This window comes from Cuculus canorus, chromosome 11 (genome assembly GCF_017976375.1).
Source record: "Cuculus canorus isolate bCucCan1 chromosome 11, bCucCan1.pri, whole genome shotgun sequence".
Taxonomy (NCBI): domain Eukaryota; kingdom Metazoa; phylum Chordata; class Aves; order Cuculiformes; family Cuculidae; genus Cuculus; species Cuculus canorus.
Window position 1 is genome coordinate 21,186,514 of NC_071411.1, and position 139,892 is coordinate 21,326,405.

Sequence of the window (139,892 nt, forward strand, 5' to 3'; positions counted from 1 at the left end):
CGCTCTTACTGCTTCCTCAAAACTGCACAAAGCAAGGCTTGACCTTAAAGATTTACCTTTTTTACATTTTTTTTTTTCTAAAGATTCTTCTCCTGGTGTTCGTTCATGAACCTCATTTGTGCTCAGCTTGTTACAAACACAACAGGAGGCCCGAGCTTTCCAATAAGCAGGAATATCCACTAACAACACTGGCTAAGGAAATCGCCCAAGCTGATCCGTACGCGTGGGTCGGCCTGCAGCACAAAGGCTGATTCCAATGGATGCTGCCTGGCTATTTCCCTTGGGGAGCCATCCTGCCCGACACACAAGCTGGAACAACACCTGGACTGGAACTTAACGCCCTCCACTGCTTCTCCAACAGGAAACTGGAAGGACTCGTGCTTCTCAGGGAGCCCTGTACTAAGAAATCCTCAGAGGATGCTTTGGCATGTAGGTACCTCACACAAATGCATAAACCAGCAATCAAAGAGGGAAGAGAATCATGCCATTATCTTACAGTAAATGCAGTGATTAGCAAAGAGGCTGGATTAATGCCTGGGGAACTTTAAGTCTTCACATAAAGAACAGAAGTCAGCAAACATGCTGTGAGGAAAACCTTCTCCTTAAGCACCACACAGTAATCCCGGCTCTCCCCAGGCAGAACCCTTCACTACAAAGGCTGCTGCCATGCTTCATCCAGAACCTGCTTTGCGTTTAAGGGGGGAACAGGGAGATGATGATTATGCTGTGATGGGGATGTCAGATTAGAGTAGCCTGGCTGAGGTTTAATATTGATCTAGTCCGGCTAATCCAATCAAATTATTCCTTGCAACATGGCTAGATGGGCAGGATTTTCTGGATGTGGGAAGACCACCTGGAACAGAACGCAGGTTCCCCTTCCCTTGCCCAGCAGAGGCACCCCCTCTGCCCTGAGCCGGCGCAGCATTGGGCCACTGTGCCGACACACATCCCCCTTCCCGCTGCTACTGGGCTGCTCCAAAGTCCTGCCCACTGTCATGGAAACACCACTTCCCTCCCCAATCCCCATCAGTTGACAGAAACCACACGAGGGAACTATGCAAATTAAAAAGTACCTCTGAAAAAGGGGTTGTTTATGGCCACTGCCATCCTCCCATCGACGGAATAGGAACCAGGAGAGCAATCCGAGCCACTTCACTAAAAAGCATAAGACTGACACACATTTTCATTCAATAACTCTGCCTCAGAGAGGCACAGGAGACCCCAGGCTAACTTTAATTAGCAGAAAAAGGTATTTCAGAAACAATAATAGCACTCCAATTCTAATGAGTACCTTAATTTTTCTGTTCCACTTCAATATGATAACGTGACTACTGCAGATCTCCCCAGTGCTTCCCTCCTTCCAAGGACGTGAACATCTGCCAACCACAACTCGGCCATCGCTGCCCTCTTCGTTAGCATGACATCTCCTTCCCCTTCGGGGCTGAACTCCCTCTACACAAACACACAACTAGGATTTCATGATAATTTATTTTAAAGATGAAATTTCTTTTTCTTTCCCAATCCTTGCAGATGCAAATCACTGAACACAACTGGATGGCTTTTCTCACTCAAGTTTGCAACACTGCAGGTTTGCACGGATTAAAGAACACTGAAGTACACGGTAAGACTTTTTCCCGCTCCTCCCCAGAGCCCACTGAGCTCCTGCTCGCAGCAGGAGTGGCTGTGCCATGTCACCGCCTCAGTTCCAGTGTTTGATTCCATTTTCTGGGGAAAAAAAAAAAAAAAAAGTCTTAGAATTGGGTTTTCAACTAAAGTATTTGCAACTGCGAAGGCCAAACCTGTTCCCTGAGCAGATCCTGTGGTATCAGTCCAATACAGGCAGCTTCTGCCATGGAGCCCTCCTGATTGGATACTCGGAGATGGGAAACCCAAGGAGAGCCCAAGGCATTAGCTCAGTGATTTCACTGCTCACAGTCTGGGTTGCTTTTTCCATAGTTTATGAAGCTCCAGTCTGCCCATTAAAGAAAAACCTTTCTGTCCAAGCACCAACACAACGTGATGAACTTGCCACAGTCAGCACGCACAAAACCTTGCTTCTACTGAGAAGCAAAGACGATCCTCGTGCTGACTGTGATGGGACCGAGACTTGCGTATGAGCACAGCACTGACTGATTTGTTAACCAATAAACTGAAAAACGTAAGTCAACTCATGTAAGACATCGAACTTATCAGATACAAATTCCCAGCAGCCCTGCCTCCGCTCAGGAGAGCAAACAGTCAGGAACAAGCAGTAAGTGAACGGGGGGGGGAGAGGGGGGAAACTGGCAGTAAATGCAAAATTAGATGCAAAATTAAAAAAAAAAAGAAATTGATCTTTACATTAGCAGCAACACACTCAGAGAAACTTATATCCCCAGCTCCCGCCCACAGAGCAGCCACCCAACGGACCACTCCAACTCCAAAAGGCTTCCAGCAGTTGGTTCCCGAACCACTCCAGCTCGTTATTTCACACATTGTTTAGGTCCCCTCCAGCTCTAGCTCGTGGTAAATGACGGTTCACGAAGATGCACGCCAGGAGATGGAAACTCCTCATCTAAAGAGGGGAAATGAACAGCGGGCATTTGCCAGAGCACTCCCACCACCTGAGCAGGTCATTCAGGACATTCAGTGCCAGCGTGCTAGGCTGAACAAGAAGGAGGGGGAAAACAAAACCTTCCCTGTTACCATTCCCGAAACGCTCATCACAGCAGCATGAAGATATTAGTTTCTCTCTTAAAGCAAGTATGATTTCTTTCCATATGAAAACCCAAGTGAATCAAGTGGGAAGTTTGAACCTGGAAAACCAAGAGCTGCTTCTTCAGCCACCACCGACTTCAGCAGCAACCAAAGATACTTAGTGAAAATGGGGACACTCCCTCTGACAACAAATGCTAGATGAAAGATGGTCAAAATATTTAAAAGCATTACATTATCGACAAAAGTGAAAACTAAGAATGTGAATCACGACTGCAAATACTGAGGGGCTGTAAAAGTAAAGGACCAATAACACAGCCCAGTGCTTAGGTTCTGGATAGGCAAAACACAAGCAAGTTCATCAACAGCATACTAAAGGGTCTTACAAAGCTTTATTAAATATAACAAAGTATTTACATCCAAATTGTCAATTTTAAGTAGCACTAGCAACTTCTCCAAAACTAGCCAATAAATTACACAAGACTCAATATAATAACAAGTAACAACATTGCTTTGCTGTAATACTGCCTGAAACCAAAACAGCCCATTCCTCCGACTATTTGCCCGCATAGTTCTGCGCAAAATGTATTTTGCATGAAATGTTTTTTTCTTTGAACTAAAACAATTGCCATTGCTTTCACACGGTCCTTAGGAGAGTGCACACAGCGCATGGTTCAAACTTGTCACATGTAAACAAGGCCCTTACCCAACAGCTGAAAAATACTGCGTATGGATTAAAAGTTGCTCTAACTGTAATCCTCAAAATAAAGGATTCCAACAGACATACTTTTTTTTTTTCCAGTTCTCAGGGCTTTCTTTTCCTATTTTCGGTATTTCAGGACTAATAATTGGAACAAAGTTTTCCTTCTCATCTGTTTCAAATCAGTTTAGAGGAGTTCAGGTCAGCATACCTCACTGTCATCTGGTTTCGGAAGCAAAACACACCTGAGCAGGCAGTGACCACCTGCCTGGTTTAACACGGTACTGCCTGACGTACCCAGAATTGTGCGTTTTATATCTGTGTGTCTCAGCCAGGCAAGAAGAAAACCAAAAAGTCAACCAAAAAACCTTGAAGTTACTACTTAACGCAATTAAACATTACTCTGTGTATTACAGACTTAGGAACGAGCACTTATTAGCAGGATATGAAGGTACCGATGTCCCAGAGTCCGCTCATACCGTATCTTACTGCACAGTTTAACTTAAGACTCTGGGTGTGGTGGTATCAGGTTGTATGCGAATGGACCGAAGCCAGGCAGCCTGAATCCACGGAGAAGGCTCATTCACTGCAAGTGGGAAATAAGCCACTCGCTTTCCAGTGCACCAGGTGACCAGTGGTAATAAAAGGAGGCTCAGTTTCTATTGAGGTACTTCTGTGTGTGAAATGAGTATATAAATGCATTACATTTACAGCAGAACACAGGTAAGAGAACTGCCTTCGATTAAGAATATTTACTACCAGAAGAAAGGTCCTCTTAGAAGGCACATGCTTTCACATTCCCAGCCTATAAAAGTGCTTACAGTAACACGAAAGGAATACTGCAGTTGTACCCAAAAAGCTGTGCTAAGATAGCTTTGTTTTTCTTTCTTTGTTGCTGGAAAATAACCTCCACGTTATTCACAGTTGTTCCAGCATTCCTAATGTCAAAACAGCAAATTACGGTGATGAATCACATTGTAAGTCTAAACGCAAGAACATTTATCAGTGCAGTGCATTCCTGAGGCTTTGGAACTCAAAATAAAAAACTAGTTCTTTGAAATATACAATCCTTCATATTTTTGGCTCATATTTGACCTGTTTTTCTACTTCCCTTTTTATAAAAGTTCATGAGAAATAAAGATAACTTACAAAAAGTAAATACATTTTTTTTTTTTGTCCCTATCACACACACATAACTTGAAGAGTGCAAGACAGCTCGCTTAGCATAAACATCACTTGCTGCTCAGCCATCCTTCTCAACTGAGCGGGAAACAGCAGACAAAACACTTTTTAGAGAACTGAAGCACTGACATAAAAAACAACTTTCAAGAGCTCTAAATAGAAAAAAAAAAATCAATTATGAAGCTAGTGACATTCAAGAGATGACTTCAATTATAGCACAACTGTGAAAGTTCTTAAATTTGCTATTGTTTAAGGCACTGACTTGGTATTTTCCAGCCCTAGTGCATGAAAAAGAATCCTACTGTCTCTAACGCGAGCCATAATCAGTGCTCCAGAGCGTGGATGCTGGGCTCCTGCGCGAGGACTGAGAACTGTAGGAAGGCACAGGTGATGCAGAGAAACCTAAAACACAGGAAAAAAAGGGAAAAAAAAACCCCAAAACACAATCACATTCAGAAATGGTGGAAGAAATAAGAAACAACTAACTGCTGGTGATCGTCTGCTGGAACACCTGGTGAGGTGGTCTAATGAACCATTCAGAGAGAATAACCCCTTTAGCTGGCTGCCTGTTGGAAAGGCATCTATAAGTATCGAAATTTTGGAGGTCTTCCTATTGAGGACTTCAATTAAAGAACAGATCAAGCCTGTTCTTTAAGGACCTCAGCAAATAACTTTCAGTTTGAATTCGCCTTATTTTTGCTGAAGTGTCAGGCATGTTGTTTTTACAAACAGGACTGCAGCTCACCATAACTTAAATGCACGTATAATTGGATGAATTTTGGTTTAATATTGATTAGAGACCTTCTAAGCAAATGGGTATTTTTAACTTATTTGTGGAAGCTTGAGTCTGCAACACTGCAAATGGGTAAAACAGGAATTAAAACAAAAAAAAGAGATAAAACATGACTGCAAGATCAAAACCAGCGAAGAAACAAACTATTCCCTGAGCAACACGACTACACCTTCTACAGGCTTGTGTCCTTTGTCCCTGAACAGTCATCCTTGCCTGTCTCCTACAACAGCCCCAGCTCACAGCACCTGGGACGCAGCAGCTAGCCTGACGTCGCAGGAACTGAGGAGCCAAGCACATCCTGGCAGCAGCTCCACTCTGCTTTACTTGCCCTCAGCAGCAGCAAAACCATGGATCAATCTCCTCTGCCCATCTGGCGATTTGCATGAATTCTTACACTTTTTAACCCATTCCCTCGAGTTAAACCAAGAGCTTCTAAAGAATTTGCAGTGGGTAAAGGGGAGGTTGGGGAGCAGAGCAGGGGAACAAAGGTCCTTTAGTCATCCCTCCCTAAATCCAGCTCAAGGCAATAGCTAGACTAATCAATTAATTCCTTTATAACTGAGTAACAGCTGCTTACTGTTATGGCTGTGTTGAGGAGATGTCCTCGGCGTAAACACTGGATGAGCGTGCTGTTCTTTCGGTGAGAAAACTGCAAGATAGGCTGCAAAACGTTGTAAAAAACAAAACCCCAAACCACCACCAACAAGACAACAAAATCATTTCACATGGAAATTATTCCTTTATGTCTTATAGCTGATGTATCATAAGATGTAACAGAAAAAAAATACTTCTGCAATGCTTCATTCTCTTACCTATAATCATAACAGCTGTCCCTGCCAACAGTGCAAAAAGAGTGAAGAAAACAACTTGGTAGGAATCAAGAATGTGCTGGAACAGACTGGCTCCTTCTGTAGAATCGATTAAGAGGAGACAATATTGAGTTAAAAGAGCATCTTCTCCATTCTGCTTTAAGAGTTAATAGTTTTTAACTCAAGCTGAAGTAGCTAGAAGAAGGTTTTTACTTATAGCAAATAGATGTAATCAATTTAGATAACACAACTTCGCTTCTAGTGATTATTTCCAATGCAGTCTTCAAAATTTGCCAATAAGAGCTAAAGCCATCGATGTACAACGTCTTAACAAAATGATAAGAACGTCTTGAGCACGGTCTTTATCAGCCTTGAAACGCTAAGCTGTTTTCAAAACAAGGCATGCCTGAGAGCAAGCAGAGAAAAAAAAATACTTTCAGACACTTTAGCACTGGGATATTTATGCCAACTTCAACAGAGTATTTTGGGCTGACCCAAAAGGAAAATACGCTCAGCTTCTGCCATAATGAGCAACTCCATTGAACTCTTCTGGTCACAGTGAGCAGCCTACATGTCAATGATAACGTTAGCTGCCAGCTCAGATGTTAACACACTAAATCTTATAACCTCATGAATGTTAACGGAAGTTGGAGGTTTATTCTGGCATACGAAGTCTTGAGATAAACTTACGTCGCACTGGCGTGCTGGTTCTGTCAGCCAAGTAAATCACTGTCACTGGGATAGTGATAGACTGGTCAGTCATAGGACTGGAGACTGTCAGAGTGGTTGATAATGATGCTTGGCTTGAAACTCTTGGATCAGACAGACTAACGGTGTAGACTACATAACTAGGCAGCCCGTAGGATTTCTCTTTCTTCAACGCTTTCACTGCTGGTGACCCACATTTCACCTGCCAAGGGAAAAAAAACAGCCTGAAAGAGGCTGTTTGAGAAAGCACAGCACCTGCCAGGCCACATGGTGGAAACACGGCATTTCACAGAGCAGCTCAGATAAGGAGTTGGAGACTTGGTTATGACATTACAGTAACACCTGCAGCGCTTCACCCTTGTTTACTGTTCAGGTTGTCCTATTAGATGCCATTTCTGTGGGTTTGAGCTAACCCCGAACAAGCAAAAAATCAAAGCAACCCTTACTGGGCCATCAAACAAGTAAGATCCATGGGCAAGAACCTCCTCCTCCTCCAGTAGGGATCAGGTAGATCTTCTGCCTCCCAGCCTGCAAGCTGGTTAACACACCCCAGCCAGAGCACTGGAGAGCCCAACCCATTTCTAGTGGGGCAGTCTGATCCAGTAGGATGTCCCTGCCCATGGCAGGGGGGTTGGAACTAGATGATCTTTAAGGTCTCTTCCAACCCAAACTATTCTATGATTCTATGATTTCTACTTGTCCAAAAGAGAAAACTGTGGAGGAACACATTCCAAAATGAGTATTTCCAAATCATCTCAGGAACAATCTTGAAGGCACAGAATGCCTTCACTTAGAAGGTTACATCTAAGAGTTCAAAATGCTTTCAGCTGTGTTGTAATACTGTCCAGCAACACACTCACCTCCAGGGTATCAAGAATTTCAGTGGCACCAAAGATTTTCACATCAGAGCTTGTGTAATGGTTACTTAAAAGCATTTCCGTTTGGTCAGCATAAAACCCAGGATTGAATGGCACCTCCGCGCTGATCTGCTTCCCAGAGAAGTGGCTGCCTCGGATCGAAGCCGTCACTCTGAGGGCAGTTTTACTCATGCTAAGCTCCTTCCGCTGCTTGTCAGTGAGCCTGTGCATCGTGATGGAGCAGGTGTAATGTCCTACAGAAACAAAAGCAGTTTGAGTGTTAATTGCACACCTTAACACTTTTGTCCATGCCGAGGCAGATTCCTGTGACATCTTAAAAGAGCAACTAAAAGAGACGGTCAAATCCAACAAACAGGAGGATCAGAGGTGTGTAGGTGAATGGGACAGTGTGTCTGCTGGGCTGAGCATCACAACTAAACAGAAGGTATTTCTTGTTCCAAACTAAACGTCATGATCAAAACTCTAAAGTGGTACTTCCCTGTCATGTTGTATTTTAGTATGCCAGTGAGGTTCAATTCCACTTGGAATCTAATATTTATGCTACTGAAAGGCTTTACTGAAAACAAAATTTACCATAGAATCAGAGAATGCCCTGAGTTGGAAGGGATCCATGAGGACCATTGAGTCCAACTCCTGTCCCTGCACGGGACAACCCCAACATTCACATCTTGGGCTGAGGGCTTTGGCCAAAAGCTTCTGGACTACCGTCAGTCTTGGGGCCGTGACTAATTCCCTGGGAGCTGTTCCAGTGCTCCATGACTTTCTCCTAATGCCCAACCTAACCCTCTCCTGGCACATCTTCTTGCCATTCCCTCAGGTCCTGTCTTTGGTCACCAGAGAGAAGAGATAACAGAGTTAATTGCTTCCTGCATGCTCATACTCTTTTTATAATTAGAGGAAGTCATGAGCAAAATGCACAGACAGGAACAGAGCAAACTCAGCAGGACTCGGTTTTATTTTCTGTTCACCTAATGTCAAAATTACAGTCAGTTACCATCACCACCATCAGTTCTGTGGAGAGATGATTTACTGTTTACAAAATCTTCTTTAAAGGTCAGATAGTCACCATGTTTCTAGTCTCTTATAGAACCTCTTTGTCCACTATTGGCAAAAAAGACAGTAAAAAATTCTCCCACTATGGAAGATACAAAGCACAAGTAACAAGAAGGACTTAGTAGGTACAGGTTTTCCCTTTTCTAATTAACCTAACAAACTAACAGAGACAGGGATTACCCCTGATGCATGGGGCAATAGTGTTTTATGCAATGGGACTAATCTAATCAATAATTAATGTTATTTCCATGCAGTCCATGGTGCTCTGGCTCTTTTTAAATAATGTAATAGTCATGAAACACTAACACATGTTGTTGACTTTCACATTTTTATTTCCATGATATCTAGTAATTTCCCCTACTTTTAAGTCCCCGTTCATGTTGTTTTGGGAATACATAAGAATTCTACCTTCCTTAAGAAATGACAGTGTTCTGGTTGTGCAGGAAGGTTTGAAAACACAATAGATTCCAGACATGTTTAAATTGCAGAACACAATGAATTCAGCAGGTGTAACCAACACCAAGTTCTCACGTTTAGGCAATTTCCCTCATATTAGTCACCGACGCTGGTTACGCTGTGATACCTCCAGTGGCAAGGCTTGAAGAATGTCAGCATCAAACACAAAGACTATTTGTAGACCATAATTTCATAAAATCTAAAGATAGAATCATAGAATAGTTTGGGTTGGAAGGGACCCTAAAGATCATCCAGTTCCAACCCCTGTCATGGGCAGGGACACCTCCCACTGGCTCAGGCTGCCCAAGGCCCATCCAACCTGGCCTTGAACACCTCCAGGGATGGGGCAGCCACAGCTTCCCTGGGCCGGGGCCTCACCACGCTCATTGTGAAGAAATTCCTCTTTATGTCCAGCCTAAATCTGCCTCTCTCCAGTTTATACCTGTTCACCCTCGTCCTACCACTACAAGAACCTTGGTACAAAATTAAAGCTCATGATTGCTTTCCCTTCTCCCTAGTCTCAACTTCCACTGCATTCAAGTACACAGTAAAGGCACTGATGTATGGCAAGCAAACACCTAAAAGAGCCACCAGATGTTACAGCTGCAGATACAGATACTGGATACAGATACCCAGTTCAAGAATATTTGCCACCGGAATGCTCATTGGCACCAGCTGAAGGAGGAAGTGTTTTTCTTCCTTAGTTTAACAAATACAAGGCCTGATATTCTTTTCAAAGTTGTTATACACAAGGCGATCAATGTTTGGTACGATTCAGCTGGAGTAAAAGACAGCAGCTGCCACCTCTGCAAAGTGTGAGACCCCAGCGTGCGATGCGTATGTTCTGTAATACCATCACTTCTCTCTCAAGGAACCATTCCGCTGCCTATTTATCTACCAATACAGGAGTAGTAATAGGCAAAAGTCGACCTAAATTTGACATATCAAAGTTTGTTTCACCTCTCAAGTAAAAATAAACATAGAATCGTTTGGTTGGAAAAGACCTTTGAGATCATTGAGCCCAACAGTACCTGTCCACTGCTCAACTATATCCCTGAGCACCTTGTCTACCCATCTTTTGAACCCCTCCAGGGATAGGGACTCAACCACCACCCTGGGCAGCTGTTCCAGGGCTTGAGAACCCTTTCAGTGAAGAAATTTATCCTAGTACCTAATCGGAACCTCCCCTGGCACAACTTGAGGCCATTTCCTCTCTGAAAAACACACGAAACAGGCAGCTACTGACTTCTGGCTTTCTCTGGAAACAACTCGATGGTGGTTTACCACACATAGAAAACCCCAGAGTTAAATGAGGAGACTACTCATTAACAACTCACTGAAACTTGAGATTCCACATAGCAAAGCTCAGAGCATTCAGAGGAAATCTGCCGGGCCCAAGGGCATTTGGAGGAAGCCACAGGATGTCTGCCTGGCGTGTGGCATCTTGACTCATCTTACCTGAAACTGCATCGAATCCAGGTTCTGCTATGAAAATATCCTGTGCTGGGAAGATAAACGCATCACTGCTAAAATCTAGAAGGCAACTGATAAGGGACTGTGGCTGTAACTCAGCGACGGCTTCAATCTGAGCAGGCAAGCACTCCCCTAAGGGGAAGAAAAAAAATAATATCTAATTAATTAAATAGAAAAGAAAATTATAACTAATGAAATTTTAATTAATTTAGAGCAAAAACATGGCTTGAAATATCAGGTTATTCTGCCCCCTTCTGAAACAGTTTTACAAGGTTATGATGATGTTAAAATAGCTGGGAACCACAGCCAGCTGCTCTATCACAGGTCTGATCCCAGACACAACAGAGGAAACGGGAGTGATTTATTTACAAGAAAGAATGAACGAGAGAATTTTCAGCTGCTGAATAAGTTACCCTGGAAGTCTTGACTTATATTTTAGTATCTGGCAAGCTAGTTTTTGGTAGCCTAATGATTTACATAAAGAACTAAAATACTATTTGAACAATCGCTAAGTGTTAAGCTAACATCTATAAAGGAATCATAATAAAACAAAATACAGCTTTTAAAATAGAGGACACAGTACGATGCTCAATATTTATAGAATCATAGAATGGCTTGGGCTGGAAGGGACCTCAAAGCCCACCCAGTTCTAACCCCTGCCATGGGCAGGGACACCTCCCACTGGATCAGGGGCTCCAAGTCCCATCCAACCTGGCCTGGAACCCCTCCAGGGATGGGGCAGCCACCACTGCTCTGGGCAACCTGGGCCAGGGCCTCCCCACCCTCATCATGAAAAATTTCATCCTAACGTCTAATCTAAATCTTCCCCCTTCCATTTTAAAGCCATTCCCCCTCATCCTGCCACTACAGTCCCTTGTGAACAGCCCCTCCCCAACTTTCCTGGAGCCCCTTTCAGTACTGAAAGCTGCTCTAAGGTCTCTCCACAGCCTTCTCTCCTCTGGGCTGAACAACCCCAACTCTCTCAGCCTGTCTTTGTACGGGAGGTGCTCCAGCCCTCAGATCATCTTCATGGCCTCCTCTGGATGCGTTCCAACAGCTCAATCTCCTTCTTATGTTGAGGATTCCAGAATTGGACACAAGACTCCAGATAGGGTCTCACGAGAGTGGAGTAGAGGGGCAGAATCCCTTCCCTTGGCCTGCTGGCCACGCTGCTTTTAATGCAGCCCACGATACAGTTGGCCTTCAGGGCTGCAAGTGTATGCTACTGGCTCGATATTTGCATCAACTGATAGTTGTATCGACTCTAATTACTGATAATTTCTGTAAAAGAATTCAGGGTGGTAACTACCTTAAACACGCTTAGCAAAAAAAAGAGTTACTTCAAGAAGGCAGTTGGGAGAAAATACACATGTAAACAATCAGTTGATTGCCCTTTAACTGTTTTTTTTTAATATGATTAAAACCAATGCTTCTATTATCTAGTGATTTTACTAGTAGCAAAATCTTAATAGTGCCCCAGAACACCCTCCAAATTCTGTAATGTGACCCCAAGACTCTTCTTGAGCTTCTGGGGTTCCGGCAGACCACTATAGGTTCACAGAGATGTCACTACACCAACTCCACAGATCCCTAAAAACAATCAAAACACCCCAAACCGAAATCAAATGCACATATTGTGCATATACAAACATACAACAAACAGGTAGGAGAAAGACATTTTTTCATCATACCTTCCAAATTTTCATCTCTTTCCCCAACTGAAACTATCACTTTTGAGGCTGCAACTCCTTGTAAGCTTGTTTTCACTCCACTTACGTGCATCGCCGTGATCCTCTGAGGTGCATTAATCACTATCTGCAAAAAAGATTGTTTACCAAAAATTTAACACAGAAAGGTTAAGGCAAAAACCAGACTGGATTCATTGTGCAATGCACACATCCTTTTATATCTAACAGAACAGGATACTACAAGAGGTCATATTTCTCTTTACAAGAAATTATAGAATGGTTTGGGTTGGAAGAGACCTCAAAGCCCATCCAGTTCTACCCCCTGCCATGGGCAGGGACACCTCCCACTGGATCAGGGGCTCCAAGGTCCATCCAAACTGGCCTTGAACACCTCCAGGGATGGGGCAGCCACAGCTTCCCTGGGCAACCTGAGCCAGGGCCTCACCATTCTCATCGTGAAGATATTCCTCCTTACGTCCAGTCTAAATCTGCCCCTCTCCAGTTTATACCCATTGCCCCTCGTCCTATCACCACAAGTCTTTGTGAACAGTCCCTCCTGAGCTTTCTTGTAGCCCCTTCAGGTACTGGAAGGTTACTATAAGGTCTCCTTGGAGCCTTCTCTTCTCCAGGGTGAACAACCCCAACTCTCTCAGCCTGTCCTCAGAGCAGAGGTGCTCCAGCCCTCGGATCATCTTGTAGCCTCCTCTGGACCTGTTCCAACAGCTCCATCTCCTCCATATGTTGGGGATTCCAGAACTGGGCACAGGAATCCAGGTGGGGTCTCACAAAAAAATCCTACATTTCTCTAATTTTAGAAACTGCCTTTCAAGGCAATTTAGCCAGTAAAAACATTTTTTTCTTTCTACCCAACCCCCATAAGTTAATAGGCATAAAGCTCCATGTCTAAATTTAATTTAAAAAGAATATCTAGTGCTTACATTTGCTGATACAGTGAATTGTATCAACAGTACAACTGCACTATAAAGAAACAAAATAATGTAATTGAGTAGTTCTGATCAGCGATCCATGGTAATACGGTCCAGCCCTGCAGAATGTTCTTGTTGGCAACTCATCCTACAGTGAAGCTCCATACAGGCAGCCATCCTCTAAAACTGTTTAGCATCTAACTTAGCCAAGCAAGGGAATCAAAATGTACAAGATAAGAACAGTATAGGCTAAAATCAGAAGCCATTACGCAAAATTTTAACATAGATGACTAAAAAAAACATGACTTGTTTGGACACGTATCAAATACTTTCCAACCATTTGCTTTTCTAATACATTTTCCTTTAAAAAGAAGGTTTCTAAGTAATTATAACAAAAAATAGTCATCATAGAATACATTTTTGGTGAGGGCCCACCTGAAGTAAAGAAACACCAGCAGTTCTGGTAGGATTTATCAGTGCCTCACCTCTCTGTACGTTTTAAGTAATCCAGGAATCTCATAGTAGACAGTAACAACGCCAGAATCCCTTGCCACTGCCACACCAGTCTTGGAGTCGACTTGTAGAACACTACTTGACGAGGAGCTCCATGTGCCCAGCAGCCCTGAGAAGACACACCATTTGGACAGTGTTGAACACACCTCTGCTGGCTGCGGCATTTCCTGACCACACTGGTGTCCATGTGTGCGTACCCACCGCACGGACAGCACGGCCACACACGCTTCCCAATCCACCAGAACTAGACCCTAGGTTGTCCCGTGGTAGAAAGCTGGGAGCCCAACACCAAAGTCACCGCCACTTCCTCTGACAAAAGCCCCTTAATAATAATCGTTAAATACAGTGAGTGAAGTTAAGGAAATGGCTTCTAGCTGCACCAGGGGAGGGTCACATTGGATATCAGGGAAAAAAATCTTCACTGAAAGGGTTTTCAGGCACTGGCAGAGGCTGCCTGGGGAGGTGGATGAGTCCCCATCCCTGGAGGGGTTCAAAAGATGGGCAGATGAGCTGCTCAGGGATCTGGTTTAGCAATGGACAGAGATGGTTGGACTCGAATTCAGAAGTCTTTTCCAATCAAACAACTCCATGGTAAGTTAGACAGTCCTGGCTCTGCACAATTCCCACAAAACCAAGCCTTTTAAGCTAACAGAATAGAAATATCTAAAGTCTGATACTCATTAGTTCAATACAAACACATTGCTCGGTACAATTAAAATTAGAGGAGTTGCTCAAACCTATTTTTATCATTAACAAGAACAGTGACATTTGATTCTGAACAAACATCATAAATAATGCATTTAATTTTCCTAAGAATGAGAAAGAGTCACACTGATGTCAAATCATACAGCTGTACAACTCCAGCAACTGCAGTGCTGCTTACCTTCTTGGCTGATCAGAGAAGTACTCAAGCAGAGGACATCCCCGACCACCACATCCGTGAGCTCAGGAAATATGGCATGTTGCACAGGAAGGGGGATGTAGTCTGCAATTCCATTCTGTTCCACATCCCAGACTTTAAGCAAGGTCAAACCTACGTTTACAGTCCGGATTACAAAGGTGTTGTTTGTGGCTCCTTTCCCAATCTGCACAAAGTCATCTCTACAGATAAAAAGAAATGTTTTTATATTAAGGCAAGTTTGCTAATATCATTACCTCCACAATAAACAGTAGGTATTGAACCATTATAGTTGGTTGACTTCTTGTTTTCAAGGATGGTATCTTCTAATCAAGTCTAGCAAAATAAGGAAAACATGAAAATTATTTTGGTGCTACTGAGGGGAATTTCAGTTCTCACGTTGTTATGAAATACTGAGGTCATAGACACGTATGAGATTCCCGATTCTTAGGACTGTAGAACTTCAGAATAAGGCAATCAGTCTCTTCTCTCAGGGAGTTAATAGGCAAAGAAATACTGAAGCTCTGCGTTCACATCTGGATTCTTCACCATAAGAAGGACATGGAACTGCTGGAATGGGTCCAGAGGAGGCCACAAAGATGATCTCCCATCTGAGGATTGGCTGGGAGAGTTGAGGTTGTTCAATCTGGAGAAAAGAAGGCTCCTGGGAGACCTTAGAGCTGCTTCCAGTACTGAAAGGGGCTCCAGGAAAGCTGGGGGAGGGGGGAGGGCTCTTGATCAGGGAGGGCAGGGATAGGATGAGGGGGAACGGTTTTCAGCTGAAAGAGGGGAGATTGAGATGAGATATTGGAAAGAAATATTTTGCTGTGAGGGTGAAATATTTTGCTGCTGGCTGCCCCACCCCTGGAGGGGTTCAAGGCCAGGTTGGATGGGGCTTGGAGCAACCTGGGAGGTGTCGCTGCCCATGGCAGGGGGTGGAGCTGGGTGGGCTTTAAGGAACCTTCCAACTCAAATCATTCTATAATTTCTTGTAAAGAGAAATATGACCTCTTGTAGTATCCTGTTCTGTTAGATATAAAAGGATGTGTGCATTGCACAATGAATCCAGTCTGGTTTTTGCCTTAACCTTTCTGTGTTAAATTTTTGGTAAACAATCTTTTTTGCAGATAGTGATTAATGCACCTCAGAGGATCACGGCGATGCACGTAAGTGGAGTGAAAACAAGCTTACAAGGAGTTGCAGCCTCAAAAGTGATAGTTTCAGTTGGGGAAAGAGATGAAAATTTGGAAGGTATGATGAAAAAATGTCTTTCTCCTACCTGTTTGTTGTATGTTTGTATATGCACAATATGTGCATTTGATTTCGGTTTGGGGTGTTTTGATTGTTTTTAGGGATCTGTGGAGTTGGTGTAGTGACATCTCTGTGAACCTATAGTGGTCTGCCGGAACCCCAGAAGCTCAAGATCATTCTATGATTCTGTGATTCCATGAAATTTAAACACCACCCTGCAGCTTTCTACCCATAACTTTACGAAGCCAAATCACATTTGATTCTGAGTTCTGCTTTTTACCAAAATTCCACGTTCCCAAATAGACTGACACACTGAGCGCTTGTACGGAGACAGCGCAGGTCCTGGCAGCAGCAGGGCTGGGTGAGTACCGTGCTGCATCAGAGCTACAGCACTTCTCTCTCCAGGGCTTATCATTAGCCCTACGCTGAAGCAGCTCTGTTATGGCAGTTTTGGAAGCCAGGGCAGTGTTATCTCAGGGACCTCTGTATGCTACAGAAATTTCTGCTGACCATTTAGGTAGGAGAAAAGAGAAAATCTGGCATTCAACCCCTCCCCCCTTTTTTTTCCCTTTAATTACCGTCACTGTGTTGTAACTACAAGGCGCTCTGCAGAAAACAAGCTATAATAACGGAGGTAGTGATCGTTTAATGACCAAAGAAAGCTGTTTTATAATACTTATTATTCTTCGAGGCAGAGACCGAAAGGCCTTTTGAGGCCTGGCTCTGCCGTGCAACGGCTGTACAAGCATATCTGAAGAGACAGCCCCGATACAGAACATTCACCCTCTTACATAAGCCTGAAGTGAGTCAGTGTAACCGAGCACTGGGGAGGCAGGAGGCAGGATGAGGCAGATCCGGTAAGATCGAGTGTTTATACAGGCCACTGAGGTATCCAATCTGATGTTTAAGAGTCACTTAGAGCAGAAATGTACCCCAGCAGGTCCTGCTACTGATCACGTTTATCTGGGGAACTTTCCATCTGCTAGAGAATATCGATTGCTAACTGGAACTCTTCTCTTTCTGCTACGGCAACTCTGGAGACTTCAGAGATGAAATCTCTTCTTTGCTAATTCCAGTCCAAGCTATATCTTCCGCTTCACAGAATCACAGAATGGTCTGGGTGGGAAGGGACCTTAAAGCCCATCTAGTTCCAGCCCTGCCACGGGCAAGGACACCTCCCACTGGATCAGGTTGCTCAGAGCCCCATCCAACCTGGCCTTGAACCCCTCCAGGGATGAGGCAGCCACCACTGCTCTGGGCAACCTGGGCCAGGGCCTCCCCACCCTCACAGCAAAACATTTCTTCCTAAGATCTCATCTCAATCTCCCCTCTTTCAGCTGAAAACTGTTCCCCCTAATCCTGTTCCTGCACTCCCTGATCCAGAGCCCCTCCCCAGCTTTCCCGGAGCCCCTTTCCTACTGGAAGCTGCTCTAAGGTCTCCCCGCAGCCTTCTCTTCTCCAGGCCAAACAACTCTAACTCTCTCAGCCTGTCTGGAAGAACCTTTGTTCCTTCCTGTTGCTAGGCTATGTGTGTTTGGCTTCTTTTGTTCTCTGCAATTAACACTCATGATAGACACATACCTGTTTGTTGCAAAGTTGAGCACAGAATTATGCGAATGAAAAGTGTCTCCAGAGTTATCATGAAAATGGACTGTAAATGTCAGCGTCATTCCCAGGGGAAGAGTCAATAATGCCTCCTTCTTTTGCACGTGTAGAAGTGGATTCATGGAGATTCTTAGGTATGAGATGGGGTAGACCTGTAAAAACATCAGCAGCAAAAAACAAAATCAATTTGGGTTTTTTGGTGCCTCTATAATATGAGAAATCTAAAAGGGTTCTTATCATGCAAATATACAAAGAATCACAGAATCACCAGGTTGGAAAGGACCCACTGGATCATCGAGTCCAACCATTCCTAACACTCCCTAAACCATGTCCCTCAGCACTTCATCCACCTGTTCCTTAAACGCCTCCAGGGAAGGCGACTCGACCACCTCCCTGGGCAGCTGTTCCAGTGCCCAATGACTCTTTCTGTGAAAAATTTTTTTCTGATATCCAACCTTAACCTCTCCTGGCGGAGCTTCAGGCCATTCCCCCTTGTCCTGTCCTCTGTCACTTGGGAGAAGAGCCCAGCTCCCTCCTCTCCACAACCTCCTTTCAGGCAGTTGTAGAGAGCAATAAGGTCTCCCCTCAGCCTCCTCTTCTCCAGGCTAAACAACCCCAGCTCTCTCAGCCGCTCCTCATAAGACTTGTTCTCCAGCCCCTTCACCAGCTTCTCTGCTCTTCTCTGGACACACTCCAGAGCCTCAACATCCTTCTTGTGGTGAGGGGTCCAGAACTGAACACAGTATTTGAGGTGTGGTCTCACCAGTGCCGAGTACAGAGGGAGAATAACCTCCCTGGACCTGCTGGTGACCCCATTTCTGATACAAGCCAAGATGCCGTTGGCCTTCTTGGCCACCTGGGCACACTGCTGGCTCATGTTCAGTCGGCTGTCAACCAGCACCCCCAGGTCCTTCTCTTCCGTGCAGCTCTCCAGCCACTCTTCCCCCAGTCTGTAGCGCTGCATAGGGTTGTTGTGCCCCAAGTGCAGGACCCGGCATTTGGCCTTGTTAAACCTCATCCCATTGGTCTCAGCCCAGCAGTCCAGCCTGTTCAGATCCCTTTGCAGAGCCTCCCTACCCTCCAGCAGATCGACACTTCCTCCCAGCTTAGTGTCATCTGCAAACTTGCTGAGGGTGCACTCAATGCCTTCATCCAGGTCATTGATAAAGACATTGAACAGAGCTGGACCCAGTACTGAGCCCTGAGGAACTCCACTTGTGACTGGCCTCCAGCTGGAGTTAACTCCATTGACCACCAAAGCTTCCCTTAAAAACCACTTGCTTCAGCCATGTGACCGTACTGACACACAGTGCTTTCGTTACCAGTTCTTGAAGCTCATAGAATCAGAGCAGCTGAGCTTGAAAGGGGCCTCTGGAGACTGCCCAGTGCAGATCCCTCGGCTCAGGCTCAGCTAGCACCACTTTCCCAGGGTCACATGCAGTCAGGTCTTCATCATCTCCTCAGACACAGATGCCACCATCTCTCTCTGCAGTCTGTGCCAGTGTTTAACAGCCACCACAGTAAAACAGTGCTTTCCTACGTTCAGACAATTTCACGTTCCAATTTGGGTGCGCTCCCTCTTGCTCTGTCACTGAGCACTGCTGAGAAGAATCTGGCTCTGTCATCTTCACACCCTCACATCAGATATTTCTCAGCATTCTTCTCTACTAGCACCAGGATAAGGGGTAATGGTTTTAAACTAAAAGAAGGCAGATCCAGATTAGACAGAGGGAAGATGGGTTTTTATGCTGTGAGTGGGGAGGCCCTGGCACAGGCTGCCCAGACAGGTGGTAGATGCCCCATCCCTGGAGGGGTTCAAGGCCAGGATGGGGCTCTGAGCAATCTCATCTCATTAAAGATATCCCTGGTCCTGCAGTGGGGTTGGACTTGGTGGGCTTTAATGATCCCTTCCAACAAACCATTCTATGATTCTATGAAATGGAAGCAAACAGTAATGACGTAGAAATGCACATCATAGACTTCAGAAACTACATTACTATCCTATAAATTAAAATTGCTAAAGGCTCCCGGGATATGGAAGGGAACAAGTTTCCCCTAGGCTTCTCCCCCAGCATTTCTTGAAGTAGAAAGTATAATTCTACTTAGTTACTAGAACAGGAGTCGCTTGCAATGTATGTAGGAGTAAGGGATGAAACTGTCACTGTTTCCTCGGTTCCCCTGCACCAGGTTCCTGACAGCCTTGGCTCCGTCTCAGCAAAGGTTTGTCCAGAGGAAGATACACGAGCAAAACCTGCAAAGGTGTTCCCTAGTAATCCACGTCAAATAAATTAACAGCCACTACAACCCGCTGCCCCTCAAACAGGCCTGCAGAGGGTTAACAGGGCACTCAGACGTGGAAGGAACACCACGCTCTTGAGCTGTGTGCTGCGGTGGCTTTCCTGACCAGCACTGGCCACACTCCGTACTACATCTGTTCTTTTTATTGTAGCTGTTGGAAAATAAATAATGGAAGGATAGATAAAGCAAAATTCTTCAAATATATAGAGAAAACTATTTTAAAAGCAGCCCCCAAGCTTATCTTGTAGGAAAGCCCCTTTTTTTTTGTTTATGACATAAGAGGCTCAGCTAACATGTAAAACTCTGCAATCTGAAAATGTACATGTCAAAACGTAAAAAGGAAAGGACAAATTTGGCCTCAGGCAAATTGCATGGTGAGCCTGAAAAAAAAAATAATGTCCCTAGAATATCACTATATGTAACTGTCTGCTCCCCGGGCTGATATAATCACTTAAAATTTCAGTGCAGAGAGACATCTGCCCGGCTAGCTGAGGTTATAAGCTAAGATAAACACAGTTTCCCTGACAGATTTTCAAGCTTGTTTTACTTTAAAGTCTCAGAAACTGTCCCACAAGGGACAACAGCTAAATATAACATTGATGAAAACAGCTACTTATTGTTAAAGTGTCGCAGGTTTTAATGTTTTTTTTTTACTTTACAAAAGCATTCCGTTGAGTGCAGCTGGTACAGGCAAGTGCTTGGCTTGCTTCTGTGCTAAGCACACTGTCACCTCGTACTTCCAGCATCCTGCTCGGCTTACATAAGATAGTCTTTTTTTGAGCAAAGTTGAAGGTCTAAGTGTTACGCGATGCTGCTGCAGCAGTTTGGTTCTTAATTGTGTACAGTTGTAAATAGATAAAGCAAGAACTTATGAAAGGAAGGACGGCATGAAGGAGAGAGCTCTGCCTTGGAATGACACAACACATTTGAGCTCATCTCTTGCTCTGTCACAAGTTTTTCTACGTGACCTTCAGCAAAAGCACTCGGACTCTCAGTTCTTCATCCACAACATGAAGGCAGTGGCACGTATCACCTCACGGGATTACCGCGAGCTCACAAATATCAGTTCCATAAAAGTAGTATAGTCCTAATAAGGACAGGAAAACAAATCAGTTGTACAAGATGCTGAACTGAGATGGTTCCTACTACAAAGAGTTCACAAGCTTAATATAGTGCACTGGCTGCACAGCTTTGCGATGGCCTAACTGCGCATGGGAAGAATGCACAAAGAGGGAATTTGACTTCAGTACCACCATGTACTGAGTAAATGTCATCTGAGCCAACCCCAAACTCATTTCATGTCTTTTCACTTGCTGGATCCAGCAGTGAAGGGAAGAAACAAGGTCATCTCTAACAGCGCTGTAGAAATCCACTGCCACTGCCTCGCAGCAGGAGCAGCGTTAGTGAAACTAAGTCACCGTTTCTTTTTCCATCCTCCATCCAGGCAGACAGACGTGCTGTCCTGCAGACAAAGCTGAATATTATGGTAAAAAACAAAATTCAAACTGAAAAAACTCCATCAAGCCACTTCACAGCAATCATAATAATTTAACTTACAAATAACTTAATACCAGCACTCGACAATGTGTCCTTCTCCTTTAGCCGGGACACAGGAAAGATGCTGGCGGAGCAAAAAGGGATAAGAGGAAGTGGAGCAGTGGGTATCTCAAGGCTCATATTGCCTGATGTAGAAAGTTTTTGGCACAAGGATGTCTGAACAGGAATGAAGGACAGATGTTCCCTCATGCCCAAGCAGCGAGATACATTAGACTTCATAAAACAGCATTCAACCAAGAGATGAAGTTTTGAGACAGAAAGATGTTTCATTAGCCTGGAAATAAACTGCTGAGTTTTGACCCTCACTGAAACATCCACATTTCGGTGCACACAGGGCAGGCCTGGACATCCTCCTTGCCAGCTCACCAAACACAGGCAACACAAGCTGAATTATTGCATCTGATAAGACAGGCTCTCACGTGCAGATTCTTATTATGTGTAACAGCTGAACTGCTGGGAAACAGCAGAGAAAAGGAATTTTTTTGGCCCTGTACAGTTACATGGCTAATGTCTTGAAAATCTAGGTATTGCCTCACACCAGGTGCAACACTAACCTTCAGTACTCCAGATGACACTTTCTTTTTTCACACACTGCAAAGTGTGTGTCTATGACATCAACATATTTTTTTATTTAAACTTCTGTAATTGTCTTCTAACAGAGTTTTAGGATAAACTTAATTTTTTTAAAGTTTAAGGCATGTGCACACAAAGGCCTTTTCGTAAAATCTACCAAACTGAAGAATTTGCTGGGATTTAATGTTTATCCATCCAGTTTGGCAAACTAGACTTTTTTCCAAAGCTCAGAACTGACTGTTCATTCCTATGCTTCACATTTTTCAGGAGTGTGGCTCAAAACATGCAGTTAACGACGCCCATTGCAGCAGTAAATAAGTACGGCTAACAGCAAACTACAAAGAAAGAGATGAGCCTACCTTAACAGCAACTACGATGGTCTGGTTGATCCCGAACAATTCTTTTGAAATCACTTCAATTGTTGAGGATCCGATCAAAGACCCGGAGCTGAGGAAACCTCTCTCATCAATTGTTACAACAGGAACTTTGTCTGGTCCGTCCAGGACACGGTAACTCAGGGAAGCCACCGGGTCTCTTCAGATAACAAAACCAGAAAAACAAATCAAGAGGTGACACCTTTAGTGGAATCAAACCAATTTTACACCAATACATTATGCAAATCTAAAAGACTACTTGGTAGGTGGTTTTTTCCATGCAACTACAACAAAAGTGGAAAAGCCTATGCTCTAACCTAGGAAAGAGAAGTTTAAGTTCTGATTCAAGCTCACTTGGAAGAAGTCTTATCTGGGTTTAGGCACATATTATCTAGTTTCCATCTGCTGTCCTGCAAGGTCACCATTCACTGATGCAAACCCGATTCCAAATCATAACGGCTAAGGCTACAACATGCAGCTTCTGCCATCGTTTTCCGTAAATAATATTTAGAGGGAGGTTCGTCTGCCATTGGTCTGTTATTACAGATCAAGTCCAGGATTTGATTAAGGAGATCTCATCAGTTTCCTGGAAAGGGCTTTGTAGACAAGGTTAATTTCTGTAATAACCTCATCATGATATCTGCATACTTATAAAGTAAGCAAGTTCATAAACTGTAATTAGTGGGCATTCTGAGACATTAGCTACTTTTAAGGATCACTTATGACACCTTCTACAAGTTGTGTAAATGAATTTTTCTTTCTCCTAAGCTCCTCCACTGAGACAGAAATACCCTACAGTATCCTAGGAAAATAACATTACAGACAGATTCTAGTTAGCCTTTTCTTGGCAGCAGTGTAATTGGGTTTGGTTGCAGAGTTCAGTCATAGGGGATCCCACAATGAATAGCGAAGAGTGAGACAAAGGAATGTACACACTGATAGCCAGCAACTTAATGACTAATTAATCAGAAAAACTGCTCAGAAGAGAGAGCAAACCAACATCAGTAAGTGACTACAAATGACAGTGCTCCTATAGAACTCTTTCAAAAGCAGATGCAGAATGAACATGGTCACTAGAACTCCAGCGAAAACAATGGTTCCCACTCCTTAAACAGGAAATGCATGTACAGCTCCACGCCCAGGAGATGTCCTACTGTCCGTATCTGCACAGTATTATGCCAGGAAAACCACATTTCAGGTCTGAAATGTCAATCTTTGAAAACAGATTCTGTAAAAAGCACTTCTCGTTTGGCAAGGACATTTTAATCTCAAAATCTAGACATGGTCTCTGTGTAAGAAATCGAGAAGTACATTCCATAAAGCCCTGACTGCCCATAAAAACTCTCAGGAAAGCTGTCTGCTGCTTTAACTGGCTCAGCATCTTTTAAAACGAGCTAAAAGTTCCAATTACTGAATAAATTTTCTAGCTACAATCTAACTAACGCAAGATTAATACACTATTAACCACCAGAGAAGCTATGTAATAAATGGATGTATTGTGATATTCTTTTTAAAGGATTGAAACAGTTTGCTTCAAACCAAATTGCTTTACTGCTTTGATAAACCCTTCACACAAATCACGGTATGAAAACTGACCACTGACCTGTTCGTCTGAAGCTTAATAAAGGAATTCGGTGTCATTAAGATCTGCTCTGCTTCTACTTCAGGAGTGACCAGATGAAGTTTTTCAAACACCTGGAAAATAAAAGTCTTGGCTTACTTGTGCTTGCTGTGTGCAGCAAGCAATTTATTTCCACTTGTTTCACCTTCAAAACAAAAAAAAATCCAAATAAAATTGTGACCTTTTTTTTACCATCTATAATATAGATAAAAAAAATGAAAATTAAACATGAATATTTGAGAACAGGACAGGCAGTGCCTTATACAAGTAATTCTGATGAGCATTTCTTCCTATGGCGATAGTTACACTATGAAACAGTATGAGAATTGAAGTAGATCTGTCCAGTGAAGCAGTTGGAGACCCCACTTTCACCCAAGTTCCTTTAGCCAACCTCAAATCTGAGCCCACGACCTGAATGCCCACATGACGAACACTCTTCAAACACATTTTCTAGCTCTGTTCCATCTAAAGGAATCCAGTTCACACACTTTAAAGCTGCTCCCACAGTAAGTGGGACCAACGAGGGGATTCATTTCAGAAGCCAATTCCTGATCTAAACTAACACATTTGCACAGACACGTCTGAGAAGCACTATAAACACAAAGTACTGTTGTGCAGACGGGAACTACAGCAGCAGAGTTCTCTCACTGCTCTAACACTGCTTATCCATAAACCAAAAGTCACCTCCATTTCAGGTGGTCTACAACAACCACCAACGCCTGAATTTCATTCCGGTATCACAGCAGCGCGTGACTGTTCAGCACAAACCTTGCCAACACTTGGAGAACTGGGAGCCTTCCAAACAGCGGAACATTATACTAAGGGCTCAAAGATTAATCAAAGCTGGAACTACTTCTTTGCATTTCAAATTCCTAACTTCAAATACAGACTCTAATTCAGCACTGAAATAGATATTAAAGTGTCAGCTGTGAGGAACATGATCGTACCTGAATTTGGATTTCATCAGACAGTTCTTTTGCCATGTTATGAAACTGGTTGGCTGCAGGATGAAGGACCTTCACAACAACTTTCAGGCCTGTTCTTCCCTTTACTCTGCCGTAAACATCCATTGCAAAGTTATATTTTGCAGGCAGCTGAAAAGAAGCCTTGGACGGGAGAAAGCGATTGAAATTTTAGTCATGGAAAGAGTTGACATTGATAAAGAGGAAAAATCAGACCCCATGCTGACAATGGACTAAGTGGAAGGAACAATGTTTTCTCAATTCTCATTATAGGGCTGTTTCCTTTTCCCAGGATATACTGACATGCAAGTACACGTACACACACACACACTTTACCTCACTGTGTCTTGTCTTGATATCCAGAACATCCCTCTTTGTGACAGACCAGTGGAATGTTAACCCTGGGATCGCATTGCCGAATGAAAAAGGCGTCTGACTGCTGGTGATGCCCATCACATAAACTGGCATCTACAAACAGAGAAACCAACTTTCTTAGATAATTCTAGAACGCCAACCAAACCTGCACAGAGCACACATAATTAAACCTAAAATTCATTGATCAAGAGAGGCATTTCTTACAAAAGGAACACTTTGGCCACTGGCTACGTTGCAAGGATATATCAAGCAGAATAACCAGCAATTTATAAAAGTACATTTTAATATATCCTCCTTTGCTATGTGCTCTACTCAAAACAAGCCCCAGTTTTCCAATGAGTTCATTTGTCCCATTAATATTATCAAATCTTTTCATCTTAGTGAAGTTATACACTTGTACCTTTTCTATATCTTTGTTTAGATGATCTCCCTGACCAGCTCTGCTCTGGACATCAGCCTTCCCTCTCCAAGTCTCCAAATTAAGACAACTTAACATACGAACACAAACCAGGGATCTTTGACTTCTTATTTTTGATCTTTAAAGCAATTAATTCACCTAGGAACCATGAGCTAGAACCACTACCATTCTGGAATTTGTAACTCACGGAGGAAATACAGAGTCTTAAAAAATACTTATTAAAAGATAATTTAAATAGTATCTGTCATTCTGGACATAGCAGATAAACCATAGATTTTTAACGTACAAAGGAAGAGAGTCTCCAGTGCAACCACCCCTCTTCCCGCAGAGGGTGGTGGACCCCTGGAACAGCTCCCAGGGAAGCAGTCATGGCACGGAGCCTGACAATAGTCCAGAAACCTTTGGCCGATGCCCTCAGCCCCACAGTGTGAATGTTGGGGTTGTCCTGTGCAGGGACAGGGGTTGAATTTGGTGATCCTTGTTGGTCCCTTTCAACTCAGGACACACCGTGATTTTATGGTTCTAATAGAATGAAGATGTGAGAACCGTTCTCCGCGTTAAATGACGCTTCTTCAACATGGCCTGAATTTCTGACAATCAAGCTGGTGTACAAGGCAAACTTGTTCCAATACATTTGGCTCTGGAGCTTCTTCACTCATTCCTGCAGCAGCAGTGGGACCCCTCAGAGCAGGTGACCACCCCAGGAGCTCGAGTGGTATTATTAGATGACCTAATCAGAATGGTCACAGCTCGCAGGTCAAAATGTTAAAGCAATAAAAGCTAATGACAAATTAACTAACCTGTGTGCCAGTTTTCATCCGTGTAATCGGCGTGCGAATTCTAACAGCTGTCAGCTGTACTACTTCAACTTCCACTTTGTCCTAAAAATGAGGAAGGAAAGACATTGTAAGCACTTGTCAAATGTGAACTAGATTTCACTTTCAGGAATTACCAGCTATTTTGCTGTTATCTAATCATTATTGCCATGTGATCTGCATGGGACTTAGCACAGAAAATATAGAGGGATATAACTCAGTAGGATGAAAAAACAACAAAAGCATGAATGCTGGACATTGATAAGCATTTATAATAAAAATGCCACCTAAATTAAAAAAACCCAAAAGCTCTGATCAAAATTATTGGTGACATGAGCGATGGAGTCGAGAGGGAACCAACAGCAAGGACCTGGATCATAGTGCTCCACCAGGGATGAACAATTCCAGTGGGTAAAGGGCATCGAGAGAATTAAAAGGAAATGTGAATGGTAAGGAGCAAACAGGACAATGAAGAATAAAAGGCTACTCTAGTGTCTCCTCTTCCCATATGCTGACATTCCTGATAGTTTTCATTCCTACTGTGTACTGGGGAGGAAAGGTCAGACCTGGATCTCACTGGACAGCGATTTAGCTTTCAGAGTTCACTCTGCCTCCTGCCAGAGCACCAGGGCAGACCGCTGCCCCACAGTACAAAGCATGGACACATAGAGAGATGTATTTTTTTAGATGACTTTGCCTCCCCTTGGCCCGTGGTGATGCGTTTCAAGCTGTGCAGCAGCTGTCCTGCCTTGACCTCAAATGAAGAGCCATAAGATTTGGCTCAAGTTTTCCTGTTCTTAGACTCATGCAAGTGCCAAGGACTTGAGCTCCCTTATAGGTCTACTCAACGGCTCCCTTACGCTCAGCTAGCAGGAAATTATCCAAACAGAGATTCTGACAGAATACAGGGATTTATTGGTTGAAATTTGTAGATGGATTCAAACTGCAGCACAGAATGACAGCTCTCTATACAGCCTGTCTATTGCTTAAAAAACAACACTTTCCTTCGGCAACCATTATCTTCTGACTCCTATTGACATAAGAAGCTGCTAAACTCTATAGTGATGAAAGCAAGGATAACCTCCTCCTGTTTTAGAAAGGCTTTTTTAGAAGAAGGGCTTTTCTAGATTTGCTAATCAATTTTAAAGATACTCAATGGACTGTTCATAAAGTCTTCCTGGGATATCAGTAGAACTTTAAGGTACAGCAAGGTTTAGTGTTGAGTTGGAAGCGTCACCAGTGCCAGGACATGCATACATACAAAGGCCAGAGAGTAAGAAACACTAATTTTCCATCTCATTAAGGAAACCAAGAAAGTGCACAAGGTAACATTACTAATGCAAAAAAGAATATTTGTCCCTTTTGAGACAAACCCATGAGTTAAGAGCCTCTTTTAGCTCCAAACAGCATCCTAAAATATTACCTGAGACACCACCACAAGCTTCCCTGTCTCTGCATCAACAGCTTGCACCACTCCCGTTACCATTCCATTCCCAACCATCATTCCTCTGACAAGTCCCGTGTTGTTCACTGAAGCAATCTTCTCATTGCTGATGGAGAAAATGATGTTCGATTGAGGCTGAGGGCCTCCTTCTGAAGTGATCTGTAATTAATAGCACAGAGAACAACTAAAATTAATCAGAACAAAAATCTGATCGGTTAATGTTACAGGGTATAGTCCTTTCCTGCTCAGCACCACAACATCTTCAGTAAGAAAAGGCTGACTGAACCATCCCTGAGGCATCTGAAAGCTTATTTCTCCTGCACACTAGTCCTTGCATGATGTCGGACTAGGAAATACATGAGCTAAACACAAAACATGATAGACTGCTGCTACCTACAGCCCAAGGAGTTTCAGAACAAAGCACCTCACATTCTTCTCACCACACATGGTACAGCTCTGCTTTGTGTTGTGGTTTGTAGAGGTAGCCCACTATGCTTAATTTCACAGAGGGGACAGATTTATTAACATTGGTATTTTAACATTGGAAAAGCTGACACTCCCTTGACACCAATAAATCCAAACCCTTTGATCTGGCAACACGGTAAAACGGGAGGTGGCTCAAGAATGCAACTATTCTTGTTAGGAGGAGCAGTCAGTGTGAACGCAGTTCAGCCAAGCTGAATATCGACTCTTGAAAATTAGGTTACCTACATTTATTGTAAAACAGATATTACAGAAGAAAGAAAATATGTAAGGAGATACCTTACCTGCAGCATGGCCCCAATAATTAGGGTCACTTTCCTTGGCAGTAGTCTAAATGGGGGAAAGACCTAAAAATAGAGATACAAATAGTTGTCCTCATGCTATTTCAATTACATTAATTATGTCACAAAACAATACATACAAGTGTAAGACTGGGTCTTCACTTGCTTAATTACAGTAAATCAAGCATACAGAAACTTAACAGTTAAGAACCACCATGAAATCTGAAACAAACTACCATTTGGATCACTTCTGGACAGAACAATTTTTCTGGCAAATTAAAGACTACGCTATAAATTAACTACAAACCCTGTTGCGTTCTGTCATAACACAGATAGTGTTTACATGTATGTTTTATCTGAAACTATTTACTTCAATCTGTTGTGGAGCAGAGTTGATCCTTTGTCCTCTTTTGTCAGTAACAGTTGCCATGAGACTGCTCTGTCCGATGGCCATTCCATGCACGAGAAAAGCAGCAGTGTGGTCATCGAGAGCTTCACTGAGTGGGCTGGAGCGAAGAAACACATTGCAGGAGAGAAGTTCACCAGATAAATTACATGAATAACAACCACAAAGGATTTATCAAAGAATTTATTTAACACATAGTCATTCTTGTGAAAGACCGCTAAGTGACCATGTCTTAAGTGAAATGAAGGCAACCGTCACATTTCTATGCGTAACATCATGGAACGGCTTTGTAGGCTGTGTTTTATCTTAAAATGAAATACCTGAAATGCAAATGAAACCAGAGTGTTGGCTGGAACAGAACAAATCTCTGTGAGGGAGCCCAGTAACAATTTGACCACTACGGACAATTGTGGCACAAGCCTTGATTCCATACCTTGACACTCTATTGGATTAGGATAGATAAAGCCAAGCAGAACTGCGTGGTGTACGCAAACACACCTACACACCACCGCATGCACAGCAGAACACTCTTTACTGATTGTCTCAACACTAGAAATCAACAGTCTAAAACTTTTTTCTGTGATTGTAATCACTGCACTTAGAGTCTTGAAAATAAGGAGCTTCGAGGCAATAAGATGATTCAGCCTATCAGTTTCTAGAAGGTTAAGTAACAGACAACGAGTTTGATATGACCAGATATGTCTTCACAAACAGAACTCTTCATCTGACATTACTTGCCAAGTCACTGCTTCCAAAATGCATAAGGCTCCATGAAATATTATAGCAACAGAATCATCAAATTGTTTGGATGGAAAAGGCCTTTGAGACCTTCGAGTCCAACCTTACATAAGAAAACAGGCTCATTCATCAGGCAATAAGATTTAGACTGTTAGCTTAGGCGATCTGCCCAACACATAATCTTTTTTTTTTACCATTTATCAGGTAATTAAAACTTTACAAAAAGAAAATAAATAAAACCTTGGTCACTGTACAAAACCATGCCTCCAAGCCAATACTTACACTCAGTTTTTGCTTATTCTGTCTATAAACAATTAGCAGATTAAAAAAACCCACAAACTTACACAAGCGAAACAATCTCAGATGCTGCCCTTAGTTTTAGATCCATGATAGCAAAGTATTTTGCCAGAAAAGGTTTCTTGGAGTCATCCAGAACTCTGACATAAGCTTTAACAGTTTTTCCAATCTCCACCTGAAACACAGTGACATCCAGTCATTCTTCATTTAAACTGTTCTCACTTATTAGTATAAAAGTTTTGATTTTATTTTATATTATACTTTCAGTAGGGTATTAGCGATAAAGCTCCAAGGTTAGATTAGCACTGATTTTACAGACTAATCCCTGCCAGCTATGGTTAGCGTCAAATTAAATAAATGAATTCAGGTCTTTCAGCTGGCAAGGGCATAATTAAAATATCCAGAAATATCCACACTTATTTTGTATAAGATGCACACAAGCAGGCAAGTAAAGTGAGTTGGAATTTTTTCTTTTGTTTGTTTTAAAAAGACGACATATGGAAAACGACCTTGTGGCAAAAACCTACTCCTAAAAGAATTGCTCTCCTGCACTTTAAACAACAGGAAATGTAAATGACCACGTTTGTATAAATTACGAATTAACACTGCTGTGTAAATGCAAAAGTTGAGGTTGCTGCCACACAGAACATGAAGTAAGACACAATGGATACTCTGAAAGACTTAAAAGGTGAATTTGAGAGCAAGAAACAGAAACACAGGGAGATCAAACCATTTCTTTGAGGTCACACGACTGCGGCAGAGGGCCCAAACCACTATATCGTGTCATCTTGTACAGGTCTTGCCTTTATGTTCATGACTAGCACAAGGAATCAGCTAACAACGCTGGTTTCAAAGCTACTAACCTTGTCAACAACTCGGACGTACAGTTCCTGTACATCAGATACATAAATTTCAGCTTTCGCTGGTGCAGGGAAAACCAAGCACAAGTCATGAATCATTACAGTCACTGATCCTGGAAGCAGAGGATGCACCTGCAATGCCAAAAGAAAATTCTATTACAGCACTTCTTATTTTCATTCGTCATTCATAGGATAACATTTCTATCACTTTCAGGGCAGACGTGGTTGGATGCAGAAGTCTCCAAACCTTAAACACAGATAATTCTTCCACCAAATTAAAAGTAAAACTGCAAAGTATATGTAAAAAGTATCACAGTATTGGGCCTCTGGGCAGCAGCTAAATCAACCTATCTTAATCGAGAAGCAGTCTGGTGTCCTGTTATTCTCCTTCTGCCACTGGAAGGACAAAACCTTCACCACAACTCATTCAGAGCAATCAAAATTTTCTTTGTGAAGTGAAACCCAAAACTATAGTGGGCCAAAAACCTCCGCAACAGAGACTATGCTTATAAAGCATTAGTATTGCTTCATACAAGATTCATACTTTACAGTTATTGCTTTGAAACAGAATGAATAGCTAAAACCTCGCAGCAGATCTTCCCAAGCAAGAGGGCAATGGACAAATGTGCAATTTCTTTCCTATAAGCATTATGAATATTTAGTAATTTTTATACGAAGAACATATGCATTACACTTCTCAGAATACAGCGAGAATCAAAGAGCGAAGGAACAAACCTCTGCATACAAGTACAAGCCCTCAGAACTAGACACAGGTCCCCAAGGCCTCTCCATACACTTTCCGAAGGCTGCGCATCCACACTTTGCTAACATTGTCTTTGCAATTCCCGTGCAGCTTGCCTGCCCTGGCCACACACCTTGGGACAATCCCAGCTATGCTCCCCACTTTCACAGATCCCTTCACTCCAGGTGTCGGTGCCCTATTCTGTGTAGTCATCTGCCTTACTAAGATGAACTCCAGCACAATCACAGAATCACTAGGCTGGAAAAGACCTCTGAGATCATCGATTCCTATTTGCCACTAAACCATGTCCCTGAGCACCTTTATCTACCTGCCTTTTGAACACCTCCTGGGATGGTGACTCCACTCCCTCCCTGGACAGCTGTTCCAGTGTCTGATGACGCCTTCTGTGAAAACCTTTTTCCCAATGTCCAGTCTGACCCTCCCCCGGCGCAGCTTGAGGCCATTTCCCCTTGTCCTGTCCCCTGTCACTTGGGAGAAGAGGCCAGCACCCACCTCTCTACAACCTCCTTTCAGGTAGTTGTAGAGAGGGATAAGGTCTCCCCTCAGCCTTCTCTTAAGGGGTGGTAGAAAGCCAGGCCCCCAGTTCAAAGGGATCTACTAAAATCCACAGCATTCCTTGGCAGCCCTACAGGCATCAGCAGGAAAAGCAGTGGGAAGAGTCGATATTTTCCTCTTTGAGGATATCACTCTGTCTTTTGGCCCAAAACAGAAGAGAATATAAAGTTTGAACAGTTATCAGCTTTCAGAACTGCAGCAGTTCCCAACCTGTGCAGCTGATACGGGTGTTGGGAGCATGTATTGACATCCAGCCAAGGAGAGCAAAGATGGGCTGTGGCCAAGAGGAGGCAGCCAGCACGACCAAGGAGGGGAAAGATGTAACAGAGCTCAGTTTGGGCTAGAAGACCAGAGAAAAGAAGGTATCAAAGCAGAGAGACAAAAGGGAAAAGCAAGGCTACCACAACTTTTAAGGATCTAAAACTACTGGTGTAGTTGGTCACAAAGTTGGTGAAGGGTTTAGAGGGGAAGCCGTGTGAAGAGTGGCTGAAGTGACTTGGTCTGTTCAGTCTGGAGAAGAGGAGACTGAGGGGAGACCTCATCGTGCTCTGCAGCTTCCTCACAAGGGGAGGAGGAGGAGCAGGTGGTGAGCTCTTCTCTCTCATGACCAAGGACAGGACCTGAGGGTGGTGCAGGAAGATGTGCCACGGGAGGGTTAGGTTGGACATTAGGAAAAAGTTCTTCCCCCAGAAGGTGGTGGAGCACTGGAACAGCTCCCAAGGAAGCAGTCACACCACCGAGCCTGGCAATAGTCCAGAAGCCTTTGGCCAACGCCCTCAGCCCCATGGTGTGAATGTTGGAGTTGTCCTGTGCAGGGACAGGAGCTGAACTTGATGATCCTCGTGGGTCCCTTCCAACTCGGGACATTCTATGAGTCTATGAACTTAGGAAAACTGTTTGTGACCCAGCCACCTCTCTGTTCTCATCTCCTATCAGGCATCCCATGGCTCCCTAGGACACACTGTATGTCATCATCTGCCACTGTTCATTCTTCCCTCATGCTACAGCCCACATCCAGGAAAAGCTGCTGTGTCCAAAAGAGGGTAAGAGGCATAGGATTTATCCTGGGTAGCCTCAGTAAAAAGTCTGAGAATCGCTGCCCTAGAGAACTTGAATTTAGTTTCTCAGAGCAGTTTAACGGCAAACCATCCCCTATCAGCTTGGCCCCGCTGCTCCCTGCCATGCCATCATCCTGCCACTGACTGGAATCTGCTTATTTTCTACTCAGAGCATTCTGCTGGCTGCCATGGAAAGAAAAACCCAGGGGCAATGCTGGGATTTAGCTCAAGCACAGGGCGCAGGAATAAAGCTTTCAAAATGTGGGTGATTACACGTTGCAGGTCCTCCCCACCAATCGGTTTCCAATGTGTAAAAAGTGGAGTTTTCTCTCCTTTAATCCACTGTAGTTAAAATAAATCTCCTTTTGTACATTGCAAAGCTTATCTTGCTGGCATTGTTCCACTGAAGCTCACTACTCTGTTCTGAAATTAGCATGTGTATATCAGTTAAAGCCTCACTAACCCCACGATGGAGAGCTGACTGATGAACTATGAAGAGCTGAAACACAGTACAATCAACAAAAAGAAGCTCATTTCTCCTAATTTTTCTCCACCTCTGAGCCTAGCTGGCTTTGCTGGAAAAAATATTCCCACTTTACCTTACACTTTCAACAGATAGAGGCAAAATATTTCACCAATACTTCATGTTCTCAACAACAAAAAAAATGCAAATTTATCATCATTATTTCACAACTTCATCAATGTCATTTATTATAAATCTGAAAATTATAAATTTGTAAAGACTGCTCTTTAAAATAAATTGTGTCGTTTCCAGTCCTTGTTCAATGAAAGCTACAATGCAAATAGATAGTTTGATTATTGTTCACTGTAGAATACATCTCGCATCCCAGGTCTGGATGTAGTCAAGCATAACTGTAGTGCAGTTGCAACTTTTAGGGGAAAAGTGCATGAAAAACTTAATAGGGCAATTAAAAATAAACTTTTAATACATATTTAATCACTAAATCATGATGAAACACTGTGATAGCAAAATATCCTAAATTAGCAATGGAAGAAGAACTTGAAGGTCTCAGTACTGACCTACAACAAATATTCCATTATCATTCAGTTACAGAAATCACTTCGTATTTCTGTAACGCTTCTGAATAATTATGTCACATTATTTTTCATCTTGTGTTTATGGAATCAGGAATACTTTACAGCCACAGTGTTACAGGTAAAGAACAACTTGGTGCTGGCTTTTATCTTGTACAGACTATATACACACATCACAACGCTAATGAAACAGTTCACTACACCTGAAATTGTCAGCACAAAGATCCCCTGCCTGAAGCTTGACTGTGAGCAGCAGACACATCCCAGATTCAGTTATTGCCTCTCTACTGATGCCTACTGGAAAACAACCAATGGCGATGGAACTGCAGAATGATTCAGATTGCCAAAAAGACATAAAAACCCAAAACACTTCACTCACCAAAGCAATACCTTCAGTTTCCTCATAAGCCACCCTTACAACATTTGCAACGCTGGTATTGATGAAAAAATAGCCAGAACCTTCTTTGATGAAAAGTTCTACCTGCAAAACCAGAAAAGAATCCAAAATTAGATTGTATCTTCCTAGGACCTTGCTAAAACTGGTACCCCTATCCCCACATGATATAATAGTTCATGTTTTCCTCCTGCATTTAGAAAGTATCATAGAATCACAGAATGGTTTGGGTTGGAAGGCACCTCAAACCCCATCCAGTTCGACCCCCTACCATGGGCAGGGACACCTCCCACTGGATCAGGGGCTCCAAGCCCCATCCAACCTGGCCTGGAACCCCTCCAGGGATGGGGCAGCCACCACTGCTTTGGGCAACCTGGCAGGGCCTCCCCACCCTCACAGCAAAACATCTCATCTCAATCTCCCCTCTTTCAGCTGAAAACCCTTCTCTCTCATCCTGTCCCTGTCCTCCCTCATCAAGAGCCCCTCCCCAGCTTTCCTGTAGGCCCTATTTAAGTACTGGAAGAAAGTAACAGAATCATTCCTTACCTGTATGTCTGGGTGATTGTAAACAGAAACATTAGTAGGGCTCACTTTGACATCTTCCACAAGAATCAGTTCAACAGTGGCAGACACTGGTAGAAGAGGTTCACGCTGCAAGAAACAATTCTTGCTGTTAGAGCAAACAGTCAGAAAAGAGTGCAGGTCTCTTGTACATGCTTAAGGAAGCTTAAAGCAGATGAGCAAAGAGCCAGAACTGGACTAGGTTAAAGTTGTCCACAAGACCCAGTAATGGCTCAGCTAACAGCTCCCTCGTACAGGTAAGGTCAAACACAGGACACTGCCATATTCTGCATCTCCAATCAAGACAAAGAACAAAGGTGCAGCAAGATCACCTAATGGAGTCTGGGATACACAGACAGGATATGCACTCAGAGACACGTCATAAGCTCATGTAAAATGAAAAAGCACAGAGAAAGAATGTGTTCTTCTACTTCAAGCTCTTCTCTATAGGATTCTTCCTATCAGGCCACCAAAAGAAATTCTTCCTTAAATGTAACTACAGAAACACTGGAGCAGATGACAATGTTTGTAGAGCAAGTTAATGTTATGCACCCATTCCACCTAATCCGAAGAATTATTCCCTTTATGTAGAAAGGATATCCTCCTTCCCTAATGACATATAGCATGCTCCACCTAAAAATGGAACAACTATCAAACCATCTTAACACACCATATTAAACCATTGAGTTCTTGTCTGTCATAAAGAAGCACAGACAGGTTTGAAAGCAGAACAGAGCAGTCCATTTCCAAGGGATTTGAAAAGGCAGAAAAATCACCTAAGTTAGAGAAACAACACAACACCCTACGTAAGTGCAGCAGAAGTGACATCTACAACTGCTCTTCAGCCACCAAAAATTCTCAAACTTAAATCAAGAGATTAGAATTTCAAAGGAAACTGGTGCCATTTTACACATATGTAACCCAACCTGAAATAAAATAAACTTCTCTGAACTCGAGGCAGATCTCAGAGAATTCATTTCTCTGGTTATCTCTAAATTTAAGAAATGCTGAATATTGGTTTAACAAAGCAGAGCACACCTAATTACAAAATTATTGCAGAACACCAAGTGCCCTTATTACATCTCAATTTTTGAAAGAGAAAAAATGATACAGAACCAAATATTTAGACGAGACATTAGGAAGAATTTCTTCACTATGAGAGTGGTGAGGCCCTGGCCCAGGTTGCCCAGGGAAGTGGTGGCTGCCCCATCCCTGGAGGGGTTCAAGGTCAGGTTGGATGGGCCTTGGGCAGCCTGAGCCAGTGGGAGGTGTCCCTCCCCATGGCAGTGGGTGGAACTGGATGGGCTTTAAGGTCCCTTCCAACACAAACTATTCTATGATTCTATGACATCTTGGGTGGCAAAGTAACTCTGTCTATCAACTAGTAATTTTGACTAAGTTATAGTCAAATTCTTCAGTAAAAATGCACCCATGCCATGCCTTCCAACAAGAAAGCACAAGTGGTGCTTTCCATGACAAGTGTTGTCCCTCAGGGGTCCATACTGGGACCGGTGCTGTTTAATATCTTTATCAATGGTACTGACAGCGAGATTGAGGGCACCCTCAGCAAGTTTGCGGATGACACCAAGCTGAGTGGTGTACTTGCCACACCAGAAGGATGGGATGTCATCCAGAGAGACCTGGACAGACAGCAGAGGTGCGCCTGCGCAAACCTCATGAGGTTCAACAAGACCAAGCGCAAGGTCCTACACCTGGGTCGGGGCAATCTCTGTTTTCTGTACACAATGGGGGATGATGTGACTGAGAGTAGTCCTGAGGAGAAGGACTTGGGGTGCTGGTTGATGAGAAGCTCAACAGGAGCCGGCAGTGCACGCTCACAGCCCAGAAACCAACCGTGTCCTGGGCTGCATCCAAAGCAGCACGGCCAGCAGGGCGGGAGGGGAACCTGCCTCTCTGTTCCTCTCTTGGGAGACCTCATCTGGAGCATTGTGTCCAGTTCTGGAATCCTCAACATAAGAAGGAGATGGAGCTGTTGGAACGGGTCCAGAGGAGACCACAAAGATGATCAGAGGGCTGAAGCACCTCCCATCCCAGGACAGGCTGAGACAGTTGGGGTTGTTCAGCCTGGAGAAGAGAAGGCTCAGAGGAGAGCTTCTAGCGACCTTCCGGTACCTGAGGGGCTACAGGAAATCTGGGGACGGACTGTTCACAAAGGCTTGTGGTGACAGGACGAGGGGGAACGGGTACAAGCTGGAGAGAGGCAGATTTAGACTGGACATTAGGAAGAATTTCTTCACCATGAGATTGGTGAGGCCCTGGCCCAGGCTGCCCAGGAAAGCTGTGGCTGCCCCATCCCTGGAGGTGTTCAAGGCCAGGTTGGATGGGCCTTGGGCAGCCTGAGCCAGTGAGAGGTGTCCCTGCCCACAGCACGGGGGTTGGAACTAGATGATCTTTAAGGTCCCTTCCAACCCAAACTATTCTATGATTCTAAGAGCACACTGGAAATCTCACTGAAAAGGCAAGAACCAACTGACAATACAGATCTTCCCAAAATAATTCACCATCCAGACGCCAAACCTTAGACATACTGACAGAAATCTAGGCTATAGGATGTTTACATCTATGCTGCCTACGTTTTAACATTGTTCTTCCCTACACCGAATATCTACAAACTGAAGCATTTCAGGCAGTGGCTAATGATTTACAAAATCAGAGCCCATGCATAAGGCTGACGCTGTATGAGTAGTCTCTGCCTTCTGTAGAACTAGTGTCTTAGAGCTGGTCTTACATATGGTTCACGTGAGGATATGCATCAGCTTTTGCTTTGCTGATGTAGAACCTTTCTCCTCAGTTTTGCCATGGAAATAACACATTTACAGTCCCCAGGGCCAGCTGCACAAGGCACACAGTTACTTTGGTGAAGGACAAGCAGCAGAGATGCACTAATTCATTAAAAAAACAAAATCGGAACAAAACCAAGTCAAACAATTCATTGTGATCCCCTTGCCCGGATGGGTTAACAAAACCACCCCAAACCTCACAACCAAAAGGAACTGGATGTACTTGGTATGGAGAGAAGAACACAGTGCAACAGAAAGCAGGGACTGCCATGAATGTTATAAAAACTATGTAGAACAAATCTGTCTTCAGAATCAGCTATGGAGCTGCCTTGTTTTAACATTCTTATACACACAGGAAATAAATACACAGGAACACTATTCATTAAACACCATCAGGAAATAAGCACCAACAAACCAGAGTTCCGAGTACCGGTATTTTCACTTTCGCTGCTTTGAGATGGGATTGCTGGTATCCTGTCGCGGTCACAGAGACAGCAGCTGTTCCAGACTGATGATGAACTACAACGGTTTGTAAGCCTACAACCAAATAAAAATTCAAATAAAGGTCATTACGGAGAATAAAAAGATGAAATTACACTGCTCACCTCTTCTGTTACTGTTCTAAACAAATGTCAAGTAAGGTTCTAGGCACTGGGTTTGCTTCTTTTTGGTTTTGTTTTTAAGTAATGCACACTTCAAAAGCACATTGAGGAAAAGCCAAAATATGACCGCAATTGCAAGAGCTTCTTTAATCAAGCTCAGACATTACCAAATCGATTTAATCCTGACCTACTTCAAATAACGAAATGCTCATTTAAACTAATTCATACCGTGCATTTTCTTTTGACCACTTCCATCTTCTTTCAGAGTCAGCTCCATTGGCATATCAGGCGCAATAGTAGCTAAGGACACTTTTGTTGATTCCCAGAGAACACTAAGAGAACTGAAGTTATCAAATTTACTGCCCTGTTGGTCATATGCAGCCAAATCCAATACTGGATTGTGGTAATTTGAAACAGGAACCTGAAAGAGAACAAATACTTTGAACTGAACAGATGCAAGAATATTTTTTAATCTCTAAAAGAAACAAAAATGTATGCCGACTTCCATTTTATTTATTCTAACACTCATTACATGAGTAATGTTCGTGAAATGAGCCATCAATACCAAGTCATTAAGCTGTACTTCAACTGCAAGTTTGCAGGTGGGAGCGTGGGGGTTCTTTTTAGCCAGTGAATTGAACCTCACAGCTCAACTATGTTGTCTTTGGGATTCAAACAAATAATGAAAAATACTGCTGGTGAGCAAAAGACATTGCTCAAACTTGTAGGGTTCATCTCATGCAATGCATTAGTGATAGCAGCGTACTGATGGAGTCCATCGAACACACAATGGAACTGGAAGAATAAGTGAACTCTGAAACGACCTGTAATACACAAAAAACTCCTCCTCGTCCTGTTACTACATAGAAGTTACTTAAAATGATTCAGCAATCCCCACTGCAAGTTTACAAAAGCAGGATGACATTAATATTCGCCCAGTAATATTAAGATGACAAAACACAGAGTTTACTGAGCAGACAACACAGAATGATAGAATCAGAATAGTTTGGGTTGGAAGGGACCTTAAAGATTATCTAGTTCACTCATTAGGCTGGAGAAAAGGTTCTTTCTGCTTGGTAATCTACGCATATGCAGTGTCAAATTACTATAACTTAGGTTGGCAAAGCTGAATACATCTGATGTCACTGCACAGCACGCCCTGTCTCTGCGTGCTGTGCAATCTCATATCAGCAGTCTTTGTGCCTTTACTAACCAGACATGCACAAACATCAATGTATGCACACGTAATAGTAAGTGTACAGTAAAATATGTTTTTCTACACTCAATGGAGTAGCTAGATTCAGATGAAGTGGTGTTGGGAAAAAGTACTTTGGAACTGTTGGAACAGGTCCAGAGGAGGACTATGAAGATGACCAGAGGGCTGGAGCACCTCTGCTATGACGACAGGCTGAGAGAGTTGGGGTGTTCAGCCTGGAGAAGAGAAGGCTGTGGAGAGACCTTACAGCAGCTTCCAGTACTTAAAGGGGCTCCAGGAAAGTTGGAGAGGGGCTTTTTACAAGGGCCTGTAGTGACAGGATGAGAGGGAATGGCTTTAAATTAGCGGGGGGAAGATTTAGATTAGACGTCTGGAAGAAATTTTTCACAATGAAGGTGGTGAGGCAGGCAGGTTGCCCAGAGAAGCTGTGGCTGCCCCATCCCTGGAGGTGTTCAAGGCCAGGTTGGGGCCTTGAGGAACCTGATCCAGTGGGAGGTGTCTCCGCTCATGACAGGGGGCTGGAACTGGGTGGGCTTTAAGGTCCCTTGCAATACAAGCCATTCTATGATTCTACTTCCATTAGAAACAGCCTCTCTCTACAGAAACAGACCACCACACAAGCATGGCCCACAACACCAAAGTCACTGCTGCTCTTGCAGCAGTCAGGTTCTTTATGTGGAATTCCAAGCACCGACTTTTCAGTTAGAAGGACATATTTTCTTCCTATCACTTTACAGACTTACCACCTGCTTGTTCTGTTGCAGCAAAGGGCAGGCGAGATCCAGCTGAGGACTTCCATAAACAGGAGTCAAAGTGAATCGTGAAGGGACGGCACAGATGAACTTGACAACAACGGGCTCAACCGCTGGAAAAGTGTTGGTGATTGTGGGGTTGTTTCCAACTGTTAAGGTAATGACCTGTACAATCACAAGAACAGGCAAGTGAGGAAAGACAAAAGGACTAGCAAGCCCAAACATATTCGATTTCACAGATGTGTGACACACTGATGTCAGAATGAACAAGCAAAAATACGATTCTTGGGGATTTACAGCTCCATTAAGAAATCTAAAAAGAGGTAGAGATCTAAAAAGAGGTAGAGAACTGTCCTTGAAACATGCACCACTATCAAAGCACTATTCCTGGGAACTTCTCCTAGGCAGTCATGTTTACTACTGTCAAACTTGATTCAACAACAAATCTTTTGTAACTAAAAAAGCAGACAGGAAGATATTTCTCTTGTAGAGTGAGAACAGAACACTCAAAACCAATCTTCACAGTCACTTCACCCCATTTAAGAACATCTTATGTTTTGTTTTACGTTCTGGTTTTCACCCTTAACAAAACCAAGGAGGAGTTGACACAGAAAGGCTATCCCAGCAGGCTGAAGTCATTCTGGTTACCTGCCTGCCCATGTGCTAGCCAGAACCACGCAGATGCAATCTGTCCCGGACCACACCGAGGACAGAGAGCCAACGCACACACAGCCAGAGACAACACCACAACGCTGTTCCTTTCTGAATTTGCACTTAACAGATATAGGTACACTTCGCAGGATCCCCTGAGAAATCAGTCAAACAGTTTGGCAGCCACACCAAATTGCTTAGACTTTGCAGAATTATAGGAGAAAAACATTAAATCAAAGCTAAATGCTTTATAAACTGGCCAGAGTGAATAAAGCAGGATAAATCACTTTTGCACGTCGCAGAAAACAAGACCAGGTGGAAAATTACTGCAGCCGCTATCACAAAGACTGCACAAATATCAGAGCAGAAAATTCATATGGCTGTCATTTGTTTGAATAAACAGAATAACACTGGAAGGTAACTTGGTTAAGAGGAGCAGGTCAGACAGAGGAGTTAGTAACTTTCTGCTGTGATCCTATTCATGGAAACCGAAGCTGCGCTTATTAAGATTTGTTTAAAGCATTTTACAACATAGGGTTTCTGTGCCAGGCTTCATACTGCAGTAAATCCATCATAAACCACTTCATAATGATGTTATAAATGCTCGCTCTACAACCTGTACCAGCATCACAATGCATAAACAACGCATTTACCCAAGCTCTTTACTGGCGCATTATAAAAATTACTTGATATATAAAAGGTCTATGGTACCATAAACCTGTCTGAAACCTGTTCTCCACTGCCTTAGCACTTACTTGCTCTCCCAGTTGCTTGCAAGACACTCGAAGCCAATGCTGGACGTTATTTCGAGATGTGGAAGGTCCAAATAAAGACACATCAACACTTTCTGCATCCTCAGTAGTGATGTTCCTGAAGAACTTGGAAGGTTCCTGTACCCATGGCCTAGGTCCTCCTTCAAATAACATATCTTTGGAGGAACCCAGTGTCACTAAGGCAACAGATGGAGGATCAATAGTCTGTAACAAAAGACAGTAACAAATTAATGACGCTATTTATACATGGTTTGGTTGTACTTTGCAAAAGAAAATTCTTCCAAATAGAAGAGCTATCTTTGTGACTCTGATTAGTCTGTGAATTTCCCCACACTGCAAGTACAACAGAGCTGTACCAAAATCATTAGCATCACCTACAAGACTTCTGCCCAGTGGATTGTATTCAATGGTACCCACAAATCCAAAGAACAGTTTTAACTACATTCCAATCACATCTCTTGAATGAAGAGTTAAAGCAAGAGAAAGACCCTGAATATACTCTTCTGAGCACATCAGAGAAATAGTATGCTACATTTTTAAAATAGATGGTACTTTAAATTAATGAAATGATGACAGATTTTACTCTTTAAAATCATTTCACAGGATTGTGCTCTCTCCAGCACAGTTCTGTGCATAATTGTTCTCCTGCACAGGTTTTACTTCATTGCTCTATAAGAAGATGTATATCCTACACTGATGTATATCACCACGAGAGCCTGTGCCCTTTATCACCACAGAAACTAACCTCACATTTAATTACACCATAACCATTTGTAGCTTGCACTCCGCAACATCCTATTCCTCAGAGTGGAGAAAGAAAGAAGCAGCAGTATACATGATAATTCAGTTATTTCCATAAGCACATTTTGGTACGAAGAGAAAATAGGCATGGGAAGGGTCGGCATACATTTTCCTCTTTCCTCCCATTTACTCCATTGTTACATTTGTAATAGGAAAGTAAAAAAAAACAATGGAAAACAATGAGATTTAGTCTGCCTGCCCTTTGACTCCTGCCTATTTTTCTCCCAATTTTTATGGGTTTGTTTTTGTGGTTTTGGGTTTGGTTTTTTATATAGATACCTGACAGAAAAATGCTGCCTTCCATTTCTGGGCATCATAAATATTTCATTCTAGAGATAGGAGGGAAAAGAGTGTGGAAATCACTATTCTACACTTCAAAGAAAAAGAAGTTCTTCACTGTGATGTCTAAGCACAGATTTATTTATTCTTAAGTGCAGTTTATCTGCCCTTCTTGCACACAGGTATCGGCTCTGTCAGGTACTCTAGAATCAGGGGGTCAAGGGAGGCGATTCTGCCCCTCTATTCCTCTCTCATGAAACCCCACCTGGAGTCCTGTGCCCAGTTCTGGAATCCTCAATGTAAGAAGGATATGGAACCGCTGGAACAGATCCAAAGGAGGGCACAAAGATGATCCGAGGGCTGGAGCACCTCCTGTATGAGGACAGGCTGAGAGAGTTGGGGTTGTTCAGCCTGGAGAAGAGAAGGCTGTGGAGAGAACTTACAGCAGCTTCCAGTGCTGAAAGGGGCTACAAGAGAGCTGGGAGAAGCTCTTGACAAGGGCCTGTACTGATAGGATAAAGGGGGATGGCTTTAAATTCAGAGGGGGAAGATTCAGATTAGACATCAGGAAGAAATTTTTCACAATGAAGGTGGTGAGGCAGGCAGGTTGCCCAGAGCAGTGGTGGCTGCCCCATCCCTGGAGGGGTTCCAGGCCAGGTTGGATGGGGCTTGGAGCCCCTGATCCAGTGGGACGTGTCCCTGCCCATGGCAGGGGGGTTGGAACTGGGTGATCTTTAAAGCCCCTTCCAACCCAAACCATTCTATGACTCCATGATCATTTCACATTGTACATAAAAACGTGTTACAATACATTGAGGGGCTTTGTTAATAAATGTGAATACCATACATATGAAAAATTCCAAGTGAAAGGGACTACGCCTCTCTCACCTTGCTGCTGCTAATAGAAAGTTTATACACACTGCGCTCAGGATGTCTAAGCAGCATCAAATAATTGTACTTGGCTATTCCAGGTCTTTGACAGAAAAGCAAATTTAAAAGTAAAATCATCATTACATTCACTCAGGCTTGTTTTCTCTGTTTTCTTTAGTGAAATTTCCAACCATGAAATACGTTTTTCTCATTCCTAGTGAAAAACCATATATTTTCACCACCATACAGGCAAACCAGTTTTGCTGTCTTGCAAAAAAGTTTATATACTATGAAAGTGGAAATCATAAGATAAGCTGGACCTTTTTCACTTGCCATCGTGGACACAGACTTCTGACTGCCTCTTTACCACCTTATTAAGCCGCCCATCATTCATTTAAAATGGACAGTCGGGAAACAAACCGTTTGAGTCTCACATGATTTTCAACTCAATTAGAGTCTGCTGAAATGTAATTTCCTAATTCAGGTGTGCTGTGCAAAACCAGATACACATCCTTATTTGAGGAGAGCTGACTCCTGTTCCTGCCCTGCATATTTCTTCAGGTGACCGCAATTGTGACTTATGCCACAAGTCTGAAAACTGGCAAGGATATCCAGCTCGCTTCCCACCTCAGAAACTGCAACAATTTGTTAGTTTGCCATCGCAGGACTGCCTCCTTGATAGTTGGCTTGTGACAAACGCTACTAGACAAACTCCACAGAGGAAGGATTAAAACACAATTCCCTAAAACTTCCCCTAATTTTTCCCATCAATCAATCACCCACCTCACTTTTTTTTTAAACATACTTATTTTGTAACGCCAACTTGCTATTTGTCATTTCAAGTTATTTTAAGCAACGGATTGCTTTAGGAACAGCAAGAATAGACTTACCTTTAATGGCAGATGAGCAGCAATGGTGATGCTAGCGCTGAGGTGGACGTGACCATGAGTGTAACTAACAACAAGCGCTGTGTATCCTTGAGTTTCAGCTTTCACTCTGACTCCACTACAAAAAACTGTAGTTGGCTTCAGCCTTCCTGTTAGATAAATTAAAAATACATTAATACATATTTGGAGAGAAATGCTCAGGCATTTTAATGCAGGTTCAACACAGCTTTTCTCAAGAAAAGCACTTCCACCAGAAGTAGAGATGTGTTCTCCAAAAAGTTGGTAAAAATGTTCATTCTTGTCTTTCATCTCAAACTCACCGCTTACCAGAGTATCCATGTCTGACAAACCTCTTTACTCTCACACTGTCCTAAACGGGACATGGATTTACTCTAGTACAAACCTCTGTAACTTCTATCTCTTACTGAGTATTTTCATTTTCTGTTCTAAATGAAACTGGCTTGTAATTAAGCACCAGAAAGTTACTGCTCAGATGAGCTCTCCTGCACACAACAACTTGAGCTGTAGGCAATGCATCACTTCTCTACCTGAAGGTAGGGTGTTTTCAGGAGATTTCCCTGCCTGCTTAGAGGACATTTTGGGGTTTGGGAAGAATGTATTTTTTTGTTTTTTGGAACCAAACAGTATACTACGGTGACATTTGAAATGCCTGCCTCTCAGGCAAACCAGTGCGACAACACAGAATTGGTTTTACTGGCTCAACGGCAAGAGTTGCTTGGAAAAAATCAATGGTACATCTGAGTAATGTACTGAATTCAATGAACACAGGAACAAGTGCATCATTCCATGTCCACCTGGCCCAGCAACATTAATGTCAACCTTTGAGAATGACGAGAAACCTCCATGCTCTTAATAAACCTGACAAGAGGCATTTCTTAAACCAGTGAGCTTAACAATCACAGAGCTTGGGCAAAATTTAAGCTGCAGATTGTCTTGGTCCCTTGTGAGCAAAGAATGAATGGTGTCTGGAGAACTGAAAGTACTGCTGGGTGGTTTGGGCAGATATTAATCTCAGTGTTCTTGCTAATCTTCCAATGCTACATCAAAACACCATCTATGGGGGACCCTTATGAGAAAGCCCATCACCTTCACTGCAGAAGCGGGACACTATACACCATCCAATAAAATAATTGCCAAAATGCTTTCATTGTCCCTCAAAACGTCAAAAACACCAAAGGAAAGTTCTGCATAAAAAAGTAAATATATCCTCAAAATAAAACTGCTGTGATCCCTACCTCTGAAGTTAAGTGTTTCTGGGAATACTGCACACAGCAACTAAAACAATGATTTAAAGAAGACTTCGTAACAGCTTATTTGAACCTTCAGAACAGAGAGGGGGTCAAATCACCTTGAAGTGGCCTGAACACACCACGGTTTTCTACTTCCACCACTAGATCAAAGTGCGAGCAGTCGCTCAGTGGCACCGTCTCGCCCGTTTCAACGTTTGTGAGGCCATTAATCCTCAGGGGCAGCTCCAATATTTGGCCAACACGTGCTTCAACTCGACACGGTGAGAACTCCATCCCACTAGGTTCAGTTACATACACCTGAAGGAGAAAAGAAACACAGGACAGAGAGGTATGAACAGAACTCCACAAACCTATACCAGGAAAAAAAAAGCAAACCAGGCTTCCATACACTCACTTAATTTTCCTCAGCCCTCCTGTGTACTTCTCCCAGCTGCTAATTTCCTCTGATGGCTGGAAACAATTCCTCCCAAATCCAACATTGCTTTTGTGTTTACCTGCTGCAGAAAGGGCCAGGAAAAGCTTGCTACTATTTTAGTGTGCTTTTCCCATAACAGTCTTAAGTTCACATCAGTTTGGTGATTGTTCTACTGCTCCTCCTGTAATTCTCTCTTCTGCTTTGTTGATTTTAAAGTGTGGAGTCAGTTGTGTGGTATCTTCAGGAGGTACCATCACCCACTGAGACAGATTTAGTATCCAACTTCGACTTCCAGAGTGTGAGTAATTGAGCCAGACTTGATGTAGTTCACAAGGCTTCCCCGCCTCCATCACTCACAGAGGCCAGTAAAGAGAAGTTAATGGAACTAACAGCTCAAATGTTTCCCCAATGGCTTTTTTCCCCCCTTTCCTGTACTCTATTGGCAAAATATTTTTAAAGGTGCCCAGGGCTCAACATTTCCCCATAATAACATGTAAGAAATCTAAAATAAATGAACAAATAATTTACTGCCTAATATAACAACTTTCTGCTTCGAAAAGTAATCTTCATGTGAGAGAGACTTTAGAAATGAAAAGATTACTTTCAGAAATAAGACCAGCAGAAATAGATCTTCCAAGCTACCACAGATGATTTCTTGATGAACAAGCCTTAATTGCATCATTCATTATTTGATTTGCAACTTTTTCCATTAACATTAAAGAAACTGCCACAGACCACATATTTCTTGGCAATTAAGGTGATCAAAGCTTTTCATTTGCAATATCTTAACTTCTTAAACATCTGCAGATGCTTCAGGATAGAATATTGAACCATAGGGTACAGAGTTAAAACTGTAATCCTTGTGGAACATAGTTAACCATGCCTAAAACTTGCTCACTGAGGTCAGTAAATAGAGCTCTTAGTTATTCTACAAAGAATGCAATTGCTATCACAAGAATAAAGGCACTCAAAAAAACCTATTCAGATTGTGCAATACACTGCTCTAAAAGCTTATACGGAGAGAAGTAGTTATTCTGTCTTCAGGCTTTGACTTATGTTTGAGAATAAGAAGTTGGAAGTGAAAGTCTTCATTCCTGTGTCTCCTGCTGGTAACCATCACACTGCTAAAAAGCAGCATCCTGGGTCATCCGGACAACAACTTCAGAGCAAGTCCGTAAACTAAATTCTACATAAATTTTTTATTTGTGTCATTATTTTAAGATTTAAGTCATTACTTTAAGCATGAATTTTAGTCCTTCTCCAATCCATTCTGCAGAACTGACATAAATAACCCAAGCGCAAAACCCAAGCCAATTTGCCCCTCAGAACTCCAGTGTTAGCGGATGCAGCTGCTTGGAGTAAAACTTGGTTAGACACAGCTTTTCCAAAACACATATACGAAAGGAAAAGAGAGAGGAAAGACACCTGCTTGCTTAGCACACTCTCCACTATGGGACAGAGTTGGCAGTCTTGACCACACAGATTTTTTAACACTTTTGTCCAAAGGGACTCTGGTGCGACAGCAGCACAGAACAATTACAGCAGTGCTGCACATGGGAACACTTAAAGTTATGAGGTATTTTGTATAGTAAATGGATGTCTATCCGATGCGACCGGCTTCCTCCCCACCAGCTGCCACATTAAAGGCACGTATGCTGGAAGGAAGGTGCCCTGTTCTAAGGCCTGCAAGAAACGCTTCCTAAATCAGCTTCTATGCTCCCTCAGAAATGGGACCATCACCTTTACGAAGCCTCAGCCAGATGGAGGTTGTTTGTCAGCCACAGCAGCATCAGCATGGCATAAACAAACCTATTTCATTTACGACCGTGCAGTTAGACAAACACAGCCGCTGGACTCCAGATGGGTCACACATCTCCTTCTTACGTTGAGGATTCCAGAACTGGACACAGTATTCCAGATGAGGTCTCACAAGAGAGGAATAGAGAGGCAGAATCTCTTCCCTCACCCTGCTGGCCATGATTCTTCTGATGCAGCCCAGGATATGGTTGGTTTCTGGGCTGCGAGAGCACGCTGCTGGCTCATGTCAAGCTTCTCACCCACCAGCACTCCCAAGTCCTTCTCTGCAGGTCTTTTCTCAGGTCAGGAGGAAATTTCCTCTTCTCCGTTAGGTTTGCGTTCCAGTGCTGAGCTCATTGCACATGGCACAGCACTAAAGCATAGATTAAAATGCCTGAAACCGTGAAGGCAGCGGAGTAGTACCGCTTCCCAGCAGTGAACAAACACCACAGGAGTACTTTTAGTGTCTAGGAAGTATTGGAGTCCCCATCCCTGGAGGGATTTAAGAGATGTGTGGACGGGGTGCTTCAAGACATGGTTTAGAGGTGGACTTGGCGGTGCTGGGTTAACGGTCAGACTTGGTGATCTTAAAAGCCTTTTCCAACCTAAGAGATTCTATATTACAAGTCTGCCAGTTCTTAACAGCTTGACAGAGAGAGTAAGCTCTGACACATTTTCATTAAGGAAAATTATTTGCATCCAAAGGACACGAGGTGATATTACCAAATCAATAACATTCTAAAGAAAACTAGTTAAGAATGTAGATTTATTGTGTTAATCAGTGCTAACCAGAGCAGCCTTTTCATTTACCTTTGCACACTCTTTCCTGTGGGGCCATTACACAGGTTCCTGTATTTTCTTCACGCCATATCACACACTGATAGTCCTGACCAAAAGCTAAGACTAGGGCATGATTTGCACAACAACTGCAAAATCCCTCTTGGGAGGTGTCGTTTTTGTTTCCATTTTCTCCTAATTTTCATAAAAGACGATGTTTTCTTGGTCAGCTTTGGAATCTAGATTCACTGTGTGGTATTTCAGCCACTTCTTCAGGGAGGGACTCCCTTAAACAACTTGATAACTGTCACCATTTTATATTGAGGGCAAACACCCACCTCTTCCCCTGCAGAACGTGTTTTCAGTTTGGCTTGTCTGCTTAGCTGACCAGGCCAAGAGTAAATTACTATTTCCTTCTTGAACTCAGAACTTTTGACAAGGAAAAACACTCGTCAAGGAAATCAGGAAGGGAGAAAAATGTGAGTAAAGTTAACGCAGCAGAGAGAGCTTGAATTCCCAGAAGCCCAAACTCTGATCACTTAACCTGCCACACAGGGTAGGCAGGGAAATCTCTTGGGATCATTTTGGAATGGGGCATGCCTATGCCATTCTCAGCTTCTTCACTGTTTCCAGAAGTCATATTCAAGAGTGGCCTGGAAAAATTAGAATTTTACCTTCATTTCTCCATAATGCAATGGATTCTGAACATCGATTGCCTGAATCACACTAACACCGATATCACTTCCAGTTGTCATTACTCCTTTGACTGTCACTGTAGCAACTGCCTGGTTCGAATAGGACCAGCTGAAATTCCCACTTCCACCTTGAGCCTAGAATATAGAGAGAAAACCTTTAAAGTATATGGTTCCCACATGCCTTAGATGTCAAGCTTTTGAATACCTCACATGAAGACCAGGGGGACAGAGCAACAACGCTATTATTGAGGAAAAACAAATAAAACCTCAGAATTTTTAAATATACAGGGTCAAGTAAGAGATGAGAAGATGACCACTTTCATTCATCTTAATTTCAGCTCTCTTCATGCACGTACCCTACGTGCTCGCCAGCACTGCTAACCCCAACCCCCCTCTCCCAGCTGCAGCAGTCCGATGGTGCAGTGACGGATGGTGTTTAGAGACAGTACATCACTTCACAAATTGGCATTCCAAAGGCGTGGCACGTGGGAATATCCCACCTCTGGAAATTCCTACTGTTTCTCTGTTAACAGCCAAAGTGCTGATTTGGGCTCTGAGCTGGTAACTTGACACACTGTACCTGATAGCTTCTTTCAATGGGAAGTGTTAAGGGATCTAAAGGGAAGAGAAACCAAAATCGGAGGCAGGAGGGGAGAAAGAAAAGAACTCACTCTCTTCTTGGCATTACTTCTTATTTGTATGCTGAAAATCGGGATATCTACCTGCAGCCATTCAACAATCGCGCTGCTCCAGTGACTCACCAGTCACGGAAGGAGCAATAGGCACGTACAGAAAGTGCCTGTTCTTGCCACAAGCACCACAGGGGTCTGCGAAACATCCAGGCCACACTCCCACAATGGTGTTTCACGGAGGAGTCACTAACTGCCAGGCCTACACGCTCAGGTTTATCATGCAGAAACAAAACCCAAACCAACCAGAAAGAAACACCCACCCTTTTCCTGGAGATGCCAGCAACGAAAGGGTTGTTTCACAAGAGAAGAGCTTGACTGAGTGGAATTATTCTACAGAAGGGTAAGAACGAGCTACTAGTCATAAGGAGGAATTTCTTCATGATGAGAGTGGTGAGGCCCTGGCCCAGGTTGCCCAGAGCAGTGGTTGTGCCCCATCCCTGGAGGTGTTCAAGGCCAGGTTGGATGGGGCTTGGGCAGCCTGATACAGTGGGAGGTGTCCCTGCCCATGGCAGGGGGTCGGAAATGGATGATTTTTAAGGTCCCTTCCAACCCAAACTATTCTATGATTCTACTTATATTATGGTCCACATCGATAGAGACAAAGGATTGTACCCACTGTGCGAGCACTTGGCAGCCAGGACAGGGCAACACCTGCTGCAGGGCTGTATAAAGAGAAAGGCCAAAAAACATTCTACCAATACAAGCAGAAGATTGTCCTCCTGGATGTGCTACTGAAGACACAAATCATTACAACGCTATAAAACATATGGGTTTAAATACAGTTATTGTGAGCTGTACACAGTGTCTGTTGAGACAATACTGCGCAGAAAGGAATACTGCGAATAATGCCTTTTTCGCATCTCAAAATAAATAATAAGGTTCCATCAAAAGAAAACAAGGGTGAACATAGGAGTAAATTTTGCTGTTTACGTCTATTGTTTCCATTTTTAACTTCCACAGCACTTGCTCCAACCCATGTCATAATTTAAGTAAAGGTGAAAAAGATGAGAAATGTTGCCTAAAATGACAGTGTGGAAAATACACAAATCAAAACTATGAAACAGCTTAGCTGATAACTTTTACTGCCGGAAGGGAATCAAAAGGACAATTCTTTCTCTTTTTACTACACTTTTCTCTCAGTCAGTTTGCACCGAGGACAGAAAGAGTAAAGCAGCTTCTTTCAGTCTAATCGTTATCCACAGCCTGTTAGCTGAAGTCCACAAACTGTTACCAGTGACAGTGATGCCCTCGCTAGAAAATCACTTTACTTCCCCAACGCCTGCAAGGAAGGAAGGAAACATCCTTTTTTCCCCTTCCTTTTTTTACTTGCAACAGAAGCCATCTTATTAGCACAAACACGAACAAAGCAACAAACACAAACCCAGACAGCCAACAAAGTAAAACCTAAAAGTCATTCTGACACCATCTGGAAGGAGTTACTCCAGCTATAAACAGAATTTGGCTCCAGCCAAAAAACCTACTCAATTCATTGTCAGAAAAAGCCTATTCACCAATTTAAAAGAGCTTGACTCAAAAACTATTGAGTGGGAGGCAAACACGAATCCACAGGCAGGAACAACAGTCAAGCTGTGTGCTACTGTAAACAGCTATTGGTGGTGTTGAATGCCAGGCGGGGAAAATATTCTCAGTTTCAGTAAATGCAAAATGATTGAAATGTTGGCAGAGAAAAAAAAGTGTTTATGTTTTTAATTTAAAAAAGAATCACTGTAAAGTGAGAACACTGATGCAGATTCCCGGAGTAACACAAGGGAATGTCCTCTAGTGAGATATTTGATGATATATGTAAGATAAGGCAAGATAAGAACAGAACTGTAAAAAAGGTGGGAAATAGAAAAACCACATTTATTTTCCTTTGCTGGACACCAGCAAAAGATACAATGAAGCACTAAAAATGCATATTTATACTAAAATTTTTTACCACACGCTTCTGGTGTGGTTGGGTACAGCGTGAACTAAACCAGCTAATCACACAGAAATTAGAAGCAGAGATGGCAGAGCTAAACTCTATGTCACAAACTTCAGATTTACACAAAGTATGCAATGTTATCTCTGTGAGATTGATTTGGTTACTTCACACACCACATGTTGTAGAATCACAGAATCAGGGGCTGGTTTTGGGTTGGAGGACCTCAAAGCCCATCCAGTTCCACCCCCTGCCATGGGCAGGGACACCTCCCACTGGATCAAGTAGCTCCAAGCCCCATCCAACCTGGCTTTGGACACTTCCGGCGATGGGGCAGCCACCACTGCTCTGGGCAACCTGGGCCAGGGTCTCATATCTCTCTGCCTAAAGTATCCAAAGTCAATTCTGGTAAGCAGTTACAAGGCCTCACTGCACTTGCTTGGGCAGCACTTCATGTGATTAGCTACTTCTTCGCATACCTGTATGGTGTACTGGTAGACTCCTGCTTTTGGCTGCCAAGGAAACGTCAAAATGCTGGGTGAGAGAACTATGGGAACATATATTTCAACATCTTGCTGGTTTCGCACCGGAACTGGCAATGCATGAACACCTCCATCCTACAAAAAACAATGGCACAGTTATTGTGAGTGACACCGCAATGCTTCCTAAGAATAATGTTTAGTTCTTACGCACAGAGAAGTTGTTGAAAACATCTCAGAAAAAGGAAAGCAACTACTTAGGATAACTTAGGAACAGTGTTACTTGTGAGCAAAATAGCTCATTGCAGCAAAGTGTGCCACTGTAGTAAGTGAGTAGTATTACCATGGGGGATACAGGTGCCCACACGACAAATGACAAATAGCAGTGAGAAATGTGCTCTTTCACTCCCAGTTTTTGAGACCTCCTCTGGAGACCTAATTCAGTCACTCCACACCTGCATTTACTCTTTGCTCATTCCACCCTGCAACAGGTGAAAATGAAATTCAGCCTAAAAGACCTGTTCTCCAACCCATCCCAAAACACTGTCCTGGACAGCTTTGCTGGAATTGTAATGCACAACACCCTGCTTCCTATTGGAGTTCTGAAGGAAAACTTTAACAGCTGTCAGCAGCCCTCATTTCATTCCAGAGTACCTCTCTGACACAGAGCACAACCATGGCTTATCACACACAAAGATCTACTAAACCCCACTCAGGGAACATCTAAAACGATTTCACAGCAAATGGGCTGAAGTGTTGAACTTTCCCAAGTTCTAAGCAGAAGCAAATCACTTGCACACCACGTGCCCTCGTTAGCCATACATTCAGCAGCCTGCCCGACCACCACAAAGTTAATGAATATTAATGTGAAGAAATGTGCAGGCTGATACATTTGGCAGATTTTCATTCCAGCATTCCGCGTCACTTACCAAACGACAGAAAACTCTCCAAATGTAACTGAATGCAGAGCAAGGCCAGCGTATGAGACTGGTGATCCTACTACAATAAACTGTACAATCCACTCAGAGAATGTGAGAGGACCTTTGCATCAGCACAAGGAAACGATAAGTGCCCACATAAGTATCTGCCATGGAAAAAGAAATCAGTGCTGTGCACCACAAGTTTAACAGGCGTTTGCCACACACTCGGCAGCGAAATCCCACGGTCTTTATTTAAGCAAATCCTCTGTTGACTTAATTGACAGTTTTCCTGAAGTGAGGCTTTTGGAATTTGGTTCTCAATCTGTTTAAACAAAGATGGCTTAGACCCTTGTAATGCTTAGGCTGCCTGTTACTGGGTCACTATTAAGTCACTGCTGCACAAGTAAATTAGTTTTAGGGCTACCAGTAAAGCCGAATAGTTGTTATAAAAACATACCTGATCTACTACTGATGTCAGCGCAGCATCAATAATGGTCTGACCCTTCTTTATTGCTCTCACGTAATGATATGATCCATTCAGAGATGACTTCAGCACCTCAAAATATTCCTTGGACAGCTTTGCATTTATTCTGATATTCTAAAAACAGAACATTCAATATATATTGTCACAGGTAAACAACAGTTATACTGTACAGACAGTCATAAACATCTCAGCCAAAAATTAATGAGAACACAATAACACAGTTCAGAGAAACTTATCTGAAAGGGAATAAGGATTTTTCTCTATGAAAGTTTCAGTCTTTCAACAAGAGGCTGCCCCATCCCTGGAGATGTTCCAGGCCAGGTCAGATGGGGCTTTGAGCAACCTGATCTCGTGGGTGGAACTGGATGGGCTTTGAGGTCCCTGCCAACCCAAACCATTCCATGATTCTATGACATCTTTTAGACACAGCATTAACTCCACAGAACATATTTACCTTTTTTACATTATCAGCAACATCTAATTTTGCATTATAGGTATCAATATTTATACCACTAAATAATTAATATATTTCTTAATACTGTCATTCTTAAACGCAAAAGGGGAAGAACGTACAAATATACTGTCTCAATCGTACATTTCTGAGATCATTTGTTCGGAAAAGACCTTTGAGATCATCAAGTCCAACCACACCTTTCCACTACTAAACCATATCCATGAGTACCTTATCCACCCATCTTTTAAATCCCTCCAGGGATGGGGACTCCACCACTGCCCTGGGCAGCTGTTCCAGTGCCTGAGAACCCCTTCAGTAGAGAAATTTTTCATAATATCCAATCCAATCTCCCCTGGCACAACTTGAGGCCATTTCCTCTCATCCTGTGTAGTTGAAACTCTGATCTATATCCCAGGAAGCAAATAAGTGCAAATAAAATAACATTCACATGAATTCAATACTCTGAAAAGCAATAATTTAATATTTTTCTCTGCTTTCAAATAAACTATTTAAATTTTATTTCTTTAAACCACGTATCTAGATGGTACGTAGAACTTAGAATTCATCTAATTTAACAACCATACAGTGAAGTGCTTTAATACTAGTGAATCATCTAAGCTTTCCCTATAATCAACCAAAAAGAAACAGGCAGCTCCTCAAGAGCGTTACGAGCCTGCCTTACACTTCATTCTTTAATAGGAGAGGCTGCCTTGAGGGGTGACAACATGCTTGGAGGGATCAATGAGGTGAAGCATGGTATCAATACTGCTTGCCAGCAGCTACACCGGTTTAAAATTTCCAGTGCAAGGCCTATGCTACGTGTTTGAGTGCATCATCTTGCTTCAACCAGTTTTTCCTACAACATTTAGACTCAAACAGGGACTCACACATGAACCACCCACCACTTTATTATGAAAACAGAAAAAAAACAACAATAAAACAAAAGGAAAAGGCAAGAAACAACATACTCTGAAATGTCCTAACTCACTGTAAATAAGAAACTGCTCAACTAATTTCAAAGAAAGACAGGATTGACAGGACACACACTCAGAAGTAGATCACTTTCAACTTACATCAGATAAATACACCTTATTGCTTGATTTATCATACACTTCAATAGTAATTTCATAAAGTCTGCCTGTTTCTAGGACCCATCTGTCACCCGGATGAACTGTAAATCCTGCAAAAGAGGAAATATTGAACAGCACAAATCAACGGCCTCTTTACATAGTGGATACAAGCATTTTGCTTCTGGTGCCCACGCTCTGAAGATGCACCTTTGCTGTTTTAAGCTGCTGAACACAGAGATGAACGAACATAAATAAATGACTAAATCTAGTCCACATTGAGCTACTTTTATAAATGAAATTACTTTTCTATGAGAGGTAACAAGAAATAGAAGTATGTAAATACACATAGAAAAGCACCAACACAAAAACAAGGCAAAAAATGATATTAAGCAATCAGGAAGACTGCAGTCAATACCTACCTAAATACCCAGGGTTTACAACATAGATGGTGCTGTTTGGCAGCCTGGAAACTCCCTGCATGTGAATACCTGATGCCTCAGTAAAGGAACAGAAATGTTTTGATGAAAATCAAGCAAAGATCAGCTGGTTCCTGGGGTTCCTTGTGCATTTTTGGATATTTAAAGCTAATTGTAAACTGAAAATAAATGTTACCCCTCTATCCTCAAAGACAGTGAGCATTTCAGAGAGATTCCACTCGAGGATGTAATGCTCTAAATATAAACATTACTTACAGCCCCATCACATTTCCACAGTGACTGAGGGGAACAGACGTGTTTCAAGTGATCTTTTACAAACTTAATTTCTTAGAACACTTCAAGGCATGGGGCAGCTCTGTTGAGACTGAATTCACAGCAGCGCCGCTTTCTATGGCTTTACCAGGTGCTCCCAACTTTCAAGACTAGTGTTACAAATGCGGATAATTTCATCTTTTTGTGCTGCAAAGGGTAGAAATCCCACCATAAAGATCTGGATGGAAAAGCTTCACTTAGGAAGGATACTCTTGTGCCCAAGTACGAGGTTGGTTTGTCCCTGCTGCAATGCGGTTACAACTGATGTTGCCTGGTCCAACTTGGCAACTGGCCGAGGCACATCTCCCTCAGGATCAAGTGTGTTGTTCTGCAGCTGCAGTTCATACTGATCAGACGGCATCGTTAATTCTGTACATAAAATGAGACAACACACGAAACAATAAAAGTAACTGTGTCAGTGTTTGGAGGCTGCTAATTATTGCTGATTATTTTTTTATTGATGCCTAGTGCACACATTAAATCACTTTTTAATGTCTTGTAGAAATAGCATTTCTATGACTATACCAACACACAGACACACAATGAGCTTCTCTCCTAATTTTCATTTCTTTCAAGCTGCAATTTCCAACTAATATCATCCCCCTGATTAGACCTAACATCCAATTCATTCCCAGCTCCAGAAGTGGTCAAATCACGTTCCTAATCTAGATTTGGTTTAACTAAGGAAGTCAGACACAGCTTCTTAATAACAAAGCAGCTTAAACACAATTAAAATTTCTCAGCAGTTAAAGATTGACATGAGTCATTAAAACAAAACCGAACCCAGGACAAACCTGTAATCTTCCCTTGCCTTATTTTCTGAACTCTGTACCGAACTGATGTTCCTACCAGAAGATAAACGTCATACGCTGGATTTAACAGGATGTTTTCCAAAATAAGCAATCTGACTTCTGCAGGTTGTACGTGCTATCAATTGAAGGGGGAAAAAAAGAAAAGGGAATCACTTAAAGTAGTTCATTTGTTTGAAACAGACCATGCAACAATAACTTCAAATTGATAAGTGAAAATTATTCCTTGCTGTAACTGCCTCTTAATTATCATCTCAAATTTGTCAGAACAGGGAAATGCAGGGGACAATGAATGGTGTGGAGACCTGCTCTGTGTATACCGTGCGAGGCCGAAGAAAAACAAATCAAGTCTATATGGATATAATTTTAGTTCAGTTTTCCGGAGAATAAAGAAAATCTTGAGAGAGATGCACAGTGATGACTCAAGACACCTAGAAATTGTTTTTCCCTACTGTAAACCACTGGCATCTCCAAAGGACATATCATTTCTCTGAGGAACGTCCATCAGATTCATTGGCCTATTACATCAGGAATACAACACATAATTTTATAAATTCTATTACAGGTGTTTGAGGGATGCTCACTGAAAACGTGCCGTCTGGCAGCAGCGAGAGATTTAATGAAACTATTAACGAGGAAGCCATAAGAATTGCAAAGAGAATAATATTATTTCAATTTCACCCACAGTATCAGCTCAAAACTAATTCAGGAAAACAAATATTCAAACAGAAAACCAACCAAGCTACAAGCATTGAAGATAAAACAAGAGACATAATGTAGTGTAATTTCGTTCAGCACAATTAAAGGCAGAGCTGTAACGAACCCACAATCCTCAATGTGCCCTGTTATCTGTGCCACGTTACTGGCATTGTGTACAGTTAGATAATACTCTCACAGAACAGTTTTTACAGGTATGGGTTAGGTAATTCAAGGCAATTCCTCTGAAAGGAAAAACATGAAGTACAATGTGTAGTAACATAAGCGTATCAAGTAAGTCTACAGATAGGAAATCAACTTCAGAACTCCCACCATTTCCTGCAAGGATATTTTAAGGTGCAGTACTATGTCGATGCTAGCACTATGCCGAGCGTTTCTGTAAGCAAGAAACCACAAAAACTCTCTCGGGCACTTGTAAATTCTACAAAAAACACAACTCTGTTACCAAAGTTAAATGAAAACCTCGGTCGTCACAAGTTACAAAGAAAGAAATAGCATGGATCTACATAGAAGCTGGGAAGACCGCCAACACTGCAGTGTAACACCCTGGTAGCATTCTGAGCCTTTCCTTGGAGACCAGAATCTAATGAGGTAGAATTAGATACTAACAGCAGATTCATATGACACTCCTTTGAAGAAAAAGAGGAGATAAAGGTATATACAACACAGCAATTCTTCTTCTATTTATTTCTTTATTCAAAAAAAGACCTAAAATGTTCTAGTTGTTTTTTTAAAGAGCCAGTTCCCTACCAGGCAGAATTCTAGTCAGATCTAGATAGATAGACAGATAGCAAGATAGATAGGTAGGTAGTATGAATGACTACCAGGAATAATAAAATCGCACTGGAGAACCTGAAGCGTATTGCTCTGCTGCAGGGCCTTTTGTCAGAGAGATGGGTTTGAAAATGATCTCTGGCACATGCACAGTCCTGGCTTAGGGAACTGCACCAAAACCCATCCCTTGTGGGGCGACCAAAGACAGCGCTGCCACCTTTTGTCACATGGGCTACAAAGTCAATCCAGCCAGAGATGTATCACTGATATCCACAAGGGGAACAATACAGCTGGGCAAACTTAGAGCACTCCTGTAACAGCAGACTATAAAACTAAATAATTCAAACAAAACAAAAAAAAAAGAAAGTAAGTTCTTACCTTATAGACACTTTCCTGTATTCTCGCTTTTAATTTAGAGCTTCCTGTTTTCATTCCAGACACCAAAATGGTATCTCCTTGCTTGGCAACTTTTTCCATCTCCGATATATAGGAAGGCGGAATATAGGCGGATTCGGAGAACTTGAGTATACTGAAAGGCAAACAGAAAATTGTTAAGTGATCTTCGTAAGGCCATACAGAAAAAAAGCCACCACCTATTCCCAGCCATTTCCATTTTGAAGCAAATTGAAGATGTCTGCCTGGGACCAGATATCCAAATTTTACTCATTCTTCAAGATATCTGCGGCTGCTTTCTGGGACTGATAAAGGTTTGTTTGAAGCCTGTTTGTGGGCTTTAAAGGGATATCAGAAGACAGCACATGTTGTCTATAAGGATCCCTCCAGTTTTCACAGTAGGTATAGACTGCAAAAACTCTGTAGATTGTTGTGAAATAGATGTGAGAGACCCAAAGCTTATGTTTATAAAAGCACCAGCTTAACAAGCCAGAATATAACTTTGAACCATATGAAGAAGCTAGGATGCATTTAATAAATGACCGGGCAAAATCTACAAGCAGAACACTTGTAATAATGGTTAGAAATCTCAATGAAATGTGAGAACAGAGGAAAGGAATTTGCCATGAATGGGTAAATGACAGGACAAAATTGAGATAGGACCATGTTTTAAAGCTTTTTGTTTTAAAGTATTAGTTTGGCTAAAATCTCAACTCCAGGTAATACTTATACTGAAACAAACATCTCTGCATCGACTAGGACTTGGATCCTAAGACCCACTGAACACTTAGCACCTTGTCTGGCTCCCACTGTAGGGAGAAGCCACACACTCACACATCACACCTGAAGCTTCAAGTACACAACAGGCTCAATGGGCTCTCTTCAGCTAATAGTATCATAGAATCATAGTATATTTTGGGTTGAAACGGACCTTAAAGATCACCTAGTTCCAACCACTGCCATGGGCAGGGACACCTCCCACGGGATCCGGTCACTCCAAGCCCCATCCAACCTGGCCTTGAACACCTCCAGGGATGGGGCAGCCACAGCCTCACTGGGCAACCTGTTCCAGGGCCTCACCAGTCTCATAGTGAAGAAATTCCTCCTAATGTCCAGTCTAAATCTGCCCTTTTCCAGTTTATACCCATTTCCCCTGCTCCTGTCCCCACAGGCCATTATGAACAGTCCCTTCCCAGCTTTGCTGTAGCCCCTCCAGGTACTGGAAGTTCGCCATAAGGTCTCCTCAGAGCCTTCTCTTCTCCAGGCTGAACAGGCCCAACTAATGCTCTGTGTTTGCTTCTCTAAGGCTGAAATCCAGAAGCCTGTGCTTCCTCAGTAGCAGAGAGGTTTGTTTGCTACTCCTATCTCATTTCCAAAGCATCTGGAGTACAGGTTTGAGGATGGATAGTATTATTAACCATTCCACTCCCTAAGAGAACACCATTCCACACATTCCAATCATCGAATCATATGACTAAAGCCAGGTTCTCTAAAGGAAGATATAATTTCCCACGTTATTTTATGTCCTGCAATCTACCTGCATCTTGCTGGAAACTTCTCCCAAGTAACAGAAGCCTCTGGTGCACAAGTCTGAATTTATTTCAACTCTCAAGCCCCACTACACATCAGGGAAGCTTTGACTAAACCTGTAATTCAGAAGTGAGTGAGGCCCTGGCCCAGGTTGCCCAGTGAAGTTGTGGCTGCCCCATCCCTGGAGGTGTTCAAGGCCAGACTGGATGGGCCTTGGAGTGACTGGATCCCATGGGAGGTGTCCCAGCCCATGGCAGGGGGTGGAACCGGATGATCTTTAAGGCCCCTTCCAACCCAAACCATTCTGTGATTCTATGAAGTGTCTGTACGCTGTTTTGTGAGAAAATGCCATGTATCTGCAGTCTGGTCAAAACCCAGCATAGGAGGGAGGCATTTTTTGTACCTACATTCATGCTGAGTGAAGTCAAGATTCACTGTGGCATTTAATGTAATGAGTAACTACACGACACTGCTAGCTAACAGGATCTCAGTTGACAACAATTGGAGTCACTGCAAAGATAAAACTCTTGGATTCCAACTTGAAAAATACCCTACACAAGAGACTCCTAAGTCTCTTTCAGTTCTGGTGAGTTTAATAAAGGTGGAAACTCAAAACTGCTGTTCAAAGCCAGTGAAGAACAGAACAATGAAGTCATCACTGTAGAACTACAGCACAAATGCTTAATAAAATAAAAAATAAACACTACCAAAACAGAGGCCAAAGATGGTCTGATGACAAATAGAAGTGGAAATAAACAAACAAACATGTAGTTTGGATTCTACTCCTATCCCTGCCACAGACAAGCCTTCTGCCTTTTGAGCAAGAATTCCACCATCGTTAAATGGAGGCAACTCCTGTAACACAGGAATGCTGAAAAACACCTCTCTGCCTAGTGAGTTGCAATCACTTCCAAGTCCTTCAGATATAAGTTTCTATAAAATATACATTCCAGACAACTTATTTTTTGAGTCAGTACAGATGAAGAATCAAGCCTCTTCATCAAGCAAGCACCTTCCACTCATTGTTTTGTCTGACAGACAACATATTGGATACCTTCATGGAATACCTTCAACTGCATTATTTCAGCTGGTCTTTAGAGCAGTAATTGGTGTACAAGCAGCCACTCAGTCCATTCTAGCTTAAACGTTAGCTGGTTTGAAAGCTATTTCAATACCAGAACTAAGTGTTCAGTGAAACTAAAAACTCATCAAGTCCAGCATGCTCCTTGCTGAAAGGGAAGAGATCTTTTTTTTCCTTAAAAATAAAATTTAAAAGATCTCCGCTGAAATCCCAAGGTAACAGCCTCGTGGGTCAAACTTTCCTTTGAACAGGATGTTGCAGGAAGATCAACAATCACATCTGTTTATTTTTAGTTGTTGGGTTAGAGCTACTTTGGCTGCTCATTAACAGCTAAGTCATTAATTTGAGCAGGGATGAGACCGCCCAGGCTGCTGAGTACAAGCTTAAAAACAACCCCTGAACAACTGACCCATAAGCATTATTTTATGCATCAGCTTGGTAAACTGCCCAGACGAGGGGAAGTACTTAAACACATCAAACTTAATGGACACAAGACTCTTGAGAAGAAAGTAAATTAACCTACCGCAATGCATTATGGGAATCCGAGAAGCCATCAGCCTCTGTGTCTTTTACTATTGTCCAGTCAAAGACCAAACCTGCCAATGTGCTGAAAGTGTTTCCTAGAAATCAAACAGTCAGATCAAAATGAAAATAAACAACAAGCATAGAGTCAACCTGGAACACAAACTATAACTTTTTTCCCTAGAGATTTTATCCCTAAAAACGGGATTTCAAACTGAATTCCTACTGGTACTTAGTTAAAAATCACCATTTCAAGGTGTTCAAGACCAGGTTGGATGGGGCTTGGGCTGCCTGATCTAGGGGGATGTGACCCTGCCTACAAGAGAGGGGTTGGAACTGGATGATCTTTAAGGTCCCTTCCAACCTAAACTATTCTATGATTTTATCTACTTTGCTTTATTGAGTTTGGCAGCTTCAAGATCTTTAGCTGTCTCTTCTACTGACAGTTGGCAGCACCACAGGCCGCTTTATTTTACCAAGTCCACTGGAGGATGCAGACAGCAGCACCCATCCTCCACTTCTCTGCCCCTAAAAGATCCTTGGCACCCACCACTTCCTTCCGCCTTTTCCCACAAATCCCTTCCTATTTATTGGATATTAGCAGGAACACCAAACCAACTTGCTCAAGCAATCTTTCATTTTGAAACCTGTGGATCTGAGATGCCGTTTAGGTAACACAGCACTTACAAACTGCACTTTCCACATCTATTGCTTTGTGTCTGAATACAATCACAATTCACCCATACCAGGAACAAATTTTCACTCAGAGAAGTCAAACCAAGCAGCAATTTTCTACAAAAACGTAAACCGCTAAACCAGGAGAAACTGTAAATGTTAAAAAGGAACAAAACAGGACAAACAGATTGAAAGCAAAGGTTTGTCATGACTCTTTTTAAGTGTAATGGGCTGCTGTTCTGAAACATCTTTTGGACTTCAAGACAAGTCTTGCTCTGCATCACAGTGCTCACAGGGACAAATATGGAACTGAAATCCCACTATTGACTATAGTTTAAAATACATTTTCAATCGTTTTCTTCCCTTTGACAGTCACACCTATATTAATCAAGTAAATTTATTCTCAAATTATTATACTTAAAGGTTTAAGCCTCAAAATATTTTAAGGTAAGTCAAAGCAATTAAGAGCTTATGTCTCTCCCATTCCTACACAACTACAGACAGTTCCAAATCGCAAATAAATAGGATTTCAAAAAAAAGTCCTCTCAACACACAAGGCAATATAATTAAAATTGATTGAAGCTGGGTTTTTTAACACACATTCAAGCCTAACTTTCTTTAATGATGGATGCTTTAGTTCTTCTGTTCTGCTACAACTGAAAATTCCAGGGCCAGTGGAGAAGCACACATAATGGCACTTGACTGGACTCAGATAAAATGTCCTTTTGCAAAATTCTTTAGACTATCTCAGCTCAAAAGAAAACAGAAAAAAAAAAAAAAGAAAGAATAGACTTCTTCACATTCCCGTGCAACCTTGCTCAGTCCAGTTAAATCATGATGGGACATTTCAACAGGACAAGCGTTGAGACTTCTTTCATTACACTGTTACTCCCTGCCTGGTGGCAGAACTGCTAAGAGCTGCAACCTTTATTTTAAATTCTAATTTTTCAAAGCATAGTTAAGGCTAGAGTTAAGTTTCCTGGCAAAATAAGGAAAAAAGGCCAGCAGAAGCTGTTGAAAGCCAAGCAATGTTTGATTTTCCTGCTCAGGTGGTCTGTAGATTTTACTATTAACAAAACCAATAACTTGCTGAATGTATCACCCAGAGAGCTCCCTTTAAACTTCTCAGCTTGGCTTTTAACATTAAATTGTGTCGCAAGTAAAACCAGTGCATACATCAGACAATGAAGGGGTTCAATGCAGATTTTATCTCCTACCAGTAAATTTTTTACCTTCAGAATCCAAAGCCTGAATTTTTAGCTCCAGGGGTGAATCTTCAAGATAGAGTTCTCTTGTTGTGGACACAATCTGGATGCCATGAATTATATCGACTATAGCATCACAACGAAGCACTTGACCAGTCACTTGAAAAGACACCAGAAAGAGCACATGAAATCGGCAACCCTGGATGTGGTCATCAGGAGCTCCAACATGACAAAACACGCCTCAAATTTAAGCCAGCAATAAAGACACTGAAGGAACTGAAACAGGGTCATGACCCAAAATAAGGAACTGTTGGTGAAGTGATGATGGTAGCTAAACAAGCAAGAAAAGCAGTTCCTTTCCTCACTGCACTTAGAATAAATCTTAATAAAATGTGAATTCCAACAGTTAAAGGTGCTTCCTTTGAGTACAGACTAAGAGTTTCTACAGTGCAACTGTCAGACATGGCTCACGCCCTAGAGAATGGAATGGCTTTGACCCAGAGAGCACAGACTCCTATATTCTGCTCAATTTAGTGACTGCAAGACATGCATTTTACCATCTGCTTTTCGTACCTGCCATTATTAAACTAATCAGACATATTGTGCAACAGACACAAAGGCCATTTCCAGCTTTCTAAACACCAAACACCTGCATTTGCCTTACACAAAAAAGTGGCGTGCAGAGAAAAAGTAAAACTTACTTATATCTTCAGCAAAGATGATACTTGTCAGACGGGTGGGCTGTGAGGAACGCGCCTGCACAAACGCCTTCTGTGAACACTCACGCTCATCCTGATCCGTTGGCTCTATGCTCGCAACCTCTGGCCTGGTGGAGGACCTACAACATCATTTGGTTGTGTTAGCAGGGTTTAAGTTACTGTTAGAGAGAAAGCAAAGCTCTGGTTTAAAAGCCACCCAAATAATCTACACGACACATGCTCCATGGTCAGGACCTGACTTGCACGAGAGCTGGATTGTAACAGCTCCTGGAGGATGTCGGCAAAAGCGAGTGTGGGCTGAGGAAGGAGGAAAGTGCAGACCAGGAGCCCACCAGAGCCCGGGCTGACAAACACAGTGTTCTCTCTACCATGGCAAACTCACTGTTGAATGCAACTCAGTCAGCTCAGAGCAAAACCCAACTACTTAATGGAGTTACAAAGCCTTTGGCCCAGCTGTTCCTTAGCTTAGAGAGGAACAAGCAAAGCTGCGTACAGAATGCTTAAGTAGGAAGTATAGTAATTTTAGCTAAAGCTCCATTCGCCACTTCCAATTGCTTTGTCAAAACGTGTCTGAAACAAAGGTCTGAGGAAACTGGAACATCTCCAAACTTTCCCTGTTGACAGAAGATCACAATTCTGTACGTCTGCTATGGCAGAGGCTCTGAACAAGTGTAAAACAACATTTTTTAAGCAAGAAACAATAATAAAAAGAAGTATTTAGTCTGTTTAGCTGAAGTAACACAGTGTAAAACACACAGAGCTGTATAATCATTTCTGGTGAAACGTAAGCCTACAGGGAGCTTTAACCTAAAAAATGATGCACCTGCTGCTTCTTGCTTGGACTTGTGTGGCTTTTGTAAACACAACTGCTTCAGGAATGAGCCTGTGGGAAGCTCCCCATGGACATGGAGTCCAGTTCTCACCTCCCATGACCCAGAAATGTCAAGATGGGTGGAAAAAAAAAAGTTTAAAAGTCATTCAAACCCAAAACTCTTGAGATTAAATCTGAGACTGCAGCAATAATACATCAGGGGCCTGAAAGCGGAGTGCTCAAAGCAACTGCAATATCGAAGCAGAGCACTCCTCTTGTGAACAGCTGAAAAACACCCCTGCTCCAAACAGGGACGAGCTGCTGAGTAAGTGCTCTGGAGAATTGGGTCAGGGCTGCCCTGCTCAGCTCCTCACTTGAGCTAACCCCGAGAACGATTGTGCAAGAAGCAGAGCGGCAGTGGCCGGCAACTCGCTTAAGCTGCTAATGAATTAAGAGCCTGAAATAGTCCCTGTTGTTTGCCCAGGAATCCTGAGCCAAAGCTCCTTCACAAGGGTGCTTTGAAGGACTGAAACAATGACAGAAGGCACTGATGACAGAGCCGTTCATGAGCTGCTTCTCCGCGATGACGACAGCAGTTCCGACAAAAACGTTGCACTGTCTGGCAAATGCAATCTAACCCAAGCACTCCATTCCCATCTGGTACAGCTGGAGAAGTTCAACTGGCATAGACTTTTTCTCCGGAGGGAGTTCAAACCTGCCTACCTGTTAAGTGGTGGGAAAAATCTGCTCACTCAGCAGGGAGCTGGATGGGAATTCCAAACCAGCAGCACCATGCGGACCCTCTCTCCACACACAGGCTCTGCCTACTTTTATTACTGACAGAACCAACCAATCCAAGACAGTGAGAAAAGCATTTCTCGCTAATAAAATGCATCCATTTACCAAAATACCGTATTTAGGTATTTTCAGTTATCTTAGAATAAACAGCTGCAGACCAGCTGAGCATTGACCAATCTGGTTCTCACCACGGAATAAAACTGCAAGTCCTAATTTGAACCCTAAGCCAAGAAAAGTGCAATTCTGCAAGAAAAAAAAACAACGCTGCAAGTCCCCGGGCCCTTCCGCTGCAAAGCAGTCAGGAAGGCAGCCAGCCCTGCAGCTCTCACAGAACTTCAATTGGAATGGAAACATGCATCAGCCTTCTGGTTTCCTACATGCAGGGAGTGCAGGGATGGGATGAGGGGAAACGGTTTCCAGCTGAAAGAGGGGCGATTGAGATGAGATCCTAGCGAGAAATGTTTTTCTGTGAGGGTGGGGAGGCCCTGGCCCATGCTGCCCAGCGAAGACACGGACGCCCCATCCCTGGAGGTGTTCAAGCTCAGGCTAGATGGGGCTTGGAGCAACCTGATCATGGAAGGTGTCACAGAATCATAGAATGCCCTGAGCTGGAAGGGACCCATAAGAACCACCAACTCCCTCCCTGCACAGGACAACCCCAACATTCACACCATGGGGTTGAGGGCATTGGCCAAAGGCTTCTGGAATATTGTCAGGCTTGGTGCTGCCACTGCTTCCCTGGGAGCTGTTCCAGGGCTCCACCACCCTCTGGGGGAAGAACTTTGTCCTAATGTCCAACCTAATCTTCCCCTGGCATCTTCCTGCCATTCTCTCAGGTCCTGTCATTGGTCACCAGAGAGAAGAGCTCATCGCTGCTCCTCCCCTTCTGAGGAAGCTGTGGACCACAATGAGGTCTCCCCTCAATCTCCTCTTCTCCAGGCTGAACATAGCCAGTGACTTCAGCCGCTCCTCACACTCCTCCCCTTTAAACCCTTCACCAACTCCATGCCCTCCTCTGGATGTTCTCCAGTAGCTTCAGATCCTTTTTATCCTGTGGTGCCCAGAACTGCCTCCAGTGCTCAAGGTGAGGCCGGATCAGTGTGGAGTGGGACAATCCCCTTCCTTGCCAGCTGGCGATCCCGTGCTGGATGCACCCCAGGACACAGTTCACCCTCTTCGCTGCCAGGGCACTGCTGCCCATGGCAGGGGTTGGAATTGGCTGAGCTTTGAGGTCCCTTTCAAGCCAAACCATCTCATCATTCTATGATATGGATCTGGATGGTATCGCACTCTACCACCCAAGCCACAAGGCGCTAAAAGCCTCAAAACCAAGGGCATAGAAGCCCAGTCAGAATGTTGTTAATCGTGCATGCTGATGGTGGTGCACAGGCTCATTAGACATTGCACAGCACTGTCTCGGGCAAAATTCATTAATTCAGTGAATTATTAATTCATAATACTGGTCAGTTCCCAACAATATTCTGCTTCCAGAAAGCCTAGATTTAAAGGATTTGAAACAACAGCAGAAACTGCTAACACAGAAATGTCAAAATTCCTGATCTGGTCAGGGAAAAAACAACCCAGACCAGAGTAAGCAATAGTCAGTTCAAACACTAATTAGAAGCTTTGACCTGAGAATCACTATATTTGATACCTGAGCAATGTACATAAACATGAGAATACTTTTCATACTAGGTTTTATACTGTTTCTAACATAATTGGATTTATTTTCTATACCAGCAGCACCTTTACCTTCGCTATACAGCAATTAAAATTTCAGAAGGAACAATCGATTATCTTCCTGTTATTCTGTAGCTTCTCAGGCAACCACAAAACAATTTTCCAGCATTCAGCAAGTTTCTTTACACGACATTAGTATTCACAGCCAACAAGGCTTTTTTGGACTTGGCTGGCAGGTTTTTTACACCGAGCACATGTATCTGACTTAATATGCACGTAGGCATTTTTAAATAAGCACTGATTTCTACTTGTATTATTTAGTCCTTCACATCGCTTAACATTGTCTGCTGCTAAATTTTTTTATTACTATTAATTTGAGCGGTTTATGTTCTTACAGTCTGAAATTATTGTGTTTACAACACAACAGGGGTTTCACCTTGTTTTGTATTTGTTCTTTTAATATATCATTAGGTATTGCAATACATAACCACTACAGTTTGCACTAATAGCAGCGTTGTAAATCCGAACCTAATTACAGGGTATTTTTCAGACTAGAAAAAGTAAGGAACAAAGATAAACTGAAAGTTTGCACTAATTTTTAGCAGCAAACTTACTCCACAATTATAAAGGAAAGTCTGTTTAAGTCTTATCACTGGAGTAGGGAACCTGAGAGTAGACGCTTTTGGATTCTTAACATTAACAGCAGTTTAAAATTGGAGGCAGAATATCAGCTGTATTTCTTACATTTTAAATATAAATACGTTTAGTTTTATTTCCAACAGAGTGTCTGCTTAGTTTAGGCAATTCCCTGAACGGGGCTGGTGAAGCAGGGCCTTTCTGAGGCCAACCTGAGTGACTACTGTTTGTTCCACCATCACATATGAAATATTTATGACCCCTCGGTATCTGTTGACAGCTACACACAACTCTGGGTCAAGTGTGGAAAGGATAAGGCACTGATCAAACAGGCTGTTTGAGGCACTGCTCTGCTCCAACACACACAGCGATCACTACTGCGTTCCTACCCGGACAACAAAAAAGAAACTTTTGCTTTAAAATTACATCAAAGACCACAATTTATATCACCTTCCAATGACGGCAGCTCCTGGGCAGCGTGTCAGAGGGTGATATTGAGAGCTGGGCTTGTCAGAGGTCAAAATTAGCTCCTGAGGAGACAGCAATGTGAGATGTTTTTGGCAATCGCTCTCAATTCCATGCCAGCGTCCCTAAGAAAGAGCAAGGCAGGGAGGAAACACTAGAAGAGTGAAGAGGTTTGGAAATCAGCTAACAACAGCCTCAATACGTATCCTTTGCAGAATAAGATCCTGCTTGCAGGCACTGATGACACTCGCAACGCAGCCGACCAGTCCTCTTGCCGATTTTTGCCTGCCCAGGACACAGAACCGTGTGCCAAGAATCTACGTCCCCAAACCCACGCCTGCACTGCTCTAATCAACTGCTCGATAATACTGCATGTGAACACTTCAAGGATTACGCTCAATTTATTTATCAGCTGATTTAAAGGTCAGGCAAATAATCCTCTCTCTCCCTCGCTCTAGCAATAGCCTGTTGATTCTTACTGCTTCGGCATTTTATATGGTTCTGTCAGCTCTTCAGACTAAACCCGACTCACTAAATTAGCAAAATTCTGACTCTGTGGAGACCTGCCATGACTGTCAGTTATCTAAGCTTTTAGAATTTTTACCCGGCACGTGGGCAGAGATGTAGCCAGGAGGAAACTGGGTAGTAAAGTTTTCCAAAAGTCTGGTAAGACTGGATCAACCAACGCAGTGGGTGCTTTATTTCTCATCACTCTGGGGACTAATGCTGCTGACACACAAAAATAGAGAGAGAGAGAGAGACAAGAGCCAGACCAGCGTCCCAGCAACTGTAGTTGTGTGATAAAAAAATAGATTCCCAGAGAACCAAGTACATGGGAACTGAACCCATTCCAAAGAAAACACAGGGGGAGCCTGGCAGAGTTCCCTCAGCTCTTAAGGATTTTTCACAACAGTGGCAGATTATCTCTCTGTTGTTCACTCAGTCCTCTCCTGGGATGCTTCTTACTGTAGTGGGAAAACAAAAAGCAGCAAATAAAAAATCCTCCATCCAGTTCTGCTTTAGAAACAAACAGAAACATTGCACACCATGGAATGAGCCAGGGATGAAGCTTTACTCACAGGATTTTATAATGGTGATCAAACCGTTGCCCAGTAACTCCAAAGGAGGCAAAGTGAAGCCAGTGATGATTGTTCTCAAAATCCAACCCCGATGCCCAACTGCAACTTGGATATTTTGTCAAATTAACTGGTAGACAAAAGTATTTTATCATAAGCACTTATCTTCATATATTTTCTAGCTGCAGGAAGGAAAACAGCACGCTGCACTATCCCTCTGAGAGTCATCTTCCAACTAAGAGAATGCACTAATTACAGGCTGGCCAACACACCTAAGATCAGCTTTGACTGAGTTCAAATTAGAAAATAAACCTAAAAAAATGGCAATGTACTTCCAAAATGCAACTGTTACATTTTGCATTACTTCAAAGTAGTCACTCTGTTAGATCTTCTCACATGCAGACACCCTAAAAGCTTCAAGTACTAAGGTGAGGCACACCCACAAAGAGAGCAAAAGACATTTCATGGGTGTTCAGCAATAAAAGCTGCCCAAAATCAATAACCTTCCCTATTCTTCCTGTCCTCCCTCCCAGGCAGGTTAAGCTTAGATTCAGAAAATGTACTTTTCAACAGTAAACTTGCACCGCAGGTCAACATGTCAGCTAAGACCAAAAAAAAAAATAGGTTTTTTTAGTATTATTTTTTATTATTATATGGATCAGTTGGAGCGTGTCCAGAGGAGACTACGGAGATCCAAGAGCTGTAGCACCTCCCGTACGAGGACAGGCTGAAAGAGTCAGGGTTGTTCAGCCTGGAGAAGGCTGCAGGGAGACCTTAGAGCAGCTTCCAGTTTGGAAAGAGGTTCCAAGAAAGCTGGGGAGGGGCTCTGGATCAGGGAGGGCAGGGAGGGGAACGGTTTTGAGCTGAAAGAGGGGAGACTGAGGTGAGATTTTGGGAAGAAATGTTTTGCTGTGAGGGTGGGGAGGCCCTGGCCCAGGTTGCCCAGAGCAGTGTTGGCTGCCCCATCCCTGGAGGGGTTCAAGGCCAGGTTGGATGGGGCTTGGAGCCCCTGATCCTGTGGGAGGTGTCCCTGTCTATGGATGGAGCTTGGAGCAACCTGATCCAGTGAGAGGTGTCCCTGCGCACGGCAGGGGCATGGAACTGGATGATCTTCAGGTCCCTTCCAACCCAATGCATTCTATGGTTCTATGATTCCTCCTGCTTCTTCCAGTCTGGCAGACCATCCCTGCCACAGGCTCCTGCTCCCACCTCTGGTTCTGAGCCATTGCACTCAGGGAACTCTGACCAGCCCGTCTCACTGCACCAACCAAGAGATCGCAACCCAACTCTGAGCTCGTTCTGGTGTCTGTCACAGCGTGGAATCTTGCGAGGAAAGCACAGTGCACAGAGCATCCCACAGCCCAGACATCTCCCAGAGAGACAGAGAGCGTCCTGCTGCCCTGGAGGTAGGAAATGCAGAGCAGCTGAGAACCAAAGAAGGAGTAAGGGCAGCAGACACCAATCATTATTCAAGATGTCATTTCACAACACAGAAATTAACAGTCAATATCTCACATGAGGTGTTTTTCAGTGAGTCAGACAGGGGTTTTTAGACGGGTGGTAAAACAGGTAATCTGGGAAACGGCAACAACAAACCCCACAGACTATGAGAGACGGGACAGTCAGCCTTACAGCAAAGCAACAGACCTCAACAGCAACCCTCTATTTGATATAAATTTCTAAAACACACAAGCCACCACGTATGTCCCACGCAGCGATAAGACACCAATTTACAACACGGTATCAGAAATAGACCAAGATAAGGAGCTAGGAAATGTGCTTTACCGGCCAACTCCTGCGGCTGCAGTGCTGTGCACAGGGGCTGGATTCTCTGGAGGTCCCTCAAACACAGCTCGGCCACCACCCAGCCACAAGATCTCTCACTCCAGCACCCTGCCACAGCCTCTGCACTGCCAATTAGCTTTGTGTAACCTCCTCAGCAACAGCTTCAGTAGCACACACAAACCCTACTCTTTAAGGAGGCAATAGACTCTCCTTCATTATATTTGCAACAAACACCATTGTCACCTTTGAAAAGTTTCCTAAAGCTGCAATCTTTCACACCAAATGCACTGACTTCAGTGGCCCCTGGCTCAAATTCAATCCCTTGTATTCCTAAAAGCTAATTCTTGAAGCTTAAAATTTCTACTAGCCCTCATCCTGTCTCTCTATTCTATACGAGACATGAAATAATAATGTTATAGATACATAAGCATTTTTATACGCTACAGTTTCCTCTGCCGTGGTGTCCCTTGGCAAAAAACGTTCTTTTGCTTTGGGTGTTCTCCTTCCCCCCCAAAAAACGTCATGTTAAACCAGATTTCAAGGAGAGAATTCTGCTTCAGAATGCTTTCATTTTTCCAGGTTTAAATTCTGGATTAAGGTAACCAAAAATATAAATAGAGATGTAATTTAAATGCTAAATATATCCACACAGACTGTGTTTTACCCCAGATGACAGCACAATATTTACAGATAGGAACACTGTATACTTTGAAAACAAAGCTTTTACCAGAAAAATAATTATACATAAACACAACCCAAACTCCAGAAGGCACAAGCATCTTGAAAATCAGACAATACTTTAAAGCCATGCTTGTAACTATCACTGTTCCTAATCTGCTGGGATGATGATAAAATTTGACCTTTTCCTGTTGAATCACCGGCATTTGCAGACACCACTGCAATCACTTTGAATATCTCCTGCTTTCAGAGGTAAACTTGAAGCCTCAAGGGGAAACTGGAAGGGAATAGGTCACAACATGCCATGGACCAATTTTTCAAGAAATTGGATACTTGGGTACGAATTCTGGATGTTTGAGATGAGTAACGCCGTCCTTCAAATACTCAAAGGATGTCTTTTGAAGACTGACGCTGCTGTAAGGTGAGAGCAGCTTTCATACACTACTCCCACCCTCACAATCACCCATGGTGCCAAACCACAGCATCCTCACCGACACAAAGGGCCTGAATCTCATCATTTCCATTCCAAACCCCTTCTTTCTTGCATCCAACCCACCTCCCGTTTTACAAATCCTGGGTGAGGAACAGCCACTACTTCTGAAGTCACTACATTTGGTACTTCCTAACTTCTTCAGTTTAACAGCCTCCCTCCAGTAACAGCGATTCCTGAGGGCTTTGACAGGAAACTTGGCAGCATGCAGCTGTGGAGCTCTTTACCCCTGCAAAGTACACTTCTTTCTGACACCCTACAGCTCCAGACCTGCAGGAGTGAGGATGTAGAGGGAAGGAGCCACAGATGCAATCCAGTAAACGCGCTCCAAGGACCATGACCAGAATTACTGCTTCTGCTCAGTCACACAGAGACACAGCTACTGCTTCCTTCTGATTGTTCTGCAAGCACACGTGGAGTTCCACCACCCACATCCTGCCAGTCCCTGCAAAGCAGAAGTGAATAACTACACATCTACAACCCCGGTACAGAAAATGAGGACACACCCCATATGAAGTTGGTATAGTTTCCTTAATTCTCAACGAAATTAAGCTCTGACTCTGAAGGACAGACGGAGGAGAGGACGGGGCAGCATTTTGGTGCTTGTATGCATGAGGGAAATGACCCATTTCTGGTGACTGGCACCAATATAACATCAATCTGATGTGCCTACAAATCACCCTCAGAAACACATAGAATCATAGAATCATAGAATCTTTAAGGTTGGAAAAGACCTCTACGCTCATCCAGTCCAACCACCAACCCAATCCCACCATATCTGCTAAACCATGTCCTAAAGCGCAACATGTACACACTTTCTGAACACCTCCAGGGAAGGAGACTTCACTACTGCCCTGGACAGCATCTGCCAGTGCTTCAGCCCTCTATCAGTAAAGAGATTTTTCCTAATATTCAATCTAAACCTCCCCTGCTACAACTTGAGGCCATTTCTTCACTTTGTTACTTGGGAGAAGAGACCAGCACCCACCATGCTACAACCTCCCTTCAGGGAGCTGCAAAGAGCAATGAGGTCTCCCTTCAGCCTCCTCTCTAGGCTAAAACAGCCCCAGGTCCCTCAGCTGCTCCTCGTAAGCCTTGTTCTAGAAGAGAACAAGAACACATGCCGACCAAATCTGGTATTTCCCTAGACTAAAATCTTACAATCTTCGGTGAGACTTGCAAAGGTCTACATACTTCTGAGGGATGGAGACTGTCCGGCACACACAGGAGTATCTGTAGCCAGCCCGGCATCACACAGCAGTTCACAGGCAAAACAGGAAAGACAGTCTATACCTCCTAGATCTTATTTGACGAGTTTGTTTTTCAGCTCCGTACAATGTACTTCAACACATAAACCAAATCCTTTTAAAGACTCAGTTACCTTTAAAGATTAGACTAAGGAAGAAGAGAAAAACCATACTTGTGGAATTATCACTAAAACAGTCCATATAAAAATTAATCACAGAACAGTTTAGATTGGAAGGGAGCTTAAGGATCATCCAGTTCCAACCCCCCTGCCATGGGCAGGGACACCTTCGTAGAATCACAGTCATTAAATTACACAACAAGCAGCCCACCCACTAACCTCCTTTTGGTCAACTTTTGAAGAAACTCTGATTACTGCTCTTGTGCACAAACACCTTCAAACATGTGAGCTGAAACAGATCAAAGGCTTGAAACCAGCCCAGGGATGACAAGTGAAAGACCACCAGGTAAATAAACCAATACAGAGTGAAAACATCACCCTACATGATGTATTTCAGTAACTGTCAGCCACGATATAACAGCTGAAAACTGCTACACGCATCCATCTGGCACGTAAGGAAGTTATCATCCCAAACATATCTCGACTGCCACATTTCTGTCAGGTGGGTACCGTCTGCTCATTACTGATCCAAATTACAATTCTGGTGTGCCAAAAGGAAGGATAAGTTGGTAACACAACTGTGTCACAGTCTCAGAGTCTGCACAGACAGTGGCATTTGCCTTTAGCCCCCAGAGCTCGCCACAACCCAGACCTGCCTCCCGTCAGCCTGGCCTGCCCTGCACAAGGGGTTGGGAGCTCCCAGAGAGAAACCCTCAGTATCTCCCAAGTTCTCAGCACCAAGACCTCCAAAGGAAAACCAGGAAAGCTTTATTCTTTTAAAACTTGACTTCATTGTCCCCAGGTGACGCGCTGAGGGTGTTGCCTACGCTCACAGCAGCACCAAGAGGCTCTCAACTTAGCGACATGCTACAACACCTGTGTATCCATATCCCAAACGTCAAACGCAGAGCCATAACTCCTCCACCACAGACCACAGCGAGGGAAGGGCTGGTTCTACACCAGCAGCATAAGGATGAGGCCTTGGTGCTGTCCCCCCACACACAGGGCTGTGGGACAAGCATGCACGAGGTGGCCCTAGGGGTATGTGGGACAGCAGCGCAGCACCTAGGGTGCATGTGGAGGCAGGATGGGCACCCTTGGGGAAGCAGAGTGGATCCATGGAGAAGCGGGGTGGGTACACATGGGGTATTTGAGGAAGCAGGTTGGGCATGTGGGGTCCACAGTGAAGCAGGGTGGGCAGCTGGGGTACCTGGGGAAGCAGGGCTGTACACGTAGGGAAGAGAGTGGATTCATGAGGAAGCAGGGCGGATACATGGGGAAACATGGAGACATGGGAAGCAAGGTGGGCACAAAGTGGAGCAGGGCGATAGCGAAGCAGGACGGGGGCAGATGGGGCACATGGGCAAGAGGTACATGGGGAAGCAGGGTAGGTACTGTGAAGTGATGGGGAAGCAGGATGGGCACATGGGGCACATTAAGAAGCAGGGTGGGCACACATGGGGTACATTAAGAAGCAGGGCGGGCACACATAGGGTACATGGGGAAGCAGGATGGATACAAGAGGAAGCAGTGCAGGAAGACATGGGGTACATGCGAAGCCGCGTGGGCACACGGTGAAGGTGGGGAAGCAGGGTGGAAACACATAGGGAAGCCAGGTGGGCACATATGGGGCACACTTGAGAAGCAGGGTGGGCACGTGGTGAAGCAAGTGATGGGGAAGCAGGGTGGGCACACATGGAGTACGTGGGGAAGCGGGTGGATACATGAGGAAACAGGGTGGGCACACATGGGACGCAGTGCAAGTACATGAAAAAGCAGGGCAGGAACACACGGGGCACACTGAAGCAGAGTGGGCACATGGGGAAGCAGAGTGAGCACGCACGGGGTGCATGGGAAGCTGGGTGGGCACTCATGGGGCACACTGAGAAGCAGGATGGATACATAAAGAAGCAGTGCAGGAACACATGGGGCGTGTGGGAAGCCGGGAAGGCACACATGGAGCACACTGAGAAGCAGTGAAAGTATATGGGAAGCTGTGTGGGCAGACATAGGGCACATGGGGTGCATGGGAAGCCGGGTGGGCACACATGGAGTGCATGGGGTACACGGGGATGGGGTACATGGGAAGCCAGGTGGGCACACATGGGGCGCATATGAAACCAGGTGGGCACTGATGGGGCACACATGGGGTGCATGGGAAGCTGGGTGGGCACAGATGGGGCACGCATGGGAAGCCAGGTGGGCATACAGAGTGTATGGGGAAGCTGTGTGGGCACACATGGGGTGCATGGGAAGCCGGGCAGGCACACATGGGGCACACATGGGGTGCATGGGAAGCCACACGCGCACAGATGGGGCGCATGGAAAGTCAGGTGGGCACACACAGGGCACATGGGGTGTATGGGGAAGCTGTGTGGGCACACATGGGGTGCATGGGAAGCCAGGCAGGCACAGATGGGGCACACTGAGAAGCAGTGCAAGTACACGGGGAGCCGGGCGGGCACACATGGACTGCATGGGAAGCCGGGTGGGCACAGATAAGGCGCATGGGGTGCATCGAGAAGCAGTGCAAGTACATAAGGACCCACTTAGGCACAGACGAGCCACTTAGGCACAGATGAGATGGGAAGGCGGGCAGAGATGGGGCACACATGGGGTTCATGGGAAGCCAGGCGGGCACACATGGGGCACAGTGAGAAGCAGTGCAAGTACATGGGGAGCCGGGCGGGCACACATGGGGTGCACGGGAAGCAGGGCGGGCACAGATAAGGCGCACGGGGTACACGGAGAAGCTGGGTGGGCACACACGGAGCACGCTAAGAAGCAGCGCAGGTACACGGGAAGCAGGGCGGGCACTCGGGGGGCCGCTGGGGGCCGGGCTCCCCCGCACTCACCAGCGGTAGCAGCCCTCGCTGGCCGCCAGCGTGAAGTTGACGCGGGTGCCGCGGGTGAAGGGCAGCAGCACCTTGGGGGTGTTGAGGCGGGAGGCGGCGGGGCGCGGGCACAGCAGCAACAGCAGCAGCAGCGGCGCGGGGGGAGCCATGCTCCGAGGGAGGCGGCGGGGCGGGAACGGCGGGGCGGGGCGAGGGGGGGGGGGGCAGCACCACCGGAGGGAGGGGGGCAACCGGGGGGTGTCAGAGCAACCGGGGGTGGGGCAAGCGGGGCAGGGGCAGGGCAACGGCTGGGGGCGAGGGGAGGGGCGGCCGGTGGGGGGCGCGGGGAACAGCCTGTGGGCAAGCGGGGCAGGGCTAACCCGGAATGGGTGTCATAGAGTCACCAGGTTGGAAAAGACCTCTTGGATCACGGAGTCCAACTATTCATGTCTGCCTCTAAACCATGTCCCTGAGCACCTCGTCTGCCCGTCTTTTAAACACCTCCAGGGATGGGGGCTCCCCCCCCGCGTGCAGCCTCTGCCAGGGCCCAATGACCCTTGCTGTGAATAATTTTTTCCTGATACCCAGTCTGACCCTCCCCTGGCAAAGCTTGAGGCCATTCCCCCTTGTCCTGTCCCCTGTCCGATGGGAGAAGAGCCCAGCTCCCTCCTCTCCACAACCTCCTTTCAGGTAGTTGTAGAGATCAATGAGGTCTCCCCTCAGCCTCCTCTTCTCCAGGCTAAACACCCCCAGCTCTCTCAGCCGCTCCTCGTAACCCTTGTTCTCCAGCCCCTCACCAGCTCCGTTGCTCTTCTCTGGACACGCTCCAGAGCCCCAACATCCTTCTTGTCGCAAGGGGCCCAGAACTGAACACAGGATTCGAGGTTTGGTCTCACCAGTGCCGAGTACAGAGGGAGAATCACCTCCCTGGACCTGCTGGTCACACTGTTTCTGGTACAAGCCAAGATGCCATTGGCCTTCATGTTCAGTCGCTGTCAACCAACACCCCCAGGTCCTTCTCCTCTGTGCAGCTCTCCGGCCACTCTTCCCCTGGTCTATAGCTGCATAGGGTTGTTGTGCCCCAAGCGCAGGACCCGGCATTTGGCCTTGTTAAACCTCCTGCCATTGGTCTCAGCCCATCAGTCCAGCCTGTTCAGATCCCTTTGGAGCCTCCCTACCCTCCAGCAGATCAATTTGATCCATCTTGGCCACAAGCAATGTCCCCAGGGCTTGATGCTGGGCCCTGTTCTGTCCAATATCTTTATCCATGATCCAGATGACGATCTTACGCGGAGCGGCTGAGGGCCCTGAGGCTGTTTAGCCTTGAGAAGAGGAGGCTGAAACTCTCTACAACTGCCTGAAAGGAGGTTGTGGAGAGGAGGGAGCTGGGCTCTTCTCCCAAGTGGCAGGGGACAGGACAAGGGAGAATGGCCTCAAGCTGCGCCAGGGAAGAGTCACATTGGATATTAGGAAAAAAAATTTCACAGAAGGGTTCATCAGGCTCTTGAAGGGCTGCCGAGGGAGGGGGTTGAGTCACCATCTCTAGAAGTATTTAAAAAACAGGTAGATGAGGTACTTAAAGATATGGTTTAGTGGCAGATGTTTGGACTCAATCTCAGAGGTCTTTTCCAACCTCGTGATTCTGTGATAGAGTGCTTCCATAGTCAATCTGCAGATGACACCAAACTGGGCGGGAGTTTCGATGTGCTTGAGGGGAGGAAGGCTCTGCAGAGGAACTTGGACAGGGCGGATTGATGGCTGAGGCCAGGTGTGTGAGGTTCAAGAAGGCCAAGTGCTGGGTCCTGCACCTGAGTCACAACAACACAGGCTTGGGGAAGAGTGGCTGGAAAGCTGCCTGGCAGAGAAGGACCTGTGGTGCTATTCAATAGTGGCTGAACATGAGCCAGCAGTGGCCCAGGTGGGCAAGAATGCCAACAGCTCCTGGCTTGGATCAGCCACGGTGTAGCCAGCAGGAGCAGGGAACAGATTGTGCCCCTGCACTCAGTGCTAGTGAGGCCACACCTTGAATCCCGGGTTCAGTTTTTGGGCCCTCAGGACAGGAAAGACATTGAGTGCATCCGGAGAAGGGAACGGAGCCGGGGAGGGGTTTGGAGAACAAGCCTTATGAGGAGTGGCTGAGGGACCTGAGGCTCTTTAATCTAGAGAAGAGGAGGCTGAGGGGAGACCTCATTGCTCTCTGCAGCTCCTGGAAATGAGGTTGTGGTGAGGTGGGTGCTGGGTTCTTCTCACAAGTACAAGGGATAGGACCAGAGGAAATGGCGTCAAGTTGTGCTGGGGGCAGTTTAGATTGAATGTGAGGAAACATTTCTCTCCTGACAGAGTGATGAAGTCCTGGCTGAGGCTGCCTAGGGCTGTGGGGGCTGTCCCTTGGAGGGGTTCAAAATGCATGTAGAGATTGCACTTTGGTTTAGTAGGCAGGGTGGAATTGTTTTGATGGTTGGACTGGACGAACTTAGAGGTCTTTTGCAATCGTAATAATTCTATGATTGTGTTCTATGATTGATGTGGAAGTGCAGAAGAAGGTGAAGAAGCTGAGAGGAGGAACTGGTGGTAGGTGAACTCTGCAGACCAGGTGAATACCACAAGGCACCAGAGACTAAGCTGACTGGAGCTTCTCCAGGGAGCACAGTGAGCAGACAGAGGTCAGCAGCAGTCGAACATGAGCTCAGCCTTTTCCTATGTATTGCTCAAAGATGTGGTAGAACAGCCTTGGAGTAGGTCGATGTGGGAAGAGGGAGGAAAAGAGGGGAAGTTTTAAAAAGCACTGACAGATTTGTAATCATTAAAGTGCGTTCAGAGCCTGGGATGGAATTCAGGAATCGCAAGTCCCAACTTGATTTTTTTTACCCTATATATTCTAAACATGTTGCAAAATGTATGTTTTACCTGCTGGTAGTGATTGGACTTTGTAGTGGCTCCCCAGGGAAGCATCACAGCACCAAGCCTAACAATATTGCAGAAGCCTTTGGCCAAGGCCCTCAGCCCCAAGGTGTGAATGTTGGGATTGTCCTGTGCAGGGACAGGAGTTGGACTCAATGATCCTTGTGGGTCCCTTCCAACTCAAGACATTTCATGATTGTATGATTCTACTACTCAGTTCACTTTGTTACAGATGTTTTTTTTGCTGCAGAGTTAAATGAACTGGTGATTTATGTAGGTATAAACTTGACTCTGTAGGATGGAATTTATTTGTATTTAATAATTTAGGGGGTGGTTCTGCCCCTCTCTTCCTCTCTTGTGAGACCCCACCTGAAGTATTGTGTCCAGTTCTGGAATCCTCAACATAAGAAGGAAATGGAGCTGTTGAAACAGGTCCAGAGGAGGCTACAAGGATGGTTCGAAGGCTGGAGCACCTCCCATCCGAGGACAGGTTGAGAGAGTTGGGGTTGTTCAGCCTGGAGAAGAGAAGGCTCCAAGGAGATCTTATAGCGACCTTCCAATACCTGAAAGGGGCTACAAGAAAGCCGGGGAGGGGCTGTTTACAAAAGGCTTGTAGTGATAGGATGAGGGGCAATGGCTGTAAATAGGAGAGGGGGAGATTTAGGCTAAACAAAACAAAGAATTTCTTCACCATGAGAGTGGTGAGGCACTGGCACAGGTTGCCCAGGGAAGTGGTGGCTGCCCCATCCCTGGAGGTGTTCAAGGCCAGGCTGAATGGGGCTTGGAGCAACCTGATCTAGTAGGATGTCCCTGCCCACGGCAGGGGGTTTGGAACTGGATCATTTTAATGTCCCTTACAACCCAAACTATTCTGTGATTCTATGATTTGCTTGTTTAGAAACTTTGAACACTGCTGTGAGTGCCCTTGAAAGACCATTATATTTTCTAAGTCAGAAGTCAGGCTGGTTTTGCAATCTTAATTTGTTCTTGTTGACAGCATGCGTTTATATATGTCATCATAGCAGCATATGTGTAATGGTAAGATCTCTTCACCATTCATGGTGCATGGGAGAGGTCATGCTCCTGGAATTAATCAAAGCTATTTAGTGGATGAAGTTATTGTGAGAAGTGTCTGCCTGTCATGACCTACGGCAGAGGGGTGGTATATATTCATCAAGAGAAGAGATTTTAAGAAGGGGAGAATCATGTTTGACTAAAACTATTTGAATTGTGCCCAAGAAGATCAGGTGCTGCCCAGGGACACCACCTGAGAGTTTACCCAGTTCTAATTTAGGTAGCATAGAAGCTAGCCAGATCTTATCTATTCTAAGCAAGTAAACTTACAGACTTTCTATTTACCTAGGAGTATTTTTTACCAATATTTATTCACCTAGTGTTTTATTTATCATTACCTCAGCAAGTCTATTCCATTTTGTATCCCAGAGGGCTCTGTGCTGCTGGGCAGTTCACTTCTCACTGCAGCTCCTGTTTGTATATTACTCATTTCCTGAATGCACATCTTGAAACTGGGTGGTCTGATTTAGAGAAGAACTCAACTTTACAGCTGCAATTTAAGTTGCTGGGAGCTGGGCCCAGAAAGATATATGGTATTAAAAGCTGTGGCAAATCAAGCCACTACACCTTACATTGCTCTCCGAAATAAAGAGTTAGTTTTTTTTTTCCCTTTACTCTTTCTCCCAGTCAATATGTAACCTTCCTTATGGTTAAGAAGATAAGTTCAGTAAAGACTCAGATATTAGGGAGGGATATGATAAAATAACCCACGATTACATCAGTACAGTGTGTTTACAGTTAGTATAACTACAACTGAGTAGGCAAGAAGTAGATAGTGAGTACCTTGCATCCTGTGCTGTGAGGTGAGAAAACCTCTGTATCCCTATACTTCCCTGTCTTTTAAAAGCAGGTTTCACAGTCTCAGTGTGTCTTTACTTTCTTTCACCTGCAGTGTCTGATGATGAGTATTCAACGTGTTACTGGAAAATTATTGTTGTTCTCAAGTAGACTTGAGTGATTTTCATAAAGAACAGCAAAGTGCACTTAGGACCTCAGAGCTTTTTCATGAAATGTGACAGTTAAGTACAGCAATTAAATGCCTGGCATTGCTTTCAGTGCATACTCAAAAGCCTACGAAGAAATTGTCAGAGTAGAATAAGGCAGGAGACATTGATGTGCAACTCTGCAGTTTCCATTGCACAGTAGCATTATGAAGTGGCTTTTCTACTTACTAAAATTGAAAGTCATGTGTTGCAGCACTGTGTTAGCAGTAGAGACTGGTTTTGACTACCGAAGACTCATGTGGGAGACAGACCGGGTGGCTGCACGCTGTGTGAGAACTTGCTAATATCATGGGTTGACTTAGTGTGGTTGCTGTAGTGCTTTGCTTTCTTTTTCCATAGTGCAGTGATGAGGCCAGTACGGAGTCAGTGCATTCCTCGCGGACTAAAATGACAGCGCAAGGAACAGAAAAATACCTCCAGGCAGCGGGGTGGTTAGCTGGGATGGCAGAGAATTGGAGCAGAATACATGCATTAGGAACACGAGATAATTTTACATGCATATCAATGTACACCAGAATCTGATAAAGAACAAATATGGAAATTTCTTAGTCACAAAGAATGCAATTATAGAACGATAGAGGGAGTACTTTAATGAGCTGCTTAATTGTGAGAGGGATAAAGGCAAACAATACATGGTTGTTCTTCAAGCAGCTGAGCCATTTGTGGAAGAATTACATTTTAAAGAGATTTAAGAGGTAATCAAAATACATGCAGTAAATAACAAAACACCAGGTGCTGATAAAGTTTCTGCTGAAATGTGAAAATAAAAGAGGGAGAATTACTGAAAGGTTTTACAAACTCAGTTGGTCTGAAGATCTGAAAACATTCCCAAGGAAACAAGGAGACATACTTGGATTAAATCATAAGAATCATAGATTCTTAGGTTTGGGTTGGAAAGGTCCTTAAAGCCCATCCAGTCCCACCCCCTGCCATGGGCAGGGACACCTCCCATGGGATCAGGTTTCTCCAAGACCCCTCCAACCTGGCCTTGAACCCCTCCAGGGATGGGGCAGCCACCACCACTGCTCTGGGCAGCCTGGGCCAGGGCCCACTCTCACAGGAAAACATTTCTTCCTAAGATCTCATCTCAGTCTCTCCTCTTTCAGCTGAAAGCCATTTCCCCTCATCCTATCCCTGCACTCTGTGATCAAGAGCCCCTCCCCAGCTTTCCTGAGGCCCCTGCCAGGCATTTCATATTTAAAAATTTCTAAATGATTTACAATCTTTACAAATGCTTCTCAAAAAAACCCAAACCAAACCAAAACCACCCAATTAAAAAACATCAAACACCCCTCTGAAGATCCCAGTTCTAGATAATGCTGCTTAGAAGGTGAGATGCCCGCAAGATCACAAAGCAATGAGCTGTGGAAGATTATTTTAAAGTGCACTGGGTGAAGCTGACTCAAGAGAGTTCCAAGCACAAGCGTGGCAGGTAATTCTGTCCTTGTGTGTTAACAGTGTAGGGCCGGCTCTGTGTCCTATCAGCAGCTAAATGCATTGGGTGCAATCTAATTACAAGAACAGTTTCATTAAACTGGAAGAATCAGGGTTCACACAGCAGAACAATAAAAAATATTATGTGCTATCACGCTCATGAACCTCAAATAAAATGATATTCGATTTAAAGGCTAAGGAGTGACTGGCAAATAATGGTAATGCATTTAATGAAAAGACTGTGCCTCTAGGTATTAAGCTCTGGTTGAGAAGAGATGGGGAGTTGCCTACACCAGGTGGAGCAGGAGATGAAAAGGGCAGGTTAATACCTTGGAGAAAGAAAGTGGTCTGGGAATAGTAACTTCAGGTGACAAAAACAGTGATGGGCTTTTTCTTTTCCGATGGTCATGTTTAAGCTGAAGAGGAGGGCTACAAAGATGATCTGAGGCTTGGAGCACCTCCCTTCCAGGAGGTGGAGAGAGTTGGGGTTGTTCAGCCTGGAGAAGGGAAGGCTCTGAGGAGTCTTTATAGTGACCTTCCTGTACCTGAAGGGGCTACAAGAAAGCTGGGGAGGGACTGTTCACAAAGGCTTGTGGTGATAGGACGAGGGGCAATGGGTATAAACTGGAGAGGGGCAGATTTAGACTGGACATAAGGAGGAATTTCTTCATGATGAGAGTGGTGAGGCCCTGGCACAGGTTGCCCAGAGCAGTGGTGGCTGCCCCATCCCTGGAGGTGTTCAAGGCCAGGTTGGATGGGGCTTGGAGCATTCTGATCCAGTGGGAGGTGTCCCTGCCCATGGCAGGGGCATTGGAACTAGATGATCTTTAAGGTCCCTTCCAACCCAAACCTTTCTGTAATTCTAAGAGTAAAACAGTATCCTGCAATAATTGCTGGGAACAATGATCAGTTTTCTTCCTCCTTATCAGGCTGCACCTTAGAACACTGCCACTGCCCACTTTGTGTCTGTTTTACCCATCACTGATCCCAAAGTACATGTGTTTCCTGGCTTAGCAGCTCTATGGCTTTCATTGCTCTGCTGTTTTCCTGTTTAGTTTCCTGTCTGGTTCCATCCTCGCAGCTGCAGAGCCTTGCAAAATATCTCCACCACAGAAACATACATCAAATAAGTATTTAGAGTAGTCCAATATATGAAAAGATATTTAAAAACAGTCAACACAGGAGCAAGATTACAACTGGTGTCCCTTGGTACTAGCAAAGGCTCCAGTTCATAGATCGTTGTATTTGAGCATGTGGTTGTAACTATCCAGTATTTAAAAATCAAATGGAATGTCTTACACATGTATAAATGGACGCAGCTATTAAACTTGACTGGCAAAACTCATTAATTAGGCATTATTCCTGCCATGAGCTGTGCACGGGAGAGGTTCCTTCCTTGCCATTGTCTTTCCATTCAGCTGCTCCTGCCTGCCCACAGTGACCAAATTGTAAGGGGGGGGGCATTACACTTTGTTACTTTAAAGTAGGTGTCACAGACTTACTTACAGAGTACATAAAACAATATGCCTTTTTTCAATTATTTATCACTTTCTCTACAAGCGGAACTACCACGTTCCATTTACTGTGTTAGACTTTCTGTATTTCTGTATGCCTATTGAAGATTTTATGAGAGCATCGTCTCAGCCTCATAGCCCTCCTCTACAGAAGTAATGATGGATCGATAGCATCTAGAAGACGGAACGCTTTGGTTATGCCTGCCAGTATTTTCCTTCCAAAAGGAGACGTTTAGCCAAAGGAAGACATAAATTCGCTAAAATTCTAAAATTAAGGCAAGCAGTTAATGGTAATAAAAAAAGAAAAATTTCAAATCCCATCGAGGTTGATTTCCTTCAAATTATTTAGGAAGACGCATTCACACTTAGGAAAATCACTAAAATAAAGGCACAACTGCCATACTTTGCATAGTCTCATCTGCCAAGGATTTCACTGGGAGTTTTTGAATGCGTACCAGGTAAATAAGATTGAGTCCCAAAGGAGAAATGTTGCTCTTTTTAAGTCTCTACTTCTATCATCCAAATTCATTTGCCATGCAAGACTTTCCCAGGTGGTATAAAACCCCAAGACCTTACTCAGTTATTCAGGTGGAATCTGATAACACCGCGATTATGAAAGAGGAACATCAGATAAAAATATACATTTTTCACTTCAGTGTTTATCTACCTTTCTAATGTAAATTTATGGTTATTAGAGGAGGTTATTTATAGCCATCTTTTCAAAGTGTTGCATAATCGTGCTTTTGCCGGGTGCCTTTTTATGTGGGTAGAAATCATATTAATGAGTTATTCACTGAACAACTGAGCGAATGTGTGAGTGATGAGGATTCACAAGAAAGAGACAAGGAACAAATGAACAAAAATCCCCACCTTTGTTTTCACTTTAAGTATGTCAGAATACATTGAGGAAAACACAGTAGTCTTAAATTAATACCATTTATAAATAGGCATATGAGTATGTTTAATGGCTTCATCAATACTACCAAGGAAAGGGAGTTATGATCTTTTCAACGTTACTTGGTTTCAAATTATGGTATTACGTATGCTTCAAATTTTAAGTAGGGGATCAAGTACAATAATTTTGAGTCTTTTTAAATGTTAACACTGTTCTCAATGAGTTTGTTATTTCTAGTTTTGACAGGCTGACAGACTTGGGGTGGTTCAGCCTGGAAAAGAGAAGGCTCCGAGGAGACCTTAGAGTGACCCTCCAGTACCTAAGGGGGCTACAAGAAAGCTGGGGAGGAGCTTCTTACAAGGGTTTGTAGCGATGGGGCGAGGGGGAGTGGCTTTAAATTGGAAGGTGAAAGATTTAGACTAGATATTAGGAAGAAATTCTTCATAATGAGGGTGGGGAGGCCCTGGCCCACGTTGCCCAGAGAAGTTGTGGCTGCTGATCCCTGGAGGTGTTCAAGGCCTAGTTGGATAGGGCTTGGATCACCCTGATCTAGTGGGAAGTGTCTCTGCCTATGGCAGGAGCTTGGAATTGAATGATCTTTAAGGGCCCTCCCAAACCATTTCACGATTCTAGTCTAGTCTAGTCTAATCTATGCTTTAAACAATGGGACAATTCATAAATTTCCATCATCCTTTCTATTTTTTCCCCATTCTCTTCTGACCTCACTTATCCCAGCACTTGCAATGATCTAGAGGGCTTTATGCCTACACAGCAAAGCTGCCAGCTTTCCTCTGTGTTTCTCCCTCTCTATTGGCCGTATGTAGTGTGCATTTCAACTGTAAAATTACAATTTCTTCAAAATAAATTCTATTTTTTCCATTCTAATACATATGTAAGTACAACAAATCCAGCACTTCCTGCTGATCTTGAAGAAACCAGACACAAATTCTATTAATAATGAGTCCTTCCAAGGGAGATTTCACTTACTGCAGTGGAACGATAGCAGAAAAGGTGCTGCAATATATAACAGAATATAATATATCATATACACATTGCACTGAAGTGAACTGATTTCTGTTTTGTCTCCTTAATTCCTTTCAGGGTCACCTTTCCAGGTTTCCCCACTGGGGAATGGAATATTCACTGCTGGAAAAAGGTATCGTTCATGAAGTATAAAAGTTGTCTTCAATATGAGTTTGCATCTGCAGTTTTGTAACAAAAAGAGCAAAATACAATTTCACTGAGACAAATTCACTGCAGAAACTGAGACGCTGGGCAGAGGTTTTAAATGTCTCAGTTTTTTAGAATACTTTCGGAATCTTGGGAAATCAAGGTCTACTCCCAGCAACTCCGACACAGTTTGCATGAGTAAAATTGTGCCCAGGCTTGCAAAGTGTGGAGCAGCAAGCTGGACTCCATGACCTTTGGTACAGGTCTGAACTGTCGTGCCTGTGGCCATCCGCGTACGTGGACATCTTTTACCTGTTTTAGGGTTTGTTTCTGTGTTGACTCAGACTCGTCCTAGTTACATGCACGCCTTGGTTTCACTTTTGTGGTTTCTGCCCTGCATCTTATCCTGCCACTTTACCACCAGTATCATGTGCTTCTTGGGGGTTTATAAAATGGGTTTTCACAGCTCCCCATTTTGCAGACCTGCAACTAAAACCCATGAAGGACTTCTTAGATTATGCCAGAAATTCCATTCCTAAAGTTCAATATCCCAGTCTGCAGTATGTTTGGAATTCCCAGGTGGCCCCTATCCTCTCTGGAAATGTGGCTCAGGTGACGTTTGAAGGTTGACTAGGACTCTCTTCAGACAGGACAGTGGCCTTGGCTCTTGCTGGGCACCTGAAGACCTTGCACACAGCCACTGCGCTTGCTAAAATCTCCTGTACTGATCCGAGTACACTGAATCTCATGCTTCCGTCTGGCCCAACGTTCCACTGAACAACAAACTTTTACATCACCATAGTGGCCTTCCAGTACCTGAAGGGGCTCTAAGAAAGCTGGAGAGGGACATTTTACAAAGGCAAGTAGTGATGGGACAATGGGGAATGGCTATAAACTGGAAGGGGGAAGATTTAGATTAGACGTTAGGAAGAAATCCTTCGCTATGAGAGTGGGGAGGCCCTGGCCCAGGTTGCCCAGAGCAGTAGTGGCTGCCCCATCCCTGGAGGTCTTCAAGGCCAGGTTGGATGGGGCTTGGAGCCCCTGATGCATAGAACCATAAAACCATAGAATCACCAGGTCGGAAAGGACCCACTGGATCATCAAGTCCAAGCATTCCTAACACCCCCTTAAACCATGTTCCTAAGGACTTCATCCACTCGTTCCTTAAACACCACCAGGGAAGGCGACTGGACCACCTCCCTGGGCAGCTGTTCCAGTGCCCGATGAATCTTTCTGTGAAGAATTTTTTTCTGATATCCAGCCTGAACCTCCCCTGGCAGAGCTTCACGCCATTCCCCCTTGTCCTGTCCTCTGTAACATGGCAAGGGGTTGGAACTGGATGGGCTTTGAGGTCCCTTCCAATCCAAACCATTCTATGCTTCTGTGATCACGCATTAGTAGCCTGTATCTGCCTTCAGGCATTCAGTAAAATCTTCGTCTAACCTAAGTGAAGGAATCTGCTTTGACCAGAACCTATATTCATAACTTTAGTAAGAGATGGCACATTTCCCCAAGAACTCCATGGCTTCCTATGAAAAGGGCTATTAGCTCGCAAATCCAGGTAATTAAAATGTTGATAATTAAAATGTATTCTTACACCTGTATACTTTTTGTGAACTTCTGTGCTAATAAAATCCAATCTTTCAAAATGTTCTTGAATTAAGGAGGTTCGTTTCAAGAGCATGTGAATATTCATTAGCATTTTTGCATTGTTCTTCTAGCTTTCTTTTGGTACGAAGTTCAAACAACAGGATTTGTATTTGGAAGACACTAATTAGTGAGAATTTTAAAGCTGCTGTATAAATTACAGACTTTTTTATATGCTGAAGTATAATAGTTTCAGAAATAGCTCTATATTTATAACACACACCTAAGTTTTAATACGTTAGTTTTTATAACAGTGGCAGGACACTAAGAAACTGCCCTGTTTTGGCGTGGCTTCGTGGTATTTGTTCCAAATACATTTTTTTGCTCACAGAAATGCCCGCTACAGATACTGTATCAAAGTGTCAGAGACATGCCAGGCATCTCCTGATATCTAGAAAAACTAACTGGCTCTGACAAGGAAGCACGTCCTGCCAACATGATTAGAGCTACAGCAGTCATCAGTTTAGTTCATTTTGTTCATCTTTTCCTTCAGGCTTGATTAGCTTGAAGCTTTATACCTTGTCCTCTAAGGATCCAATACCTAAACAAGTTCTGATGTTCCGAGGATATTCTCACCAAGGCACTTTTAACAATTTCAGAGGTAAAAAAATGCTTAAGGGACTGTTTGATAGCTCAGTGGTTCTGTAAGCAGCAAGTGACGCAGGTGTACAGAGGGGCTATTTCCTCTTGGAAAATGCCAACATTGTCTCCATTTTTAAAAAGGGTAGAAAGGATCCTGGGAACTACCGACCCATCAGCTTCACCTCTGTGCCTGGGAAGATCATGGAACAGATCCTCCTAGAAGCTATGCTAAAGCACGTGGAGGACAAAGAGGTGATTTGAAACAGCTTCACTAAGGGCAAGTCCTGCCTGACCAACCTGGTGACTTTCTATGGTGGGGTGACCACAGCAGTGGACATGGGCAAAGCAATGGATGTGAGCTATCTGGACTTCTGTAAAGACTTTGACATGGTTCCCCATGACATCCTTCCCTCTAAATTGGAGAGAGATGGATTTGATGGATGGACGGTATGGTGGATAAGGAATTGGTTGGATGATTGTACTCAGAGAGTAGTGGTCAACATCTCGATGTCCAGATGGACATCCGTGACAACTGGTGTCCCTCAGAGGTCCGTACTGGTAACAGTGCTGTTCAATATTTTCATTGATGATATAGAGATTGAGGGCACCCTCAGCAAGTTTGCAGATGGCACCAAGCTGAGTGGTGCAGCTGTCACACCGAAAGGACGGGATGTAATAAAGAGGGACCGGGGGAGGCTGAGAACTGGGGCTGTGAGAACCTCATGAAGTTCAACAAGGCCAAGGGCAAGGTTGGGGTAATCTCTGATTTCAGTACAGGCTGGGGGATGATGTGATTGAGAGCAATCCTGAGGAGAAGGACTTGGGGTGCTGGTTGATGGGAAGCTTGACACAAGCCGGCAATGTGTGCTCACAGCCCAGAAGGCCAACTGTGTCCTGGGCTGCATCCAAAGCAGTGTGGACAGCAGTAAGGGAGGGGATTCTGCCTCTCTTGTGAGACCTCATCTGGAGGATTGTGTCTTGTTCTGGAATCCTCGACATAAGAAGGAGATGGAGCTGTTGGAACGGGCCCAGAGGAGGCTACAAGGATGATCTGAGGGCTGGAGCACCTCCCATCCGAGGACAGGCTGAGAGAGTTGGGGTTGTTCATCCTGGAGAAGAGAAGGCTCCAAGGAGACCTTAGAACAACTTCCAGTACTGAAAGGGGCTCCAGGAAAGCTGGGGAGGGGATTTTTACAGGGGCCTGTAGTCATAGAACGAGGGGGAATGGCTTTAAATTGGAAGGGGGAAGATTTAGATTAGACACAAGAAGAAATTTTTCATGATGAGAGTGGTGAGGCCCTGGCCCAGGTTGCCCAGAGCAGTGGTGGCTGCCCCATCCCTGGAGGTGTTCAAGGCCGGGCTGAATGGTGCTATGAGCAACCTGATCCAGTGGGAGGTCTGCCTGTCCATGGCAGGGGGTGGAACTGGATGTCCCTTCCAACCCAAACCATTCTATGATTCTATGACTCTTTTTTTTTTTATTTTAAATCTGGTTTTGGTTTTTCCTTCAGGAGTCTGGGTTTTTTCACCAGTCTCATAAAGGTCAGTGGGAATTGCAAATACTTGCAGAATTTTGGGTGCTTGGGTCTTTTTTATTCCCTTCACATGAGAGATAAAGCACAAGTCATCTTGATTTTCACTGTCCACACTGTTGTTCTTATGCAGAGAATTAAATTCATTAGGCTGTCAGCATTCAATTCAGTAGGAGGTTAATATGAGTATGTCCCAAGGATCCGTACTATAGTGAGTATTTAATACATTCATTAATTATCCAGAAAGGCAGAAATGAGGGGTAGAACAAAAAAATTAGGTCAGCAGGATTTGCAGATGACAAAATTATTTAGTGTAAGTCTTTGTGAGAGAAGGCTGTGATGAACTTCGTGGAAACAGAACTAGACAAATTGGCAGCCGAATGGTTGATGGAATTCAGACATTGACAAATGCAGGGTAGAGCATGTTAGAATGAAAAGTCTGAACTGCCTGCGTGCGTGGCCCTGTCCTAACTTATCACTGACTGCTGAGGGAAATAGAGCACCCAGTGCAATTAAAAGCTCTTCTCAATGCCCGGCAGCAAGTCACCATCTAAAGAAGGTGTTGTAATGCAAACAAACAGCACAGGAAAGGCTCACAATACAGTGAAAAAATTTTAGTTCCTGTTTTACTTTAACCTTCACAATATGGTAAGGTCATTCCATCTCATATGAGATATGACAGGAGAGGGCTGTGTCTCTAGTAATTCCTAAATCCATCATCAAGGCTGTTTTGGTTCTGATGCAAGAAGCTGGAAACCCGTTGTTAGAACCCATGCTGGGTTGTGCAGGCATCTCTGAAGCTGCTTTGCCTCCCTTTGCTTTTCATTATCGAGCTCGGTGCCACTTGGAGACACTCTCTTGATGGTACTTCTGTCGATTTATCAAGAGAAGAGCCGCTCTCTACAAGATGCCATCGGTCTACTTTTATTCATTTATGATCACCCCGAGTGCATCAACATCAATCTTCCACTTTATTTCTCCTAACTAGCTGGCATCTTGATGACACCGTTTTTTATGTCCTTTATAAACGTTTCCTCTTGGGATCCTGGAGCCACATTTGTATTCTTCCTTTTCCCCATTTGCTTTCCTTATTGGTTTTGGTTCCCTTTGAGTAAGTTCTCTCTGTCTCAGATCAGTGCTCTGCACCACAAGCATACTAATCAGGGGATAAAGAAATGGGAAGATCAACTTATAAGTTCATTAGCATTACATCTGCTGAGGTTAGAGCCAAGGTTAGTTACACTGTAAGCAACAGTAATCCTACAAGGCTAAATATTTTTGTAAGATGAACTCTGCTCCAGCTGAAATCACAGGTTTTATTTTTCTCCAGTGGAATTGGAAAAGTCTTTCTTGCACCTTTAAAATTCTGGCTTATTTTAGTAGCAGTGGACCAACATTTGCTCTTGCTTCTCTCGTGTAAGAGGTTTGCAACAAGTTGTGTGAAACACATGAATGAAATTAGAACAATCTAATATGGGCTTATGTTACAATCACAAATTTCTAAAATTCATTAAGCATTTCAGATATGAGCCCCCATTCTGCTTTATATAACTCGGTATCTGAAATACCCCACCTTGAGCACTGGGGGCAGTTTGGGCACCACAGGATAAAAAGGATCTGAAGCTACTGGAGAACATCCAGAGGAGGGCACGGAGTTCGTGAAGCGTTTAGAGGGGAAGCCGTGTGAGGAGCGTCTGAAGTCACTGGGTCTGTTCAGCCTGGAGAAGAGGAGACTGACCTCATCACACTCTGCAGCTTCCTCACCAGGGGAGGAGGAGGAGGTGTTGAGCTCTTCTCTCTGGTGACCAATGACAGGAGCTGAGGGAATGGCAGGAAGATGCACCAGGAGAGGGTTAGGTTGGACATTAGGAAAAGGTTCTTCTCCCAGAGGGTGATGGAGCACTGGAACAGCTCCCAGGGAAGCAGTCACGGCACCAAGCCTGACAATATTCCAGAAGCCATTGGCCAACGCCCTCAGCCCCATATTGTGAGTGTTGGAGTTGTCCTGTGCAGGGACAGGAGTTGGACTCAATGATCCTCGTGGGTCCCTTCCAGCTCAGGACACTCCATGATTCTATAAAGATTTAAAGCAACTCTGCAGCACAGAGTTTCACTTTCTTCATTATTCTCCCTGTATTTTTATGCAATAGTGTAAATTAATTACAAGGATGCCAATTTTAGCTCTGTGTTTATCAAATCAAATTACACAGAGGTTCCCAATAGTATGTTGTGTGAAGGCTTAAGTTTTTAAAAATATTTAAGTTGATGAAAAATTAATTTTTCATGTATTAGTTCTCATTCCACAAACAGAATCTTCTTTCTTTGTAGCTGACTACTGTAACAGCTTTGAGTCTTTGAATGAAGGTTTGTAATTATTTAATACTTGGAGCCTTTTGGCTCTAATTAATAGGACAGGATGAAGGAAAAACGTAGTGAATTACTCACTAATGTTCGGCTTAATTACAATCAAATGACCCGTTCAAATTGAAAAGGACGTGGTGAAAAGCAGAAGACAAATTATTTTTTTCGGTCTAAATAACAAATAGCCCTCATTTGAAAATTTAAAGCACAAATTGAAAGAAAAATAAACACAAACAAACTCCCGAAAATATGCTACACATGTGTAGATGTGCTTTGGTTCTGTGAGTTCAAAACACATTCTGTTTGACCTTCATGGAGTTGTCCTTCCGGTCCGATCTTGCTTCTGCTTGGCTGTAGGGAGTGTAATTCCATTCTACTAAAAAGTGGCGCTGAAAACTCCATTAAAGATTTTTCCCCTCCAACTTGTGCCTGATTTTCATCTTGCAGTGAACTAAACAGATGAGTTTTATCGCAGTATTACATGTGTGCGCAAGGGCTATATTTGCAAAAATCACAATTTGCTTCAAAATTCAAATAGTGTCAGTCACTTAACCACCCACTTTCTTAATCCCAGATCTTCTTGTAAACAAACTCATTTAATTAAAAACAATTCAGTAATGCATGGGATACTTCTTCAGCACAAAAGCTGTCTGTAAGGCATTTTATTGATTTACCAAATTCTTGAAAGGAATACATTATTGTAATTACAGGAGCTCTGCCTCTCAGCAGATTCACGCAGGTTCTCATCCTGGTACACCACTGAGGCCACACCTCAAATACTGCATCCAGTTTTGGGCCCCTCATTGCAAGAAAGACATTGAGGGGCTGGAGCGCGTCCAGAGCAGGGAATGGAGCTGGGGAAGGGGATGGAGAACAAGTCTTGTGAGAGGTGGCTGAGGGACCTGGGGTTGTTTAGCCTGGAGAAAAGGAGGCTGAGAGGAGGCCTTATCACTATCTACAACGACCTGAAAGGAGGCTGTGGAGAGGTGAGTGCTGCTTGCTTCTCCCAGGCAAATGGATGAGAGGAAATGGCCACAAGTTGTGCAGGTTCAGATTGGATATGAGGAAAACTTGCTTCACAGAAAGGGTTCTCAAGCACTGGAACGGCTGCCCGGGGAGGTGGTGGAGTCCCCATTCCTGGAAGTGTTTAACAGATGGGTGGATGAGATGCTCAGAGATCTGGTTTAGTAGTGGACAGGTATGGTTGGACTCGATGATCTCAAAGGTCTTTTCCAACCAAGCGATTCTATGATCCCGAATTGTATTTAAATTGCATCTCTTGCTATAAACTGAGAGGAGTGTATCTGCGGTGAGTGCAGGGCCTGCAGTTCCCATTTGCCTGCATTTTGCAACAGCAAAGTGTTGGCATTTTGCAAATGTTGACCTGAATTCTGCTATGGGCTCCACATTCCTTTCCACTGACACTGAGTCACTGTGGGTAGAGACCGACGTTAAAGGAAAACTTCGCTGCCTTAGAAGGCCACACAAGGTCTCTTTTGAACTGGATAAATCATCTGCTTGTCTTTCACAGGGGACTGTAATGAATTGACAAGCAGAAAATAGACGGGGTTTAATGTTCTCGCTACTTAAATGGAAAATAACCAAAGGAAGTTTGTCTTTTAGCATATTAGAGACAATTTGAGACCACACATCATTCCCAAACCAGAGCTTCTCTGCCCTCCTACTTCAGCCTGGTGACCTGAATTTATACCCGACCAGTGATCATACGCGATTATGTACTTACGTGCACTGGGTGTTTGCATTTTGCTGCAGTTCAGCATTTACTCTTCATCTGCACTGCCTTTTTACCCGATAACAGAGCAAATCCCTGGTGTACTAGCCGGCAAACATAACGAATGAGGGATGTTAATTACATTTTAGCTGTGGCATCACAAATGGCTGTACTTGGCAGAGTAAATGCAGTTGAAATAAACAGGCAGACTTGGCAAACTGCTGAAAATTACCTTTTGGTAAAGTGTAAGGATTTACTTTTTAATTAATGACGCAACAGCTTATAGATGTGATCCTGAAAAGCAGAAGCCCTAAGTTTTGTTTGCTGTCCTTCAGCCTCTTTCCTTCTCCCAGCTGTCCTTTGCAGCCTGGGTCTTAGAAAGAGCAGATAATGTGATTGTCTAATAATTAACAAAGAGGGTAAACTGCTCAGTGTCCATGGCAGACACCAAGAAGGAGGAACGTTCTCTAGAGAGGTCACATTAGTGTGTGCGTTGCTAAAATGAGATAGGGATGAACAGTACCCATCCTTGACTACATCACTGCCAATCTGTCTGCTATGCCAGAGTTCTCCAGGGAGAGGGAAAGATGAAGCACAGTGAAACCCAAAGCACTGTGCACTGCTGCCAGGAGACAGCAGCTCCAAGGACACCTTAGGGTGACCTTCCAGTACCTGAAGGGGCTACAAGAAATCTGGGGAGGGGCTGTTCACAAAGGCTTGTGGGGATAGGATGAGGGACAATAGGTATAAACTGGAGAGAGACTAGACAGAAGGAGGAATTTCTTCATGATCAGAGTGGTGAGGCCCTGGCCCAGGCTGCCCAGGGAAGCAGAGGCTGCCCCATCCCTGGAGGTGTTCAAGGCCAGGTTGGATGGGCCTTGGGCAGCCTGATCCAGTGGGAGGTGTCCCTGCCCGTGGCAGGGGGTTTGGAACTGGATGATCTTTAAGGTCCCTTCCAGCCCAAACTATCCTATGATTCTACGATTCTATATCTGTCAGCTCACCTCAAGCCAAAATATGTTCTCAGGTTTTATGGTCTTCTCAGTAGGACACCGGCATCACACCAAATGGATGGAGCATTTATGGTGGAATCAAAGTAATTTGAGATGATTGATCTCACGCTTCTGGCCTTTGGCTTAAACACATTTGAAAGTATGAAGAAGGTGCCTCTCAAAAAACGTAGTTGTCTTGACAGTTTAAGTGAATGATGAAACATACTGCAAGTGTTCAGCTGGGCTCATATGGAAGGTGGTTCTCAATCTGGGTCAGTTTTGCCCTGCAGAGAGGAGTATATTGGGTATTATAAGGAGAGTCATCTGTTCAAGGAAGAACCTCCGTTATTTAGTTTTGCTCTCTTTTTCACCAAACACCACTGTTTAGTCATGCAAATATTCAGAGAGCCCAACAGCAGCTTGCCGAAGAGAGGCTGTCACAAAACACAGAGGTGAGTTCAGAGAAATATATGCTAAAAGTTATAAAAAAATAGAAGAACGCTGAAAACTTAGGAAATACCAGAGTCAGCTTACTTGCGGATACAATACGCCTCTTCTTCCACATGTAAGATTCTGTCACCTGCAATTACCTATTCCAGCAGTGCTGGTATATGGACAGGGACCTTTCAGAACCCTGCTCTACTCAGGGGCACAGAAAGGATAATATTATTTTGTTTTCCGCTTGTTATTCAAGCATGTGCTCTGAAGCCTTATCCACTGCACATAAAGTCATTGAGGATGGAAAAGACCTCCAAGCTCATCCAGTCCAGCTGTCAGCCCAACACAGCCATGCCTGCTAAAGCATGTCCTGAAGCTCCATGTCTACACGCTTTTTGAACCCCTCCAGGGATGGAGACTCCTTCACTGCCCTGGGCAGCCTCTGCCAGGGCTTCACCACTCTGTCAGTAAAGAATCTAATCATGCTCTGGAGAACAACAAGTAGTTTCATTTTCTGTCACATCCAAACATCCAAGAGCCACCACTCATGAACTGATCTCCTAAACATGTCTGCAAGCCAGACGAGTTGCTGTAGTTGTAACTATAGGAGCAGTGGCGTTAATAATGCTAAATACACCAGTGGATAACTGAGGCCAGTTCACAAATAACTACTTGAAATGCCCTGGTTTAGGGACATACTTGAGGATTTCTGACACTGATATGTTTAAATTTTACTTCCATTAATGTTATGCATAAACAATTCTGTAATGCCAATCGCAGAGTGCCAGCCTCAGGCAACCCTTAAACAGCATGTTGTTAGTGAGCATCTTTGAAAAGTTTTGGTCCTAAGTCGGTTTTAGAAGCAAGGCTGATGCTGCTTTTAAGTGGGGAGAGCCCCAAAAAGTCCTGGTTCAGCCATACTCAGCTGTAGGAGTTTCTCACATAGATGTGGAGTTGGAAACTCTGAGGCTCTGCCGAGTTCTTCTTAGGGCATTTTGTCATAGAATCACAGAATGATTTGAGTTGAAAGGGACCTCAAAGCCCATCCAGTTCCACCTCCCACCTGACATGGGATCAGGGGCTCCAAGCCCCACCCAACCTGGCCTTGAACCCCTCCAGAGATGGGGCAGCCACCACTGCTCTGGGCAACCTGGGCCAGGGCCTCCCCACTCTCACAGAAAAACATTTCTCCCTAAAATCTCATCTCTGTCTCCCCTCCTGCAGCTGAAAACCATTTCCCCTCATCCTCTCCCTGCCCTCCTTGATCAAGAGCCCCTCCCCAGCTTTCCTGGAGCCCCTTTCAGTCCTGGAAGCTGCTCTAAGGTCTCCCTGAAGCCATCTATTTTTCAGGCTGAACAACCCCAACTCTCTCAACCTGTCCTTGTACGAGAGGTGCTCCAGCCCTTAGATCATCTCTGTGGCCTCCTCTGGACTCACTCCAACAGCTCCTTCCTGTGCTGAGGACACCAGAACTGCACTCAGGGCTCCAGGTGAGTTGTCACCAGAGTAGAGTAGAGGGGCAGAATCTGCTCCCTTGACGTGTTTGTTTCCCTCACGGGAGCCGTGTAACCCAGGGTGTATGGATTTTACAAAGATAAAAAAGACCACTAGCAAAGACCAGGATGACCCATCATAACTTACTCACGTTGAAATGAATCCTTGTAAGAAAGAAAGAATAGTTATGTTGGGAGAACAGCAAATAGTCCCATGAGTATCACTGATCAGACAAGGGGACTGAGTGGGCAGAAGTGGAAGCCTGTGATGAGCAGCAGGTCAGCAGGCAGGGAGCTGGTTTGCATTACCTGTTGTTTTATTGATTTTTTTCCAGCTTTTCTGGTGGTGAGGGAGGCAAGAAAAACCTCCACGCCCTGCTGCTGCTGCTTTAATCACCACACACCCCAAATCAAGATGCAATTAATGCAACAGTAGTACAAGAATTGGTGTAATCACTGCATCTAAATGAGAAGTGTGCTAATTGCTGGTCATTGACATACTTCAAGTGATGAGCAGCCTATTAGTCTTAGAAATGAGGGAGTTTTATTACTATCACGTCGAGTGATCAGACGGTCTTTGTCAAAATAACTTCCTGTAGAATAAAAATAAGGAACGAGCCGCTCTTTACACATTAAGGGGAGTTTTGCTGAGACAGTTGAAAAACATGGTTTTGTTTTCTCTGATTGTGTTAGTCAGATGGAAGATGATGAGGAAACAGATTCTTCATAAAATCATGGAATCATTAAGGTTGGAAAAGATTTCTATGCTCATCCAGTCCAGCACCAGCCTATAACCACCATGCCCACTAAACCAGGTCCCAAAGTGCCACGTCTACTTGTTGTGTACGTGCCACATGTACACATCTTTTGAACCCCTCCAGGGATGGAGACTCCACCACTGCCCTGAGCAGCCTCTGCCAGGGCTTCACCACTCCATCAGGAAAGGGATTTTTCCTAATATTCAATCTGAACCTCCCCTGGTGCAACTTGAGGCCATTTCCTCTCATCCTATCCCTTGTTCCTTGGGAGAAGAGCCCAGCACCCACCTCACCACGACCTCATTTGAGGAAGCTGCAGAGAGGTCTCCCTCCCCTCAGCCTCCTCCAGGCTAAACAGCCCCAGGTCCCTCAGCCACTCCCAGAACCCCTGGTCTCCAGACCCTTCCCCAGCTCCATTCCCTTCTCTGGACGCCCTCCAGCCCCTCAAGGCTCTTCTTGGAGTGAGTGACCCAAAACTGAACCCAGGATTCAAGGTGTGGCCTCACCAGTGCTGAGACCAGGGGGACGATCCCTTCCCTGCTCCTGCTGGCCACGCTATTGCTGATCCAAGCCAGGATGCTCTTGCCCTTCTTGCCCACCTGGGCCACTGCTGGCTCACATTCAGCCACTGTTGATGAGCATCCCCAGGTCCTTTTCCACCAGGCAGCTTTCCAGCCACTCTTCCCCAAGGCTGGAGCGTTGCATGGGGTTGTTGTGAGCCGGCACTGGGCCTGATTGAACCTCCTACACTTGGTCTCAGACTCTTCTGTGGAGACATATTGAAGGATCCCTGGCTTTGATACTTTATAAAAAACAAGTGTATCTTAAAACAGATTGCATTGGGGGCTCTAGGTCTGTCTTACTATATTTCCTATATATATATATTTCCTATAGGTTCCTATATTACTTCTACTATATCTTTTTGTATAAGCATACGCATCTTGGTTCTTCAGTAAGAATTCTTATTGCAATGCAACTAAGAAACATTATTTTGTTGTAAGGAAAATAAACACAAATCACATCCCAGATGTGGGAATGTGATGTGGCAATATTTGTCCCAACTAGATTTGGGGTAGATTCTGGCTGGCAGCTCCCCTGCCACCTGCCAGAGCAGCCTAGGGTCATGCTCTAGCTACGCCGAGCCAACGCAGGCTCTCCTTTGGCATGGTGGTGTCTGGCTGGTAGGGTTTATTTTCACTTCTTGGGTTTCTGGCTTCCTTAAGAGTTTGTCTCTTCCTTGGGTCCAAAGCAGAGCAAGTGCTTTTGCAGAGTCCCATCTACTCCTTTAATTTCTGTCAGCAGTACAGGCAATTCTGGATCAATGGTAATTAAAACAATTTGCTTAAAATGTTCCTTAAAGTGACTGAAAAATGGATTTTAAAATACCACTGGGAAGTTCCTTAGGGAATTTGATCATAGTGATCGACGGCTACAGGCTGTTTTGGGATCTGTCCTTGCCCATGGGTTGTGTCCATGGATGGTCTTTAAGGTCCCTTCCAACCCAAACTACTCGATGATTCTATGACTTGAAGGAGTGTTCTTTGCCCTTTAGGAATAAACACTGACTTACCTGTCACAGCACACATCCCCCTGCCCCAGCCCCCCGCGGTAATTCATGGTACCTAACATAGTCTGAGTGCCAATTGTCTGATAAGTCACCTCTCAGTTGTGCCTTGATATTTGAGAACAAATAAGATGTCCAATCTTATCCAGTCATTGCACACCTCGTGGTGCCAGTGAGGAATTTCATCAGAATGCCTGTGACTCTGAAGGAGAATTTCTGCATAGTTCTAAGCTCAGTACACCCACAGAGCCTGGAATGAGGTCAGGCTGGTTGCTGAGGGCTGCTGGTTCTTGACTGTGCTTCAGTGAACATGGGCAATATCTTCATCAATGACATAGTGAGATCGAGGGCACCCTCGGCAAGCTTGCAGATAACACCAAACTGAGTGGTACAGTTGCCACACCAGAAGGACGGGATGTCATCCAGAGGGACCTGGAGAAGTGGGCCTGTGTGAATCTCAGGAGGTTCAACAAGGCCAAGTGCAAGGTCCTACGCCTGGGTCAGGTAATCCACGGTTTCGGTACAAGCTGCGGGATGATGTGATTGAGAGCAGCCCTGCGGAAATGGACTTGAGGTGCTGGTTGATGAGAAGCTCAACATGAGCCGTCCTGTTCACAAAAGCTTGTGGTGATAGGATGAGGGGCAACGGGTATAAACTGGAGAGGGGCAGACTTAGACTGGACAGAAGGAGGAATTTCTTCACGATGAGAGTGGTGAGGCCCTGGCCCAGGTTGCCCAGGGAAGCTGTGGCTGCCCCATCCCTGGAGGTGTTCAAGGCCAGGTTGGATGGGCCTTGGGCAGCCTGAGCCAGTGGGAGGTGTCCCTGCCCATGGCAGGGGGGTTGGAAATGGGTGATCTTTAAGGTCTCTTCCAACCCATGAAAATAGTTGGTCTCTTCCAACTATTCTATGATTCTATAATATCCTTCAAGGTATCTTTTGAGGCATTGTTACAATGCAATTTATGAATCTAAAACTAGTAGAGAAATATGAAGATATTGCAAAGGGATAAGAGATTTGGAAATGTTTCGGGTATGGTTTGTGTCAGGATCATTTTTCCCATAAGCCAGACCACGCTTCTCCCACTGCACCCCCGACTTCTCTTGGGAAGTGTCCCTACTCTTGGCAAATACTAATTGTGCTACTGGGAGCAGAAAAATTCATGCTCCTGGTTATGTTTTACCTGCTTGGCTTTAATCTGTGACAAAGTAATAGTCAAATATAATCAACCTATCTATTTAAACTAGATTTGTACATTAACTCACCTTTTTAGGGAAGATTCTTTCAAGAGAGCTTGAGCTTCCATGTGGATTTGTTTTGTAGCATAAGCTTGAATGTCCTTTGTTTTTGTATAGGACCTGTTCTAAAGAGTGCTGTAATGCCCAGAAACATGTGAGGTGTGTATAAAGGACGTACCGATGATTCGCATCAATCTTTTCTCATGAGACTGTTTGGTTCCTTCCTAGACTTTATTCCTGTGGGAATTCTCCTATACACTTATATAAGTGTTAAGGAGATATAGAAGTTTATATATATCTTTAGAAATAGTCTGTAAAACTGCATTGCCCTCCCCAATTTGATGAAGTACTAATGCTAATTACTAGGAATTTGTGACAATTATTATATTTAAAATTGTAAGGATTGCTACCTCATTAATGGAAAAGGTGCTTGAGGCCACCAGAAACAAAAAAAATGTCCTGACACCTGAGAGTCAGCCTTTCCCTGGCAGTAAAAGGAATAGCACGCTTTTAAACATTTTTCCTATATTCCTTACATTTTTACCACCAGCTGAGTACCAGATGCCTGAATGTTTTCCTGTTGGATGTACTTGGAAAATACAGAGCAGAAATCTATGTTTTACTTCACCACTTTCTTGTGTATTATAAACAGACAAATATCACTAATAGGGCTGGGGAATGATCTGGAGCACAAACCTTAAGAGGAGCAGCTCAGCGCCCTGGGGCTGTTTAGCCTGGAGAAGAGGAGGCTGAGAGGAGACCTCAACACTGTCTGCAGCTCCTGGAAAATAGGTTGTAGTGAAGTGGGGATTGTTCTCTTCTCCCAAGTAAAAAGCGATAGGATGGGAGGGAATGGCCTCAAGCTGCACCAGCGGAGGTTTAGATTGGACGTGAGGAAACATTTCTTCACTGAAAGGCTTCTCAAGCACTGGAATGGCTGCCCAGGGCAGTGGTTGAGTCCCCATCCCCAGGGGGATTTAAAAGACGGGCAGACGAGGTGCTCAGAGATGGTTTAGTAGTGGACAGGTATGGTCGAACTCAATGATCTCAAAGGTGTTTTCCAACCAAATGATTCTATGATGCTCATATTATCAAAGCACTTAAAAATCAGAAGCGAGCAAATATCCACTAAACATGCTCAGTTGAACATGCTAATTATTATCAGCGTTTGTGTATCTGGTTGTTGTTAGGACTGAATTTTATGAAAACTGTACATGCTTAACACAACTCTGTTTATCTGGATAGATAAGAGCGTGCTAGACTCCAGGTTGTCTCTAATTGGCAATGGAAGTACAAAATTATATACCTTAATTACATTTATAAATATGTAGGAGAATGGATTCATTTGAGATACAAATCTGACGTAATAGAGAATGTGTTAATTAACTAAACCATGTTTCTCTCCTGTGCCCCTGGTCATCCAGTTAGGAGCTATCTGTGTCTCTGAAGGGACCCACAAAGGAATCACTTCTTTGAAAGCTTTCCTTGCTTCAGAAAACCCCTCAGTGTACCCACAGCAGTTTTCTCCATTTCAATACTGACTTGCAGAGGTTTGCATGAGAGCAAATCAAGTCCTGTGGCTTCCTGTGCTAGTCATCAGCTCAAGGTATTAAGCCAAGTCCCTCTAGTGACTTTGATAAGGCTGTTTAAAGCCTAGTTTGGAGAAACCCTTGCTGGAATTCATCTAATCTGAGTTCTGTTGTGGATGGGGCTGCCAGAGGACAACCCCAACATCCACACCGTGGGGATGAGGGTGTTGGCCAAAGGCTTCTGGAATATTGTCCATTTTGGCTCCATGACTGCTTCCCTGGGAGCAGTTCCAGTGCTCCACCACCCTCTGGGGGAAGCACCTTTTCCTAATGCCCAACCTAACTCTCCCTGGCCCATCTTCCTGCCATTCCCTCAGATCCTGTCATTGGTTGCAGGAGAGAAGAGCTCAGTACTGCTCCTCCTCCTCCCCTTGTGAGGAAGCTGCAGAGTGTGATGAAGTCTCCCCTCAGTCTCCTCGAGGCTAAACAGACCCAGTGACTTCAGCCGCTCCTCACACGGCTTCCTCTCTAAACCCTTCACCAACTCCATGATCTCCTCTGGATGCCCTCCAATAGCTTCAGATCCTTTTTATCCTGTGGTACCCAAACTGCCCCCAGTGCTCGAGGTGGGGCTGCACGGAAACATCACAGTTACCTTCCTCCTGCAAGGAGCTCCCTGGGAGGATGGAGACACGATCTGCATCAGCTTCAAGCTGGAGCCACATCATGAGAAGGTACTTCTCTTTGGAAGAAAGTCTGTCCTCCCTGAAGTGCTTTTTATGATTTTCAGCGTGAGATGAACGATCTCCTGGATGACAAAGAGCTCGTTAAACAGGCCAGACCTTGAGAGTTAATAGGTTGCTGGTTATTTATTATAACCATGATATGCCTGTGCTTTCAAGTATGCGGCAATTAATAAACTCCCTTCCCACAGGGCCCCAGCGTTATCCATAACATTGTCAAAACCTTTCAAGTTACACTTTGTCACAACAGCAGCAAAATGGCATAAGGAGAAAACATCTCCTTTGTCGTGGGAAAACAGAGCTATCACTTGAGGAATAAAATCACTGCGCTGCAGGACCTGGGTTGCAATTCATCTGTTTTCTTACTTTTATGGTGTATTTGGGGCTTAATTTCGAAGGATTTCAAGAAAATCAAGAGATGGCTGTGGGTTCTGTATGGTCTGTAACTATTTTCTGCCTGTTATGAGTGTGTGCTTTTATTGTAGAAGACCTAGGTCATCTTCTCAAGTTTATTGGTCACTTAAGCTTGTTGCCCTGCTTTTCAAGTTTCTGCACAGAAGACCGGAGCTCAGCAGAGATCTTAAAGGAAATATCTTTCAGCCAAGAGTACAGATTCAGCTATTTGGTGAATGTATATTAATTTAAAAGTTTATTATTTGTTTGAGTCTGATTTTTATTCTTTTAAAAATCAAAATATTTCATTTATTTGTATTTAAAAAACAATTTCAGGACAGGCTGAAATTTCTTTTTCAAATTTTGCTTTGTTTCAAATATTGCAGTGTTCTAAAAACATAAAGTGAATCCCAAATTTTCTTCAAAAAAATTGTTTTTGGAGTTACTACTGAACCAAAAATGTTGTTCATAGAATCAGAGAATGTCCTGAGTTGGAAGGGAACCACAAGGATCATCGAGTCCAGCACCTGTCCCTGCACAGGACAACCCCAACATTCAATCCAAAGAAAAGGGTTTTCAGGTATCAGTTTTATACCATTTGTAAACATTTTGGTGCCTCTTGGCAGAGACTGAGTCATTAATAAGTGTTGATTGGCCCTTCGCAAGGCCACTTATCATAGAATCATGGAATCATAGAATAATTTGGATTGGAAGAGACCTCAAAGCCCAACCAGTTCCACCGCCTACTATGGGCAGAGACACCTCCCGCTGGCTCAGGCTGCCCAAAGCCCCATCCAACCTGGCCTTGAACACCTCCAGGGATGGGGCAGACACAGCTTCCCTGGGCAACCTGGGCCAGGGCCTCACCACTCTCATGGTGATGAAATTCCTCCTTATGTCCAGTCTAAATCTGCCCCTCTCCAGTTTATACCCATTGGCCCTCATCCTATCACTCCCAGCCTTTGTGAACAGCCCCTCCCCAACTTTCTTGTAGCCCCTTCAGGTACTGGAAGGTCACTAGAAGGTTTCCTCAGAGCCTTCTCATCTCCAGGCTGAACAACCCCAACTCTCTCAGCCTGTCCTCGGATGGGAGGTGCTCCAGCCCTCAGATCATCCTTGTAGCCTCCTCTGGACCTGTTTCAACAGCTCCATCTCCTTCTTATGTTGAGGATTCCAGAACTGGACACAGTACTCCAGATGAGGTCTCCCAAGAGAGGAACAGAGGGGCAGAATCCCCTCCCTCCCTGCTGGCCACGCTGCTTTGGATGCAGCCCAGGACACGGTTGGTTTCTGGGCTGTGAGCACATGTTGCCGGCTCCTGCTGAGCTTCTCATCAACCAGCACCCCAAGTCCTTCTCCTCAGGGCTGCTCTCAGTCACACCATCCCCCATCCTGTACTGAAACCACAGATTGCCTCAGCCTTCCGCTTGTTCCGTAAGAAGCGGGCACCCGGCTGCTCCCCGTGCCTGTGCGGTGGGGAGCTCAGAACACGCTTTGGGAGCTTTTTTTTTTCTTTCTTTTTTTTTTTTTTTAATCTGAAGCAACTGTGAAGCCTCCGAGTCACCCCATGTGCCACTTCGTTGACAGACCACCACCCAATGTCTCTTTTGTACCAGCTGTGTTGTCTGTCGCCGGCTGCTCCTTTTACAAACCACTCTCTTTCACGAAAAAACAAGTTTATTTTGCCATTCGCAGGGCCTAATGAATCTATTACACCACACTGAGCTAACGCTGAGGGAAGTGCACGAAGGGTCAGAACAGAAAGAAATGGTAATTAAAAGATAGTGTCAAAGGTATAGAATGTTTCCATGGGATAACCACCTCCTACTGCCAAATAAATAGGAAAGTGAAGTCCAGGCATCCATCACAACTGAATGCCAAGCCAGCGTGTTTTAAGGAGACAGCCTTTTATCTGGAAGCTTCAGCTTATCAGCAGGAAAGGCCACGCTGTGTCCTTATCGCGGGTTTGACAGACATCGCTGCTGTGGATGGGCTGCTTTTGTAATGAGATTATCGATTGAACTGTAGGAATTGCAGCAGGATTATGGATTCAGCTGGACAAATCACACTGGGATTATCAGTTCATCTGTAGGAATCACTGTGGGATTATCAGTTCAGCCACATCAATTGTGGTGGGATTATCAGTTCATCTGTATGAATCACAGAAGAAGTATCAACTCAGGCGTACAAACTGTGGCAGAATTATCAATTCAGCCGTATGAATCGTGATGGGTTTATGGATGTAGCTGTACGAACAGTGATGGGATTATCGATTCCGCTTACAAATTGTGGTGAGAGTATTGATTAATCCGTAGGAATTGTGGTAGGAGTATTGATTCATCTGTAAGATTTGCAGCCCAATTACGGATTCAGCTCTATATTAAGGATAAATACAGTGTTGTGTTAAGAGTACAACCAGAACTAGTGTTGAGAAAGTAATCTTTATTACAATTATAAGAATACTGTTCTATTATGCATAGTCTTTTCCATGGCTGGTTTAAAGCCCGGTTCAGCTGAATCAACAGGTTGTGCACGAAATGTCAAACAGGTATTAGATTTAATGACAATCCCGGATTAAAAGGTTCACCTACTTTGAGTATAGGCATAGCTTGAATATAAATATTAGTTAGAACTGCTTGAGGTTTTCTTCAAAGAATAAATAGAAATGTCTCAAGAAGGAAGCTAAACGATTTTTGTGATTGGTGGAGAAACACAAAGCATCGCGTTTGAGGGAGACCCGAAAAGAGACAGCAGAGATGAATTATCAAGGTGGAACTGGGAGTGACTTCAGAGAAGAACAACGAACAACAGAGAACTAAGAGCTCATGGAAAAACACCAAAAATGTTCAATGACGAAAATATTTATCTACCTATTGTATAGTGTATATAAACACCTGATGGTTTTGTCGGGGCTTTGCAAATCGCTGAGGCCATGGCCCAACTCTGGGTTGTTAATAAAGAAGCCCAGAGTCCCCCCGGGCTGGTGAGAAATCCTTTGGCGCTGTACCAGTTGGGATGGGATTACGGATTCAGCTGAATCCAAGCGATTCTTTTTGCATCTATGGAAGCAAGATAAGTCAAGCACACATGGAAACTGGCTCTTCCCTTGAACCTTGTTAATTCTTCTTGCGTGCCTGAATTGAGGGCTGGTCCCAGGGAGATGGAGGGGAGCTCTGCCGCCCAGTGAGGACAGTGCTGCCTCACAGAACCACAGTCATTGAAGCTGGAAAAGATCTCTAAGCCCACCGGGTCCAACCAGCAGCCCAACCGCACTGTGCCAGCTACGCCGTGTCCCAAAGTTGCCCAATTTATACACTTTTTGAACCCCTCCAGGGATGGGAGACCCCACCCCTGCCCTGGGCAGCCGCTGCCAGGGCTTCACCGCTCTGTCAAGAGAGAAATGTTTCCTCGCACCCAATCTAAACCGCCCCGCCCGGGCACAACATTGTTCCTGATAGCCAATGTAAACCTCCCCTGGAGCAATTTAAGGCCATTCCCTCACACCCCACCCTGTTCCTTGGGAGCAGAGTCCCACACCTTCTGTAGCCCCGCCCCTTCTGCGACCCCACCCAGTCTATGACCACGTCCCTCCTGAGCCCCAACCTGCGGCCCCGCCCCCGCGGTGGCCCCGCCCATTCTTTGACCACTCACCTGCTGTGACCCCGCCCCTTCTCTAGCCCAAACCTTCTGTGGCTCCGCCCACTGCCGCGACCACCCCACCCGTGTCTCCGCCCCTTCCGTAGCACCGCCCACTTCGCTGACCGCGCCCATCCCCTAGTCCGTGACCCCGCCCCTTCGCACCACACGGCTTTGGCCCATGGCCCCGCCCACCTCATACCTCCTACTTGCCTCTGTGGCTCCGCCTCCTCATTGGCTCCGCCCCTTCCACATACATCCTCCTTGTGGCTCCACCCACTTATTTTTTACCCCGCCCACCTCTTGACCACGCCCCTTCCGTGCACCTGCCCCTTTTCCGTCGCCACCTGTGCTCTGATTCCGCCCATTCCGTGCCCACACCCATCCCGTGACTCCGCCCATCCTGTGGCCCCACCCCTTATGCTGCCTCACTCCTGTTGCTCCGCCCCTTCCATGCACCCGCCCACCCCATCGGGTGTCCCGGTGGCTCCGCCCCCCGTTTTTCCCCTCCGTGCCTCCGCCCCAACCCTCGTCCCCGTCCCGGCTCTGCTCTCTGTGACCCCGCCCCGCTGTGGCTCCCATTGGCCCCGGTCACACGGCTTCTCCCTCCCTGCACTCTCTTGGCCCCGCCCCCTCGCCCCCGCGCTCCCATTGGCCGCGCCCGTTGGCCCCGCCCCCTCCGCGTCTCCTCCGCGGGCGGTGCGGGCAGCGCGGGGATGTGAGTACGGGGGCCGGGAGCGCTGAGGGGAGGCAGCCGGGGGGTGGGGGGGGTTCGGCGGAGATCCCGGGGCGCGAGGTGGGGTGACCGGCGCCCCCCGCGCTGGGGTGTCCATCCTGGGGAGGAGAAGGGTCCGGGGAGACCGTGCAGCAGCTTCCAGTGCTGAAGAGGAGGCTTAACGTTGGTTCGTTTGGTTGGAATAGACCTTTGAGCTCATCCAGTGCCACCGCCGCTGCCCACCGCTGAGCTCCTCATCCGCCCACCTTAAACCGCTCCAGGGATGGCGGCTCCTCCGCGCCCTGGGCAGTTCCAGGGCCTGAGAACCCTGCAGTGAAGAAATGTTTCCTAATGTCCAATCTAAACCTCCCCTGGTGCACCTTGAGGCCATTCCCTCTCATCCGATTAGTTGTTACTTTGGAGAGAAGACCAGCACACACCTCACGGCAGTCTCCTTTCAGGCAGTTGGAGGCAGTGATGAGGTCTCCCCTCAGCCTCCTCTCCAGGCTGAACAACCCCAGGTCTCTCAGCTGCTCCTCATAAGGCTCCAGCCCCTTAGTCAGCCTTTTTAGCACAGCCTGTAGCAATAGGACAAGGAGTGATGGACTTTAACTAAAAGTGGAGAGATTTGGACAAAATCTTGGGAAGAAAAGGTTTGCTGTGAGAGTGAGGAGGCCGAGGCCCAGGCCCAGGTTGCCCAGAGCAGTGGTGGCTGCCTGGAGGCGTTCAAGGCCAGGATGGATGGGGCTTGGAGCCCCTGATCCGGAGGGAGGTGTCCCTGTGTAGGTACTGGATGGGCTTTCTAGTTTCTAGAAAACTGAGTTTAACAGCCAGCTGGATGAGACTCTCCTATGAGGACAGGCTGGGAAAGTTGAGGTTGTTCAGCTGGAGAAGCGCTCTGGGGAGACCTGAGAGCAGCTTCCAGTACTGAAAGGGGCTCCAGGAAAGCTGGGGAGGGGCTCTGGGTCAGGGAGAGCAGGGAGAGGATGAGGGAGAACGGTTTTCAGCTGAAAGAAGGGAAATTTCGATGAGATCTTAGGGAGAAATGTTTTGCTGTGAGGGTGGGGAGGCCCTGGCCCAGGCTGCCCAGAGTAGTCGTGGCTGCCCCATCCCTGGAGGGGTTCCAGGCCAGGTTGGATGGGGCTTTGGAGCCCCTGATCCAGTGGGAGGTGTCCCTGCCCATGGCAGAGGGTGGAACTGGATGGGCTTTGAGGTCCCTTCTAACCCAAACCATTTCAGGATTCTGTGATTTTACTGAAGAACATTCAATTTACTACTAGTTGCTGAGACGGTGACTTATTTGTGTTTGTTTTTTAAGGCCTCACCGGACAGCGCTGTATGAAGCCCCTCCATCAGCATGCTGGCCGATTGTATATTCCCCCGACTACAACATCACCTTCATGGGGCTTGAGAAACTACATCCATTCGATGCAGGGAAATGGGGAAAAGTAATCGAATTTTTGAAAGGTAAAGTGGCAGAAGGTTCCTCCTAGACCAACATTTGCCCAAAAGCTAACGCGATTTATGTAGTTAGTGCAGACTTCTGTTAATAATTGCCAATATAATAGTGACTGTATGTCCTCTTTGCTCACTGTGTAGATTTAAGCTATGCTCTTTAATCACATTTGGAGTGCTTTAGTATGCTTATATATTTGCAGACTTAAATCTCAGCTGACTAAATTGATTGTAGGATTTTGGAGGCAGGCTGAATGCCTTGTAGTACATTGTGTTGTCTTGTAGATCAAGTATTTAAAAGAAGAACTTGTACTGTTAGAGCGAACATCCTCCATGAAGGCTTTTTAATACAAAGGTTTGTTTTTCTGTCCTTTGAAAATGCATTTTCTAGCGCACTCCACTAAATAATGCTGAATTTTGGTTTCGTCTTAGTCACAGCATCTGTGCAGGGTGAAACTTATTAAAAGTGGTTGCAAATTTGGGCTCGTTAAGTGATTTGCTCTCCCCAGAGCAGTGAATAATACTGGCAGCAATAACAGTGTTGGTTCATTGCAGTCTGGCTGAGAGCTTTAGTAGGCAGAATAAACAGGAGGAAGGAGAGGTATGAGCACAGCAATGTCAGACCATCGTAATGCATTTGTGGCCTTTACAGTTTGAATGAAAGGGTGAACAGAATTTCATTGCTTGGCCTTTACAAGGAATGTTCATGTGGGATATTTGGGAACTGTTTCCACCTCTGAAGTGAGCACCAGCATCTTGGCCTCCAGTCTAGCCCAAGGTGGGTGCAGAATGCTAGAGCCTTGTGGATGGCTTTTGGTGTGCAACAGATGTTTAATGACTCAAGCACTTTCTTCCAGTTCTGATTGATGTATCAGAACAATATTTCCTTTAAGTTTCCTCTTGAGGATGGTTGATGTTTGCACTCCCTGTTTCTTCTTTCTTTTGAGGACCAAGCCTGGACCTAAAATAGAACATGGACTTTGTTTTCGTAGCTACGAATGGAAAATCCTTCCTGTGTAAGCTGCAAGCTTATAAATGATTTTTCCTGTATACAGCTTCCTATAGCCTTGTGCTTCCACCGCTTTACATCTGGTGTAGCAAGAACTAGGATGTTCCTTGGGGCTGATGAAACCTCGGGTGTTCATGGCCAGCTTGCTGTGGGGTGCAGCTTGGTCATTTGACTGCAGGCAGTCTGCTGGCCAGCAGTGCCTTGCAGGCTGAAAGATAAATGCAGCTTGTATAACTCTGTTCTTTATCAAGCCCAGGATATTATTCTGATAACGTTTGGAAGAGTTTTGAGGCACCTCTGGTGGCAGGCAGAATTTGTGGTGCTCATTATTGCTCTTTAAACAACTTGGAAGGCATAGGCAGAAATACGTAAGGAAACAGAAATGTAAGAACCAAGGTTAGGATCAGGGCCTACCTAAAATCTTAGGAAATAGAAATGTAAGAACCAAGGCTAGGATCTTAGCATCACTTCATCTAAAGTTAGAGCTTGCTCATCAAGTTAACAAAAGGCTTTTTTTCTTGCCAAGACAAAGGTTGTCCCAGAGCCATTCTGTGGTCCTAATGGCTCTTTCAGCTGATGATCTTCTGCAGGTGAGTGTTGCCCTGCTGACTTTAGGCAGCCTTGCATTCCTTTAATTGAGGGTAAAGGAATTATAAGGCTCCATTTAGTAGCTGAGTTTTGGATCTTCCCTCTACAACCTCAAATACTGAAGTCTTGGCTTCCATGAGTGTTTTCTTAATTAATTAAACCTTTGTCTTTCTGCTCCTTCTCTGTGTACTGTCTTTTAACTGGATGATCTTTAAGGTCCCTTCCAATGCAAACCGTTCTATGATTCTTTTCAGTTGGAAGTATCCACTCTTTACTCTGTCTTTCACAGAAAATGAGCTTTCCCAATCTTTTTGGTCTCCTTGCTTTCTAAAGGAGAAAGAAGCCATGAGATGCTCCAGGCGGTCCTGGTTTTCTCTGGCTCTGAAGCAGCTCCTGGCAACTCTTGCCTTATGCTGTTCCCTACCATCTTCTCTACTGTCTTGTGAAGAATCACTGGGGAAAATCTCTCTGCACTTACCTTCTCCTTCCTCAAGAATGAAGCTGTTAGCAGTTCAGCTTTCTGTCTGACACCAGCAAATGAATGAAACCTTTCTCCTCAGGAGGAACAGAAGCTTGCCAACACCAATATTGTTACAGGTGGTGTTCTTGCATACCATTTCAGAACAAAATCGCCCACCTTTGTGAGCTGTTTTCTTCCTCCTCGACGTACGAAGTTGTGGAAGAGGTTCAGTCTGTGGAGGCTGCAGCCGTGCAGCAGTTGCAGATCTGAGTTTCTCTGGGAGGGTCAGAATGATGTCTTATGTTTGTGTTTGTAGTGATCCTGTGCAAAGCAGCATTGTTTTCTGCGCTGCTTGGCTGTTTCATCTGACCCCAATGAGCTTTCTGGCAAGTACCTCCAGATGTGGGCATCCAGATGTGTTGGCTTTGATCACCTCCTGAAATCCTGGAGTGTTGTTTTGTAACTGGCTCTTATAAAACCAGGTTTTGACTTAAGCTCACTTTTGGTCTCTGCGAGGCAGAATTAATAGCTGGTCATTGGTATTTCTTGAAGTTAAAAGGAGGTAATACCCCGAGTGGAAGAGTTCACTTCTGTGAACATTCGAGCAATTATGTTTTGAAATTCAATTTTTCTTTTGTTCTCCTCTGATTTAGGCAATTAAGTGCTAATATCAGCTGTTCTCATTAAAGAATGGTGACTATTTGATGGTAGGAGCACCAGGCTTTCCCTGGTATGACTAGGCCTGGGCTGTGAGGAGTCTTGTGATGCTTTTATGCCTGCCTGTCCTGTCATCACTCATCTTTCCTTTCCATTTAAATAAGAAGTTACAGTGATTAGACTCCAAAAGCTTCCTTAAACAATATTTATCACATGTGCACTACCTTAGTAGCTTACATGGACAGAGGATATGCATTTGGAAAGCTGTAAACACTGAATAAACGAAAGCTGTCGCAGTGATTTTCATTACAGATGAAGTTATTGCAGCAAGGTCCAAGTGTTAACATTGTTGGGCAGGGTGGAATGTGGGACGTTGAGCGATGGTATACAATGCCAATTGTTATTTCTCTCCTGTTTCAGAAGAAAAACTAATTGCAGATGACTTGATTGTGCAGGCACGGGAAGCTACTGATGAAGATCTGTTGGTTGTTCACACGAGGCGCTACCTTAATAAATTAAAGGTGCTGTACTCATTAATGCGTTTTTTGAGCAAACTGTCTAGAATTAGTGTCAAAGGCAACAGATACCTTACTAGATTTGTTATAAAGTCAACTTCTGCAGATTCCAGAATGGTATATTTTAACAACATTGATAGAATTGCAGTGGGAGGTGTCCCTGCCCATGGCAAGGGGTTGGAACTGGATGATGTTTAAGGTCCCTTCTAACCCAAACCATTACACGATTTTATGATTGTCATTGAGAATATGGAAAGAAAAACATGAGAATAGTTGGGAATTCATACTATAGAAGGATGGAGGGGAGAGAGGGTCTATCATATTATATAGGTGACCTGAAATGACATTTTAATGAACCTAAGCAAAATTTTAACATTTGAGACGTAAATAATATTCTCCATAGTACCAAGGGTTTATTCTTCAAAAGTGTAAGTTTTGATTTGCTCTGGTTTTATAAAATAACACCTCTGAAATTGAAAATACATTGGAGAGCACTACAATGCAGTAGTAGTGTACAATACTTGATTGAATGGTTTTTGATGCAAGAATTGCTTCCTGGGTTTGGGCTTTATGGAAGAGCTCTTCTTCTCTTCAGAGAGCCTCTGTGCAGGGGTTTTGCTGTCAGTCTGTTGTGGGGGAAGTCCTGGCTTCATACTTAGTCTGTGCCTGTGTCGGTGGCGTATGGAGAGAGTCGAAAGATCAATGTGGGGGCATAACCTTGCATGTTATCTATGTGTAAAGGTTTCCAATCGCAGCTCATACAGGGTTACATATTAACAGGGGATAAAAAGCACTCATTGGGTATTTCTAAATGAAACGTCCAGTTGTTAAATGTTAATGAGCTCTCCGTTTCAAAATGCATGCAGTCATCTGCCGGTGGCATTGGGTAGCAGATGAATGCAGGTAGAATTGCTTTTATTTTGCAACTCTACTTGGAGGGCAGAGAAGGGTTTTGTACAAGAATCTTCCATTTCATAATTCAAAAGAAGTTATTTTGAGTCATCTTTGCCCTTCCACGGTGAAAGAGTCCTTGTATTTCCATTTCTGGAATGTTTTCTTTTTCTGTATAAGGGATCTATTGTTTGTGTGAGCTTTTTTCACTCTCTGAGTTCTCTTAGTTTCTTCATTCTGTGCTATAAAGCTACATGCAATTTCATACATCATTAGATTTGATCTTATTGCAGCTATTCTTGATACTGAGCTGTTAATTCCATAGAACCACCCACCTTCTTTTTCTGAATCACTGCTTTGTAGCAGGGTGTAATGTGCAGAGCTTGGTGTGAAATACTGTAATAATATTTTTAGTCCCTACAGGACGGCTTCCCAGGGAGTTGTCTGTAGAACTTGAGTGTTGGTGTTCAGGAGCAGCAGTGCCGCGTGCGCTTGGATGGGATTAATTGTGGGTCTCCCATTCCCCTTTTCTTGAGAGAATATCTCCTGCAGCTGCAGAAACTGGAAGATGTTGTATTGGCCATGCTGGCAAATCCCTGCCAAACAGAAAAGATTAAAGCACTTATTTCAAACGAAAACCAATGTGGCTAGACATGAAAAGGCCCCGGGTATCCTCTCTGGAGCACAAGTCTTATGAGAAGCAGCTGAGGGAACTGGGACTGTTTAGCCTGGAGAAGAGGAGGCTGAGGGGAGACCTCATCGCTCTCTGCAATTACCTGAAAGGAGGTTGTGGTGAGGTGGGTGCTGGGCTCTTCTCCCAAGTAACAAGGGATGGGATGAGCGGAAATGGCCTCAGGTTGGGCCAGGAAAGGTTTAGATTGGATAGTAGGAAAAATTTCATTACGGAAAGAGTGGTGAAGCCCTCGCAGAGGCTGCCCAGGGCAGTGGGGGAGTCTCTATCCCTGGAGGTGTCCAAAAAGCCTGTGGCTGTGGCACTTTGGGACATGGTTTAGTAGGCAAGGTGAGGCTGGGCCGATGGTTCGATTGGATGAGCTTAGAGGTCTTTTCCAACCATAATGATTCCATTATTCTGTGAAATACAGATCTACTAATAAAAGGCTTGGCTTTTACATGCAGTCATCTTGGTGGGCTACAGGGGTGCTTGTGTTTTTGGGAATGCCTAGGTTTTTTAAAATAATGGGTCACTTGAGTTTTCCTCATTTAAAATTTGGGCATGGATTTGGTAGGAAATTGGGGCCTACAAGAAAGCTGGGGAGGGGCTGTTCACAAAGGCTTGTAGTGATAGGATGAGGGACAATGGGTATAAACTGGAGAGGAGTGGATTTAGACTAGATATTAGGAAGAATTTCTTCACCATGAGAGTGGTGAGGCCCTGGCCCAGATTGCCCAGGGAAGTTGTGGCTGCCCCATCCCTGGAGGTGTTCAAGGCCAGGTTGGATGGGCCTTGGGCAGCCTGAGCCAGTGGGAGGTGTCCCTGCCCATGGCAGGGGTTGGAACTGGATGGGCTTTAAGGTCCCTTCCAATCCAAACTGTTCTATGATTCTGTGAAATTCCATATGCTTGCAAGAAGAGGTGGTGGTGTTTGGTGTCTTAGCAGCAGCTAAGGAAGCTGCGTGGGGTTTGGTTGAAGAGAAACATAATGATGTGCCCAAAGGAGAGTAAACAGTACCGGAAACCCCTTCTGCGTTGGAAGGAAGGGTCTTGCTGTTACCCTGCTTCAGGTTACACGACTGGTTCTTGCAACGGAGTTTGGCGTGTTGAATTGAGGTGATTCCCCATTGTTTTTTTCTTTAAAGAATTTAGATCTATAAGGTAGTCACTGGATATCAGAGAAATTGCTTGCAGTACTTTTCCACTTATTGCCTTTTTTCTAGTATTATATCAAATAGCGGATTTCCTGCACGTCAGCATTTGGAACTTCTGGAAGAAGATGGGCAATGAGGTTAAAGCTACTTTTAGACGATGCAAGTCTATCACTTTGACCACTTCTGTATGTGAAGGTTTTTATAAGCCAGTTGTGTCCTGGGCTGCATCCAAAGCAGAGGGACTAGAAGGGCGAGAGAGGGGATTCTGCTCCTCTGCTCTGCTCTGGTGACAACTCAGCTGAGGCCTTGTGTCCAGTTCTGGAGTCCTCAGCACAGGAAGGATGTTGGAGCGAGGCCAGAAGAGGCCTGCCCATGGGAGGGGGGTTGGATCTGGATGGGCTTTGAGGTCCCTTCCAGCCTGAACCATTCCATGATTCTGTGATTCTTGCTTGGGACTTACAGTTTGAAACATCTTCAGGAGTGTTATCGCTGGTAGCAGTGTTCATAGAATTTCTTTGAAGTCATCTATATGTGTTTGCAAAAAAAGCATTTGCATTTTGCAAATATTTTGTGTTCTAACCTTCAAATTATATTCTTGATGATGACTTTTTAACAAAACATTTTGTTGAAATGTTTTCCAGAAGTGTTTAATATGCTAAATAAATTTTAGTCCGTTCTCCATACTAAAATTTGCACGGCGTGTTCCCTCAAGTATTTGAACTTCTTAGTTGAGTTGTCTGTTTGTTTTTCCTTTCCCCTTGGTACATCCTTTTGACTTGACACAAGAAAAGATATTTTGGGTTTGAACAATATATCAGGTGTAGCTTGCTGTTAATCCTGCTGAAGGACATTTACAGCTTTTCCTCCCAAGCCCAGGCACGTTGGATTTTCTGAAATACCAACTTGTAGAAAAAATGCTGATTTGTTCCCGTTTGATACTAAAATCTGACAAACCCAGTGATGAGGGTTGAAAGTGGCGATTCTCATAGTTAACAGTCGAAGGACAAATGTATTTGGATGTTACTAATAAGGACTGTTGTGGTCACCTCCATCTATAAGTATTCATCTTTCTAAGGACCTGTGAGCTCTTTTTCAGTAAATGGCAACTGATGAGACACCTAAATTGCATCATTAAGACAGGCTACATTAATGGGAACTATTTTTTTTTTTTTATCCCTGTAGTGGTCATTTGTTGTGGCTACGATCACCGAAATACCACCGGTTGCCTTTCTTCCCAATTTCGTTGTTCAGAGAAGAGTCTTGAAACCTCTTCGAACTCAGACAGGAGGAACCATAATGGTAAGTACTTATATTGTATTGAAACTTGTTAATCAAAACAACAGCTCTTAATCAGGGAGTGCAGGGAAAGGACGAGAATGGTTTTCAGCTGCAAGAGGGGAGATTGAGATGAGATCTCAGGGAGAAATGTTTTGCTGTGAGGGTGGGGCGGCCCTGGAACAGATTGCCCAGAGCAGTGGTGGCTGCCCCATCCCTGGAGGTCTTCCAAGGCCAGGTTGGATGGGGCTTGGAGCCCCTGATCCAGTGGGAGGTGTCCTTGCCCATGGCAGGGGTGGAACTGATTGAGCTTTGAGGTCTCTTCCAGTCCAAACCATTCTGTGATTCCATGATTTGAAAACACTGTAAACTTGAGTTGCCATGTCATGTACAACTTGAAGGCCTGAGCCCTAGAGGTGGGTAGAGGGAAGGAACTTAGCATACAGTCCTAACTGTGAGCACCAGAGTTTGCTGCTTTTAGCAGCTGCCGAGGTGAAAGCCATACCCGATTTCACAGTCCATGATTTTCTGAAGCAGAAGAAACAGCAAGGGGCAGCGCAGACATGTGCTAAGAGACACGGAGGATGTATGGAAAATACAGAAAGTGAATTAGTTTTGGACAGCATTCAAATACAGGCAAATTCTAGGGAGGGAGGTTTCAAAACTGGTGATATAGAAGGTGTTTTTAAAGCACGTTTGCCAAACAGCCTTGGTACTGCATGGGGAAAGATGCATGATTTGGTTGCTCTTGAGACTTGGTAAGGGTTATATATAAAAGCTATATCGGCTTTGCTCATTTTAATGATTGAAGTGAATTTATCTACTTTTTCCTATTGTAAATAGTACATAAGAAGCTCAGGTGAACTCAAGAGAGAAGCAGCTTGTTTCACCTTAAGAGAATAGTTTCCTAATTAGTTAACTGATTGCACTGGTCACAGCTGTAGAATTGTGCCAGACATTGAATTCTGCTGGAGAATTGCCATCAGAGATGCTGAGGAAGTAGAAAGAAAGACAACAGTTGATAGCTGGAGCCAAGAATGAGTTATGTAAACCATGCAGAGGGGAAATGATGCCTTCATAATTGTAAACCAGTAACTAATGGAACCTTTCCTGCCCTTTTTATGATTCCTTGCCATATCAGAGCGAGAGTTCAGGAGCTGTACAGCACAGTGCTGCAACAGGGGGTGACAGTCCCGAGCTCTCTTTACAGGCACAGTTACATAAATGTGAGGCATTTCCTATCTGAAATCATTAATGTTATAGTACCGATAGATCTTTGCTGTGTTTCAGCTACTCTTTCTGAAGGCAGCTGTTGCAGTGGGTGCACTGTAAGGACAGAATCCCATATTGCTTTTTCTCTATTTGAAGCCAGTTATTGAAGAACACTTTTCTGTACATTGACAAACCTTTTAGATTACTCTGTGCCAGATATGAGAATATGATTTATTATAGCTAGAGATATTAAAGGGGAGCGAGTTTGGGAAGCTGTAAATGAATGATGAAGTAAAGGCATTATTTTCAGAAACAGGCTGGTAGGTCGCTACCCGTTTCTGTCAACAAGAGCGTAGGTACTTGGTCATCTGCACTGGGATCGAGGTTTCTTATTTTTAAATGCTTACCGTTGTGAATGTGTCAAGAATCCGTTAAAGACATAAATAAAATAGAGTTCTTCTATGACTGTTGCATAAAAAGCAGTGCAGTACGCTTTTCAGAAACAGTGGGAGAGGTTGAATCTGTGTGAGTCTGACTGATGAGAATAATGTGAATGAGCCCAAAAGTTTGGTGGAGTGCTTCTCCAAGTGTTCATTAATGTTGTGGGGCCAATACTAGATTAACTGTTGCTACTTCACAGGCTACACAGGGCAATGATTGAGTCCTCATCCCTGGAGGGATTTAAAAGATGGGCAGAGAAGATGCTCAGGGATATGGTTTAGCAGTGGACAGGTACGGTTGGACTCAGTGATCTCAAAGGTCTTTTCCAATCAAGCAATTCTGTGATTCTGTGCTATCATTTGTGCGTAGAAGTGGTTCTGGGCACCGTTGTGTTTCACCTGTCTTGGATTTCACAGTGTGAAATGAAAGAGGAGAGCCAGTTGTTAGCAGATTTTAAGGCAAGATGAAATGCCTGCTTTTCTGTTGTATTTACTTTTTTAATGAGAGAACTGCTCAGCCTGAGACCTGACTAGAAAAAAAACCCACCAATTTCTTTTGATATTTCATTCCTCTGTTGTGAGATCTGTGTCCCATCCAGCTGCTGGGTTTCCAAGTGTGTGTGTAAAAGTAACTCCCTGCCAGTTGCTTTTAGTTACTAAAAGGTAAGAAAGGAAAAGAATGAACTGGACAACTTGAAACTGGGCTTAAACAACTCCTGTTAAGATTCAGCAACATCTTTTAACAGTGCTGTTTGTTTTCGGGGTGTCCTCTTAACTTTGTCATGGCCCAAAGACTGGTCAGAGATATTTAAACATCTGGGGCTCTTCAAAAAGTTCCAATCCTATCATCATGTTTGAGCTGTGTTGCCAACTGGTACATTTTAATATCTCTAACGGGGAATGCGGAATTTGGGTAATGTAGCTCTTGTGGTGCTTTGAGGTGCTTGGAGTAATTGAAAACGTGTTGACATCCATATGGATGTGCTCAGTAAAATCTCGTTTTCCATTTCCTTATCCTACTTCAATTCTTTTGTGTTGCTCTGTCTTCTTGGATGTACTTGTTCTTTAAAGTCAAAGAATAGTCAGGTAAGGAATGTGAGGAAGTGCTGGTACAGTGAAGCCGTGTCTGATGCTTTTGTTGAAGCTTGAAAGTCTGCATAAGCAGGAGAAAACCAGATCAACAACTGGAAAATGTTAAACCAGCCTTTAAAGACAATTGAAGTCTGAGTTTGGGAAGAATGTGCTGGATTCTGGATAAACCTTCAGACTAACAGGATTATGGTGATAGGCTCGCTAACAAAAAGTGCTGCCACCTTCAGTAGGTGTGAACTGGCAAAAAGGGAGGTGATCCAAGTGAAACCCAGCACATTTCCCTCATGTGAACCTGCATAAACCACCTGGAATGTTATCTCCTGGCAGTTTCCCTGCAGGAGCTAGGGGTGGCCCCAAACGGATTTTACTGATACCCGTGTAGTGATCTTGCTTTCAGAGAACTGCTGGGAAGTTTGGAGTAGCTTGGCTTTTTTGTTTGAAGGCTTTAAAATATCCAAGAGTCATGGCTGCCCCATCCCTGGAGGCATTCAAGGCCAGGTTGGATGGGGCTTGGAGCCCCTGATCCAGTGGGAGGTGTCCCTGCCCGTGGCAGGGGCTGGAACTGGATGGGCTTTAAGGTCCCTTCCAAACTAAACTGTTCCATGATTCTGTTATAGACTGGGTAATGGTAGACAGAAAGAAATCTGATATGATGTTGTTTGTATAGTTCTGTGTGCTTGAGCATTTTTTATTGTCACTCACAGACAAAGAAATAGCTCCGTTCTGTCTTTAGTCCTTCGGCATTACTCCTGGTGGTCTCTCCCTTTTGTGCTGTATTTCTGATGGCATAGTGGTTACTGAGATGAGGTGTCTAGGTCTGCAAAGTCCTGCGTGAGCAGAAACACGTGGAGCCTTCTCTTACTACTTCCATGCTGTCCTTCTGTGCAGCGGTGATGAGGGGTGAAGGAAATGGTGGAAGAGAAGAATAATTGGGTAGAGTGTAAAATCTAGTCAGTACTTTTATTATTGTTTAATGAAGTTTTTCGTTGTGCCTTCTCTTTAATTCGCAGTGGCATGTTCGCTAGTTCTAAATGTGGTCATGTAGCAGTGGGCCACTGTTTGTCTGATATCTCCATATCATGGAATGGTTTGGGTTGGAAGGTGCCTCAAAGCCCATCCAGTTCCACCCCCTGCCGTGGGCAGGGACACCTCCTATGGGATTAGGGGGCTCCAAGCCCCATCCAACCTGGCCTTGAACACCTCCAGGGATGGGGCAGCCACCACTGCTCTGGGCAACCTGGGCCAGGGCCTCCCTACCCTCACAGCATAACATTACTTCCTAAGATCTCATCTCAATCTCCTCTCTTTCAGCTGAAAACCATTCCCCCTCATCCTGTCCCTGCCCTCCCTGATCAAGAGCCCCTCCCCATCTCTCCTGGAGCCCTTTTCAGCCCTGGAAGCTGCTCTCTCCTGCCTCCTGAACTCGTGTGGCAGCACTGCTCACTTTTGGATTGATTTTGATGCCATATGCTATTTTTTTACCTCTTATTTTTCAGTATCGGGAAACAGGTATGTACTTCAGAAGCTATTCTGATTCATCAGGGAGTAATGTGTACAATACAAGTCACAAGTACAATCTTCTATTCCTGGTGGTCCTGTTTATCATGAACATTCCTGTTGAGTTTCTGTGCTTTTTAATGATCTCATAGCAATACGAGAAGATTGGGTTTTGGTGAGGAATCCCTAGGAAGTATGCTAAATCACAGATAATGTGCTTTCCCTTTGACTTAATGGGCTTTGTGGTTCAGAAACTGCAGTCTTTCCTTGAGATCTAATTTGTGTAAGTTACTGTGTTCATAACAGGGCGATGTTTACCTTCCCAGTAGTTTTCTTAATAGTAAATTAGAACTGTTCAAATATAAATATTGGTGTTGAAGAACTCTCAGTTCTTCTAACTTCTTTTCAAATATGATGTGTAACATCTTCTTTCCATAATTATGAGAAAGAATAATCTGTTCTTAACTTTTTACTCCCTTTTTTTTAAATTATAGCTAACTGCATCTTTTTTCAATATGACTTCTGGGGAATACTACAGTTAAACACTTACCTAACTCTTCCTGGCCAAAATAAATCAGTGTTTTCAATGAAAATGTTATAATTTAAGCCTTGTGTATCTCTTCCCTGTCAATACTTTGCATTCTCTGAATGTCATTTGAGTTCAAAGGAGGGATACATGCACAATTTTTCTGTATTGAAAGGAAGAACATCGATAATGTTCTGTCCTACGCATGTTAATTTAAAAAATAAAAGTAGTGTAGGACACTTTGTACTGTAGCATTTTTTTATTCCTATCCCCAGCTGAAACTATGTTAATCTGTACTGTCAGGATTTTAAGTGTGCGTTCTTTAAGGTCCCTTCCAACCCAAAACATTCTATGATTCTAGGATTTTGTTTTTACACAAACGAGAATGATACTGGGGTTTATTGCTCATTTTTCACTCTTCCCAACACTTGTACTTTCCCTTTATCGTTTCTCTGCTAGGGCCTGGCATTCTGGCACAAGCAGTTTTAGGTCTGGTCGACTGCCAGAGAACGAAATACAGATGACAGATCAGCTGTTTATTAAACTAATTATGGTGAGGGTAGTTTTGGAACCATAGAATGATTTGGGTTGGAAGGGACCTCAAAGCCCATCCAGTTCCACCCCCTGCCATGGGCAGGGACACCTCCCACTGGATCAGGGGCTCCAAGCCCCATCCAGCCTGGCCTTGAACCCCTCCAGGGATGGGGCAGCCACCACTGCTCTGGGCAACCTGGGCCAGGGCCTCACCACCCTCACAGCAAAACATTTCTTCCTAAGATCTCATCCCAACCTCCTCTCTTTCAGCTGAAAACTGTTCCCCCTTGTCCTACCCCTGCACTAGTTTTATATGTTTTATATTCAGAGATGTGATTGGGAGCGACCTGCAGTGGTAAAACATGTGAAAAGTCCATGGACGTGTCTGAATGCCACGGGTCGGTTTTGGGGTGGAAGCAGTGTGAAATGGTGGTCTTGGTTGTTGATGAAGTTCTTACTGTCATTTCTTAAGGCAGGAAAGCTGGCTCTTGATAGAGGCTGGGCCATCAATGTGGGTAAGTACAAACTGTGCATCGGATGAGACTTGAAACAGTGCAGTTCAAATCATATCATTTTCATTTACCACGGTGTGTATTCTGTTTATAATAACAGAGTGACTCGATTGAGTTTAACTAAAATCAATTCTAAAGGAAAAAAAATGGAAGCAGCAGTGGATTTGTTTTCCTCTCCACTATCGCCCGTATTGCATTTTTATAATGAAATACGACCCTTCTTGGAGAGAAGGAAAAGAGAACTGGCTAAAGATATATCATAGATAAGGAAAAGGGTTTGCATTGAAGTAGTGTGAAAAAAATTAAGGAAAAGCGTTTGGAGTGATTGTAAATATTTCAATAAAATCTTTGTTTTCATTAAATTATAAAACAGTATTAGTAGATCTTGTCATCAGTTGATTTCTGTGTTACCCCAGACCAAGGAGTTAGTTGATGTGCTGGGGAGCAGGGCTGTAGCTGTTTGTGTCTGTGTTTGGATGTACAATTTTTCCTGAAAACGAATTGAATTCTAATAAATTCTGAAGAACATAGAGACTATAAACCTGCTCTCTTGCTCAGAGCAAAGAGCAATGCCAAACCAGTAAACTCTTGAAGCAGTACTTTAGGTCATGTAAGACTTGGCTTGTTCTTTTCATGGAGCTCATCTGTTCTGGGAGTTTTTCATTATTTGTTACACATCTTCTACAAAGTGAATATTCAATATTAAAAATTAAATAGGCATTAAAAAAAAACCCAAAAGCCTGTAATTTTTACTGATAGATAAAGCAAGCTTATTAAGTCTCTTGCTGAGATACTTGTAGTGGGTTTTGCAGTTATAAGTTGTGGTTTATATAAAAAGTGGTTATATAAATATATATTTTATATATATGTGGTTATATAAAAAATGTGTTATATGGTTATATGAAAAATATGTTTTGGGAGGGGGGATCCAAGTATTCTTTTCATGATGATTTGTTGGGGAGGTGCCAAGCTTTTACATATGGTAATTCTCAGCTCTTGGGGTGGCTGCTAGACGAAAGGGACAACTCCGTTCGTGTCCATCTGCAGGTCCTTTGCCTGCTGCCCTGGTTGGCCCCATGTAAGACGTGTATGGAAACCCAAGGAGGTGGTTCGTGGTGCTGGGAGAGGGTTGACCAGCTCTGGCTGCTGTATTTGCTAGAGAAAATGAAGTGCCTACCATGTAAGCGATCTCTGCAAAGAGTGTCTGTGTTGTTTAGTCACTAGCTTTTCACCTCTTCATGGTTTTTATGTTTAGGGGGTGGCTTTCATCATTGCTCAAGTGACAAAGGTGGAGGATTTTGTGCATACGCAGATATCACGCTGGCTATAAAGGTAAGACGTGCTCTTAATTCTTAAACCAGTATTTTCTCCTATTTGTGCAAATGGAAAAAGAATCCACATAGATTTATAAGAACTAATTTACATCTTAATGGGAGGAAATAAAGCCATCTCTAGCTGGGTAGGAATAGGAACATGGTGCGGCACTTGATGCTGTAGAACACGGCACGTAAGCAGTATTTATTGTTAAGTGCAAGGGAAGAGTTGTGGTGTTCAGAGTTATGAATGTAAATATGAGCCACGACAATTGCATTAATAATGTTGTCTTGCAAAAATCCCACTCCAAATCAAACCAGATTGACTTTTAATATCCTCAGTGATAATTATCCTAGCGTCACAGTTGAACCTGAAAATTCCACATTTGTTTCAGTGGTTACAATCAAGATGAATGCAGAGGCAGAAACCCTCTCTCTGAATCAAGCTGTAGTGCTTGGAGTGGATAGAATCCATGAATAAAAATGCGAATGTCTCCAAACTAATCACTGAATGGAATGTATGCATTTGAGGTTGAGCTGTTGGAAGGCTGAAGCAAGAGCCTTCTGCAATTACAGCTTATTTTTTATCAAATGTGCGATGGTATATTTGTACACTCGACTATTTATAAAGTATCTGTACTAATCAAACATAAAAAAGCTGGAATGATTGCAGCACATGATATGACATAACATCCTAATTTCTGTACATGTTAATTTACAGAAAAGTGATCCACACTGTTCTGTTTTCCCTGTCATTAAAATACAGATTGAGAAATTATAGCGGCTACAAAATCTTTGGGATGTAATAACTTGTCAACAACTTGTAATAACAAAGTTATTACAAGATAATAACTTGTCAAAGTTGAGACTCAAAGACTTAAAAATACTATTTTCTTCACAGACATGGAGTAAGGAATGAATTGTTACTAAAAGTGACTATAATGCCTGCAGTCCCTACAGCAGCTTTTCCTGAATGGCAGATTTTATGCATATCACAGAGGACTCCTTCTCCCTTCCTCTAGTGATAGGCCTTGCTCATGCTATCATTTGTCTCATGAAGTCAGCTCCTCGATGTTTTGGGGCTTGAGCAGCTCTTGCTTCACCCTGCCCCAACTCACATTTTTATAATTAAATATATTAGGATGATTTAGCTATTTCTTTGGTGAATGAAATGGACACATGCTACATTAAAACCAGATGTAATGTGCTGTGCAAGCTTCAAGCCTCTGGTTTAATCTGTCTTTTTTCTTTGCTTGCTTATCCAGTTCTTATTTGAAAGAGTACAAGGGGTGTCTAAAGCCACAATCATTGATCTGGACGCTCATCAGGTGAGTAGCTTACCAGTGTTCGGTGCTGCAGGGTTTTTGCTCAAAATGCGTGTGATAGATACTGTTTTCTCGAATAGCAGTGTGAACTGTCAACTCCCAGAACAGAGTTAAACATAAATGATAAAAACTGTGAACAGTTTAGTTGTTTAGTTATTTCATGGTCTAAATGGCCGTTAAGCCAGTTCAATAAAATTAAACTGAGTTTTAGCTCCATCTTGTGGCTCAATGTAAAAATATTGAGTCGCGTACTGATCTGAGGCAGGACGGTCCCCGGAGTAGCTCAGTATCTCAGAAGAAACAAGAATCTCTTAAAGCAGAATTACAGTTGGTTCAGTACGTTCACTCACTGCAGCAGCCTCTGCAGGGGATGAACTTGACCTTCAGTGCTTTAATGGGAAGCCTCACTCCAGGCTAATGAGGTAAAGAATACATTGCTCTTTGCCTGCTAAAGTGATTTACTGCAGGTACTGAGAACAAATCTCAGCTCTGGTAGGATTTCCAAAACAAAGCCTGAAAGCAGGGAAAGAGTATTTTTAGCAAAGTGGTTAATGCACCCAAATTATGTCCCACCTGAAGCACTGAAGATAATTCCTTATGTGTAAATAAACCATTTGTAAACAGCTCCATGGCAAGGAGGAAGCCTAATGGCTGCAAGTTCTCTATCTCCTCTTATTTCTGTTAATCTGCAAGATAAGACATCCTAAAATCACCATGAAATAAGGGGATTGATTTTGCAATTAAAAAATAGTTTGTGTTCCTTATTATCTTCAGCCATCACAGTCAGGGTATGGGGATTTTATGCTTTTTTGGGGTGTGTTTTGATTTTAGCAAAACAATCTATTTTGATTTTGTGGTATCATGCTGGTGATATCAATGTGCTCACTAAATCACCCTTTGGTCTCTTTCTGTGAGAATGGGAGGGGTGTGAAGTCATAGCTCAGCAGATCCTTGTTAACTATGCAGATATTCTCATCTTGTAAGCGTTCCAACTCTTGGTGCATTGGTGAGTTTTGCATTTCATAAGAAAATGGTTCACCCAGAGGCTCTCCTATTCCTCGATCTCTGTTCACGGGCGGTTTATTTGTGGACCAGAAGAGACGAAGAACGAAGTAGGAGTTGCAGTGTTTTTTACCGTAAAGAAAGGCAGTTCTGCCATTCCTGTTCACTTTTTTGCACATATTGGTGAGCTTAAGCTCAGTGATTCATTCTGTTATACGAGAAAAACAGCTTCATCATCCAGGGACATAAACAATGTTCCTGAATTAAAGAGACATCTGTGGAAGTTCCCATTTTTTAGTTTAAATGAAATCCTGTTGGGGGTAGGGGCTGGAGTCCTGTATGATACACTGATTTCAATGAAGTTATTTTAGTGATTGCTGCTAAAAGATGATTTTTATACCAGTGAAAATAGTCTAAATGAAAGCCAAAAGAATAGTATTTAAATTCAGAAACGAGGAAGGGAGAAATATTCAGAATGTGAGTTTTTGCTTGAGCATCTGTCTTTACACTCGGTGCAAGGGCATTCCTGGTAATAGACAATGTCATAGAATTACAGGTTGGCTTAGGTTCCCCCCAGTCCCCGTCATGGTCAGGGAAACCTCTCACTGGATCAGGGGCTCCAAGCCCCATCCAACCTGGCCTCGAATGCATCCAGGGATGGGGCAGCCACCACTGCTCTGGGCAACCTGGGCCAGGGCCTCATCACTTTGATCATGAAGAATTTCTTCCTAATGTCTAATCTTGATCTCCTCCCTTCCAATTTAAGGCATCCCCCCTCATCTATCCCTGCACTTGCTGATCGAGAGCCCCTCCCTGGCTATCCTGCAGCCCCTTTCCATACTGGAAGCTGCTCTAAGGTCTCCTCATAGCTTTCTCTTCTCCAGGTTGAGCAACCCCAACTCTCTCAGCCTGTCCTCATAGCAGAGGTGCTCCAGGCCTTGGATTATCTGTGTGCCCTCCTCTGGACCTGTTCCAACAGTTCCATATCCTTCTTATGTTGGGCATTCCAGAACTGGACACCAGTGGGGTCTCAGAAGGGCAGAGTGGAGGAGGAGAATCCTCTCCATAGACCTGCTTATCCTGTGTTGAAGCGCTCGATCTTTGGCACCGGTAATTTTTCCAGGGGTTACTTATCCCACTGAGGCTTGAATTATCACAAGAGCTGTAGTCTTTATTTCTTCTTTAACCCTTGTGTGAGGATGAGCATCCCTGCGGCAGCTGAAAGTGACTTTTTTTTAGCACAATTAGAAGATGAGAGATCTATTGGTGATGAGAGAAGTATTTGGGGGTCACAGTTGCTTTTGTGATACTCCTGAAGACAATTAGCTACTGATTTACATTTATTTTTATATGTGCAATGAGATCTGTGATAATTACCTTTACAGAGATACAAGGATGTTGCTTTTGGTAATAAATGCAGTCTTCAGAGCGATATCCCCAAAACTCTACACCTCAAGACTATAAATAAGAGAATGACGCAGGAATTTTAAATGTTAGATCTTTGTAGTTTTAATTACTGTAGAATTTGCAGATGACTTAGTTCTGCGTCAGTGTGCTCGGAATAACTAGCTGTAAATTTCCTTCAGGGGAATGGCCATGAGAGAGACTTCATGGATGACCATCGGGTATATATTATGGATGTCTACAACAGATATATTTATCCAGGGGACGGATTTGCTAAACGTAAGTATAATTGAAATCTATATTGCAAAATGCAGAAGCTCTACCATGTTGTTCAATAACTTCTTCATTTACTGATAAGTTTCCTTGTAACAATATTAACTAGTTTTTTCTTTTTTACATTTCTCATCGAGCGTACGATTTTCAGTGGTCACTGATCTGTCACAGCAGGGTTAGCCCTGTCATGCTTTGCTTCGCTGTTGGAATCACAAGATGGTTGGAGTTGGAGGGGACCTCCAACCTCATCCAGTTCCAGCACCTCTGCCTTGGGTAGGGACACCTTCTGCTGGATCAGTGTGCTCAATTCTTAGGCTAAACACTTAAGTGATCTGCCTCCCTGGACTTCCTACTTGTTCCTCCCACTCATCTTATTGCCCCTCATGACAAGGAGGGTGTTGAGGCTCTGGAGTGTTTCCAGAGAAGAGCAACGGAGCTCGTGAGGGGGCTGGAGAACAAGGGTTACGAGGAGTGGCTGAGAGAGCTGGGGTTGTTTAGCCTGGAGAAGAGGAGGCTGAGGGGAGACCTCATTGCTCTCTACAACTACCTGAAAGGAGGTTGTGGAGAGGAGGGAGCTGGGCTCTTCTCCCAGGTGGCAGGACAAGGGGGATTGGCCCCAAGCTATGCCACGGCGGCTCAGACTGGACATGAGGAAAAAATATTTCAGAGAAAGGGTCATTGGGCCTTGTCAGAGGCTGCCTGGGGGAGTCACCATCCCTGGAGGGATTTAAAATAGGGGTAGATGAGGTTCTCAGGGACATCGTTTAGTGGTTGATAGGAATGGTTGGACTTGATGATCTAAGAGGTCTTTTCCAACCTGGTGATTCTATGATTTTCTTCATGTTTTATTACAGGAGTGTCTTCTGTACATTTTTTTTTTTTTTTTTTTTTTTTTTTTGCCCCGTGGGTTTTAGTAGAAAAGAATAAAGTAGCTAAGATTGCTTAATGCTTACCTGCAAGCACATTGGGTCCCTAGGAGGGAAGTAGTTTGGAATTGCACAGAAGCTCAGGAAGAGAGGAAAACATGAACGGGGAAAAGAACTAGGTCACTCAGTTGCAAGCATGAAAAGTTGACAGCTGAAACTCAAAGTTCAAACCTTAACAAATCTTTGTTGGTGTGGGTGTCCTTTCACAGTTTTCAAAGCTGCAAAGGACATTCGCTAATTAGCGAGAGGTAGGCAAAAGGCTATCAAATACAAGGGCTGTATTTCAATCTATAGATCCACCAGGAGTTCCTGACCTGGGTAATAACTCATCACTGTAGTTCTGTGTTTTGTGGGGGAGGTGAAGACAACAGACCTGCAGAGGCATGGAATCTTATTGACGATCTTCTCGCCTTCTAAACAGTTGTCAGAACAATACTTATTTGTTCCCTGGGCTAATGTGTTTACCTTCTCCTCTAAAGCTCCACTCAGGCAGCGGATTCATTCCACTGAAGAGGCTCTAAGTGCTGCTCAGAAGAGCGCAGCTGTGCAGACTTAGAGGAGTATTTATATAACAATAACAAAGGAATTCAGGAGAAATATAAAAAAAACCTTTGAAACTAGTGTTTATGTGGTAAAATAAAGGAAAGAAAAAGGAGTCCTTTGCTGATGTTGAAAATGGATGGAAAGCAGGGAAAAAGGAAAGAAAAAGGAGTCCTTTGCTGATGTTGAAAATGGATGGAAAGCAGGGGAAAAAAAACCTACCCAGCATTTAGGAGAGTAAATAAGTATCATTCTGTGTTGAATGCATTTGTGCTGAATCCACACTTAGGGTTTAAGACTCCAAGTCATTTAATTCAAGGCATAGGGTATAGTGAGGTGGAAGTCACACCTTGAGACACCTCTGACATTGATTTCATTAATTTAGATTGTGGGTTATGCTGAACTCTGTGAAAGCATCCAAAGCCAGGCAGCAGAGCCTTGGGTTTCTTGTCTCCACCTTGTCAACTCTCCTCTTCTACTTCTAGTGCTTTATTAGAAGCATTAGAAATAATTTGATTTAAATTAAGAGTAGATATTTGCTCTTCTGGTAGGATTACAGGGTAAGAACATAAAATTGAAAATGCTTGGGGCAAAGCTGAATCTTGTTATCTGTTCGTAAAGCAGTTCACAGAAATTCATGATCCCTTGCTGTGAAGTGGCGATTGTTATGGTAGAAATACAACATCTTAATAATTTCTCAGTGATATTCATCTTGTTTTCCCACAACGCTTCCTCTGCAATAGCAGTTCAGTGTTTTCTTTCCCTTATGCTTTATTTAGGTTACTTTTAAGTTAATAACTTTCTTTCTGGCGTCTTTGCGGATTGGTGAACGGCCACGTGGATCAGCTGCTTTTCAATAACATTTTCCACTTGTGTCTTATAGACGCTGCTTTTTTTTTTTTCCCCAGCATCTAATTTTCCTCTCTTCAATGCATTTTTTTCAAGGTCATTGCGCTACATTTGCTGGGGAAAGCCGTAGTTGAATGATTTTCTCTAATTTGAGGTTCTATGAAAACGCAATGTGTTTATAGTGTTAAGAAATGTTATCTTTTCTCTTGCTTGCCTAAATCTGGCATTTGCTTTCAAAGCAATACTTTATTTACTGAGTAACAACAAAATGTTTTGTTATTTTTAGGTGCCATAAAACGCAAGGTGGAATTAGAGTGGGGTACAGAGGACACTGAATACCTTCAGAAGGTACACACTCATGTGGAAGGAGCATTAAATGAGTTAAAGCCCGACATCATTGTTTATAATGCTGGGACTGATATTCTGGATGGTGATCCATTGGGAGGACTTGCTATTTCGCCTCAGGTTTGTATGACACGGGGTTACCTACAGTCTTTCCCTCTTTATGAGAGGCTGAAGGCGGTCTGGAGACCAACTCTGGCCGGTTGTTCCTGTCAAGTATGCGTAGTACCATAGAATCATAGCACCATGGAATTGTTTGGGTTGGAAGGGCCCTCAAAGCCCATCCAGTCCCACCCGCTGCTATGGGCAGGGACACCTCCCACTGGATCAGGTTGCTCAGATATCCCCATCCAACCTGACCTTGAACACCTTCAGGAACAGGGCAGCCACCACTGCTCTGGGCAACCTGGGCCAGGGCCTCCCCACTCTCTTTGTGAAGAATTTGTTCCTGATCTTTCCCCTTCCATTTTAAAGCCACCTCCAAATATCCTGTCACTCCAGGCTCTTGTAAAAAGTCCCTCCCCAGCTTTCCTGGAGCCTTTTCAGTACTGGAAGGTGCTCTGGGTTCTGCCCAGGGCTTTCTCTTCTCCAGGCTGAACAACCCCAACTGTCTCAGCCTGTCCTTGTATGAGAGGTGCTCCAGCCCTTGGATCATCTGTATGGCCTCCTCTGGACCCGTTCCAACAGTTCCATATCCTTCTTATGTTGAGGATTCCAAAACTGGACACAGCACCTCAGGTGGAGTCTCACAAGAGTGGAGCGGAGGGGAGAGCCCTCTCCCTCGCCCTGCTGGCACGTTTGGGTGCAGCCCAAGACACAGTTGGCTTTCTGGGCTCTAAGCACACATTGCTAGCTCACACTTCACCTGACTCCTACTTTTCCTGTTAGGTTTGTTCTTTGTGTCTTTTACCCTCACATAACCCAATTTTTGATGTGTTTGTTGTCACCTGCCCCCAGCAGGTGTCTTCTATTTCATTTCCTCGGTAGCGCTCCCGGCTGTCTTAAGCTGCTCTCCTGTACCTTTCAGTCCTGGCAATTTTGTGCAGCCTCTCTGTGTATTCTGAGCAAATGAACAGATTTTTTTGCCTTTCCTCATTTTTTTCTGTACTATTACTGTTACCCTTTTTCCGTTCAGTTTCCCTACTCTCTCCCTGGATTTGTAAATTGTGATTTAATCTTAGCTTCATAGAAGTCTTCACCTTCCAGCTTGACAAGTCTACTTTTCTCAAAATAAATGAGAATTTGCGTTTTTAATGATTCCTTCTCTGACAGCTCCTCGGTTTTGTCTCTCCTGTTTGCACACTTAGTTCTCTGCTAGTGTCCACAGGTCAACATAGAGAAGTTCTGTTCTGGTTTGCGAGCTCTTGGATTCCCTTCTAATTGAGCCATCACTCAATATGTTCCATTTTCATTCTGGTTTTCAGTACTTTAGTCCTCAAATGCTTCCTTTAACACAGACCTCCAGTTCCTTGTTGGATTTTAATTGCTGCCCTATATATTTCCTCATTCTTAGCTTCTCTCACTGAGCAGCCACTTCGTTGCTTTCTGCCTGCCTGCAAAGTTGTTGGTGGACCCAGGGTGGAATGGCTTTAGAGCCACTGTGAATCAGAATGACAGAATGGTTTGGGCTGGAAGGGACCTCAAAGCCCATCCAGTTCCACCCCTGCCATGGGCAGGGACACCTCCCACTGGCTCAGGGGCTCCAAGCCCCATCCCAACCTGGCCTCGAACACCTTGAGGAATGGAACAGCCACCACAGCTCTGGGCAACCTGGGCCAGGGCCTCCCCACCCTCACAGCAAAACATTTCTTCTCAAGATCTCATCTCAATCTCTCCTTTTTCTGCTGAAAACCATTCCTCCTTGTCCTATCCCTGCCTCCCTGATCTAGAGCCCCTCCCCAGCTTTCCTGGAGCCCTTTTCAATGCTGGAAGCTGCTCTAGGGTCTCCCCACAGCCTTCTCTTATCCAGTCTGAACAAATACAACTCTCTCTGGTTCTCCTCAAAGGGAAGGTGCTCCAGCCCTCAGATCGTCTCCGTGGCCTCCTCTGGACTCGCTACAACAGCTCCATGTCCTCCCTGTGCTGAGGACTCCAGAACTGTTTCCAGAGCTGTGTATGAATCTCTAGATGGAAAGGAATCATAAATAGACTTGGTTGGAAGAGACCTTTGAAATCACCAAGTCCAACCATACCCATCTGCTACTAAACCAGATCCCTAAAGAGCTGAGGGTCTTGTGCTTGTTTTGACCTTGGAGAGGATAGGATCTGAGCTGTAAGATCTCATTTGGTGGAGCAGAGGTTTTTGGAAAGCAGTGACCCCCAAGAGAGATGGAAGCTACCCACAGAGAATGCAGTAAGAAGTGCCTTTTCACATTTTTACCTGTGGTTTGCATAGGAGCAGTGTCAGTTACCGAGAAAAATGAGTTGCTGTAGCTTGTTGGATGCTGTGTCGGGAGAGAGACAAAATGTACATGTGGGGAAAGAGGTGAAATTGTTGTGCTCACAAGTAGAGGTGAAATGCAGAGAGCCATTTCCCTGCAGAAACAGTGGTTCAGGTGCCTGGTGGAGCAAAGGTTTCTGTAGCTCAAGCTGTTGCTTTCTGACTGGAGGACAGGGTTTCTTGTTTCTGACCTTGTTGGCATAGGTGTGAAGGGCATGTTTCACCGGGCCTGAAATCCCAGGTTGCTAGAACTGCTGGAACTGTAAGTGTTGAACCTGGATAATTCATCTCTTCGATGTTCGTTAGCCCACTTGGCAGTCGTAAAGGGCAGATGCCATTTGTAGTTTAAAATGCTGCTGCAGCATTGGTTGTTCTCACAATTATGTCTCGTCAGAGTGCTAGGACTGACTGTTTTGTGGTGCTTGACATGAGGTGTAGCAGGTAAGTGCCGCTTAGCTTTCATAGAATCATAGAATTGCTTTCACAGGTCCCTTCACTCCGGTCAGAGACAGCGCAGGTGTCGGTGCCCTATTCTGTGCGTTCATCTGGCTTGTGAAGATGAACTCTTACACAATCATAGAATCTCTAGGTTGGAAAAGACCTCCAGGATCATCGAGTCCAACCATTCCTCTCAACCACTAAACCATGTCCTCGAGCACCTCGTCTACCCGTCTTTTAAACCTCCCTCCTCCCCCCATCCCCCATGCAGCCTCTGACAGGGCCCAATGACCCTTTCAGTGAAAAATTTTTTCATGATATCCGGCCTGACCCTCCCCTGGTGCAGCTCGAGGCCATTCCCCCTTGTCCTGTCACTTGGGAGAGGACCCCTGCTCCCTCTTCTCTGCAGCCTCCTTTCAGGTAGTTGTAGAGAGCAATGAGGTCTCCCCTCAGCCTCCTCTTCTCCAGGCTGAACAACCCCAGCTCTCTCAGCCGCTCCTCGTAACCCTTGTTCTCCAGCCCCTCACCAGCTTCGTTGCTCTTCTCTGGAAACACTCCAGAGCCTCAACATCCTTCTTGTGGTGAGGGGCCAGAACTGAACACAGGATTCGAGGTGCGGTCTCACCAGTGCTGAGTCCAGGGGAAGAATAACCTCCCTGGTCCTGCTGGCCAAGCCGTTTCTGATACAAGCCAAGGTGCCATTGGCCTTCTTGGCCACCTGGGCACACTGCTGGCTCATGTTCAGTCGCTGTCAACCAACACCCCCGGGTCCTTCTCCTCCAGGCAGCTTCCTAGCCAGACCTCCCCTGGTCTGTAGCTGCATGGGGTTGTTGTGCCCCAAGTGCAGGACCCGGCATTTGGCCTTGTTAAACCTCATGCCATTGGCCTCAGCCCAGCAGTCCAGCCTGTTCAGATCCCTATGGAGCCTCCCTGCCCTCCAGCAGATCCACACTTCCTCCCTGCTTAGTGTCATCTGCAAACTTGCTGAGAGTGCATTCGATCCCCTCACCCAGGTCATTGATAAACGAGTTGAACAGGGCTGCACTGAGCCCTGGGGGCACCACTTGTGACCGGCCTCCAGCTGGAGTTAATTTCCTTGAAGTAGGAACTCTATGGGGCTGTCCTCTTTGATGTGTTTTCTTTCTTGGTGGCACGCACATGCTGGCATTGGCCCATCGTCCCCCATGTTTTCCCCGTGGTTCTTCCAGGCTTTGCCACTAGACCTGTGATGAGGCTCCATGACTAGCGGCTGCCTCCAGTTCTTGGGTGGTTTAGTGTTTGCTGCATCCAGCGATGGTTCCCCCAGGACTTACAGCTCGCTCTGTAATTCTATTACTTCCTTTAAGGATCTGTTCTTAATGTAATGCTTCAGTTCCCTTTGTCTTATTTTTCAGTTTTATTCCTTGCTCCCATTGTTCCTTTCCAGGGCTCTGTCGAACTATAGCAAGCATTGCTCTTGTGGGAGTTTACAGAATGTTTTTACAGCTACATTTGAATTTCATTTTTTGCCTCTACCATTTGTTTGCGGTTTAATTTTTTTAATGGCAGAATAATATTTTTTGATGTATTTACAGCCTTCCTCTAACCAGTCTGAGTCATGCATATTCATCTGGTTGTAACACTTTTGCTGCTGCTTCTTTAATTTTCTGTATTTGGTTGCTTTTTAATCCCTTTTCTCTTTTCCAGCTTTTGCAGTTATTTAAGTTTTTGAGCTGTCTGTTGTAAGCTGTCACCTATTATGTCATTAGTCTTGTTTTGAGGAGCTGCGATGGATTATTTGTCGCCTGTGTGTCTCTGGAACTCTGCTTTTATACTTTTTTCCACAAGTAGATTTTAATTGTGTTCTCGCTTATTTTTAAATTCTCTATTTTTACCCACATGTGATTATTGGAAATCCAAGTCTTCAATGCTGTGGGTTCAGCATCAGTACAGTCCCTCTTGGTCGCCAATCTTTATTTTTTAGTTCTGTACTCCTCTCTGTTAGTAAGGCGTTATTTGAGATTTTATTTTCTTTTCTATGGATTTAGCATAACTTATGTTCTGCGACTCCCCCTTCAGCCATGGATTCTTTTAGTATTGCCTTTTATTAAAGAAACTGGAAGCTTATAATTCAGCAGGGATTGTGAGCCTTTCAAATCTGATTTGAATTTTTGATGCTTCTGTAGGGTTTCTGAAACCCTGATCAAATTGCTCAGCTTCTGTTAGAGGGTGCAGTGCAGGCTAAGCACAAACGGAGTTCCGCTCTGAATTCCAGCAGTCTTTGAATCCCAATTCCTCACCTGTGAAATAGGGTGAAGGTTTCTAAACTTTATAGTTAGTTTAGGCTTTATGGCCTTTGAGCAGGAATTTGTACTGAAGGCTTTTGTCTGTCATCCCCTCTAAAACCAAGTCAAGGCTTTTTGGTTTTCTTTTTAATGGTTATGCAGGTAAACCTGCTAACGGGACATTAAAATAATTTTTTAAATTCATATTGTAAAATATAGGACTTAATCACTTATTAGCCTCCAATACAATGAATCCATAAGCCATAGGTTATAAATAAAATATCGTTTTACTTCTTTCTCTCTCTCTTTTTTTTTTTTGGTTGTAAACTTGCAGGGAATTGTGAAAAGAGATGAAGTCGTGTTCAAGGCTGCCAGAAGCCGCAGAATCCCCATCCTGATGGTGACGTCTGGAGGCTACCAGAAGAAGACAGCGCGGATTATTGCCGATTCCATCCTCAATTTGCACAACCTGGGGCTCATTGGCTAGAAACTAGCAACGGTGGAGCTGGAAACCCCAAGCTCAAACAGATAAGAGACTTTACTAAAGACTTAACCTACTTGTCACTGCGATGGCAAGGTACTAAATATTAGGAAACGGCTTCCTGCTTTAGGAGCAGGAAGTCTGCACGTCATCGCCAGGTTAAATATAACATATTTGAAGTCTCAACTTGTCTGTAAAGTAACACTGTAGAGATAGTACACAGTCACAGAATAACTGCGTCTTAACGTCTGAAGCTGTCTTCAGCAAATGAAACGGATCCTTTTAAGCTAATTGAGACCTATTCTCAAGGGTACTGTCATTCACTTTATAATATTACTGTAGAAAGCTTTAATTGCTTCTCTTATTGTTATGGGTAGTCTGTTATGTTGAATGAGCTATGCAGTTGGTATCCAGAGACTGTCCCAGCCCTCTTTCAGACGGTGCAGTTCGGACCATGGTGGGAGAAATACGGACTAAACCTACTGGTGTTTTTGGTTTAGGTACTGCGTTTTATTTATTGCTTTTTTAATTGAAATGCTGTTATAAAACAAGTTCTGTACAGGCTTCAACTGTCAGTTTAATACTAAAGTTAAGTGCAATACTATAAATAACGGTTCAGTTAGTTGGTTTTTAAGCCATAGCCTATCAGAATGAAAGTTCATTAATTTATATTTTATTCCTGTTGTTAATAGTGACTTAAATGCTACTCATTAACACCTTGAGAAATAAAATACGAAATGCCTTTGGTTCCATAGGCAAATGAGCCATAAGGGCTCAGCATTAACAGTCTGGGTTTTGCCTCTTTCAGAACGAGGCTTGCATATAAAAGACAGTAGTTACTATGCATTGTAAATCACAGAGTAAAGAAACTACCATGAAATGAAAACTGATTTTAGAGCTCTGAGAATTGCAGGATGTACCACGTGGAAATATGACGGTATCTGTTGTTCTTGACAGCTTTTCATGTGTCAAACAGTGAAGAATGAATTCTGATCACATCTTCTCCCCATCCCCATCCCAGCCAGTGCTGTGGTTTTCACCTGCTGGAGGGGTAACTCCTTGGTAACCAAATCATTCGTGTTTGCAGATAAAAATACAGTGAAATTTCTACATGAAGTGAGTGTGCTGACTTTATATTGGAGCTTCTAGGAGGATTTGTGAACAAAATAGTGCATTCAAAAGCAAATTCAGTGCACTAGCTGTAAAGTTTGGTTTGTTTAATCCGGTGTATTTTGCAATAGGTGCTGTTTGTTGCATTGGGTCATAAAACGTACTAAACTATATATCTTGCAAGAGCCTTTTTAACTTCCAAGCATTCACTGATTTGCAGTAGAGTTTCATCTCGTGTTTAGGTTTGAGCCTTTTTCTGAAGGAACATCAATGTTTTCCCTGTAGTAGAATCAGTGTGTAAGCTATTTAAGGAACGTTTCTTTCTAATTGGAATACTTACCTCACTTAGTGTCAATTTTTAGGTTGATGGGGTCTGTTAATTATAGGAACTTGCACACTTGCTATAAATACCTGCTTTAAACCAGATTTGATGTATTGCACTGATCTTGAGTTGTGACACTATTAGTAAAAAGCACTTTTAAAGTTCTTACTAGAACCATCAGAATGCAACTAATTTGGAGGTTTATTTTTTCTATGCTGTCTGATGTTACTGAGATGTTGTTCTTTTGTATAATTTTTATAAGATTATAAATGACATTTCTATCAACTAAACCCCTCTCATAATACATACAGTCTTTCCCAAAATGTGTTCTGTTTGTGTTAACGTGTTTATATTATTTTCCCTTGGCGGAGATTAAAGTGATGTTGGAGAATGCTGACTGACTTTTCACTTCCCATGGATCTTGGCTGTCAGAAACTTTCTCTGGAACAGTTTATTGAAAGGACGAGGTGATGTGATTTTTATAGTTAAAATGTAACTGGAACTGCAGCGGGTCTCAAGGGTGAACAGTACAAGGTTTGTCAACAGCAGATGGATTCTCTGAGAGTTCGTGTTTGTCTGTTAGAGTGAGCTTGGAGGTTTTGTATCCAAATACTTTTAAAGATGCCTTCATAAGGGGTTAAAATAACTTTCTAATTCCAAGTTATGTTCCATTACCTGTATTTGGGTCCCTCACTATGAGAAAGACATTGAGAGGCTGGAGTGCGTCCAGAGGAGGAGAGCAGAGCTGGGGCAGGATCTGGAGAACAAGTCTTGTAGGAGTGGTTGAGGGACGTGGAGTTGTTTAGCCTGGAGAAAAGGAGGCTGAGGGGAGACCTTATCACTGTCTACAACTGCCTTGAAAGGAGGTTTTGGTGAGGTGGGTGTAAGCAACAGGTGATAGGATGAGAGGAAACGGCCTCAAGTTGTACAGGTCCAGATCAAATATGGGGAAAAATCTCTTCACTGCAAGAGTTCTCAGGCACTGGAACAGCTGCCCAGAGCCATGGTGCTGTCCCCATCCCTGGAGAGGTTTAAAAGGACAGGTGGATGAGGTGTTCAGGGATATGATTGAGTAGGAGACAAGTACGGTTGGACTCTGTGATCTCAGAGG

The 139,892-nt window shown here is 44.0% G+C and overlaps 2 protein-coding genes and 1 long non-coding RNA gene across 7 annotated transcripts; 2 read left to right on the plus strand and 1 right to left on the minus strand.

Annotated features, from left to right (window-relative positions):
- Window positions 1-3,147: 3,147 nt before the first annotated feature.
- On the minus strand, window positions 3,148-78,105 carry NUP210 (nucleoporin 210). Of its 5 annotated transcripts, none has more exons than XM_009566999.2 (40): window positions 77,941-78,105; window positions 65,283-65,419; window positions 64,609-64,740; window positions 62,703-62,799; window positions 59,554-59,704; window positions 57,670-57,802; window positions 57,086-57,244; window positions 56,546-56,614; window positions 56,130-56,236; window positions 54,576-54,716; window positions 53,199-53,336; window positions 50,083-50,238; window positions 46,518-46,716; window positions 45,152-45,297; window positions 42,294-42,515; window positions 40,879-41,052; window positions 39,148-39,340; window positions 38,748-38,854; window positions 35,502-35,606; window positions 34,941-35,042; window positions 31,133-31,261; window positions 30,317-30,444; window positions 29,199-29,334; window positions 28,832-28,894; window positions 28,044-28,223; window positions 26,606-26,686; window positions 25,349-25,480; window positions 24,998-25,156; window positions 24,033-24,124; window positions 22,415-22,589; window positions 17,604-17,779; window positions 14,757-14,974; window positions 13,846-13,982; window positions 12,438-12,561; window positions 10,732-10,878; window positions 7,747-7,997; window positions 6,869-7,088; window positions 6,182-6,277; window positions 5,947-6,030; window positions 3,148-4,978 (listed from the first exon to the last, which is right to left on the minus strand). In XM_009566999.2, exons 1-40 carry the CDS (start codon window positions 78,087-78,089, stop codon window positions 4,884-4,886), a joined length of 5,640 nt encoding a protein of 1,879 aa, XP_009565294.2. In that variant the 5' UTR covers window positions 78,090-78,105; the 3' UTR covers window positions 3,148-4,883. The 5 variants fall into 5 exon arrangements, with proteins under 5 accessions (XP_009565294.2, XP_053932402.1, XP_053932401.1 ...); XM_054076427.1 differs by having other exon boundaries at window positions 38,733-38,854; XM_054076426.1 differs by lacking the exon at window positions 77,941-78,105 and adding an exon at window positions 75,962-76,096.
- An 8,874-nt stretch (window positions 78,106-86,979) lies between these two features.
- Window positions 86,980-89,317, plus strand: LOC128853248 (uncharacterized). The gene is made up of 3 exons (XR_008451633.1): window positions 86,980-87,103; window positions 87,843-87,897; window positions 88,558-89,317. It is a non-coding gene; the product is annotated as an uncharacterized LOC128853248 (long non-coding RNA).
- A 19,899-nt stretch (window positions 89,318-109,216) lies between these two features.
- Window positions 109,217-139,318, plus strand: HDAC11 (histone deacetylase 11). Its single transcript, XM_054076920.1, has 10 exons — window positions 109,217-109,266; window positions 110,582-110,730; window positions 113,853-113,953; window positions 117,847-117,963; window positions 123,713-123,755; window positions 125,008-125,084; window positions 126,331-126,393; window positions 128,979-129,075; window positions 131,671-131,849; window positions 137,203-139,318. Coding segments are annotated over exons 1-10 (981 nt in total). The 5' UTR covers window positions 109,217-109,264; the 3' UTR covers window positions 137,356-139,318.
- The last annotated feature ends 574 nt before the right edge of the window (window positions 139,319-139,892 follow it).

Coding starts and splice junctions, on each gene's coding strand:
- NUP210 (XM_054076427.1), bottom strand. CDS start 78,089: ATGGCTCCCCCCGCGCCGCTGCTGCTGCTGTTGCTGCTGTGCCCGCGC. Junction 64,741..65,282: donor CATCTTTGCTGAAGATATAA/GTAAGTTTTACT, acceptor TGTCTTTTCAAG/TGACTGGTCAAGTGCTTCGT. Junction 17,780..22,414: donor CCATCGTAGTTGCTGTTAAG/GTAGGCTCATCT, acceptor ATGTTTTTACAG/GTCTACCCCATCTCATACCT.
- HDAC11 (XM_054076920.1), top strand. Junction 125,085..126,330: donor ATATCACGCTGGCTATAAAG/GTAAGACGTGCT, acceptor TTGCTTATCCAG/TTCTTATTTGAAAGAGTACA. Junction 126,394..128,978: donor TTGATCTGGACGCTCATCAG/GTGAGTAGCTTA, acceptor AATTTCCTTCAG/GGGAATGGCCATGAGAGAGA.